Source organism: Girardinichthys multiradiatus, chromosome 22 (genome assembly GCF_021462225.1).
Source record: "Girardinichthys multiradiatus isolate DD_20200921_A chromosome 22, DD_fGirMul_XY1, whole genome shotgun sequence".
NCBI classification, from domain to species: Eukaryota; Metazoa; Chordata; class Actinopteri; order Cyprinodontiformes; family Goodeidae; genus Girardinichthys; species Girardinichthys multiradiatus.
In genome coordinates, this window is record NC_061814.1 from 11,243,129 (window position 1) to 11,387,307 (window position 144,179).

General features: G+C 39.4%; 1 protein-coding gene and 2 long non-coding RNA genes across 5 annotated transcripts; 1 reads left to right on the top strand and 2 right to left on the bottom strand.

The window, feature by feature from the left end:
- Positions 1–5,589: 5,589 nt before the first annotated feature.
- LOC124859659 (contactin-associated protein-like 4) lies at positions 5,590–112,633 on the top strand. Its single transcript, XM_047352563.1, has 24 exons — positions 5,590–5,794; positions 23,137–23,247; positions 32,057–32,250; positions 41,310–41,457; positions 44,784–44,987; positions 55,077–55,252; positions 55,352–55,489; positions 59,580–59,847; positions 60,018–60,155; positions 61,363–61,534; positions 71,409–71,515; positions 76,383–76,502; positions 76,647–76,838; positions 78,130–78,292; positions 78,475–78,602; positions 78,710–78,880; positions 79,932–80,150; positions 81,772–82,011; positions 97,593–97,823; positions 101,223–101,356; positions 104,963–105,050; positions 106,249–106,458; positions 108,464–108,535; positions 112,108–112,633. Exons 1-24 carry the CDS (start codon positions 5,710–5,712, stop codon positions 112,296–112,298), a joined length of 3,900 nt encoding a protein of 1,299 aa, XP_047208519.1. The 5' UTR covers positions 5,590–5,709; the 3' UTR covers positions 112,299–112,633.
- Positions 103,295–104,967, bottom strand: LOC124859660. Its single transcript, XR_007036165.1, has 2 exons — positions 104,233–104,967; positions 103,295–104,144 (listed from the first exon to the last, which is right to left on the bottom strand). It is a non-coding gene; the product is annotated as an uncharacterized LOC124859660 (long non-coding RNA).
- A 7,038-nt stretch (positions 112,634–119,671) lies between the features above and the next one.
- LOC124858790 lies at positions 119,672–131,039 on the bottom strand. 3 transcript variants are annotated; one of them, XR_007035931.1, is made up of 5 exons: positions 130,153–131,039; positions 129,600–129,769; positions 128,079–128,255; positions 127,199–127,266; positions 119,672–124,554 (listed from the first exon to the last, which is right to left on the bottom strand). It is a non-coding gene; the product is annotated as an uncharacterized LOC124858790 (long non-coding RNA). The 3 variants fall into 3 exon arrangements; XR_007035930.1 differs by lacking the exon at positions 130,153–131,039 and having other exon boundaries at positions 129,600–130,082; XR_007035932.1 differs by lacking the exons at positions 127,199–127,266; positions 130,153–131,039 and having other exon boundaries at positions 129,600–130,078.
- Positions 131,040–144,179: the final 13,140 nt, after the last annotated feature.

Here is a 144,179-nt window from a genome sequence, read left to right on the forward strand (position 1 = left end):
ACTTGTTTTACAAATAAAAATCTGTTTTCAAATTGTAATGCACATTTTTATTCAGTCTGATTTACTCTGATTGTCAGGTTCGGTGTAGTGGAGGACCCGGAATGCAGACGAGCAGGAAGCATAGGTGGTGAGTAAAGGATTTAATAAAAAAACTCACTTCAGCTGGTGGTGGCAGAAACTGGCATGAACAGGCAGGCAAGATAGGCTTGGGATAAACCGCATGAACTGAAAACTGTGATAGAGAGAAGTGATCCGTAATGTTTCCACGAGGAATGAACAGAATGAAGGTGTATAAATGGAGCATGGTACAGGTGAAAAGCAAAACTGATTAGCATGGTACAGGTGGCCCGAATGAAGCTAATTACAAACAGACAGGAGAGAACAAAAGGTGGCTGGAGCAAAACTGAAATTCAAGGATACAAACCAATCGAGAAAACATAACGTACAGAACATGAACTAGAAAACAACAAGAAACTAAAGCACAGCCAGGTAAATAATAAACAGAAACAAGATCCAAAGACCCTCAAATCATGACACTGATACCCCTTAATGAAATCCAGTTCTGCCAACTGTCTTCAAAAATGATATAATTAGTTATTAGAGTCAACCTCTGTGTAATGTGTTCTCTGTACAAAACCAGCTGTTCTGTGAAGGTCTCATAGATTTGTTAGAGAACATTAGGGGACAAAGAGCATCATGACAACCAAGGAACACAGCAACCAGGTCAGGAAAAAAGTTTGGGAGAAATCTAAAGCAAGGTTAGGTTAAATAACATGCCTTTAACATCACACAGAGCACTGCCCAATCCACCATCTGAAAATGGGAGTAATATAGCACAACTGAAAACTTACCAGAACACGGACGTCCAGCTAGAGAGACCAACCAAGCGAAGAGAGTAATAATCAGAGAAGCAGCCAGGAGGTGTTTCAGATGAAAGATAAAAGTTGTGCACTCCGTGAATCTGTCCTTTATCGAAAAGCAGCATGAAGAATGACACATGAAAAATGTGGGAGGGAATTTAGTTTGTTTAGTGAAGACCAAACAAAAGCTTTTGGTCTACATGAAACATTATGTGTTGTGGAAAACTACACATCATCCTGAACACTAGAGTGAAACATGGTGGTGGCAGCATCATGCTGTGGGGATGCTTTACGTCAGGAGTGACAGGGAAGCCACTCACAGTTTATGGAAATATGGATCTAGGTAAATCCTGGAAGAAAACCTGTTAGAGGTGGAAAAAGACTGGAGACTAGGTTGGAGATTCAGCTTGCAGCAGAATAACGCTTAACATACAGCCAGAGCTACAATAGAACGATTTAGTTCAAAACAACTTCTTGAGTTAGTATGGTGCAGTCAAAGTCCAGACTTAAATCCAACAAAAAATTTCAGGTAAGACTTAAACATGTCTTTTTACTGACACTCTCCATGTAACCTGCAGCTGGATGAGAAATACTCCGAAAGAGTTTCAGCCGCAACTGCTGTGAAAGCTAACACAAAGTATTGACTCAGGGGTTGACTGCAAATGCAAATGATTTTGATATGTAATAAAAAATGAAAACCATGGATGGTTTCCTTCTACTTCACAATAATACAATGATTTGAGTTGGTTTAACATAAAATGGTAATAAAATATTGGACAAAATGTTATATAGTTCAAGGGATATGAATGATTTTTCAAGGCAAGGCAAGTGCCATATAATTTTAAAATGTTTCCTATATAATAGACAAACTTATTAATGATTATTATCACTTAAAATGTTATGAGTCACATTTTCTATGTAGAAAGCTTCTCAGGTCATCCTAATCTTGCGTTAGCTCATTCTCTCCACATTTACATTTAGTTTCCTCGGATTTCTGACACAAATATTCCTCATTATCAAAAAACATGAAAACATAATAAATGTAGTTTTCATTAAGCATTGTTCATAATATTGCTCTGCAGTGCTACAGTAGTGTGGTAATGAAAAGAGCAGTTAGTAGGAGTAAAAATAATGCAAATGCAGAATGTCCAAAGACATGCCTGTTAGGTTAATTGGTAACTCTAAATTGCCTTTAGGTGTATGAATGAGTGTGTGTGTGGTTGTTTGTGTGTTGCCCTGCGATGGACTGGCGACCTGTTCAGGGTGTACCCCGCCTCTCGCCCATAGACTGCTGGAGATAGGCACCAGCTCCCCCGCGACCCACTATGGAATAAGTGGTAGAAAATGACTGACTGACAGAATGTATTATGCCAATAGAATGCAGTTTCCTTCAACCCATCACTGTGCACAAATTGGCCCCAATTTGGGAGCAAAAGTTTTCCAAGTGCTTAATTCTATCCAAACTTTTTGTATTTTGACCAGATGCAAACATTCAGCAAAGACTGCAGGTGGTGATGTGAATGTAAAGTAGAGTTGGGTTTCATAAGTCAATAGACCTTCTTTATTTTGAAAGGCGAAAAAAGAAAAAGCTTTGGACCAGCAGCGGGCTGCGATGAGGCTCACATACAGCTGCAAAGTGACAGCAAGTTGAATTCAGTAAAATAACACTAATAGAAGCATTCATTTTATAAATAATGAAAATTTTAATCGGTTCTCTTGAAATAAATAAAAAATGCCCCTGCTTTGTATCAAACATCAATACACCATAGAAGAAAGAACATTTTATGGTGCTGGAAGCAGTTTAGTCTTTGTTCAACCCCAATAAATAATGTTGTTTTTTCTCTTATCTTAAGATTGTTATCTCCTTTACTGTTCTTATTGCCAGCATGCTCAATATGATTGCTTGAGCATCTGAACTTAGCGAGAGAGGTGTCACAGCATTGTTAAAACAATGCTGAGTAAAACTGATATACAGCCAAGAAATCACATATGTTTGATGAATGAAGAAAAAAATGACTTGTTAATAAGCTGCTTAATGTAGGAACAATGATTCAAAGGAAGCAAATGTGTACTAATCCAACCCCAATTCCAATAAGGTTGGGAAATGATAAACCTTTTTTTTTTTTTTTTTTGCAAAAATTCAATATTTGATGCTTGCAATGTGTTTCCAAAAAGCTGGGACAGGGCCAACAGAAAATGGGGAAAGTTAAGGAATGCTGAAAAAACACCTGTTAGCCTGTTCAGGCTCAGTTGTTCACAAGCAAGGATGGAGTAAGGTTCACCACTTTGTGATAATTGCAAGGAATTTGGGGAATTCATAATCTACAGTCCATAATATCATCAAAAGATTCAGAGAATCTGGAGAAATCTCTGCATGTAAGCGGATCAAAAACTAACATTGAATACCCATGACCTTCGATCCCTCATGAAGTCACAGCTGTTGTTAATAGCCATTTTAGGTCATGCCATATTAGCATCATGCTTTAGTAATTCTTGTGTCCTGTCTTTTTGTTATTGCATTTAAATCTCTTTGTCTTTCTCCTCATGTTATCTTTGCATTTCTGTTCAAATCCATCCATTCATTTTATATACCTGCTTCTTCTGTACAGGGTCGCACAGGAGCTGGTGCCAGAGTACCCAGAGAGAACACACACACACACACACACACACACACACATAGGGAGAACATGCACACTTCATGCAGAAAGACACTGTGGGAGTTGACCCCAGAAAATTTTTGCTGCAAAGCAACAGTGCTACTAACTGCACCACGGTGCAGCTCTGTTCAAACCCATTCTTGGTAATTAGTCTTCCACCCTCTGCCATAGCACCATGCAATTCCACTCATTCAGCCAACCTATGTCAACTCATCAAGCACGTCACTCACTTGTTTCCGCCGCTATTTAAGCTTCTGTTGATTGTTTCTCTGCTGGATTGTTCCATTTCTGCTCAGTTGCCATGTCCATTCCTATACCTGTCTCCATGCCTGTTGAAGTTCATGTGTCTGCTTTCAAACTGTGTGTAGTTTTTTAAAATTTATATTATTATTAAAATCTCTCAGTCCACCATGCTGCTCCAGAGCTGCAGTATTCATCTCGGTCCACCTTAAAAACCACACTTTATCACAATTGTTATCTTAATCAACACTTGCAGGGGCTATCTGAAGGTCTTTTAAAAATCTTTATCAATCAATTAATCAACACTATTAATATAGCACTTTACAACTTCCAAAAGATGGCCAAAGTTCATTGTGGCAAAACTGAATGAAAATAAATCAAAACCCACACAAAAAAAAATTAAATTAAATAAAAGCATCTAAAATCATTTAAAGACAGGTGGAAACATGGAGGACACATTCAAATAATAAAAAATATTAACCCCAAAGGTAAATTAAATATACATACCACATAAACTGTTTCAAAGTATCACAGTGCCATTAAGTATAAAACAGCAATTTGTATGAATAAGTCTTGAGTTCAGACTTAAACTGTACTATATTTACAATAGAGCTTGAATTGGGGGGAGGTTTGTTCCCCGCCCTGGTTTCTTTCTGAAGCTAAGGGTGAGCCAGCGTTGTGATGAAACAAAATAACTTTATTACTAGCAGCCTGTATCAAATAAATCTTACACCTGTTTATTTCCCCTTAAATGGCACCGCATTTATAAGGAAAATATATTTGTGGTCTCAGCAGCAGAGTCGAGGATGTGGGTTGTGCTAATGAAAAACTTGCCATATCTCCCGTTAATACAAAACAGCTTATATTGCTGTTGACTCTTGGTATTATTTATTGAATTGGTTGTTTGAAGTTTAAGGATTCAGGGAAATAATTAATGTAATAATCAATTTATTTAATCATTGGATAACTGCGCACTGCCAAACAGCCTTTCACCTCCTCTTGATGCTGGCCACTAGCTTGGCCGCACACTGCTTTGGGATGGAATCCGTTCTTTAAGTCAGGCAATGTGGTTGTGCTGAGCGCTTTGGCACAAACAGGATCTCCAGGCTGATCAAGTGTTCAAGGGAGTTGAGGTCAGAGTGGCAAGCAGGCCAGTCCATCCTCTCCACTCCCCAAGTCCAGAGGCAGTCCCTGATAAATACTGCCCTGTGGAGGCCAGCGTTGACACCTTCGGGAACAGAGGTTGGTCCCTTTAAGTGGAGAAATTGAATTAACAAGGGCTGTAGAATTTCATCTCGATATTTGTCCACAGTAAGAAACAATGTTTGTTTTTCTGATGTTGAGCCTGCCCCACACCCCTCCTCCAAAAGCTGTTTGGCATCAGCAGAGAGGATTTGGCGAGTTTTTACTCAACTCTGCTGCTCAAACCACGAATGAATTTTCTTACATATGTGGCACAACTTAAGGGAAATGAACAGGTTTTCTAGTGGTAATAGATTTATTAAGAAGAAGCATTGTCACAACAAAGAAATAATCAAACACAAAGTTACTCACTCTTTTTGCTAAGTGTAATGATGTAACAGTCTCTAACTACCTGAAATGGGTGTAATAACCTAAATGTGGAATTTCTTCTGATATGTTTTTGCAAATCAGATTGTCATGTAAGTCTCTTTATGATAGGAATGTGCTTGCTCTTACAGTGCTGAGAGCTCTCTCTCTCTCTCTCTCTTTGTCTCTGCCTCCCTGTGACTCCCAGCCTCTCCATTTTCCCCTCAGTCTGTACAGATCAGCCTACTGGTTTTACCTCGGCTGAGCCAGAAGGATTTCTGTAAGCGGTGCTGACGCTGAGGTGAAAAACTCTTCTGAAATCTGTGCTGTACAGAGGAGAGCAGCAAAGAGGAGAAGAGTTCATTGTCCTCCTTCACTTTTCTGCAGCATTTCCCTGTTTCATCATGGACTTCTGGAATGAAAGAGCGTGGGGAACATTCACGCAGATTTTTTTGATACTTTCCAGCTTGTGTGTGGACCTAAAAGCAGGTGAGCCCAAAGACCTTGGACATTGAGCTAATATTTAGTACATTTCAACAGTATAGAAATAATTTGCTCCAGACCTTATTTGGTTTTTTTCTGTTAGGTTAGGTAAGGTAAGGTAAGTTTATTTATATAGCGCTTTTCAGTAACAAGACACTCAAAGCGCTGTACATACAATTACAATACAATCACAAAGAAAATAAACACAGATACAGACACAGAAAAACAAATCAAATGATACTAGAATCCTTCTAAGAAATCTAAAAATCTATGAATCCTTCTGAGAAATCTAAAAATCTCTGGCCAACATTACAATGATACAGATAACATTAATAATCCTTTGGGTTTTACTGGTAAGAGCTGGTTCTAAACCAATCTTTCTAAAGAGGTAATTATATCATTAAGTAGAAAAACAAATCAAATGATACTACAATCCTTCTAAAAAATCTAAAAATCTGTGAATCCTTCTGAGAAATCTAATAGTCTCATCATTCCACTGAATTCTAACTAGTGAAGCTGAGTCACTGGTAAAAAACACCTTTAATCCACATTTTCAGGTGCTAATGATATATTGCTTTTACTGGTACTGAAGTTCAACTAAGTAATAACAGTCCATTGTAGTCTAATTAAGAAAGATGGGTCATTGGTGTAAGAGCAGCTAAAGTCCAAATTACTAATAATATTTGGTTTTCGCTAGTAATCCTTCTGATAAAACTAAAAATCAATGAAAAAGTAATGAAATACCAATAATAATTGGTTTTCGCTGGTAATCCTTCTGAGAAATCAGAGAATCTATGAAAAGTAATGAAATCACACATTTAGGTAAAGTAAGATATGAGAAGATAGCAGAATAGAGTCTGAAATAGTAAACAAAACCTCAGCAGGGGTAAGCAACACACACATAAGTCAAGATTCAGCAAGGGTACGGTGGGATCTTGAGGGTGCGAATGTAAGTCTGAGTGTGTTTGCAAGAATTAGACTGTCAACACTGATAGAAGCGCCATTGTCCTTGAGAAGAGAGGTGAAAGTTTTATCAATCGGCTGCATAGTCCTGTCAGCACACAGCTGGTAGGGGAGTGCTGGGGAAGAGCGTCATCTTTATATAACATCCAGGAATTATTTTGATAGCCAGTTAGCAGAAGTTGCCAAGGCCACATTGGGGAGCCAGATTTAGAAAAACAATAAATGTTGTGTTTCAGGCAGTTGTGAATTTCCAACTACCTTAAAAGTTTTACTGGTATGTCTCAAATGCGAATCTAAATAGCCAAATTTCTGGTACTTTCCACAGATCTTGAGCGTACAACTTCTCCAAGATTATATCCTTTAACCTCTGAGTCCAACCGCTGCCAGGCTGCGATTCTGTTCAAGAATCGTGTCCAGCTTGCGATTCTGCTCTCTTAACATTTCAGTCTGAGTGTTGATCGCTCTACAGACTCCATCTAACATCGCAGGCAGCTTTGGAGTGCTTTGAATAGCCGCCCACGTTTTGCGAATCACTCGATAAGTCAGGTAACCACCAACTCCAAAAAGCAGAAATCCTGTTATCAAAAGTCCAAATATGTACACATCTTCTACCTCGACCGACATCGTAGTCAGGCACACAACAGAAGAACGTCCCGTTTGGACAAGAGGCTTCTCCTTTACCCTGTCTTCTCGCTGAAAAGAAAAACATTTGATCAATTACGTTGAGAGTCCAGCTGACCAAATCCATAATTTAAAAGTTTGGAGGATATGCAAAGCGAGGCTCTGAGAAAAATACAGATAAAAGCAGAAGCAGGGATCAGCAGGGAGGGAGGGAGAGAAAATGCGTGTGTCTTCCACTGAGAGCAAGAGAAAAAATAAAAAATTGGTAATATTTAAAACTTGAATGTGAACATCCAAAAAATAATGAGGTCAATCTGTTTCTATTGAGGTATTTCTATTGATCTATGTATTGTTTTTGAATCGAATAGATCCTAAAAGAGAGACAGGAAACATGAGCTTAGTTGATTTTTGGTATTTAATGTTAAGCAGAGGAAGTTGATTAAATTGAGCATTTTCTGGCAAACCTTACAGCAGAATATGAAAACAGAAAAAGAGTGTGCAAGAGTCTTTACAAAACCACAATAACTTATCAGTTGTCAAAAACAACAGGTGCCACTCTTGCCCACAATGCTGGTGAAGAGCTGACATGACCTGAATCACAATTCTTTCTTCAGGATGTTATGGAGACATTCATCCAAATCTTATTTCTGGAAAAACTGGAACATCATAAATAGGAAAAGCAAAGAAATAAATACAAGGTCAATACAATGTGAATTTGTAATTTCAAACTGAAAAATGTACACAAAAACACATCTAGTGATACTTAAATATGATTGAAAGGTGGTTGGAATGAATCCAAAAGGCTAATTTATTGTTAGGCCAAATTTGGATGGGAACTAAGGGCTAAATAGTCTGATGTTTAACATATTTTTCTAGACTAAATAACAAAAATTAACAGGCTTATCTTTAATAGCGGTAAAAAAATAGATGTATCAGTCAATTAGGCGGTCATATTCTAACACTGCACTGCACATCTTATTGCCTTAATGTTTTGCACATTATTTGTGCCAGATACAGTATCTGCCCCATCACTGCAACTCATTCACAAATTAAGCCGCAACAATTATATGAAGGTGCAAATGCACCCGTCAAGTTCACTCTCTTTTTGCTTAGGATAATGTTGCTCTTGCTTCATAATCTAAACATGACTTTCCTGCAAAGGGTGTGCATGCGTAAGATTGTGGTGTGTGTTTTTTACCAGGTGAAGGATGTATCAATAATGAGCTGACCGTGGAAATGTGCACAGCTCCACTGCAGCTCCAGGGCTGACGTTATTAGAGTTATTGTTAAACCTTGTTAAAATGTAGATGATGTGAAACCAGTTGTTGTACACATCAGAGACACATGACGAAGAAAGTAGTTTATCATGTGTTACAATTACATGAGCACATATTAAAGCGTAATTACAGTGGAGCAGAAGGTGCTTTTGAACAACAATCTTCTTCTTGTGTTTATTCTTCTGGCCTAAGATGAAGACTGGTTCATCATTTGCTATGAGTTCAATCTTGTCAGAACTTTGCTCATAGCGTCCACCAGCATGGTGAGGAACTATGCCCTGTCCCTATCTGTACAGCTGCTGGGCCACACTGGGTCTCCTAACAGTTTCATTTCAGAGGGGGCTGATAGACGGATCAGGACTGTGCCTATTGACTCCCAGGAGAACCATCTCAGCTGTGTGGGAAGAAATTATCTATATATCAATGAAATTCATCAAATTCCTGCAAAATGCAGCTGAACGGCCCACCATTAAAGCACCTTTTGCAGCAAGTAATTTTTTGCTGATGTAACTGTAGCTATTGACTGTGAAAATATTGCTAAAAACAACACCACAGGATGTGGTACAGTATCAGTCAATAATGGTATGTCCTTTATATACATTGGTACTAATTTGTTATATTCTCAAAAATTTTAAATAAACACTTTAAAGGCTGTTAATAGTACCAATACTTGGTAAAATAAAAAAAAACAGTGTCTTTCGATTTTCTAAGAGTGGTGCTTGAAATGCGCTCTTTCCCACAGGGAGCATTTGTCTCAACTCATCCTTTGCAGAAGAGACGCACTAGGCAGTGCCATCAATGGCGAGGGATTTTGTTTAGGAGCGTTATCATTTACACTTATTCCATTTGAGGTGTATTTATTAACCTCTGGATGTGAAACACTATCTGCTGGAATGATCTGTTATCATAAAAGTTGTATTCTGAGTAAAAAATCTGCAATGACAGGATTTTAAACACTGCTCTACAGTAAATGTGTTGATTAATTATTTTATTTATTATTATTGTGTTAATTATTTCTTATTTAATGTTTGAACTGGTGTTTCAGAATTGAATGTTTTTTGCTCTTTCTCAGGAACTCGGTGAAATCCATTGTTGTAACGCCATAAAATGGCACCTGTACAATTAGTCCAGTTGGAATATCCTCTGCTTACCTAATTTTCCACAGTCAACAGTGGTCTTAACAATGTGGAAGCAGAATGGAAGTATCGAAACTGCTTAAGTCATGAAGTGCCACCTAGATCACCAACATTCTGCATAGTCAGTAGCTTGTGACCTTCATACTTAATGTGGTCTTCAGATTAACTCAAAAACAGAAAGCCTTATGGAATGAGTTTCCATGGCCGAGTAGAAGCTTCCAAGTCTTACTTCACCAAGTGTAATGAGAACGTCAGATGGAGTGGTGTAAAGCACACCACTGCTGGACTCTAGAGCAGTTTAGGTGTGTTTTCTGGAGTAATGATCATGCCTTTATGAGATCAATGAGTCTGGGTTTGCCAGGAGAACTGCACTTGCCTGACAACATTGTGCCAAGTGTAATGTTTTGTGCAAAAGGGATTATGATGTGGGGCTGTTTTTCAGGAACTGGGTTCGACTCCATAGTTCCATTGAAAGGAACCCTTAAAGCTTCAGCAAACAAAGACATTTTGGAAAAATTCATGTTCTCCACTTTGTGGGAACAGTTTTGGGATTGTCCTCTACTGTTCCAGCAGGACTGCTCACCAGAGCACAAAACAAGGTCTATAAAGACATGGATGAGTGAGAATGATGTGGAAGAACTTTCCTGGTGTGCACACCAGTAGTCCTGACCACAACCCGATAGAACACATTTAGGATGAATGAGAGTAGAGACAACATCAGTGTCTGAAGAATACTTCCCATTAACACCTTCCTAAATCTTGAGGAAAGCCTTCCAGAGGAGCACGAAGGAAATAAGCTGTCATAACTGATCAGGGTGGGCCAACGTAATGTTAAACACTATGAATTCAGAATTGGGGGTCACTCTAGTACATACGCGTGTGAAATCAGATGAACAAATACTCTTGGTAATATAGTGTAGATAGAGTTCTTCTATTTGCTAAAACTTTGCCAGTGCAAAACAGACACAGTCAATTAATCATTTTCAGTTTCATTTAAAATGTTGTTATGGACAATACAACAAAATTCCTTTACCATAAAATGCCCTTATAAGAGGCTAATAAAAATGTCATGTTTACAGAAGCCTGAAACAAAGTTGAAACTTTAACTGCTTTTCTTTTGACAAGGTAAATATCCTGGGGATGGTAATTTATAAAAGGTAGCTTTTTGAGTCGACACACATGAGCAAAAGAAATTGCTTTAAAAAGTAAAATATAAGGAATGAAGAGATTTCAAAGCCAGAAGGAAGTACTCATCTGACTGCCAGCCAGATAATATGAGCAAAAACAAGGTAAAAGCTACTTTCACTAGAATCAATAACCTCTTACTGATACTGACTTTTGCCATCTTAGAAAATGTTGCTTACCATTATTTATCTGCAGTGCTGTGAACTTTCTTCCTTTTTTTAAATTTAAAGCAAAAAAAGGACGTAAAACTGGTGTTACGGATCAAATGCTTTAGTTGCTGCAACTATCTACGAGGCAAAAATGTGACAGATTATGGAAACGAGTTTCAGATGCTGTCTATCTATTAAATACTACTGTCTTCTGTCCTCCAGTTTTCCACATGCTCAAAGTTCAGTGCAGACGGCAAACATTTATGCCACTTTTCCGCTGGCTGGTTTTAGCTGGCGCGGCTCCACTCCACTCAGTTCCGCTCTACTCGGTACGGTAACTGTTGGGTTTCCACTGACCCTCCCAACAGCTGAAGCTTTGGTGGCTGAAGCCCCGCCTCCAGCCATGAGTGTAGTGCGCTGTGCTGCTTTTAACGTTACTGTGTTACATTGTCACATTAAAGTAATCTGCGTGAAATGATAAAAAATAAATAGAAAATAAAAACATAAATAAAATAAATACTAATAATGTTTGTATTAATTCAATTAAATTCAGTTTTATTTATATAGCGCCAATTCACAACACATGTTGTCTCAAGGCACTTCACAACAGGTACATACATTTCAATTAGTCCTAACCATTGAACACTGCAATCAGAGTTAGTTATTTATTCAAATTGGATAAAAAGTTTTTCTATCTAAGGAAACCCAGCAGATTGCATCCAGTCAGTGACTTGTAGCATTCACTCCTTCTGGATGAGCATGTAGAGACAGTGGACAGTCACTGGCGTTGACTTTGCAGTAATCCCTCATACTGAGCATGCATGTAGCGACAGCGGAGAGGAAAAACTCCCTTTGAACAGGAAGAAACCTCCAGCAGAACCAGGCTCAATATGAGCGGCCATCTGCCACGACCGACAGGGGGTTTGAGAGAACAGAGCAGAGACACAAAAAGAACAAAGAAGCACTGATCCAGGAGTACTTTCTATGGGACGAAAAGTAAATGTTAATGGATGTAGCTCCTTTAGTCGTTTTACCTAGAAAGAAAGAACAGATAAACTGAGCCAGTTTTCAAGGTTAGAGTCTGAAAGAGAGCACATAGAGTTTGTTACAGTTAAGCTCAGTCAATTGCCATGTCTAGGAAAGAGAAAGGGTTAAACATTAAAAGACAGGGCTATGTGGATCATCGGTAGAGGGTGAGCATTAAGTTGTTGCCAGCAGAAGCTCGGACGATTCCCCTCTCCAGAAAGGTGTCACAGGTAGACACAGAGCCAGGTCAGGTGTAGCTTCTAGGAAGAGAATAGAGAGAACAAGGTTGAAAGCTGAAATAACAGCAAATAATGAAAAATTGGAGAGTAGTGTGAGAATGTAGCGAAGAGGGTGAAAGTGGTCGTTATTACTATATATGCAAGAATGTCTAATGTTTTTGATGTATAAAATGATCCACTAGGATAATTATCTGGACCAGAGCCCAGAACGTATAAAATAAGGCTCAGGAGTTCTGATGTTAGCGGGTTGTGGCAGGAGAAGCAGAGAGGTGAGACGCTGCTGTCTGGATGGTGAAGCTCCAAAGTTTGTCTGAAGAAGTTACAATTTTGGGCTTTATGAGGAAGTTTTTGTCTCATCCACGGCAATAACGAGGACAAGGACTTAAAAGCGCAAAGCTGCGGACTTATGACCTTTGAAGTTAGTTTTAGGTTGGATATTGCATATTCATGCTCTGCAGATTCAACGGACTCGTCCTCCTGTTCGGTCCGATGCAGGCAGTCTGATCCTCCTGCAGACGTTGGTTCGCTTAAGGACCATCAATAAATGTCCGAACCAAACACGTTGTTTCATGGTGATTTTATAGCCACCACTCATTAGTTTGTGCCAGCCTTCTGACTCCCCACTGGTTACTCAAGTCACTAGGCTTCCCTCATTAATGGTTAGCATAAAGAAAAAAGGAAAAGACTTCCATTTCAAGTTCAAAGTATGCAAATAAAACCAGATAAAACACAAAAATGCAACAAATGCACAATTTCACCTTGTTATGGTGACACCTGTCTGACAGACAACAGGGCTTTCACACACACAAGGCAATGTATGATGCCCTGGTAGTTGTTGAGAAAATGCTCTATCTCAGCCGAGCTAAATCAAAAGCCCATTTGCACAGATTAGATAGAACATGTGCTAATGAGACGAGGCAGAAGATTAGCTTCAATGATGCTTTACCTTTTCATGCCTCTTTCTAGATTTTAAAAGTGGTGAGGGGTTATGTTATTTTCTCTGTCTCTGCAGTCCTCCACTAAAACGTTATCTCCTCTCGCGGCTAATGACAGATGATATCACTGCTTTCCTAACCTGTGCTGCTGATAAAAGATGGATAAGACAGTGCTATACTGTGTTGACTGTGTTGTCTGTGTGTACACAAACTGACCGGGGAGTGTTTTCAGATTATGAATGACTTAGCATTCACACATCTTAATCTGCATCAAGAGATGTTCGAAAGATACAAGTACAGTGCCTTAAAAAAGTGTATCTGGTTTAAACTTTTTCCATATTCTATCATGCTGCAGCTACAAATCTCCATTTGTGTTGTTGGGATTTTATGATTGACCAACACACATTTGAGCATGAAGTCAAGTGGAAGGGAATGTTTTTTTTACAAATGAAAATCTGCAGAGTGCCGTGTTGCATTTTGGATAAGAAGAATCAGCTCTTGCTGTAACTACATCTACCACCCTATCATTGTTCTAATCTTGCCACAATCTCAACTGGATGTAGGTCTAGACTTTAACTAGGCCATTCTAACATGAATATGGTTTCATGAGTGCTTTGTATGAATATATGCTTTGCAACCATTCTTTTATTTGGCTGTATGTTTTGTGTTGTTGTCCTTCTGGGAGATAAGCCAACACCCCAGTCTCAGGCCTCAACAAGGTTTCTTTTGATGTTGTTCTGGATTTATTTCCATCCATGTTCCCATCAACTCCAAACAGCTTCTTGCTGATGAAGAAAAACACCCCTACAGCATGATGCTGCAAGAACAATGTTACAATGTTTTTATGCAGGCTGAAAAAGAAAAAACCTTTGGTTCCATCTGACCAGAGCACCTCCTTTCATATGTTTCTTGTGTCATCTAGATAGCTTTTGCCAAAATGGAAAGGAGACTTCTTATGAAAAATGGCAACTTGAGATTGAGACTCCGACTTAAATTGCACTTCACAAAAATAAAAGCCAATATGTGAGCTACAGACTACAGCTGCTGTGCAAGGTTAACTGTTAAACAATGCACTGGATTATTAGCCAGTAACATTGGTGGATTATGGGCCCATAACAATCTGTTCATGTTAGCTGTAGCTTCATAATTATGAACACATGAACGTCTCTCCAAATGAACGCTATATTAAATGATTTTGGATCCTATAACATTCTCTTGCTGTTAAGCTAGCTGCAACATTACATAGATACTTTCGGCTGAAAATATCAAAATAAAAGTATTGCCTGTTGTATTCATTTGAAAGTTCAGCTCTCATTTATTTTTATAATGAAGGAGAGGATTATATGAAGACAGGTTTTAATCTATTTCTTTTATTTTACTTAAAGCTTAACACCTATTTCTTTTTACATTGGGGTAAATATTACATTTGATCAGTTTTCAAAATAATATTAATACATTTTTATCAGATCTCTGGATGGTAAATTAAATGTTATAAGACTAAAAGATAATTAAAATGTTCATGTGGAAATTTAGGCCTAAGAATAAACAGTACAGGTTTGGAAACCTACAGCAATGCGGGGTTAGAAGTGACCTAGATGTTGTGGATTTGATGAGAAAATTTTTATTTTCATTGCTAGACTTGAGACTTGACTAAAATAGAGCGAAAGACTTGACTTGGACCCACTGGTGAGCATCTCTGCTTCTTATGGCTACGTCACACTGAAGTTTTTTGTTATAATGTGACAAAATGTTACAACAGTCTGACAAAAGTTAAGGAGCTATAAATACCTGTGCAAGGGACTGTAACATGTGAAAGTGAAACATCATGATTATTTTTTTTGTGGCACTAGAGGCCTTTATTTTTCAATTTGTCCAACAGTAGGCAGACAGGAAATAGGGGGAGAGAGAGGCGGAAGACATTTGGCAGAGTTCTCCGGATCCAGGACTCGAACCCAGGACCCAGGACAGCTGCTTTGAGGACTGTAGCTTCTATGCATGGGTTGAATAGTGTTTAGATGCGGTTGTGTGTTTCTTTAGTTTCAGATGGAGAGAATTTGAAGATGATGTTGTGAAATTGTAAGGCATAAACTCTTAGTTGTAAACAAAAGCACTTCAATAAACCTTGTTAAAAACAAAAATAGCTTACAGTAAATTTCTATCAAAAATGTATTTTTTTTCCAGGAAAGAAAAAACAATGCAAAAGAAATCCTGCTTGTAACAAAAATGAAACACTCTGAGATGATAGGTTCTTAGTTTCTGTCTGCAAAACCACACAGCCCTCCATGTAAAGATGATGAATGTTTTATGAGACAAGGGAGTTTGAGGTGGCAGAGATAAAAAGTTGGAAGAAGCGAAGGAGAGTCTCTGATTTGCCTGTCAGTGCCATTTGTAAAAATTTGCATTCAGACAACGGAAGCTGAAGCCAAGGCTGACTAACAGTGAATGCAAGGATAAGCCAGCATCAGTCAGAAAGGAGTTTGCAGTTATTGACTCAATGATGATGAGTTCAATGATAAAAATAAACTGTAGTTGAACTATAATGAACTATAGTTATACTAAAGTTTACTGTAAAACAACAAGCATTTATCACTGGTATTTGCTTTAACATCCATACACTCTTCAAAGCTCAGTCTGTTCTGTTTCTACATTGTACCTTCTTCTTTATTTCATGTCTTAGAATTCAAAACACTACGGTTGATACAGAGAACCATTCCTGCAAACATTTTCATCTGCAGGAAATCAGACTACAAAGACATAGGTTTATTGAATGTAAATTATCACAAAAAAAGATAATTGCTACATTATTAGATCATGTCCAGAAGCCTGTACTAAGCATGTCCCAATCAGATTTCTGTAGTGTTGAAGAAATTGCTGAGGCCAAAAGGGAAGCTCTCCAACCCCTAGACCACTCCACATCTCAACCCTCAGAGACAAGAATTGGGGTTTTAACCACTAATGTGTAGAATCAGAAAACATTAAAAAATGCAGACTTTACACTGTAAAACTAGTTACTGTTTTATTGTTTGGTCAGTAACATACAGCAACTTCTATCCTAATGAAAACTGGAATATTATGACTTGGCTTTCATCCTGTGATTCATCCAGCCTAACAGATCCAGATGCAGTCAGATTCAAAATGTCCTATTGCAAGTAAATCCGCAGCTCTGTAGATCAAACTTTTAAAAATTATGCAACTATGTGGGGAAATTAGTTAACTGATTCTATATTTTACATAACAGGGATTATGTAGTTCTGTATTTAGTGTTTAATCCCTCTGTGCTACTCTTAAATTCTCACACACACCGTGCACTGCAGAACGCTTTCTGGATATGGATGCTGCTACTCTGTCCTCTCCTATCTCACTACATTCGGTTCCACTCGTCTTCATATCAAGCAAAGAATTCTTAATATCTTAGGAAATTAAAATAAGTATATCTTATGATAAAGAGGTGTACACAAAAGCCATTTAAAAACCACCGTCATTACAGTCGCTATGCATGAAATAAACAAGCTTCACCTCATAGTCTGAATGCTGCATAACAGAAAGCAAAAATATGGGAAAAAGCTGAAAAACGTTATAGATTACAGAAAACAAACCTGACATTGTGACACTGACAGGGCGTGATCACATGTTTAGCTGTTTGTCCTTTAACCTCTGTCAGGATGTCTCAACAGATGTTTAAAATTAATTGCTCTTTAATCATAATTATCTATGTTGTTTACTCTCAAAACTACTCTTCCACTTTACTTACTCTTGTATAGTTCAGTCGTCTAACACCATCAATAAACTGTGCTGCTCTCATCACTCCGGGCTTCTGTTTGATGTTTCTGTGCCCGGCACCATTAAACACACAAGAGAAGGATGACTCTGGGGTGCCGTTTGTAGCTTGTGTAGCATCATGGATTGCATTTACTTGCCCCCATTCATCTGATCTTTAGTTTTAGATACAATACTAATTCAAATGACATAAATGTTTACATCCAACAGTGCAATGAAATTAGATATTTCTGTAATGCTTTATTCTTTCTGTGATAAATTAGTTAATCAAAATTAACACGTTAAAGAACCAGCCCTAATTCAAATTGCATTCCTCCTATGCTTGACATATTACAGTTTTATATATTTTCACTAAAGATGTAGTTTACATGGGTTTTTTTACTCCTGACATTGATCCGAGTTATTTAAGAGTACGTATTTCTCCATGCCGAGTCCCAGCCCAGTACTTCAATCACCATAGATGGTGATGGCTGTGGGCAGTGAGGGTCTCCTGGTGGGTATGAAGAGTTGGTCACTATGTTCTTCCTTTAATGAAGCATCCTTCTTTGCGCAGACAGCCTAAGCAGTTCCAGAACAGTGCCCCAAACAGAGCCAGCTTTCATCAGCTAGTTCAGCTTTATAGAGTCACTGGCTCTAATGCTGCTACCCCAACAGATCACAATGGAAAAGACTGCACTCAGGCTGTTGTTTCTCTAGTCTGTTTTCAAGGTAAAGGCAGAGTTATTTATACTCCTCCACCACCTCTACTTCTTCTCCAAATGGAGAAGCAGGATTTGACATTTTCCTGTGTCTCATGAGATCTACAATCTACTACAAATCTACTCCTTTGCTTTCTTCACATTCAAGATTAGTTGATTGTTTCTATACCATAGGTCAATTAGTATTAGTACAATTATTTGGTATTTCCTAAATGCCAGAATAATGACACCAAGGATCTTTTTTAAAATTAAGTCAGATGTTTACATAAACATAAAGATTAGTAAGACTGTAAAATATTTGGAAAAATCTTTGAGATGAAGCACACAACATTTGAGTTAACTGAAGGCAAAACCTCACACACACTGCTACATTGTGTGACATCATGAAAACTAAAGTTGAAATGTTTGGTCATAAGACAATTACTACATTTGAAGGAAAAGTAATATGTCCATGTGTCTTTTTGTGCAGTGTATGCAAATGTCAGGTTTCAAAAGAACAAAGAGAAATATGATGCAGTTCATGAAAGGGATATAATGCTGCTGCAGTATGTGGCTCCAAATTCTTTTTGATGGTAAATAGTCTACCTGTTCTCTCAGATTTTCCAAGCTGTAATTAGATCAGAGCTCAGAAGTGTTTTGGTTATCCTGAATGCAGTTCAAGTGTCATTAGTCTTCAGGCCTTTGGCTGACACTGAACAGCACAGAGGAAAGCTGAAAAAAACGAACATTTTGGGATGCAGCAGAGATAGTATTTGACGGGTGGTTTAATGAATAACCTAATGAGTCAGACAGCGTAGCAGAGAAATAGATGAGAGAAAATCGGCATTATGAGCAGTGTTCCTGAAACCTTCTCAGCATTAAAATTCTACAAAAATGTTTAGTTCAAAGTAAATATTGTGAGGTGTCTAAAACTATTTTAAAAACACAGGTGTTACATTACACTATCTTCACTGTCTTCGAGATGCAATAAGCATATTTCTGGACCTTTTCATGCTCAAATAACTAACATAAACTATAAAAGAATTAAACATACCAGAATCTGTAAATAAATGCACACATTGCTAATAAACTATGTTCAGGAGATCAAATAAGTATCTAGGTCTGTGGATCAAACTTCTAAGATTTTATGAAGTCAATAGACTGAAATATAAGATGGTAATAATCATAGTAAAATAGGAAACATCTGTCCTGCATTTTAGAGGCACAGAAAGATGTGCAGGTTAAGTAAAAAGTGCTCCAGCATATTTTATATCCTATACTATATGACATGTACTTTAATCTCCAAAAAAGCAAAGTTTTGGAATATGTAAAATTATGTAGCATGAGTGTTGCAACTATTTAGAATAAAGATGTAAACATAAATACAGCATTTAGAGGGCACTATAATTGAATTTACATAAGTACTATTACCCCCTTCTTCCCAAAACACACATGATATGCAGTAGATATAAAAAGTTTAAACAAATTAAAAATATATATTATTATGATTTTAAATGCCATGTTTTTGTGACATCCAAAAATGAAACAAAGATAATTCATTTTTAAACATGTCCCATGTTTAATGTAACATATATCCTCTAAAGAAATATTAAAAAGTATTTAACCACATTGGTTGTATAGGCCTGCACACCTTTAAACTCTTACTGCTGAATTTAGTTACAATTGTATAGTAAATTGTGCTTTTGTCAAGCAGATGCTGAATAAAGTAGAGATCGTTAATCTGAATATAGCACATACAATAGGTACAAAATTTAGGTACGATGCAAATAAGTGACTCATGGCATAAAAGTAATTAAACAAATGTATCAATCGCAGGTATGTGGATTATTTTATTGATGTTGCTATTGAGGGCTTTTAAATTCCTCTACAACAGATGTTTTTGTACAAACTATTGTGGTCCATCATTACAGCATTTCAAATACAGCTTAATATTCTAAATTCACAACCGAATGTCATTCATATGGTGATCTCTAGATGACAGCAAAGTGCTATCTGTGCAATTCTTGGTATGAGTAGAAAATACATCAACAGGCATATGCAGCCAGTTTTTGTTTTTCCATCTTGCTTCATAGCAAACTTGTGTTTTATTTCTAGGCTTCTTTAATAGATGTGACTGGACTTGTCGTTTTACGACATTGGCTTAATTTGTTCCTGTTTTGATCGACATTGAAAGTGTTATTAGATGCAACATACTTTGCAGGATAAGAAACAATTTGACTGTAGGTTAAAGCATCTGAACAAGAGGTCACATGAAACCTAGCATCAGCATTAGAGATAAAGTTAAAGACAGTTACATAAACAAAAAGATTCAGTCCTCACTGTATTTTCACAATTTAAATCCTTTGCTAGAAAATGCCAAACTCTGCAATCTTTATGTTACTGTAGCAGCAGGGGTCTTGGTTTTCTGTTGCTGTAAGGGGAATGTTAAACCAGAAGCTGTGGGAATGTGTAGCTTGCTCAGTGAAGGAAAGTTTGCAAAGCAGGTACAAGAGCAACATCTGGAATCTCACATAGAGCTCTGTCATGCAAACACGCTTCACAAGTTGCCATATGCTTTTTTGAATCTATAAGTTTAATAAAATTTCTTTTCTAGATTATCTTGTGAGTTTTTTTCCCTCTGGATTTTATCTTCCTAAATTACCACATTGTCAACTTAGTATTTATGAAGACACCTCATTGACAAAGACCCGTGTTGCCCTATACTTTCAGTCAGTCCTATATTCTTAAAATTCTCCACCACACTTAAGATCTGGACCCACACCAAAGAAGAAAGGGTGAATCTGCAGTGGAGTAAATCAGATGTGGATTTTTCAACTTCAACAAGCTTTCAGAAGTAACTGAAACTGGTTTGTTTCCTCATATTTTTGCCTTTTCGGGGACCCTAGCTCTGGGTTTCTGTCTCATGAGTAAAACATTTGATCTTTTGTTTACATTACATCCATACTAAGTACAAACTGGAACCAGTTAAAAGAAAACACAGACAAGTCTTACACCTGAGTGGAACTATACTATAAACTCTTTAAGACACTGTCTGCAGTTCTTCCTCATACATCCCCAACTCTTCCTCAATGCTAATAATGAGTCTGTGGATGTGTCTTTAACAACCTGGCAGATGTAGCTTGCAGTTGAACCTTACAACTTAATTTGGTTGCCCGGAAACCAGGAAAGTCAAACCTGGGTGCAATTTTGAGTTACTCCATAGATGAACTGACACACATTAAGACTAGAAGTAATGTTGGTCAACTTGTGTTGCATTACATTAGTGTTGGTCTTGTGTTGTCGTTGTTGCTCGTCTTGTCTCTGTGTTTGATCTAATGGACTTTGAATTTTTTCTCAAAGACAAATAAAAACCACCGCTGCAACATACTTTTTATTTGACACATGTCTTCCTTTGTACTGAGGATGGAAATTAAATTAAAGTCAGTATTGTTTATATAGCGCCAATTCCCAACACATATCATCTCAAGGCACTTCACAAAGTCAGGTACATACATTCCAATTAATCCTAACAATCAAAGAGTGCAGTCAGATTCAGTTTATTATTCAAACTGGTTTAAAGGTTTTCTACCTGAGTAAACCCAGCAGATTGCATTGAGTCAGTGACCTACAGCATTCACTCTTCCTGAATGAGCATGTAGCGACAGTGGACAGTCACTGGCGTTGACTTTGCAGCAATCCCTCATACTGAGCATGCATGTAGCGACAGTGGAGAGGAAAAACTCCCTTTTAACAGGAAGAAACCTCTAACAGAACCAGAACCAGGCTCAGTGTCCATCTGCCACGACTGACTGGGGGTTTGAGAGAACAGAGCAGAAAATTGGAAATTAGTATGAAAATGTAGCAGAGAGGGTGAAAGTGGTCATTATGTCCTCCAGCAGCCTAAGCCTATAGCAGCATAACTACAGAGATAGCTAAGGATAACCTAAGCCACTCTAACTATAAGCTTTATCAAAAAGGAAAGTTTTAAGCCTAGCCTTAAAAGTATACACGGTGTCACAGACTAAAACTGGGAGCTGGTTCCACAGGAGAGGAGCTTGATAACTAAAGGATCTGCCTCCCATTCTACTTCTAGAGACTCTAGGAACCACCAGTAAACCTGCAGTCTGAGAATGAAGTGCTTTGTTAGGAACATATGGAACAATCAGATCTCTGATGTATGATGGAGGTAGATTATTAAGGGCTTTATTTATATGTGAGGAGAAGAATTTTAAATTTTATTCTGGATTTAACAGGGAGCCAATGAAGGGAAGTTAAAATAAGGGAAATATGATCTCTCTTTTTAATTTTCATCAGAACTCTTGTTGCAGCATTTTGAATCAGCTGAAGGCTTTTAACTGCATTTTGTGGACATCCTGATAGTAACAAATTACAATAGTCCAGCCTTGAAGTAACAAATGCATGGACTAGTTTTTCAGCATCATTCCTGGATAGGATATTTCTAATTTTGGCAAGGAAATCATAAAAACCTATTTAATATGAGATTTAAATGACATGTTCTGGTCAAAGAAGAAGCTGAGAATATGAGACTAATGAGAGAAAAGAGGGAGAAATATTTTCCAGTGGAAATATATGGGTGTTTTGTATGTCTGCATTGTTCAGAGTCGGATTTATCGGACTAATTTGCTGTTTGTAGACAAATTACCTATTTTGTTAAAGAATCGATAGTGGCAGGTTTTGTGCAGTGAACTTCTTGTATGAAATACAGAACAAGAACAAACACGTCTGGTTGCTTTTAGGTATTCATATGGAATTATAATAATATTTTAGAGGCTTAATGAAGAATTGTAATAGATATGTTTTCATAAATTGTCTTCCTTTATGACATCCAGGGCTTCAGCCCAGAATTCAGGTCCAATGACACCTTTAATCTTTACTCTTTCTGGGGTCAGGCCTTCTGTTAGTTAGCCAGGAGGAACGGCTAATTTATGTCTGCAAGCTCTCTTTTTTTAACTGCAGACTCTTTTGCATAATCAGACTTGCATAGGTATTTATTTTAGAAATGCAAATTACAAGATCATTCCACATTATTTCCTCTATACTGAGTGGTTCTGCATGTTGCTTGATCTAATACAAAAATATGTGCCATGAATTCAAACAATACCATTTTATTTTTCCATGTATTTTGTAGACAGCAAAAAATTATGTTCAGCTGTTAAATGGAACAGTTTTGTGAGTGAAGGTAACTTAAGAGGAATTGAGGAGCTCATGGTTGGATGGAGAGATGGATGGATGGTGTTGTATGTAGTCTTTATGATCTACCAGGGGCCTTTTTAAAAACACAGAACAAACATAAAACTGAGCTGATATTTGATCACATGTTTGTGTCTTTCTGTGATTCCCAGAAACGTGTCACAGTCTGCTGGTATCGAGTTTATCACCATCATCATTTAGAAGCTCCTCACAACTATCTAGCAGTCATGGGCCGGGTTTTGCTAAATTAAACCGAAGAGAAGGTGAGTGACATCATTATAGTTGTTATAGTGTAAATTATATCACAGTGTGGTAAAAGTACCAATAAGAGCAAACCTAAATTTATTTTATTGGGATGTTCTTCTTATTTCAGAAGAAAATGTTAGATTTCAAAAAAATACTTGACATTATTAACTCATTTCTCTTCATGCACATCACGTTTTTTAAAGAGAGAAATACTTTCTCTATTGGCTAGTTACAATTTTATTGAACCTTTAAGTATTTTGTGGCTCTATAATGTTTTATATAAAACACTTGTCTTATATTGTGTGGAAACATTTTGCTGGCTTTAAAGTAAAGCAAATGCAATGTTGACTTCATTGGTTTTCCGAATTCTTTCAATTCTAGGCATTAGATCCTCCAAAGGTCAGTTCATTGGTTGATCTGTGGACAATTTCAGACCAAGTCAATACACCCAGCTTTTTACACACTATATATAAACAAATCAACAGTATGCTCCAATCAGGCCATACTCTAGATTCGAACAACTTGTAATGTGGTTGCTGCACTTTAGTTTAGATTACATGGGCCATTTTTCTTTCACAACAGGCATTATTGAGTGTTACATCCCTATTTTACTTGAGTATGGTGGCTTAAACAAATGAGATGTGGTGACAACATAACAGAGTTGCCTTTTGTATCGGCACTTCAGACCTTAACACTAAATGCAAACAACAGATAATCAATAAGGTATGATGCACTTTGGTTTCTGATGTTAAGGTCTAGCTAGTTTTAAAAAAGATACAGTTTCAACATGGTAAACTCTCATATCATACGATTATGGCTTAAAGTCCCTTCAGTGAGATGCCAGAAGAAGTACTGGAGTGACTGGAGTTTTTTATCCTACATGTATAGAAAAACACGGTGCAGCCCCAGCCCCACTTGTTGCTGTGGACTGCTGGTGAGCTTGCTAGAAGAAGACTACTATTATTTTCTCAAATTTACAATAAAGGCAACTGTTCAGAAGATTTTCAAAAGGTACTTTTTGTTCGATAAAAAGTCAGATGGTCTTAAAAGCCTTATTATTTTAATGCATTTGAAAAATCCACCGCCGATCATCAAGTAGGAGTAGTAGAAGTACCGCGGTGCCCCTAAGTTTGCATTCTCCAGACCCAATAATTAGACTGTCAGTGTATTGGGAATGACCATGAGCAGTGTTCAAACTCTAATTAAGAAGTGAGAAATAAGGTATTCTGTAGAAACCAAGACATGGTCAATGAGACCGACTAAAATTCCGGCCACAACTGCCAGGAAAATTGCTAAGGGATCAAAACTCACAAATTAATTCTACTGACATACAGGATTAAGGAAAGAAAAAGTGGCGTGGCTGTTTCAGGATGCACAATAAGGAGAAAGTTGAAGAAAAATGGGCTGCGAGGTCTTGTGAGCAGACAAATGACATTACTGCAATGCTACAAAAACAGCCTGCTTACATTACACCAAACAGCATAAAGACGCACTTCAAAGCTTTGGAGTGTTGGAGGAAGCCAGAGTACCAGAAACAAAAAACCACCCATGCCTGGGTAGAACATGCAAACTCCATGTAGAAAGAGCCCGGCCTAGTTCACACCTCGGCCTGAAGTTAGCACTTCTGCAAGTCAACAGTGGGAACCAACACCCCACTGAGCATCCCTTTATGCTAGTCATGCATATTAATGTGCAGCTAAGGTAATCACAGACAGAACCCCTAGCCGATACCAGGGATTGAATGAGGACATCCGAAGAGAAGAGTCTTGTTTGGATCATTAACCTGCCTTCTGTCATTAAATTCTTCCACAACAATCCATGATATAGCCAAAATCCCTAACCTCAAACTAACATTTAAGTTTTTATTCCTAAATGTCAACAAAATGTCAACTTAAGTTTTAACTCCTAAAGTTTCTAACATTTGTATTAATAAATGCCAACAAAAGTATTTTGTTCACAATGTTCTCAAAGTGCTTTTTCTACATAACAAGCCACACTCACCCCTTCATAACCTCACCAGTCAGGTACAAGTTAATTAGCATGACTGAATGTGGATGCTATTTCCACTCCAACCATCTGAGTGCAAACTACTTCCCAAACACTGACTATTCAATACCTTCAGAGATTCAGCAAATGATTAAATTATGTCAGTGGTTTAAAGCTACATATCAATAATGCTGCAAAAACTCAGTATGCAATCACTGTAAATCTTTTACTTGTGTTGTTTAAAGCTGTGAATATAAATTGCTGACACAGCTCAGTGGGTTGCCGTCCTCAAACCAGCCTCATACTTCTCCACTCTGCAGGATGCTGACATCTCACACTGTGCTAAAAGGGAACGTGTTGTTATTATACATAGCTAAGGGTTAGTTAGACATCATAATGCCTAAATGATCACAGAGAAAATAGATATGTGCAGAGTAAAATAAGCCTCCCACTCTCCCGTAGTTCAGTAGTCACATATAACATTTAGCAGTTTTACATCAATAAATAATGGCTGCCATCGCATTCTTCCCTTCACAATCTTTTTATATTCCCTGTGTGTCATGGTAGCACAGGTCAAGTATGGTTTGCAAAGAAGCTCCCTGCTGTTTCTGCTTCGTGTTGCAGCCCCACTGACGATGACACCTCACACTACATGATGAGCCTCACTTGGATTCAAATCAGCCAGCTCCTCATAATTTGACTGAAGGGTGAAAAGATTGTGGTGAAAAGGCACTCATTTCTGCTGTGGTTTTGAAACCAACACCGTCAAATTGTGTTTGCTGATTTAGTTCAGAAAAGATACAGTGACAGTCAGACGTTCACCATCATCGGTGTGAATGTTATTTCTGTTTGGACTTTTAATGATTCATATAAACCACAATTTTTTAGGTTGGTATGATTATACAAGAGTTACCTAACTCTTTTATCTATGAATACAGAGTCAATTGTATACATACACCTCCACTAATATTTGAATAAATGTTCCATAGCACGTTGTACCTTGACCACAAACCTTTTGAAGCCCTCAAAAAGTTTTTGGCATAATATTAACTGAATAACCAAGGCACTCCTCTTGGTGGAAATGATAGAGCTCATATATGTATACATATTGGTACCCTGTCATGGACTTGGAGACAATGGAGTCTATTAATTTTCAGCAGAGTTGAGGTCAGGGCCTTTATGATAGTTATCCACCATTTTTGGGTCTGTGTTTTGCCCTGTCATTTCTGTCCAATAGGAGCAATGATCGTAACATACGTGGTTGTATTTACCAGTTGTAGTTCACTTGCAAAAAGTAAAATGTAAAAGTGTACCACACCAAATGAAACAAATAAAGTCAACTTTTGGTCCTGACCAAACAAGCGGATCAAAGGACTTTCCTGGCAAGGATAGACAAACGGTTTTCTTTTTGGTTTTGTGCTCCCAAACCAACCAAAGCTAGGACTGTTTGTTGGAATACGTTTATTTTTATGTGTTGTAGGGTATCAGCTGGAATGAACAGTATTGTGCACTCATTTTAAATTTCTCAGTTGCCTTAAAAGAGCTGGGTGTTCTAGTAATATTTCAAAGTGGTTTAAATTGATGGCTGCTTTTTCAAATAATTTATGCCCAGTCATTTTGATCATGGAGGCTCATTGGCACATTAACAACACTTGTACTAATCTCGTCCATATGATATTTTGTGTGAACTTGACCTAAACTTTCAATTTGGCTATCAATGTCAGAGAAAAAGTTGCAATAAAGCAAATTGACATTTTTTTCACTCTCTTCTGTCTCTGAGGAAATCAGTGCAAAAACAAATTATTCCTGCTAGTTTGCTGCCAGTCTTCCAACTTTCCTCCTGTGCTCTAAGGAGGTGTCTCTTTTTTCAGGTTTATTTCCCAAAAAAGGCAAAGAGGCTTGCACATCAAAACTCACATCTGTTAAAAATGCTTGTTCTAGGGCTCTGCAGTTTTGTTGGTAAGACATTTTTACAAATTTGTACAAATTTTAATTGTATCATTAGCAGCTTTTAGATTTCTAATACAATAATTGAATGAGGCAGTAATACATATTGGTGCTGCACATGATACCTATGTATTGTTTTATTTTGATTTTGGCCACAGTATTTAGTATGTGTTAAATACCTTAAAATGAATTCATCTTATATAAGGCCTTGCTGCAACAATCAGTAGTACTCTATTGATTCTGATGTCACTTTGTAATTATTTGATGATATGTTTATGGTTATTGTCCATTTGGAAGACCCATTTGTAGAAAATGTTTTTTTACCTCATGAAACTAGCCATTGCACCAGTCTCACCTTTCCCTACTGCACATAAATACCACCAAATGATGCTTTTACCCCCATACGGGTGTTCTCAGGCTTGGAGGCATAACAACATGTTGCATTGTTCTAGGAGTGATCTAAGAAGATTGCTTTAGCTCCCTTCCCACCCTGCCCACTGTGCATGCTAGTAAGACAAACATACGTCCTTGTCTAGGACGGTGTTTACATCCCGCCGCAAGCTAACGTGCAGGTCGCACAGAGCATGCTCGCCGACCAGATACTGAGTGTGGAGCGGACCAACCCGGACTCCTTAGTAATCGTCGTTGGCGACTTTAACAAAGGTAATCTCACCCACGAACTCCCCAAATATAGACAGTTTATTAAATGTCCGACCAGAGAGGACAACATTCTGGATCACTGTTACACCACCATCAGAGACGCTTATCACGCCGTCCCACGTGCTGCACTGGGCCAATCCGACCACATCATGGTCCACCTGATTCCTCCATACAGGCAGAAACTAAAGCTCTGCAAACCTGTTGTGAGGACGACAAGGAAGTGGAGCAGTGAGGCTGTGGAGAATCTCCAGGCGTGTTTAGGCTGTACAGACTGGGATGTGTTCAGGACTACTACCAACAGTCTGGACGAGTACACAGAGGCTGTGACTTCCTACATCAGCTTCTGTGAGGACAGCTGTGTACCATCATGCACCAGGGTGAGTTACAACAACGACAAACCCTGGTTCACAGCTAAACTCAGAAGGTTAAGACTGGATAAGGAAGAGGCCTTCAGGAGTGGGGACAAATACATATACAGAGAGGCAAAGTACAAGTTTGGCAAGGCAGTGAAAGAGGCCAAACGACTGTACTCTGAGAAGCTCCAAAACCAGTTCTCAGCCAACGACTCTGCGTCTGTCTGGAAAGGGCTCAAGCAAATCACCAACTACAAGCCGAAAGCCCCCCACTCCATCAATGACCGACGCCTCGCCAACGACCTGAACGAGTTCTACTGCCGCTTTGAAAGACAAAGGGACAGTCCTGCAACCATCCCCCACGACGCCCCCCAACAGCTGCAGCCACGATCCACCACCCCCACCTCCCCAACCTCAAGAGGGGCCTTGGCACCTCCAACCCCCACCCTGAAGTTCCCCCCCACCAGCCCCCTACCCACGCCGAGGACGGCTCTTTCCATCCAGGAGAGGGACGTCAACAAACTCTTCAGGAGACAGAACCCCCGGAAAGCTGCTGGTCCGGATTCAGTCTCACCAGCCAGCCTGAAGCACTGCGCTGATCAGCTGTCTCCAGTCTTCACAGACATTTTTAACACCTCACTGGAGACATGTCATGTGCCAGCCTGCTTCAAGTCCTCCACCATCGTCCCTGTTCCCAAGAAGCCAAGGACCACAGGGCTTAATGACTTCAGACCCGTCGCCCTGACCTCTGTGGTGATGAAGTCTTGTGCTCTCACACCTAAAAGACATCACCGACCCCCTCCTGGACCCCCTGCAGTTTGCCTACAGAGCCAACAGGTCTGTAGATGATGCAGTCAACCTAGCCCTTCACTTCATCCTCCGGCACCTGGACTCCACAGGAACCTACGCCAGGATCCTGTTTGTGGATTTCAGCTCTGCCTTCAACACCATCATCCCAGCTCTGCTCCGGGAGAAGCTCTCCCAGCTGAGTGTGCCCGACTCCACCTGCAGGTGGATCACTGACTTCCTGTCTGACAGGAAGCAGCGCGAGAGGCTGGGGAAGCACGTCTCTGACTCCCTGACCATCAGCACCGGTTCCCCACAAGTCTGTGTTCTCTCTCCTCTGCTCTTCTTCCTGTACACCAACAGCTGCACCTCCAGTCACCAGTCTGTCAAGCTTCTGAAGTTTGCGGACGACACCACCCTGATCGGACTCATCTCTGATGGTGACGAGTCCGCGTACAGATGGGAGGTGGACCATCTGTTGGACTGGTGCAGCCAGAACAACCTTGAGCTCAACGCTCTAAAGACAGTGGAGATGGTTGTGGACTTCAGGCAGAACCCAGCCCCACCTGCCCCCATCACCCTCTGTGACTCCACAATTGACACTGTGGAATCTTTCCGCTTCCTGGGAACCATCACCTCCCAGGATCTCAAGTGGGAGCCAAACATCAGCTCCCTCATCAAGAAAGCCCAGCAGAGGATGTTCTTCCTGCGGCAGCTGAAGAAATTCAACCTGCCAAAGACTATGATGGTGCACTTCTACACAGCCATCATTGAGTCCATCCTCACCTCCTCCATCACCACCTGGTACGCCGCTGCTACAGCCAAGGATAAGGGCAGGCTGCAGCATGTCATTCGGTCTGCTGAGAAGGTGATTGGCTGCAGTCTACTGTCGCTCCAGGAACTGTACACCTCCAGGACCCTGAAGCGGGCAGGGAAGATTCTGGCTGATCCCTCCCACACCGGTCACAGACTCTTTGAGACTCTCCCCTCTGGCAGGAGGCTGCGGTCCATCCGGACCAAAACCTTACGCCACAAGAACAGTTTTTTCCCATCTGCCACCAGCCTGGTTAACAAAGCCCGGAAACCACCCTGACACTCTCCCTTTCCCCCACACCCCCCCTTTTTTGCTGACAGGACACCCGTAACTTGTAACTCTATGCGTTACATTAACGCTCAGCTTGGACTCCTGCTTTACTTGCACTGCCATACTTGCACAATGATCACCTGCACTGTTGTATTGCTCTTGCATCTTATACTGCTTTATATTTACTCTCACTCACTTAAAACTGTGCACATATATTTATATTATATTGTAGATATGTTTATACTGTTTAATTTGTATTGTATTGCACCGACTACGCCAAAACAAATTCCTTGTATGTCCAAAAACGTACTTGGCAATAAAGCTTTTCTGATTCTGATTCTGATTGTAGCCACTTCCAAACTTGTGAAGATCAATACATATCTGCCTAGCTTGTATGGCATGCTCTCTTATTTTCCTGTTAAAGATTAATTTAAATACATTTTCAACAAAATTAGTTGAGAAACCACATAAAGGCTCAGACTGTGAGGAGTAAAACATCTGACTTCTGTAGTTTACTTTTCAGAATATTCGGTTTGTGAGGTGAATTTCATTTTATAGTACAGGGGGATTGAGCTACAGGTGGTACTGATTTAGGATGGCCTCGCTCTTCCTTTCAGCATGATTCCTTTTGGAGCCTTCCAGTGATTCAATATCATTGACGGACGTTGCTGTGTCTGCTTCAGCACTAATGGTCATCATCTAATCTATTAAATATAGGAGACCTACAGTTCACCGGGTAGATACAAATGGAAGTAAACAAATGTTCTTACTATCAAATGAACGAAAAGAGATGACGATGTTAACTTTAAAAGGTAACTGAGCAGTAAGGCTTGATCATCTGGTCACATGTCTGCATGTACAGTTTAGTGTTAATAGGAAACGAACACCCGTCATTGTTTAGAATTTCCTTTAAATGTTTCAATTTATTATCTTTTAATAACAAAACCTCCTTAGTCGTATATAATTGTAATTATCTTTTTGTATTTTGTATTAAAATTATTTAACCAGAAAAAATAAAGTTTGGCTCTGCCTCCTCTGCATGTGTAAAGCTTTAAAAGTTGCATTTGCTACATCTTTCCTTCAAAAGGTTTTACTTCAAAACACGCAGCAACCTAAAAAAAACTGTTTTATTATAGAGGAACAAATTACCCAAACACAAACTGAGAAATGTGATTTATGCATCAGTGATGACAAGATTGAACTGAAACTCCAAACTGTTCCTCAAGGTAGAAAAGAGTAATTTCAGAAGAAGCCCTGATTCAAAAATTGTTCCATTCTCTCATAAATCAAATGATGGATGGCAAATGAAGTTTTATTTCAGTACAGGCCCGCTTCTGGCTCATTTAGCAATTCACTCATACAGTTGCTTTGCTGAGCTTAATCCCAGATTTTCCATTCAACAGAAACAAGTACTGATGAAATAAAATAAAAGGAAATTAAAATTGAAGAAGTTAAAATAAAGTCGGATGCCACATAGGTTTTTGTTTTAATACATGGAACTGGTCTCTTAATAAACAGAGATTCCTTTTGTGTGGGTTGTTTGTAAGTGGCAGTAGATTATTTAGTGAATTAATGAGTGAAAAGAACATTTGAACTCATTTAATGTATTATTTACAGCTGATATGTGTAAACCACTCACAATTTATCATTAAGTGTAACTATACAGTGCTTTATATTATCGTGTTTGAACATTAAACATATTTCACCAAGTTGACATCGAAACTCATATCCCATTTAGACAAAAGAGGACTGCACATGATAAACATTACTGTCCTTCACTGATACGCAACAGATAATGTTCACATGTTCAATTGGGGGAAGTAAACTACACTTTAAAAATGCAAGGCACAAATAGAAGCACCATCTCAAGGGGTCAAGTCTTAGCATTCGGACAAAGGACCGTCCTATAATAGACAGCTTTTTCATATCTCATCTAAACTCATGTTAAGAAGTAAGTATGTATTTTCCAGTTGTTTAAATACAGTCTTGTCTCTCTTGTTTTTGCTGCAGGTGCTGGAGGCTGGTCTCCTCTAAATTCCGACAAATATCAGTGGTTGGAGGTTGACCTGGGTGGACGGACACAAATCACAGCTGTTGCTACGCAAGGTCGCTATGGGAGCTCTGACTGGCAAACAGCCTACCAGCTGATGTTCAGCGACTCAGGACACAACTGGAAACAGTATAGATGGGAAGGACATATAGGGGTGAGTTTATTGTTAGAAGATAGTAGAGGAATCATCTGTGTTTAAAAATAAGTTAATTTGCAACTTAGAATACGAAAATTACAGATTTATTGGGTAATTTTCAAAAAGGTATATTAATTTGACATGGGAAAATTGAGATGATTAAAAAAAGAGCAAATAAAAAAAATTGGGTAATCAAAACCGATTTTACATCACAATGTTCTGCAATCACAATGCAATTGCATGTTTTCTTAAGAATTTGCAGCTATAACTTTAATCAATAATAAAAAGTTAATAAACTAATTTAGCTGGATAGGCTGACATTTAACTCTATCATAGTTGGCTGAAGGCAAAACTAAACACTGTTCAAACTTTAAAGATAAGACGTTGAAGAAAAACAAGAAGCAACCAAATCATACAACAGTTGTAAGTTGTCTGTTTCTCACGCCATCTGGACTTTACTCTGAGTCATCCTTAGCCCAGAAATAAAAGTAGCCTCACTATGATGTCATCAAGCAGTGATCACGGTCGAGATTTGGAAATGTGTATTTGCGAAACCTTATACAATCAAGGCTGAATTACAAGCTACCTTTTTTATTCAGCCTCTATTTTGAAATATGTTTGGGAAGAAACAGTTTCACAACAAAACTAGATAAGATTACTTTGGAGCTGGAAGCAGAACCTAACTAAATGTCTATCAGTATGCAATCTTTCATAGACCCCTTTCTAGCACATGCTAGCACCAACAAATATGGTTACATTTTATGCATTAAGGCACTGTAACTGTAAGATGTGATAGTAAACAGTTTGTAACAGTCGGTGTCACCATGTTTCTTCTGAAAGACAGCCATGTTGGATTTGAAAGTAAAAAATCCAGTTCGAATGAAAAGCACCACAGACATTGCATTGCAGTCTGCGCCACTGAGCTAGCTTGTATTGCAACATGTTAAACTCTCCAGAGAACCACATATTGTCCACAGCAACAGCTAATTTGAATATTTAGGATGCATTGATTACTTTCTGGTCTGTTATATTATTAAACACACAATAAACATTCTGGAAAATGTATATGAACATGCAATAAAGGCCATAAATGATGGCACAAACATGCAACATCAGCTTGCAACATTTCTTTGTTCCTTTTTTGCACTTTGATGTTTTTAAGATATTTGCACCTAAATGATACTGAGTATGATCCTGTCAGACTAAGAATACAGTGACTAGCTAAAGTAATTTTTCCCCTTGAACATTTTTCATTTTATAACCCCAACTTCAAAGTATTTTATTGAAATCCCATGTGATAGACCAAGACAAAGTGGTGCATAATTGTAAGATAAAATAAAAATTATGTATTGTTTTTAATTTGCTTTACAAAAACAAAAATCATATTCAGCCTCTCCAAGTCAGTAGTGTTTAGGACCACCTTTTGCTGATTTGATGTATGCCTGTACAAGCTTTAAATATCTAAAGATTTACATTTTTTATCATTCTAAATAGCTTAATCTCAGTCAGATTAGATGGTTTATAAATCAATCGTCAAGTCTTTCTCAGCTGGATATAAATCTTTGCCTGGACCATTCTGATGGAAAGGTGCTTCGATCTTAACTATTCCACTGGAGCTCTGCCTATATGTTTAGTGCCATTTTCCTGTTTAAAGATGAACTTCCACTTCAGTCTCAAGTCTTTTGTGGCCTCTAAAAGGTTTTCTACCAGCACTGGCTTGAATTAAGTTCCCCTCATCTTTCCATCAACTCCAACCAGCTTTTTCTGTCCTTGCTGAAGAAAAGCACAGACTGTTGCTGCCATCACCAATTTTCATTAGAATCTGCAACAGCTATTGGGCAAGATACCGACACATATAGTATAAATATACAGTACTGTGCAAAAGTTTTAGGCAGGTGTGACAAAGAATGCTTTCAGAAATATAAATGACAATTGTTTATTTTTATCAATTTACTAAATGCTAAGTGAGTGAACCCAACAACAGCCAGAGTTATTAAGAAATATCTTCAGCATAAAGAAGATCAAGACTTACTGGAAGTGATGGTATGTCCCCCACAGAGCCCTGATCTCAACACCATGGAGTGTGTCTGGGATTACATGAAGAGACAGAAGGATGTGAGGAATCCTACATCCACAGATCTGTGGTTGGTTCTCCAAGATGTTTGAAACAACCTACCAGTCAAGTTCCTTCAAAAACTGTGTGCAAGTGTATCTAGAAGAATTGATGCTGTTTTAAAGGCAAAGGGTGGTGACAGCAAATATTGATTTGATTTGTCTTTTGTTCATTCACTGCATTTTGTTGATTGATGAAAATAAATAACACTTCCATTTTTGAAAGCATTCTTTGTTTACAGCATTTTTTCCACACCTGACTAAAACTTTTGCACAGTACTATATAAACTTTATAGGAAACAAAATAAAGGAAAGAGGAATAGCATGTACATGTATGTGTCTGTGCAGCAATGTTTTATGTCAATGAAAAGAAAATAACAAAGGCATGTTGTGGCTGTGCAAATATTTTGTTTCACAGCAGAGTAGCTGACTACTCAGGCTGTAAGGTGTTCATTGTGGTAATCAGAGAGACAGCCTGGGAGAAAAAATAGTTTCTGTGGCATCTGTCTAGTGTAAACAATGCTCTGTAACGCAGACCTGAAGGTAAAAGTCTAAACGGTCTGCAGAGATGTTAGCTGCCCTTTCCGGACCCTAGACCTATACAATTTCTGGATGGAGGGAAGGTCAGCTGTCTCTGCTAGGCCTTCTTCCGAACATTGTCTATGTGGGAGGACCATCTCAGGTGCCGAGAAAATGGTGTCTAGGAAAAGTGATCCACATTAGTCACAGTGTTTTTGAGAATGGTAAGGGCAGGCAGCATGAGGGGTGTTTTCACAGTCATCTCCACTGTCTTTGGCGGGTTGATTTTCAGGTAATTCTGACCACACCATTGGACCAGCTGATCAACCTCCTGTCTTTATGCTGACTCCTCACTGTCATGGATCAGACCAATAGCAGTGGTTTCATCTGCAAACTTTAGGAGTTTCACAGACGAGTCTGCTGTGGTGGAGTCATACAGAATAGAGTGGGGAGAGAACGCACCCGTACGGGGCACCGGTGCTGATGGTTCTTGTGCAGGAGAACATGCTCCCCAGCCTCACCTGCTGCTGATGCTAATGCCAGTCAATCAGGAACCTAGTGATCTATTGACAGGTCGAGGTCAGCACTGCGAGCTGGGTGAGCTTCTGGTGGCGGATATCTAGGTTGATGATGTTGAAGGCCAAGCTGAAGTCCACAAACCGGATCCTGGTGTACGTTCCTGGGTGGTCAAGATGGTGCAAGATGAAGTGTAGCTCCAAATTGACTGCATCCTCTACTAATCAGCCTGGTAAGCAAACTGCAGGGGGTCCAGCAGAGGGCCAGTGATATGCTTCAGATTCTACAGCACTAGTTGCTCAAAGTATTTCAAGACCAGATGTCAGGGCAACAGGTCTGTAGTCATTTAACTCTGTGATGGTGCGTTTCTTTGGGACTGGGATGGTGGTGGAATGCATGGTGCAGAAGGGAACCTCAGACAGCACCAGAGATTGGTTCACAATCTGAGTGAAGATGAGGGCCATCTTGGAAGGGATGGTGGGTTCAGGGTGAGGTGCAGTATTAAATGCTTTCCTACATGGCTTGTAGCAAAGATTTGAATGTAATTCTCATGGCTTTCTTCCTGCACTCTTCCACAAAAGCCAGTTTTGTGGAAAAGTGCACAACTAATGGTTATCTTTCTGATATACCTTTCCAACTTACAGGTCCTTCTCAAAATATTAGCATATTGTGATAAAGTTCATTATTTTCCATAATGTCATGATGAAAATTTAACATTCATATATTTTAGATTCATTGCACACTAACTGAAATATTTCAGGTCTTTTATTGTCTTAATACGGATGATTTTGGCATACAGCTCATGAAAACCCAAAATTCCTATCTCACAAAATTAGCATATCATTAAAAGGGTCTCTAAACGAGCTATGAACCTAATCATCTGAATCAACGAGTTAACTCTAAACACCTGCAAAAGATTCCTGAGGCCTTTAAAACTCCCAGCCTGGTTCATCACTCAAAACCCCAATCATGGGTAAGACTGCCGACCTGACTGCTGTCCAGAAGGCCACTATTGACACCCTCAAGCAAGAGGGTAAGACACAGAAAGAAATTTCTGAACGAATAGGCTGTTCCCAGAGTGCTGTATCAAGGCACCTCAGTGGGAAGTCTGTGGGAAGGAAAAAGTGTGGCAGAAAACGCTGCACAACGAGAAGAGGTGACCGGACCCTGAGGAAGATTGTGAAGAAGGGCCAATTCCAGACCTTGGGGGACCTGCGGAAGCAGTGGACTGAGTCTGGAGTAGAAACAACCAGAGCCACTGTGCACAGGCGTGTGCAGGAAATGGGCTACAGGTGCCGCATTCCCCAGGTCAAGCCACTTTTGAACCAGAAACAGCGGCAGAAGCGCCTGACCTGGGCTACAGAGAAGCACCACTGGACTGTTGCTCAGTGGTCCAAAGCACTTTTTTCGGATGAAAGCAAATTCTGCATGTCTTTCGGAAATCAAGGTGCCAGAGTCTGGAGGAAGACTGGGGAGAAGGAAATGCCAAAATGCCAGAAGTCCAGTGTCAAGTACCCACAGTCAGTGATGGTCCGGCGTGCCGTGTCAGCTGCTGGTGTTGGCCCACTGTGTTTTATCAAGGGCAGGGTCAATGCAGCTAGCTATCAGGAGATTTTGGAGCACTTCATGCTTCCATCTGCTGAAAAGCTTTATGGAGATGAAGATTTCATTTTTCAGCACGACCTGGCACCTGCTCACAGTGCCAAAACCACTGGTAAATGGTTTACTGACCATGGTATCACTGTGCTCAATTGGCCTGCCAACTCTCCTGACCTGAACCCCATAGAGAATCTGTGGGATATTGTGAAGAGAACGTTGAGAGACTCAAGACCCAACACTCTGGATGAGCTAAAGGCCGCTATCGAAGCATCCTGGGCCTCCATAAGACCTCAGCAGTGCCACAGGCTGATTGCCTCCATGCCACGCCGCATTGAAGCAATCATTTCTGCAAAAGGATTCCCGACCAAGTATTGAGTGCATAACTGTACATGATTATTTGAAGGTTGACGTTTTTTGTATTAAAAACACTTTTCTTTTATTGGTCAGATGAAATATGCTAATTTTGTGAGATAGGAATTTTGGGTTTTCATGAGCTGTATGCCAAAATCATCCGTATTAAGACAATAAAAGACCTGAAATATTTCAGTTAGTGTGCAATGAATCTAAAATATATGAATGTTAAATTTACATCATGACATTATGGAAAATAATGAACTTTATCACAATATGCTAATATTTTGAGAAGGACCTGTAGAAGTGGATCTCTGCTGCCACTCCAGAATTACCATGGGTCTTTTGGCTGCCTTTCCATTTAAAGGCCTGCAGTGGTGCCATGCCTTTACTTTAAGCACACTTTAAAGTAGTGGTGCTAACTTTACTTTAACATTTTCCCTAAACTCCCTGCTGTGTTATTAGGTCTTCAGGATTCTGTTTGTTCACTAATCTTCTTTAACAAACAACTGAAAGCTTCACAGAACACCTGGATTTATGCTGAGATTAAATTACACACAGGGAGACTCATAAATGTAGCTCTGTTTCTGAAACACTGAAATGATATGTGTTCCACTGAGATAGTGCTAATTTCCTGGATATTGCTAATCTTCCATTCATGAGGTGGCTTGTAGAAGAGGAGAAAACAGGTCCTTGTCCCTGCAGATATACAGTATGCCAGAGTATGACAGAATATTTATCTTTTGCTTACTTGTTTGAACACTGCTTTGTGGATTCTGAGGATTTGGGTTTGAGTTGTAAACAGGTGTTTGACAAAACATTTGTTTAGTTTATTGCCAGTCATTGTTGCCATTTCTGACCGGTCTGTAAAATTCAGGTTTGCTAAAGTTGTACCATACTGAATTAACTGTTAGTTTCAACACTATCAAAGGTAAGATCAATACCGTACTAATGTCTGCAGAAGACTACATGAAAGGGACAGGGATAGTTTTTAGAGTTTTAAATCCTGATGAGTTCACATGTAGCATTATTGAGACAAATCCAGGGTGTGCCTTAAAAGTCCGGAAGCTCCACAAAGTAGTCAGGAAAGTTTATCACGACTTTCGAGGTATAGAGTTGCCTGCTGAGTTTCCTCATCTGTCAGAATTCCTACAGGATTTCCTGTAAAGCTTAGTACGGCTGCACGTCTCTGACTTGCTGCTCTTCTCACATCCTTTTTATTTCACATTGCCTGTGAAGGTGCATGAGAGCTGAAAACAGGGATTACAATTATCTCAAGTGTTTTCAGAATTAGAGGTTTCTGGTTGTACAAAAAAGTTTCCCTGCAGGAAAGAGGAACGTGCTGACATTTTTCACTGGTATAATAGTGAAAAGAAAATATAGATTACCAACCAGCTGAACCCTGATGTTTTTGTCCAGCAAGTGATTGAAATGTAAAAAGTAAAATTTGCTTTTGAGAGCTAAAATCATTTGAAAGTTCATTGCACAAAGTTATATGTGGTTGGAGTTTGAGACTGGACGAGTGCTTTAAATGTACATAGTGAACATAACATTGTGCGTTAAAACATTTATAGTAAATAACAGATGACACTCTGTTAAGAGAAGCACTAAATTCACTCAGGATTATCATTTTTAAGATATATTGTGGATCGGGTGGCCTTTATTTATCAGTAACTGGACAAGAAGATGGGCAGAGAAAGATGGGGAAGACATGCAGCAAATGGCCCAGGGTTGGGAATCAAACGGGCACAACTGCGTTGAGAACAGTAGTCTCTGCATTTGTTGTGCCTGCTCTACCACTGAACCATTGGGCACCCAGGACTAGTCATTTTTGCAAATTATTAGGCAGCACAAGCCCTTAAGCATGAAATGCAATTTCATGCAAAAGCAATTGAAATCTCTCTAATACTATTGTTTTAGAAGAGTGTAAAGCTCACCTTTTGCTAAGGCAAGAAGTGAAATTTCTCTGATTTGTTTTTTCCAACAGTTTTTTTCTTTTAACTTTTCCTGTCTGTAATTAAAGTTCATTTTGGAAAAACCTGTATGCGCTGTTCATATCTCAATGGCCAATCCTTCAGCTAAACAAGGTACTGTTCTTTTCAGCCTCCTCAACAGAAAACTGTTGTTTGTGGGATTAGGGCTGTTCAAACAGTGTCCCCTAATAATGACAGCTATGTTTCTGGAGAAGACCTGATCTAGCATCCTGGTAAAGGCACATCAGAGATAATAACAGAACAAAAGTGTTTCAAAAAAGAAAAGAAATGAAAATGTAAAATATGCTGGCTCTGTCACCTTTAGTTTTCAGCTTCTTACATGGTACAACCAGCAGGCCTTGGTCACAGAACCTTAAAGACCTACTGAGGACATACAGATGTAAAAGTTCAAAGATGTATGCCGCTGCTTGACCATTCAAAACCTGATAAGTAAGAAGCAAGTTCTTGAAGTGTACTGTGGAGTGAATGGGAAGCCAATGGGGCTGGACGATTATTGATGAAAGGTGAGAAAACGTTGGTGGTTTGGTCATAGGTCTGATGGCAGCATTCTGTGCAGCCTGCAGACTGTCTAATAATGCTTTGTTTAGGCAGGTGAATAATGACAATAATCCAATCACAAAGAAACAAATACATAATTAACAAATGCCAGTTCTGATTTTGAGATAATACTACCCAACCTAACAATATTTCATAAGTGATAAAAACATGAGTGAACCAGAGTGAACCATGCCCATCTAAATTAAAACCAGAGTCAAAAATTCCCCCAATGTTACTGATGGCACAAGAGCTCCAAAGGGCATAGCCTTACCCATCTGAATAATTACAGAGCACCTAGCCTTCCAGACTGCTTCTACAAACGTTTGTGAAATAATGAGATGAATTACCTTAGGAGCCAGGTCTTCTCCTTCAACACCAGTGTCTGACCTCACCAGGGCTCTCCTACAAGAATGATAATCTTTGTGGACAGCCTTCCCAGAAAAGTAGAAACTGTGATAGCTGCAGAGGGCTGGCTGACATATTGAACCCTACAGATTAAGAATTGGATGTGACTAAAGTTTATTTCTGTGTGAAGGCAGGGAATTAAATTCTTTTAGAAAATAATTAAATTATAATTTTTAGTTTGTATTACTTTGAAGACAGAAGAAAAAAGTACGCTAAATGTGACCTATAACTTTAAATCTAAAAAACTAAATCTATGGACGTGGCTTTGGTATTTCCTATCAGATTAAGAAATGTTATTCTCCCCAAAGAATGTGTTTTCCAAACCCCTAGGTACAGATAATAAGCTTCTCTTCACAAATTAAATTTTCTGCCTGATTAAGAAACCATTCAGCATGAACTTGGGTTCATCTCTGCAATAATCCTGTCATTAGGAAGATAATATCGTCCCTCTCATATCCCCCAGGAACTGTACTTTCAATTCACTCAAAGGATGAAAGAAGATTTTAAAATAATTGTAATTAAACTTCAACAAAATAAGAGTTTTGTAGGGAAAATAAATGATTTCAATAGATCCTAAATATCTAAAATAATGTGCATGAACAAACAATTTCTTGTTAATACAGTACATATTGTAAATATGAAATAAAAATAGAAAATATTGAAAATAATGCTAAAACATATTCACAGCAAGATAAATAAAGAAATAAATTAAAGCACTTGATAAAAAAGTGATATGATTGAAATAAAGGGCAAAATCAAAACTGCAAGCATTCAGAAAGGGTTCCAAGCCATCCCAAACATGTCTGCCCTGATCTCACCCCTCCCAACATGCCAGGTCCCCCACCCCCCTAAAACAATTTAAAGAAACAACAATTTTTTATTACACATTTTTTCAAAAGCGTTTGAGACTGAGGTACAATTTTAAAGATATAAATTAAGACTGAAAAGTTAAGGTCACATATCAGATCATAATTCTTTTTTTTTATTATTGTCTTCTATATGATGAAATGAAGAAAAACATTTTTTTCTGTTGCTATTTTCCAGGCCTTTCCTGGAAATAGTAATGCAGACAGTGTGGTCCAGCACAAGCTCCGGCACCTGGTGATCGCTCGCTTTGTCCGCCTCATTCCGCTCGACTGGAATCCAAATGGTCGGATTGGACTCAGGCTGGAAGCTTATGGATGTCTCTACAGTCAGTTTCCCCTTATTTTACTTTTTGCTTTGAAGCATTCATGCACAATGTGACAACATTCAGCTACCTTCATCAGTGCTAGTGACCTTTTGTTCATGTGTTGACTTTACAGCTGTGTCTGTACTTTGAAATCAGTCTAAAGTTTGTTCAATCTTTTTTAAGATCAAGAATCAGATTTTTGAGTATTCCTTTTTGTACATTTTTAAATTGCTACGTTGAAAATGTTGGCTACCGCCAAAATTCTTAAACAATCTGCTGATGTTTTCTTTTCTTTTACAATTCAAAATACAGTATTTTATCAGCAAGGATTAATAATGCATGAAATTGTGTCAAAGATGCATACAATACAGTGATTTGTAATTTTCAATTAAATTGTTTTACATTTTGTCACGATATCACTACAAAATTCAGTTTGGTTTTTGGGATTTTATTTCATTGAATTGATTTGACCAACACAAAGGAGTGCATGATAGTGAAATAAATATGAGAAATGTTTCATACATTTGTATTCAGCCTCTTTTACTCTGATATCCCCGAATACAATTCAATGCAATAACTGCCTTTGGAAGTTACCTAACTACCAAATAGAGTCCATCTCTCTCTAATAAAATCCCATTATAAAGACAACTGTACTATGAAGGCCTCAGAGGTTTGTTAGAGAACTTTAATGAACAAAGAGGAACATGAAGACCAAGGAACACAGAAGACAGGTCATAGATAAAGTTGTGTACAAAGTTTAAAGCTGGCTACCGTTATAAAACAATGGACAAAGATTTGCTAGTGTATTTGCCACTGAGAGGTTTGATACTTTGACTCAAGTCACGCTTAAATCACAAAATCATAGACTTCAGACTGAACTTGAACTAAAGACTTGTGACTTGACTTGAACTCCTGGTCTGAGACTCGAGTCTTATTAACAGTTTTATCCCAAGTAATCATGAATGAAAGGAAGCCAGTACACAGACTGCTGCGAAAGGATGTGCTTGATCAACCAGTGACGTTTGTGGATTATGGGGTGTTAATGGCTCATAATAATGTGTTAGCTCTAGCTTCATTATAATGACCACAGGAGTTTCTCTCCAACTAAATGCCCTATAAATGACTCTTTGATCAAAATAAACTTAACATCTATCGCTGCCAAGCTGAGGGATAAACAGGTGTTAATTACTCCTTTTAAAGATAAAAGCATTTTTTTGATTCATGCAGGAATTCAACATAACCAGATTTTAATCTCTTTCTACGATTTTACTTTAAGCATACATGCCTATTTATATTTTTAGGTAAATATTACATTTTATTAATTTTCTAAATAATATGACTAACCATTAGGTTTTTTTTTTGCATGCTGAATTAAATGTTAAAATATTTAAAGAAAATTGTTAATAAATACAAAAAGAAATGATTATTTTTAAGTGCCTCTGACATTGAATTTTCATGATAAATCAATTTACATTTATGGAAAGGAAACATTGAGAAAATATTTTAAAGAGTAAATTCATGCCACTGAAATGAACCGAAGTTGAGATTTATGGTCATAAATTTCACTAAAAAGGCATTTCCAGACTACTCCTTTGGGATTTTCTTGTGCTCATGTCAAAGGGGAACCCCGCACGTAAACTGACTGCTGCTATAATGGCCAGCAACACAGACAACTGTGGAGAATCTGATATTTCTTTAGATATATCTCACTATCAAAGAGAGACGCAGCAGAGTCAGGAGAACAAAGTCAGCTTTCATCAGATGACAGAGCACAAGTGCTGACGCCTGCAGAGTTGACCAGAGTCTATTTTTGTTGGATGCTGGAGCACAACCGGAGTCAATCTGCATGAATAATACCGCACCACCAGGAAACAGAACCAGCACAATATTCAGATTTTCAAAAATGATTCACTCATTATATTAATAAATACACACATATATTTATATATACACGTGTATATATTAGCAGTTGTTTTCATTAGATCAGTTAGTTCAGTTACTGGGTAAACTAAAGTATTATAAACCGAGCAATTAAACATTAAATGCACCACATTAAGCAACAAACAGATTTGCTACATTCAATGAACTCACCCATTGTAGAACAAAACAAAGGTGAAGGAGACGTGAGCAGCATGGAGCAGTAGCAGCAAACAAAAGGGATGATTCAAAATCTGAAACAACTACATGGTGTATCAATTATTTTTTTACTTTATATTCTTTAGAGAAACATTTATTTAAATATAACATATGTGCATCTAATTTAGCTTATTTTAATAATAATAATTTCAGATTATTATTATTAATAATAAAAATAATAATTTCGGATTTTTATTTTGCCGATATCTCAATGTACTTTTGTGACAAGGAACTGTTCTTACCTGCTGAGCCTTGATCCGTTTAGCATCAACAACCTTTTCTTTGGCGATTTTTCTCATCAGATGCTCTAAACAGCGTGGCTATAGCATCTGCTTTAACATTCTCCTTCGTCTGTCAGATATCCCGACCTCTGACATAATTTCTCTGGCGAATTCAGAGGTTTCTTGTTCAAAGCTGTTTGCTGAGAAGTTTCTGATCGCAACTGGCTGTGCTTGGTGGGACCAGCCCATCTGTATTTTGTCAGTTTTCCAGCTCTGATCCAGGCAGCTCTGACCCTCTTTGCTTCAGGAAAATAGTGCAGACTAACAGCTGCTGTTGTATTGCTGCCACCACCAACAATGCACCATTTCACCATATTAACGCTGTTTTTAACGCAACTTGGCTTCCACCTGAACTGTTTATCATTAATGCTCAAAGTGAATGACCGGAGACTTCCCCTTAGACATCATTTCTGGGCGACTGTGGACTTGCAAAATTTAACATTGAAATAAACTTATTTTGTGTCGCTTTTTTTTTTTTTTTTTTTTTTATAATGCCTTTAATCCTAATATCATGCCAAGTACTGCCCAATTCCTTCAGTATATCTTTCAATTTCTGCATTTGTGAGAAAAGTGTCTCACAGGCACTTTAAGATACTTATTAAAATGTTTATGTTGTAATGCCTCAGGGAAGTCATAAGAGACTTGATACTTGCCTTGGACTTGCGGCGGAAATCTTGATAATTGACTTGGACTTGGAACAAATGACTTGTGACCATCTCTGATATGTAGCAAAGGTGGTTTTACAAATGATTGACTAAGGGGGGTTGATACAAATGCACAAAACCCTTTTCAGATTTGTATTTGCAAACATTGTAAACAACACATCATCAGTCTAAAACATAGATTCCATTGGCTATGCCATCCATCAGCCATAGCCAATGGATGGATTTTAACAATTCACATCTCATTGTTGTGATCATCATTTTTCAGATTCTGACACGGCGAACTTTGATGGTGACAGCAGCCTTTTTTTCAAGTTGAGTCCAAGACCGATACAGACATCCGCTGACAGCATCTATCTGAAATTTAAAACCATGAAAAACTCTGGAATTCTGCTTCACGCTGAAGGACAGAATGAGCTCAGCTTCACTTTGGAGTTACAGAAAGGACAACTTCTGCTGCTCCTCAGAAAAGGTAGAGCACTGACACCTTGATAATTACAAGTCTGGTCTTGATGTGTCCTTTATGTGTCCTAGCAGGTACTTGTTGCTGTTTAGTTTGCATCCATTGTCTTCTTGTCAATCAAATAAGCAAGAAAATGAAATTATAGCCCCATAACCATCAAGCATGAAGCGATCATCTTCTAATTAGAGAATTGGAGGCTATATTGGTTTGGATTTATTGAAGGTTTCCTCCCTTCCTGCAAATGCTGACACTTCAGGTCTACCTCAGGAAACTGTCTGTGAGCAGTTTTGTTAATTGCTCGTCTTGCTCTGTGCCAGTCCCTGCCTTTCTAATTCCAATTCATTGACTTTGAAAATCACATCAAAGTCATTAACTAGCTAATTTGCAACTTTGTCTGCATTAGATTTGCATTAGTTAGTGCGAGTTTTGCACCAGCAGAACCCATTTGGGTCACCCATTTAGTCTAAGCAGCCTTTAGATCCTCTTAAAAGAAGTCACTTAGTTCCACCCTGTTTGCCTGGAGCTGTCCAGGCTGGTGGAATAAATACACAGACTTATTAAAATGCATGTCTTCTCTCCAGAAGATGCTGATTTTATCACTACTGTGCATCTATCCAAATGTCACTGTATGGATTAGAGGGTCACATACACACATTTGTTTTTTGGCATTGATTATTATTGTTGAATTTAAAATTTAAATCAAACTGCTCACCACAATTTTATGTGACAATAAATGGGAAAAACTACCCTTCATAGTCAATAACATTTCAAAATTACTAAAATTAAATATTTAAACATTTTGTGGCCGGTTAAAGTTTATGACTCATTGTTGTAGGCGCAACACACAGATGTAAATATGCAGCTTTGCTTTTATCTGAAAAGTAATATGTTTATGTCAGAAAGTCCCATCTGCTTGGTTTGGTGTCTCTTGAGATCAGTTGCTTTTCTTGGTCAGCAACTGGTTAAAAAAAAATAAAGCAGAAGAATCACTTTAAAAGCACTGCAGCGTTGTTAACAACTCTCTTTGAAAACATTAGTACTCTGATAAAAAAGTGGTTTGATTTGAGCAGATAAATGTTCAGTCAATTAAATACAAGGTACCTTTAAAAAAATCACAAAATCATCAAAACATGGTGATTCAATTCAAAGATTGAAACTTATGTACATATATATGTATAATATTCATATAGGTTGTATTATATACATACATACACTACCGGTCAAAAATTTTAGAACACCTTTCTCATTTAATGGTTTTCTTTTGGTTTATTACTATTAACATTGTACATAGATTCTTAATGAAGGCATCAAAACAGTAAAGAACACATATGCAATTATGTGTGAAAAAAGTGTGAAACAACTGAAAATAAGTCTTATATAGAAGAACCTAGAATATAAGACATATTTTCAGTTGTTTCACACTTTTTTGTTCAGTATATAATTCCACATGTTAATTCATAGTTTTGATGCCTTCAGTGTGAAGCTACAATATTCATAGTCATGAATATATATATATATATATATATATATATAGAGAGAGAGAGAGAGAGAGAGAGAGAGAGAGAATGTGTCACTGTATATACAATGACACATTTGAGTTTATTTCTGTTAATTCAAATTATTATGGCGTCCAGCTGGAATCCAAAATTTTAGTTTCTCAGAAATTGAAAATATTTCATGACCAGTAAAAAGGATATTTATTACAGAAATCTTTTGTTATGGCCATAGACAATAATCAGCAAGACTGATGTGAAAAACAGATGCACAAGCAGCATGGCCAGGATAATGAAGAAAAGCTCATTTAATAATTTGACAGCGATTTACAAGGCATGGACTGTGGCTGGAGTCGGTGATTCAGGAACCACCATGCACAGATGTATTCAGGACATGGGGTGGAAGTGGCATATTCTTTTTGTTAATCCTCTCCTGAACTAGAGATAAAGTTAGAAGTGTCTTACTTACACTAAGGATAAAAGTACTGGACTTTAGCTCAGTGGTCTTCTTTTCAGACAAAAGAAAATTTTACATTTCATTTGGAAATCAAAGTCCTGGAGTGTGGAGGAAGAGTGCAGAGGCACAAAATCCAAATTGTTTTGAGGTTTAGTGGGAAGTTTTCACAGTCATTGAGGGTTTGGGGAGCCATGTCAGTTGCTGCTGTTAGTATACTTTGTTTTATCCAGTCTTCAGAGAATGCAGTAAAATGTTGGTGTTACATTTAAAACTCCTAACACAGGCATTGATGCACAGCACAATGGCAACCCAAGACAAAATTAAAAGTAGTGACAAAATCTGCAGCTCCGATGTGAGTTCCTGAAGTGAAACTTTGTATGGTGATATATCTAGTGGCAAGAGGAACTCAGGAGAAAGGTTATCTGTGGCAATAACTAAAAGAACTAAAAAACTGGACTTCTAACTATAGATGCACTACAATAACTATCTTAGTTTGTCTGAGGCTAGTTTTGCCCCTGCAGACTGTTGTTTGGCCCAGAAAAATCACTTTATACTGATGTTATGCATGTCAGGGTTGCAATGGAATTAGACTGTTCTCAGACAGCATCTGTAGTCAAATGATATCTCCTTCATTTTGCTCAGACACAGAAAAAAACCAAGTCAGTACTTCAGATGATTACACTGTGTATAAAAATGCAGGAGGAACATTTCGAGAGCTATTTATAATTTAACATCATCTGTGCACATCAGATGAGTACATGTAGTACTCACAGAGGACACATAAACAGTAAAAACTGGTGAATAGTAACAACATTTTTTTGCCTGTTAACCTTTATGCTTACAAACCACATCTGCAGTTTTGTGGCGGAGCTGTTAATTTTCTGCTCGAGCTGAGGAGTTTGCAAATTAGACATAAATTGTGATATACTTTAAGCATCTCTAAACTACACTCAACACAGATTTTCTTAAACAAAATGTTATATTTGTTAAATCTTTGTTTTATTTATGAAAACACATAAAAAGAGCATTATCAGTGCTGTTTTTGTTATGATTTGGGGTTGTTTGTTTTTGGTTTCGGGTTTTTTCCTTTTGTTTTTCACTGCTCAAGTTTTGAATCATGCTTCTGTTTATTATTTTCCTGTTTATGCTTTTGTTTCATGTTTTTCTAGTTATAGTTCTATTAGTTTGTTTCCTTGGATATGCGTTCTGTTCAAGCCATGTTTTGCTCCTGTCACGTTGTGTTCTCTGTTAATCAACTTTATTCGGTTCACCTGCACCTAGTTAATCTGTCTTGCTTCACCTGGTTTACACTCCATTTATACACTCCTGTTCAGTTGTTCTTGGCGGAAACATTTTTTATGCTCAAGTCTTGTTTTCAATTCAAGCTCATGTCCTCCTGTTCATGTCAAGCCTGTCTTGCCAGCCTGCCCATGTCAGTTTTGCCTGTGCGTTTATTGTTTTGGTTTCTGCCTCCTAGTGAGTGAGTTTTTTGTTATTAAATCTTTTGCACTTACTGTCATGCTGCCTTCTGGTCTGCATTCTGGGGTCCTATATCTCACAAACCATAACAGTTTTGGCATTAGGACGAGTATGAGAACTGCAACCTATAGAATCGCCAAACTTGAAGTAGTTTTTACTGCTTACAGATAAATTAAAACATATTTTGGGACTAATATAGAGTCATTTGCCCATGCTAACATTCATGTAAGAACTGCCACTACCTAAAAGTACTGAATTTCTGATATTGCTTTAAGGAAAAACTGCGAAAAAAATAAAAAAATAAAAATGAGAGTAAATTAAGGTCTACGAGTAAGAAAAACATTTAACATTACTCACGACCACAACTATGTGACAGAAAAGAGGGATAATATCAGTCTATAATTGTGAAACTGAGTCTGTTTACATTTGGCTTGGAAATATACAAGAACCCGGATTAATGTGATGAGGAAAAAAATTACACATTTACAATTTCATACATTCTGTGTTGTTAAACTTTGTTTCTGGTTAAAGGTTTCAGTGTGTAAAGTGGAACAGTCTTTTATTCATACATACTTTTATGCATAAACATGTAGGTAATCTCTACAGGTTCTTCGGGTAATAGGTTATAGGTAATAAGTTAAGGTGTGGGAAGCACATCTACAGCCTAAGCTGACCATCCAATTGCCAATGAAGCATAAATCTAGCTCAAGAAGGCAAGACAACCCTGGCGAACAGAGATAAGGAGGAGATGGAGAGGAGGAATTTTGCACATTTAAAGCAAAATGAGACACAGTAAAACAGGGAGACTTTTGACTTATTTGCTCACACAATAGAGAAAACAGGTTTCAAGTAAAGTTTTGGAAAAGTTAATAGTTAGTCTGGAGGTTCCAGAATGAACATGAAGATACCTCATTAAACCTCACATCCTGGTTAATAATACAGGACTTTAGTGTGAGGAAGGTAAATGACAAAACAAACTGAAACAAGCCAGACTGAGTTAGAACATAACCAACATGATTATCCCAAAACCTTAAAATCATACGAAGAGGACTTGACACCAGAAGGCATAAGTGATGGTATCAACATTTGAGCCATAGTGTTATCAGGCAGTTTCTGGAGCATAGAGAATGTCTCATTGAAACATTAGATAACACAAGCAACACCATAGAACCATAGAAGATGGCTAATGTCACCACACAGGATCGCCCCCTGCACTGCAAAACACCTCAGTGTCTTCAGCACCTAGAGTCTGCTCTGACCCTTCCTGCAAAGAGCATAAGTGTTGTGACTCCAGTCCAGTTTATTGCTCAGGTTAACGACCATGTACTTACAAGAGTCCACTATCTTAATGTCACTTCCCTGGATAATCAACACTATCAGTCTGGTGGGGCTGCGCCTACGGAAATCCATCACCAGCTCCTTAGCTCTCCCTTCGTTAATGAGGAGGTGGTTTTGCTGGCACCAGTCCACAAAGTCCTGTGTCCTCTGTCTGTGCTCTAAGTCATCCTCACATGTGATGAGGCCAACTATGGCAGAATCATCTGAGAACTTCTGAAGATGGCAGCCAGGGAAGTTGATGAAGAAGTCTGCAGGGTAGAGGGTAAAAAGGAAAGGTGCCAGCACAGTTCCCTGCAGGGCCCCTGTAAGACAGACTAGCCTGACAGAGACATGGCCCTGTGTCTCTATTTACTGTGGGCGGCCAGTCCAGGGATAGTTGGTGGTCCACTCCTGACAGCTCCTCAGAAGTCTAGGCTGGATGGTATTAAATGTACAGGAGATCTCAAAGAACATGACCCTCACAGTGCTCCCAGACTTTTCCAGGCTGGTCAGAGCATCAAGCTCTGACCAGCCTGGACGATAGTGGATCATCCATCCTGATGCCAAATTAGTAGGCAAACTGCAGCGGATCCAACAAGACCTTACCAGGGGTTGAAGATGGTTGAGAACCAACCTCTAGTCTTCATCAGATGCGAGGTAAATGCGGCATACAGTTGATGAGGTCCTTTGGATGTGTGGTCATAGGCACAGGCACAACACAGGAGGTCTTCCACATCTGTGGTACTTTCCCCAGCTTCAGGCTCGTGTTAAACATGTATCCAATGATGCCACACAGTTGATCTGTGCCGCACCTCAGGAGCCTGGATCTGATGCCATCCGGACATGCAGCCTTTCACACCTTGATCTTTTGCAGGTCGTTCCACACCTAAAGTGTTAAAAAGGAACAGGATGGTGGTGGAGGAGGGGGCTGTAGGATGGAGTACGCCGAAGCAGAGGGTGTGGGTGATGACTGAGAGCTGAGAGATGTGAAGTTCTGGTAAGAAAATTAGGCAGGTGACGAAGATACGGGGAGTTGCAGCAGGGGAGACTGGGCTGGGTTTTGGGTAAGTGTCTAATCAAACCAGCTGAAGAACCGGTTCAGATCATTCACCCACCCTGAATCTCCTACAGCCTAGGAGAACATTGTTTTCGGGGTCTTCCTAACACCACTTTTGTTCAGCTGTAGCTGGTTCTCCATCGTCCTCCTGTCTTCCTGATGTTTTCTTCTTCCTTGACATTTCTTCTCAGTTTCTACTGCACAGCTCTCAGCTCCTCCTTCTTTCCTGATGTAAAGGCTCTCTTCTTCTCCTTGAGAAAATCCTTGGTTTCAGGGTTGATCCAGGGCTTGACATTAGAGAAACATGTATCTTCATGAGGGGCACAGTGTTGTCCACATAGAAGTTAATGTAGTCCATTATGCAGTCTGTGATGCTATCAATGTCCTCCCCATAAGGAGCACAGAGCTCTTCCCACGCAGTGGAGCTGAAACAGTCCCTAAGAGCTTCTTCGGTCTCCTGAGGCCATCTCTTCACTGTGCCTTTCACAGGTGGTTCACTGTTTACAAGGGATTTATACACTGGCCAAAGATGACCCAGGTTGTGATCTGAGCCCCCCAGGGGAGGGAGAATGAGGGTGATGGGCTGTGTGCTTCCTTGGTGTTAGCATACAATAAATCTAGAGTTTTATTGTCTCTGGTGAAGCAGGTAACATACTGAGTGAAGACAAGAAGAATGGAGTACAGGGAGACATGATAGAAGAGAAGAAAGTACCAATCCTGACAATGTTCTAAAGAGACACCCATTATGGATTGCGTTATGTGGAGCCATAGGGTATAACAGCTCTGCTAGTGGTTCAGGGGTCCCTGAATGCAATGCACTTCAACAGTGTTACCCTGCATCTGCAGAGCTATTATCTTGCAGGAGGTGTGTTATTTGGATAGCCCTGTCAAGCTTTTCCAAAGATGTTGTCAGAATTGGTTTTTAGGTGGATGCAAATGCAGGCAGAATCAGAGGCAGAGAGTTTTTACAAATGTAAAGAGTTTTTACATAAGGATTCACAATGCATGCAAAGAGAACAATACATAAACACAATGTGAGGATTTCACATTGCAATCCAGTCGAGCTTAATAACTGAGGTGGGGGGTGGAATAGGAACCAGGTGAGCTAATCAGAGGGGATATGGAACAGCTGTGGCAGAATGAGAGCAGGACAACTGAGAGAGGGAGACTAATTAACACAAAAGGAGCTGAACTAAGACTCAAATAAATCTACAAACCAAAGGGGAAAAAGCTTGATTTAAACATAAGAAAATAAACCAAAACGCACAAAGAAAAGAACACAAGAAATATGTAAGAAACTAAACACAAAGCCAACAAAACGGGTTAGCATTGTTTTGATAGTCCATGCATTGAAAAGCTGTAAACTTGTATGAATGTTCCTGCCCAAAGGACCTGTAGGTTAATACAGAGGCATCATGCAATGATGCTTAATAAGCGACTAAATGACCAAAACTTTAGCATTTATTGAACAAAGTTTCAAAGATTTAAATGTCTAGGATCCAAAACATGACAGTTATTATGAACACAAACACTGCTTTATTTTGATCATTGCATAATGTGTCACGTTATTACATTATCAGTTATAAGAAAGAGCAACTGCTGCATTTTGTAAAAGCCAATTCAAAATGTAATAATGTTATTACATAATGTGGCAAAAAGAATTTTATTACATTTTGTGGCAAATATTACAAAATGTGGTTTTAATTACATTTTGAAGCCAGAATTTATTACATTATTACATAATGCTGCATTACAGGCACTCTAGTTTTACGTTTATTGGCACAAACAATCAGTTCATTTAAAACATTTTAATTTCTGAAAATCAACAGTCATCACTGAAATAACATTCACTCCTGCTAGTCTCTCATCTGCTATGCTACGGGGCTGAGCTAGGTTAGTATTGTGTATGCGGTTACTCTCTCTCCTCTTCCGGCAGTGTGCGTTTGGCAGGTTCAACCACACAGCTGACCCTGGACCCAGACCTGGATTTTCCGTGTCTGATGTTCTGTGCCCAGGTTTTCTGTTGGCTGAAGTACTTAGCTGTGCTTATCCAACCAAGAGCCTCTTTCTGCTTCCTGGAACCTGCATGTCCAAGGAAAGTACTAACCTCTTCTCCAGATCACCTGCCTCCAGAACTCCTGCCTGTCCACCATCAAACTCTCCACACCACCGCCTGGAGAAATTATCAAAAACGAACCACACTGTTGCACAACCTCTCCTGCCAACCTCAGTATCCGTGGCATTACTCACCCCCCCTGGAAACACCTATTCAACCAAAGACGTACCTTCTATCAGTTCAAGTTGCATGTTTACTCAAGTTATTAATACTCACTCACCTCTCTTCCTCAGTGTACTAATCAGCAGCAACCGGACTCCCGGAAGACCCCGCTGTATTTTTCTGCTTTTCAATAAACCTGTTTAACTATAACCCTGCCTCCATAATTGTTGCCTGCACTAGAGCCACCTGGTTATCTGGCATGACATCATTACTTTTTATTATATCGGGATTTAAAATCACACAAATTGTCAATAACAAATTCAAATTTAATTGTTCCTGATTCTTTGATGCATTCTGCATGTTTTTCATTGGTTCTTAACGTTTGTGCAGTATTTTCAATATATTCTTGTAAATCATACTGAATTCCTGACAATATTTGTGCAAATAAAACCGAATCTCACCTTATTAAATATTAGCTAAATTCCAAGAATCCTCATGAATCCTAAAATTTTACAATTCTTGGTTATTCGTACTATTTATGGTCTGTGTGAAATAGGGGCTTTAATAGTACTTATGGTAAAACAACCATGTCGAATTATCTCAAAGAACAACGGCCAATGTTTTATCCCCCCAAATCTGAAACTTGACATGAAAATATACAAATCATTTGGAGGTAAAAAAGTTTGTCATCGACAAAAAAACTTTAGCCTATTTTTTAGTTGTCATCTTCCTGTGACATCTCCAAACAACAGTCTACTGATCAATAATAAAGGATACATCAGTCTTCTTCAGTCTGTCTCCCATAACGTCTCTAGTATCTCCCCTCCCTCTGTTTTGACAGATCAATGCAGATTAATGATTGAAGACTTGCTCTCTATCTTCCATGGTTTCCTTTCCCACGCAGACAGTTGCCCCATTTCAAACATTGTCTGATTCATATTTAATGAGTGAGTACATTTAGTAAGGTCTTCACCTCAGTTTCTCAGCACAGAAGTCTTTCCTCTGTTGTCACTTTAGGCGCTTGCCACTTAGCAGCATGACTCTTAGTAACTTTTCCCTGTTCATTTATTCATGCCTGTCTGCCTCTTTCCTCACCTCTTTTAGTGATAATTACATGACATGTTGGTGCTCTCTTTCTCTGAGGCTCTAACAGCTAAAGATGAAGGTTTTGTTCCTGAGACATTGTCCTCAGAAGAAACGCTTCTTTACCACTTTACTTTCAGCCAAACAAACTATGCAAACTGTTGAAAGATGTGTAACTCATGTTTCTTGATGCACTGTTAGAAGTAAAAAACTGTTATGCAAAAGAAGAAAGAAAAAATTTTTTTCCACACAATATTCACCTTACAAACTAATGAAAGACAATTAAACTCAGTATGCAGTTGACATAATCAAATCTCACAAAACATTGTTTTATTTGAGTGAAAAAAAGTAAAATTACCCTACTGCCTATATATCTACGGTCTGTCATGATCCTGGTGTGTGCCTGTGATTGTTAGAGGATACAGGATCTCCACTGGAGGACATGACAACTGACTGCACACACCGGCCTGCTATTTCCTCATCAGCTTTTGGGGTTTTTAGGTGCTGCTGGAAGTCCAGTCTTCACTTGATGCTCAGCCTTACCGAGTGGTTCTCTTCGGATGGCTACCAACCTCTCCAAGACAGTTCCTACATCCTCAGCTATCACCTGCCTGCTAGCTCACAAAACCTCCAACAGCTCCTCTCTCACTGAAATTAATTCTGGAACCCGACCTCACAGAAGATGGTCCGCATTCACTCATAATCATCAGGACCTTGATCTCTACAGAATCATCAACCAACAACACCTCAATATGCCAATCTCTTTCTGGATTCAGAGATTCATATTTCCTTTATTTTACCTGCCTCATCTAACTGAACCTCTGTTTTCCCAAGTTGCCGCTGAAGCACTTATTGAAGTCTCGCTGTTGCACTTCTCCACTTTTCATTGTAAATAAATCCTTGTTTTACTCTCAGTCTGAGTCCTGAGTTTTGATTCTGCATGTGGGTCAGGAAGTTCAGCATCATAAATCTTTCTTTTGATCCTGAATTGCAGGCAGGAGTTTGTCCGTAGACAGACTACATCTTGTGTCTCTGGGCAGCCTGTTAGACGACCAACACTGGCATCTTGCTGCAGTGGAGCATCACAGCAGTAACCTCAATCTCACTGTGGACAAAAACACAAAGTGGGTGGCGATCCCACCATGGTTCACCCACTGGGATTATGATCAGGTACAGGTATTTGCCTTATGAGGTATGCATGCAAGGTAACTGAAAAACATGCTTCCAGTGCAGCTCATAGTTTTATGCTTTCATGTTTTCCTTTTCTAGATGACTGTTGGAGCAGATCAGAACCGCAGCTCCCAAAACTTGAATAGAAATTTCCACGGCTGTCTTGAAAACCTTGTTTACAATGGCCTGAACCTGATAGAACTGGCTAAACAGAAGGACCAACGGGTTACTGTGATGGTAAATAGGCTTCCAGTGTGTATGTGAAAAACCAGTGCTACCTTTAAATACACAACATAAAGCAATGATTATAAACTTTCAGAACATAAATGTAAATTATTTCATTGTATATACTTACAAAATTTGTCAAACAGATGCTATATTGTCAAGTATTGGATCAGGTGTTCCAATCCCCTCCGTGGCCACAGGAATATAAAATCCAGCAACTGAGCATGAAGACTGCTCTTACAAACATTTATGAAAGAATGGATCATTCTCTGGGAATATTAAACATGTATAGATAAATAAAACACAAAACAGATGTGCCGTAATCTAAAGAGTACAATCTTTACATTAGTTCAACATTGTAACAGCTTAAGCCAGAAAGCCTGGTAAATATCTGGAGGTTCTGCTTTTGATGTTACAGTATGATTTGTCTGACGGGAGCTGTTGACAATGTTCATAGATAGGGTGTAGCGAGTCTCTGACTCTGGTCAGACTTCTGTTCCTGCTCCAGCTTTAAACAGATGCTTGTTGGAGGACAGACTACAGGTCCTTCTCAAAATATTAGCATATTGTGATAAAGTTCATTATTTTCCATAATGTCATGATGAAAATTTAACATTAATATATTTTAGATTCATTGCACACTAACTGAAATATTTCAGGTCTTTTATTGTCTTAATACGGATGATTTTGGCATACAACTCATGAAAAACCAAAATTCCCATCTCACAAAATTAGCATATTTCATCCGACCAATAAAAGAAAAGTGTTTTTAATACAAAAAACGTCAACCTTCAAATAATCATGTACAGTTATGCACTCAACACTTGGTCAGGAATCCTTTGGCAGAAATGACTGCTTCAATGCGGCGTGGCATGGAGGCAATCAGCTTGTGGCACTGCTGAGGTCTTATGGAGGCCCAGGATGCTTCGATAGCGGCCTTTAGCTCATCCAGAGTGTTGGGTCTTGAGTCTCTCAACGTTCTCTTCACAATATCCCACAGATTCTCTATGGGGTTCAGGTCAGGAGAGTTGGCAGGCCAACTGAGCAGTGATACCATGGTCAGTAAACCATTTACCAGTGGTTTTGGCACTGTGAGCAGGTGCCAGGTTGTGCTGAAAAATGAAATCTTCATCTCCATAAAGCTTTTCAGCAGATGGAAGCATGAAGTGCTCCAAAATCTCCTGATAGCTAGCTGCATTGATCCTGGGAACAGCGTATTCGTTCAGAAATTTCTTTCTGTGTCTTACCCTCTTGCTTGAGGGTGTCAATAGTGGCCTTCTGGACAGCAGTCAGGTCGGCAGTCTTACCCATGATTGGGGTTTTGAGTGATGAACCAGGCTGGGAGTTTTAAAGGCCTCAGGAATCTTTTGCAGGTGTTTAGAGTTAACTCGTTGATTCAGATGATTAGGTTCATAGCTCGTTTAGAGACCCTTTTAATGATATGCTAATTTTGTGAGATAGGAATTTTGGGTTTTCATGAGCTGTATGCCAAAATCATCCGTATTAAGACAATAAAAGACCTGAAATATTTCAGTTAGTGTGCAATGAATCTAAAATATATGAATGTTAAATTTTCATCATGACATTATGGAAAATAATGAACTTTTTCACAATATGCTAATATTTTGAGAAGGACCTGTACTTACAAGCAACATAGATACAGGATTAGCTTATAACCTAATATACCATAAAAGCTGTAAGGTGGAATTGATGTTAGGATCCATTTTCAGTTGCTCACAGATTATTGCTGGTGAACAGAATATCTATACTGCCTGCACAAACTCACCTCGTTACACATCGCCAGTGCTATCATCTCGACATGATGAGGAACCTGCAGCTGTGACTGAGAGCTATGTGGTTCATAATGTCAAACTTAAAAATGTAAATGTTAGATAAACAGTCACTAAAACTTTAGAAATATGTATTTTTGCACAAAACACACATTAAAATATTTTGAAAATTCCTTTTACCTTTACTGAAAAATATGCATTTATGTATCTGCAGGTTTGTGTGTTTGCTTATTTGATTGTGTTGAGCTAACAACAGCTCTCTCCTTGTCTGTCTGTGTCACTTCAAGTTGCTTTACCTACCCCACTCAGAGCCTTTGGAAATGATCAAGTGGCTCATTGTTGAATGCTTGACCAAAAAGGACAGCTGGTTTTCCTGCTGAGGGAATCTGAATGTAACAGATCACATTTGCTGCTCCAGTAGTACTGGTGCTGCGGTTATGACTTCTCAAATCTAAAAGCCTGCAGATCAGAAGCACTTTTTACATTTATTTTGCTCCTTCTCAGCATGTACAGGTCCTTCTCAAAATATTAGCATATTGTGATAAAGTTCATTATTTTCCATAATGTCATGATGAAAATTTAACATTCATATATTTTAGATTCATTGCACACTAACTGAAATATTTCAGGTCTTTTATTGTCTTAATACAGATGATTGTGGCATACAGCTCATGAAAACCCAAAATTCCTATCTCACAAAATTAGCATATTTCATCCGACCAATAAAAGAAAAGTGTTTTTAATACAAAAAACGTCAACCTTCAAATAATCATGTACAGTTATGCACTCAATACTTGGTCGGGAATCCTTTTGCAGAAATGACTGCTTCAATGCGGCGTGGCATGGAGGCAATCAGCCTGTGGCACTGCTGAGGTCTTATGGAGGCCCAGTATGCTTCGATAGCGGCCTTTAGCTCATCCAGAGTGTTGAGTCTTGAGTCTCTCAACATTCTCTTCACAATATCCCACAGATTCTCTATGGGGTTCAGGTCAGGAGAGTTGGCAGGCCAATTGAGCACAGTGATACCATGGTCAGTAAACCATTTACCAGTGGTTTTGGCACTGTGAGCAGGTGCCAGGTCGTGCTGAAAAATGAAATCTTCATCTCCATAAAGCTTTTCAGCAGATGGAAGCATGAAGTGCTCCAAAATCTCCTGATAGCTAGCTGCATTGACCCTGCCCTTGATAAAACACAGTGGACCAACACCAGCAGCTGACACGGCACCCCAGACCATCACTGACTGTGGGTACTTGACACTGGACTTCTGGCATTTTGGCATTTCCTTCTCCCCAGTCTTCCTCCAGACTCTGGCACCTTGATTTCCGAATGACATGCAGAATTTGCTTTCATCCGAAAAACAGTCCAGTGCTGCTTCTCTGTAGCCCAGGTCAGGCGCTTCTGCCGCTGTTTCTGGTTCAAAAGTGGCTTGACCTGGGGAATGCGGCACCTGTAGCCCATTTCCTGCACACGCCTGTGCACGGTGGCTCTGGATGTTTCTACTCCAGATTCAGTCCACTGCTTCCGCAGGTCCCCCAAGGTCTGGAATCGGCCCTTCTCCACAATCTTCCTCAGGGTCCGGTCACCTCTTCTCGTTGTGCAGCGTTTTCTGCCACACTTTTTCCTTCCCACAGACTTCCCACTGAGGTGCCTTGATACAGCACTCTGGGAACAGCCTATGCGTTCAGAAATTTCTTTCTGTGTCTTACCCTCTTGCTTGAGGGTGTCAATAGTGGCCTTCTGGACAGCAGTCAGGTCGGCAGTCTTACCCATGATTGGGGTTTTGAGTGATGAACCAGGCTGGGAGTTTTAAAGGCCTCAGGAATCTTTTGCAGGTGTTTAGAGTTAACTCGTTGATTCAGATGATTAGGTTCATAGCTCGTTTAGAGACACTTTCAATGATATGCTAATTTTGTGAGATAGGAATTTTGGGTTTTCATGAGCTGTATGCCAAAATCATCTGTATTAAGACAATAAAAGACCTGAAATATTTCAGTTAGTGTGCAATGAATCTAAAATATATGAATGTTAAATTTTCATCATTACATTATGGAAAATAATGAACTTTATCACAATATGCTAATATTTTGAGAAGGACCTGTATTCCTTATACAACCTCTGTGTAAAAAACATTTTTTTTAACTATAGTTAAATTTTTGTTTGTTGCAATAAAAATTATGACAGTGCTTTCATACTTTGTAAAAAAAAAATGGTCTGATGAGGTTTCAGTACTTACGTGTGTAAAAATTCATCCATGTTCATTGAATATCATGTTTTAGCTGTTTTTCACTCTGTCCTTTCCTCATGTGACTCAGGGCAACGTGACATTTTCCTGTTCTGAACCCATTTATGTTGCTGTGACGTTCACTGGCCCCCTGAGTTCCCTGAGGCTGCCTGGGGCCACAGAGCTGCATTTAGCAGGGACCTCGGTGGAGCTTCAGTTTCGGACGTGGGAAAAGGAGGGGCTGCTTTTGACTTTTGATCTCCCAAAGAGACAAGGGACAGTATGGCTGCACCTGAAAGAAGCCACACTATATCTTCAGATCTACATGACTGGCAGGGCATCTTTAGAGCTAAAAGCAGGTCAGTCTGATCCACCAGATGTTAACTTTAACCCAGTGTTTACATGGTACAAGGCCACATCAGCTCTGCTCTCCTTGCTCCTACAGTTTAAGAATACCAAGGTGGTTATGTTAACTGTTTTTGTGATAAGAGAAATGTATATAATTGTGAAGAACTATAAACAACTTCAGGTTCAGCCTTGAATGACGGTCAGTGGCACTCCGTGGACTTGAAATCAGGACAAGAAGATCTGACCATCACAGTTGATGGAACTACAGGAGCCAGTCCCGCATACCATATCACACCAGGAGGTCAACTTTTCTTTGGCGGTAAGGGATGTAAAAAAAAACCTACACATTCTTGATAATGTTTTAAAGGCTGAGGCTCAGGTTACAGCAGTTAGATTATGATTCACTTGTATTACATAAAAACCTTTCTGTGAAGAGTTTGCTTGTACTATGCCAAAGTCCTTGTTATTCCTAATTTATTCTTTATAGTTTGCTTTGAAGCAACCAAACATTCTTGTATTTCTTCAAAGTGGTCTTGATTAATAGCTCTACAGCCTTTTTAAACCTTTACTTGGACGTTGATTCGCTCCACATGGCAGTTGAGTACCAGATCTTTTTCCGAAAATAATATCATTTTGTGTCTGTGTGTGTGTGTGTGTGTCTTTTTTAAGCAACCCAGCTCTTGTTTTTTTGACACAATAACCTGCAAAACTCACCAGATGTGTTTAACATAACAGACGGCTATGCAGAGTCAACTTTAAACCAGATTGTTTAGGACGTTGTTGTCAGAAACCTGTCACAAGCATGAAAATCATTCCAATGTTCTTTAAAATGCAAATTCTTTAAATTTTTTAAAATAGCAAAGACGCACAATTTAGAAAAATAGTGCCAAGGTGATTTCCAAAGAACTACTCACATGGACTTTTATCCCTGTTTCAGAAAGACATTACCTTCATATTGTTTTTTTTTTCTCGTAGTTTTAGGCCTGCCATTTGTTTTGTCATCTGATTGTTAACTTTTCTCATGCACACACTCTGGACAGCCTGCTGCCCATGTCGTTTAAATGTGCTGGAAATGTGTGAAAAGAACCCCTTGTGACCTTCAGAGAACCCAGGAGCACCTTAGAAGATTCTTAGAAAGTTAAATTTCCTGAAAATTAAGAACAAGACGATTATAGATGGTACAAAAATGCTGCACTGTACAGTATTTGTGTGTCTTGTTCAAGCGAAGCAGCTTTTGGTCCCTATTTTAACTGGTAATTCCAAGGTGTAAAATCTGAGGTGTCTTTGTTAGCTCTGATTTTGATGATGTAGCTTCCTGAGTGGATCAATCATTGCACTATAGGTAGTAGAATCCTTAGGCTCTCCTTTTTTTAGTGACTACACTGGACTGGCACTCAATTTGTATAACTGACAACTATGGCTTATTAAGATGGAGACTCAAACTGATTTTCAGATTTAGACCAACCATCAGAACAATGTCAAGATTTTCTCTGGACTTTATTGGTTGACTCATGTTTTACTTCTAGGCTGCCCTGCTGTAGGGAACAGCCATGAGTGCAGGAATCCCTTCAGAGCTTTCCAAGGATGTATGCGTCTTCTAACAGTGAAAGAGCAGCTGGTGGATCTCATCAAGGTGCAGCAGAGACTGATGGGAGATTACAGCAACCTGCAGATTGACATGTGTGGCATTATCGACAGGTGAAATAAAAAGCTCCAAAAATATTTTATGACTTAGACAAATTTTAACAAATTAACTAATATTTTAGCTTTTGACATGTTTCTCTAGAAAAAGGGGTTTTCTAACTCAGTTTTTGTCAGAGTTAGACACACTGATAAACTCAGAGAAGGAATGTGTTAGGTATTATTTAATCAACTCAGAGGTAAGGAACGACACAGAGTCAGATGTACTTGCAGCAAGGGTAGCTCACACTTTGCAGTGCAAATCTACAAAGTGTTGGCACCCCTCTTTCTTTATTTATACATGCTGGTTCACACACAGTTCAACAAACATTCAGGGTGTGTGTGTGTGGGGTCAGAAAGGTTAGGGTTCATTTGTCTTGATTATAAACAAACAGAGGAAGTGGGAAGTGGAGACCTGGTGAATAGCCCCCAGATGCTGCTAATAAAAGCATAAAAGCATAACTCATTCTTGACCCCATCTCCCTTCCTGTGACATGCAACGAGGGAAAGGCACTTAGAGCAGACATGAGTGATAAACAATACAAAAGTTTTCAAACCCTAATAGAATGCAATGAAGACACAAGCGAGTCAACGTTATCTTTGGCTGGCCAGGGAGAGACAGTCCATTCTCTCAGAGGAGCTGCCCTGTGTTACAGCCTTTTATTAAAGAAAGGGAAAAAAAAAACACTCATGTTACAGCATCGTGGGTGAGGCTACACACACTTTCACAAATACATTTCCTACTGAATAAAACTGGTTCTGTCTAGATACTGATACAGCACACACGTCCACATCTGGCATTAAAGGGCGCGGAGATTAGCTGGGGTGCAAACAGCCTGCTTCCCAGAACTCCTCAGCACACACACAAGTTCCTGCTCAGTCTGCTTAGCAACCACCCAAATGCAACTCTAAGACAACATGACAATTCTGTTACTAGTTCATAAAAGTACTTCAAAGAAAAATGTGAAAAGTATTCAAACCACTTCAATCAAAGTTTACCAAACTAAATAAATGGAAATGTTTTTTAATGGTAAATCATAAGGATAAATAATCTTTTTAAACTAATTAAAATCCTTTATTTTTTTTAACTCCCTTGAGCGTTTTATAATGTATAAGCAGTTAGTTTGTGTTTGTGTGCATTCCCCAGTGAAGTACATTCTAAGCCTAACTCTTAGATTCGCAAAAGGTGACAGCAATTCCAAATCTGAAATGTTGAATAATAAAGGTTAAAAGCTGAAATATTTAAACAGAAAAACGTTCCATACCCTCTTAAGCCTTCCTGTTTTCTGCTGAAAGTCTTGCTCTCGTTTGCTCTTGCAAAGCCTGAATGAACCACAGACACATCTTAATATGTTGTAAAAAAATGGATTCTATTTTTAGCTTTTGTGCTTCCTTTGTCTTCATTTTTGAACACCTCACTGCCTGAAAAAATGCTAACTTTAAACCTTCTCCACTAAGGAGCAATCTCCCCTCAGTCAGCTGCGGTCAACAAACTCTGTGCATCTCTATATTTTACTGTCCCTTTTCCTTTATAGCTTCACTGATTAAGGCTGAACTTACTACTTGTATATTGTAATTTAGGCTGGATTTTGTGACATATTTGCAGTCTTATTCATTAACAAAATTGTTTGTTACAAAGAAGACAGGTTGATGTTTGTTTTTTCACTTGCATCATATGAAATCCAACTCTTTTTAAACCTATTTCACTTTCAATGTCTTGTAACGACAAAATACATTTTTCTGGACACACAAACACACTCAACATCTGTATTTATATGCATTGCACAGCTAATTAGTAGGCTTTCAATTATTTTAGATTCTATAGATTTTTCTGTGTTTTAAATAGCTGCGGTTGAAAACTGAAAATTATTTTTTACATCTGGTATAGTCTGGTTATACTAGATGTATATACTTTGGCCCCGAACATTTCCTTTTTCTGCTTACACTGTTAAAATGGTCCAGCTCTCCAGGATTTTCTTGCTTTGTTAAACAAACCTTTCCCTCTTGCAACATGACATTAGACCTTTTCCAAATCTTTTGAGCCCAGTGATAAATGCTATAGATATTATCTTATAATGATGAGTTGCTTTAGCTTAAGAAAAAAAAGGAATGTCAACTAGTAAAATTGAGGGTTTTTTTGCCTTTAAACTCTAACAAACATTTTCCTCAACTGCAATGATCAGTGTCTGACTAAACATGTGGATGATTAATTAATCTGTGGCTTGACATTTTGGCTAGTGAATAAGTTAGCAAAATATGCATTTTGCAGATAAACAAGGCAAGGATAAAAAAGAAAAATATCCATAATACGCAAAAATAATTTCAGAATCATAGAAGAAATCAAGAAGACAAGGAAAACATTTGCATGGGTGTTTATAAACTATGTATGCTTTAAAATTTTAAAATAATTTGGCCCACTTTCCATTTCCCTAACAATTTGTTGCCCCACATTTTCCTCTTAAATATTTTGCCCACTAGCTGCATAGCTCCATCAATCTTTTAGTTTGTTTCTCTCTCTTCTTTTTCATTTCCTTGCACAGCCTCAATTTTTTTCTCACAGGTTTCCTATTCCCTGAATGTTTATTTTTGTTTCCTGCTTATTGTCTTTCCTAAATTGCTTTGCTTTACATTACCACGTTAATTCTGATACAAAATAACCAATCCTGAAGTAGCTTGCAAGAAATAAATGACTGCAACGTTGCCACACGGTCAAGCTGGAAACTATTTAAGTAAAACAATTTCAGTTGTATGTGTTATTTAGAGCCAAAACTGACCATATAGTAAACAGGGGTATCAGAGTGATTATTGACAGCCAATTGTGCAATGTTCATCTCTGAGGCCAGGCAATGTATTTTTAAAATATCAACAGCATAAATAGAAGTTTATTTTGGTAATTACATTAGTGCGGAATGCCCTGAAAGACAAGTGAGAAAAAAAAAAATCTTCATTAGAATATTTCTAAGTTTTTTTTCTGTTCTGCCCTGAAAGGCAAGTGAGAAAAAAATATAAGCGTAAGTAAATAAGTGTTTGTCCTTGAAATACTTTGCTCTGCCACTAGAGGCGTGGAATAAAACCACCAGCCTTCACTAACAGCTGTGTTGTTCAAATGGATGGTTTCCAAGAACCAATGTCCCATTTTCTAAATGAGATTGTTGTAAAGTAAAATAAAAGCTGTCAAGCTAATAAACATGCAACTTCCTGATAGTAGAGACCGACAGTATCCTTCAAAATAAGTGCCGCCGCACGACAACATTCAGGGACATTAGATTATCATACAATATAAAACTAACTCTTTCCATATACATATACATCAAATAAGTAGTTTTTATGTTCAGCTACCTGTAATTATCAATCACAAAGCCTTATATCTCACATATACAAACTATAAACATCAAACTGGTAGCGGTAAAATGACACTGCGCCCTGCCGAGATCCGGCCGTACTCTTCGGGTTGAGCAAGCTTCAACTCCCGCTGCAGCCTGCCGGCCTTTGCATCTCCGAAACCACTGTAATGAATCGAAAGCCAGGCTCATTTTTAAAGGACTGACTCCATATATATATATCATTGTAAGGTCAAGTTTCTCACATAACAACATCCCAAAATACCTTTTAAAGCTAAACTTATGGGTTGTTTAAACAAAATATAACTTTTTGCACTCACCTTCACCCAGCTGGCTGCGCCCTCCTTTTGTGGCCAAAAGAGTGTGACTACACTGGACTGGCACTCAATTTGTATAACTGACAACTGTGGCTTATTAAGATGGAGACTCAAACTGATTTTCAGATTTAGACCAACCATCAGAACAGTGTCAAGATTTTATCTGGACCTTATTGGTTGACTCATGTTTTACTTCTAGGCTGCCCTGCTGTAGGGAACAGCCATGAGAGCAGGAATCCCTTCAGAGCTTTCCAAGGATGTATGCGTCTTCTAACAGTGAAAGAGCAGGTCGATCTCATCAAGGTACAGCAGAGACTGACGGGAGATTACAGCAACCTGCAGATTGACATGTGTGGCATTATCGACAGGTGAAATAAAAAGCTCCAAAAATGTTTTGTTATGACTTTGACAAATTTTGACAAATTAACTAATATTTTAGCTTTTGACATGTTTCTCTAGAAAAAGGGGTTTTCTAACTCAGTTTTGTCAGAGTTAGACACACTGATAAACTCAGAGAAGGAATGCAATGAAGACACAAGCGAGTCAAAGTTATCTTTGGCCAGCCAGGGAGCCTTTCCGGGCTTGAAAAAAAAATACTTTTTTTTCCCACTTGTAAATTTTTCCCATGGAGTTTTTTATTCAGCTGTTGTCACCAAAATATAAATCCATAAAAAATAAATAAATCCATATATAAAACATTAAAGGGTTAATATTTAGAATTTTAGCCTGGTGATTTATCATACACCTTTCAAATTGATTGTGACAAGTTATGATAAGCATGTACTGACAACAAGTTTTAAGGCTATTTGCAAGATACAGTCTTGGTCCCAAGAAAGAGCAGCCAAGAAAGAGCAGTCATGTTGGGCAATTGTCCTTTCTCCTACAGATATACTTGATCAATACTGTGGTTAATTCTATATCGCACATGAATATAAAAGCTTGGTATGATAACAACAAACATGGCCAACAAACACACTATTGTGTGCTTTTACTGTATTTTATTTTACTTTACAACAATCTCATTTAGAAAATGGGACATTGGTCCTTGGAACCCATCCATTTGAACAACACAGCTGTTAGTGAAGGCTGGTGGTTTTTATTCCAGCACCTCTAGTGGCAGAGCGAAGTATTACAAGGACAAACACAAAAATAACCCTCTTAAAAATATTTTTTTCTCACTTGCCTTTCAGGGCTGAACAGAAAAAAACCCCCAAAAACTTAGAAATATTATAATCAAGATGTTTTTTTTCTCATTTCCCTTTCAGGGCTTCCGCACATGAGATTTAGTTACAGTGTAAATTATTAACCTAAACTCTATCAGAGTATTTTACTCAAAGCCATTATTTTATTTATTTGAAAATGTTTGTAACTGTTTTCTTAACTCCCAGTTCTAGCTGTAGAACAGCCACAAAGCAACATGCAGCCACCACCATGTCTCTCTCAGGAAATGGTATCCTTTTGGTGATGTGCAATGTTATTTTTTTTGCCAAAATAAACAGTTATGGTTGTTTTTAAAACAATCATTTGGTTTGGTTGAGGCATCATGTGATTATCAGGAATTAATAGCCAAAAAGCTTTCCGTCTCTTTCAATTATTGTTTAATGCGTACCGGGAGGTGTTCCAGGCACGTCCCACCGGGAGGAGGCCCAGGGGACGGCCCAGGACACGCTGGAGGGACTATGTCTCTCGGCTGGCCTGGGAACGCCTTGGGCTCCCCCCGGAGGAGCTGGAGAGGGACGTCTGGGCATCTTTGCTGAGTCTGCTGCCCCCGCGACCCGGTCCCAGATAAAGCGGAAGACGACGAGTACGAGTACGAGCATACCTGCCTAGTGTGGTATTATAGAGCAATCGGTGAAGGAGTGAATTCGCACACAGGTGTTCCCAAACAGCAAGCTCTTCACACATATACAGAATTAACACAAACAACTTCTCACCAAAATATAAGAATTTAGTAACAAAATATTTCAACTTCAAGATTGAATACTTAATGTTAACTAGCCATCACAGTGACTGACTGAATGGAGTAATGGACTACCAATTGTCATTTAATGCTGAGCTTCTGTAGGACCAATGTGCAGACGAGCCCTTGGGAGCAGCATGGTGAGTTGAAGAGCTTATTTTAATAACAAAAACAGAAAATGATTTACAGGGAAAACAAACATGTAGCCAGATAGCAAACAGGGAAACATGCAGTAGAACCCCGTGACAAACAATGAAAACCAGAGAGAATAAATACTGAGGGAAGTGGAGAAATGGACCAATGAACTGAGGAGGTAATCAAGGAGAGAATCGGGCACAGCTGGTGGAAGAGGGAATGCTGGAGAACCGAGGGAGAATGACTAATTAACATAGATGAGCATGAAGAACAGGGAAGTAACAGAAAACTGAACACAATGAATCTCATAAGCCTGACTAAACTGAAAACAAAGCAAGTGAAGAACATGGCATTGCAATAAAAGGAAAACAGAACTCAAACCCAAAACCTAACACAGGCTGGTTCTGACACCAATATGGCAGTGAAATGGCAGGACTGTATGGACAACATGGCAGGACTCATAAGATGGGAAACAAACGGATAGATGGCATGATGATGTCACATCCAAACTTAGCGGCTAACAATAAAGAAAATACTGCTTTGCTTTTTAGTAATCCTTTTAAGTCCCACAGGTACATTTAAGTACCACCAATACAAATATTAATATTTGTAGGAGCGCTGGTGGCGTGCTAGTGACGATCGCACCAGGAACAGTGCGAACTGTGTAGTAAACGCAGCAGAACTAATGGTGGCCACCGTCTTAGTATTAGTTGAGCTTTAGCATTAGCAGCTGGGATAACAGTGACACAATTTAGGACATTTATAATGACTATGCAGACTAGGGTTGCCAACTCCTTGATAAATAAATAAGGGACAGCTCCTGGTAGGGCCTTCCAACCCCACTGTCTGCACTTCTACCGGCCTGGTGATTTTTTTCACCCTTTTTCTTTGTGTGAAATGACTTTGGAAACATTTGACTCAAACCCAAATTTAATTCGATGCATGTTTTTGACTGATACAAATATCCATGGAAAAACAATTATTCAGCAATTTATAAAATAATTTATTATTTTTGCAAAATAAAATTACTAGACAAAAACAAATATCCTTCTAAAATAAATAAACCACTATTGAAAAGACCTCGGTCTTGCTTAACTTAAAACAATATAAAAAAGCATAACAGTATAATGCAAAAAATTTTTGTAATAGTGCATTTAGTGCAAACAAAAAGTCTGTAGAAAAGTTGTAAACATAAACATTTGTGCCTTAAAGGCCATGACTGTACAGTTGTGGTGAAAAAAATATTGAACTAGTGAACTAAAAACTGCAGTGCTGAATTATGTGGAAACAACCTATTTTTTCCATTTATATTTCATTTGAGCTCTTGCTGCTGCAAGGAGTTGTTCATTTTTCAGGACTACAGAGTAAAACTCTGAGCAGGACATTTCATTAATTAGACTGACAATTAGCTCACTTCTCATTAATTCTGTAGAACATTTGTTTCTCACATCAGTCCACTTATTTTTCATGATGGAGAAAATATTTTCCACAAACCCACTAGAAGAAGGGATGCTGAGGACAAAGGGTACAATAGCCTGGATGTTGGGGATGTCAGCTGCCTGAAGAACTTGCATCCACCTCTCTCTCTCTATCTATCTATCTATCTATCTATCTATCTATCTATCTATCTATCTATCTATCTATCTATCTATCTATCTATCTATCTATCTATCTATCTATCTATCTATCTATCTATCTATCTATCTATCTATCTATCTATCTATCTATCTATCTATCTATCTATCTATCTATCTACCGAAACGCGTTGTTTGAACTTTCACGGTGTCCGTAGATCTCCTGCGGCGGAAGCGCTGGTTACGAGCGCTGAACAAGCACGCGCATTTTTTGTCGCGTAAGCGGCGAGGAGATGCTGGGGAAACCGTATCTGATGGGAAAACGCGAATTGACGTAACACCTGTATCTATCCTTAGCAACGGTACCTGCTAGCCAATGAGATGAGCCGAAATATTCTGTTAGCTCATTGGTCACAGAGCAGGATATGGCTGGTAATGAATTTACCGTGATGTTAAATATAAAGCACCCCATCATTTATTGATTATATTGACATTTTAGTGAAGATTTTTGATCCACCTAATAATACGGGACTACGTGCGTCCCGTTTCAGCTCAATACGGGACGCGTACTTTTTATTCTAAATACGGGACGATTCCGTTTTTCAAGGGACGGTTGGCAACTAATGCAGACATATTTTATACAGGTTACTGAGAGGAGAGAAAGCGCAAACACAGACAAAATGGAGCAAGCTCACGTTACAGCATTATCAGTGGTCAAATCACTCGAGATAAAGTTTGTCGCAACTTTAAAGCACAATCTAAAACAAAATGTTTAAGCATCAGGCTGAGTGGCTTGTTAGTACACAAGCAGTTAAGCACCACAAACAAAGCAAACCACAATGAAATAAACAATATTTAAATAGTTTTATCCTAAACCCTTTACACAGGGTCTAAGATTTTCTTCAAAAATTCCGTTTTTAGTCTGCCATCGACACATGCGATTCTTCCCCGCTGCATCCTGTGGAGAGCAAAGCGTAAGAATACTGCTGCGCACAGCGTTTTGTCACTTCGCTTTGTCACTTTCTGTGACAAAACACTAGGATTTCTTCTTCCTTGGAGCTGTCAAATGGGTTAATACTATGCATTCTGGGATTCAGAGTCTCTTCTGTTCTATGTGTAGTTCAATCCAATGGCTGGGCCCAACATGGTGGTTCAATCAGATGATGACAAATTTTCCTACATTTTCAGGATTTTAAATGTGTTTTTGTAGTGTAGCAAGGTTCGGATGGTTTTCTTCATTAAAAAAAAATATCTTACTACTCAATCTCTTCACTTAGATGTTAAGGTTAAGTTGACAAACTCTGATTTCCCTAGGTATAGGAGTGCCAATATGATTGTTTATTCTTTTTATTTCTGTGTTGTGCTGTTATAGACTGGCGACCTGTAGAACTGTCCGATACACTGAATCACAATTGTTATCCCAATATCGATTTGTGCAATATCAAAATCATAAAGGGCTGCTTTGTCTCAAAACTTGGTTGGATATTCTATTTTAAGTGGCATGCATTCACAGTTTAGAAATATCCATGCATTCAGTTTTGTAAAATATTTGGCCAGTCTGAATGACTCCAACTGCTTTTCGGCCTATGACCTTGGGAGACGGGCACCAGACTTTTTATACCCACTGTAGCTTCTCCATCAAACCAGTTCCAGAGCTAAACTGCTGCTAGTGTTTGCTTTGTAGCAGTTCTTTTTGTTGCCATAAGCTCTGGTGCCCATAAACATGTTGTGTCTTGGCACCGAGTGGTGGAGTCATTAAGACAAACAAGTAATTAAAATGACGTGAGCCCCATGTTTAAAGCTCCCAAGTTGTTTTTATTTTTGGTCTACCTAATCAGAGAAGTTGAACATTAGACGTAAGATCTGTTCTGGAATAACACTAGCTCACTGTCACTTGTCTTCTAACTTTTTTTTTTTTTAAATCAGCCAAGTCACACAGTTTAAGTTGCCCAATGTGTTATTGAATCCTTAAGCACATCTTAGACTCACTTACTTGAATTGATACATGAGCCTCATACCTAAGGCATGAGAGTTGCCAGCCTCCTCACCAACACACAGAGTTACCATCTTTCTCATAAATAATGAAGCTAGTTATGAGAATTTGCCCCTGGATATGAGTATAACGGCTTTTCACACCATTTTACCAACATTTATTACGCAATTAAGCTAAAGATTTGAAAGCAGGAGCCTTTTTCAACTTCTATGTTCTGAAGTAAATTGTTCCCCACACAGCCTTCCTTAGTCTCAGTAGTCAGTATAGATATAGCAGATTTGTAGTTTAATTTAGGCAGCAAAGCATAATTCTGAGGCTTAATACATAATTAACTATCTTCTTAATACTTATATTACTGAAGATATGATCAGAAATTAAAGCAATAGAGTGTTATTCGTATTCAGTTAAGACACTAGGGCAAGAATGACACAAAAGCTTTAAGTAAAGCATTTGGTGATTGGAGGACAACAGTACAAACACATTTAAATTTAAATACCAGGATCTGATCAGAGCCCAAAATTCCTTAATCGGAGAATCTCTACTAATGTGTGCTCTGTTTTTTTTTTTCACAGATGTTCCCCAAGTCACTGTGAGCATGGAGGCAGCTGCACTCAGTCGTGGAGCACCTTTCGATGTAACTGCTCCAGCACCGGCTACAGTGGAGCCACATGTCACAGCTGTAAGGACGTTTGTTAATTATTATTATGTCAGACATATTCACTTTATCTGGGCATGTCTGGACTGATCTCAATGTGTTTCCTCTGAGGATGTTAAGCTCTAATGACTTGTTTTTTCAACTTCCATCCCCTGTAGACGTGTGTTTGGCAAAGGTGTAAGCTGAGATCAAACCCATTTCCTGCAGTCACTGTGTGACCACAGAGAGATCAGACTTCTGCAAAGATGAAAACATTCGAAGAATAAAACAAAAAATAAATCCTCAAAAATGTTCTAAACGAAACAAGGGAACCTAGGCTCCCACCTTTCATTTAGAAGGCTCAAATCTCAAAGTTGTTTTTGGGATATCCAAAGTCACAGTTCAATATTACTAACCTAATGCAGAAAAATAACAAATAGTCTTAAAATCTGGCTTAAAGTTTGAACAAGCTATAAGTCAAACTATGCTTTATAGATGGTCTATCTGCAATATTGACAATTCACTAACCTTAGGATCCTGAACTCTTTGAGTAGCTTAAATAGGAGGGAAGAGTGACTTACTTTCTGAATAACTGGGCTAATAATTATTTGACAACTGTGGGGATCTAATAGACTGTGTGTTAAGCTTTGAAGTTTCAGCCTGAGATGGTCAGGTGAGCATTAAAAAAAGAAGAACAAAAAGCAAAGACATGATATCACAGCAACTTACTCTGTTCTGGTGAAGTAGCAGACTGTATATTTTGCATCTTTAATCCCAATACGTGTGCACTATATAGTCTATAACGGGGCACTTTAAAATTAACATGCAAACTTCACAGACATGACAGGAATGTGTTTAGTTTCTTCTCATTTGGACCCAAGTAACATGCTTTTAGATAAACCAGCATATGTGTCAAGATAAAAAGCAGTATGACAGCAGCTTTTGAACAAGCACCATATAAAGTAAACCAAATTCATTTATAAGAGAGATGTTAAGCCTTAGATTTCTTTAAAATTGTTAATTACCTTAACTCTGAAAGATACTTTAGTAAGCAAATAGTGTACATTTTATGCCACCTGTATTTCTCCATAATTTAAATTATGAAATAAGAAAACTACAATAATTACATAAATACATTCTTAATTAAAAGTTTCCAGAACTTATGTTGTTTGTTATATGACACCACAGTTTGTAAACTCTGTCCTTTTATCTTTAAAATAATAATAAATAAAAAAATCATTCAATTATTAGTTTTATTTTTGCTTTACTAAAATATTGTTGTGGCTGACCATAAAAATGATAACCAAAGCCTCTAACAATTGTCTTTTTTTCTGTTTTTCTGTTAAAAGAAGACAAACTTGATGCCCGAGTTAGGCTGGACTTTCAGACTGTGATCAGTTAGTTTCCTAATATAATAAATTTAATTCTTTTAACAATCCCTTCTTTAATGTGAGTTTAGAAACAATTATTCAGTAATCTCAGATCAACTCTTATTATTACAGTTAAGTGAAAAATAAGTTTACATCTGCCTATTTTTGTTTTATCTTAACCATTTAGAACTAGAAACACAGGGTTAATATGTTCTGGTGGGTTGTAATGATTTATTTGACCTGTTCTTTTTCCAGGGTGGAATAGTTATATAACATGAACTTTCAATGACATATAAGATCGGGAATGAAGTGATAAGTTCAAACTTATCAGGGATTTTCCCTAAACCTTGTCAAATTTTTATCCCCCTCATTGTGAAACTTTCCTAATATTTGTTATTGTGCAATAAAATATGTTCAAAGAATTTCATATTTAATAAAATAACGTTTGGTCTGTCAAGTATTGTCCAGTGAATACCAGCCCAATATGGCGGTGGCATTAGAACAATAGATGAAAGAGCTATTCGAGCTCTGGCAGCTTATTCTGCACACATACGGAATACATTGACAACAACCTTTCCTTAAAATATAAGAATTTATTAATTCAACTCCAAGTTAAACTAATTTCAGTCAATAACTATTTAATTTAGTAAACATTAACTAAAACTACCAGGCAATGAATGAAGCATGAAATAATAAAGGAAACTAATGAACTATATACAAATAAAGGGAGAAAGGGAGCATATAAAATGGTCGAAAACCATAAGAAATAAAATGATGCAATGATATCACAGTTTAGTGTGGATGTTTATGTTTAAGAACCAAGGTTTATTTTGAGTAATTTGGAAATAAGGTTAAATTAGTTCTAAAACTAATTAACAATGATTGGTGTGTTCAAACAACCACAACCACTAGTCTAAATGCAAATCAGAAGTAGAGATAAAACATTATTTTAATACTCATACTTTAAATACCATTAATACAAATATTAATGTGTATAAGAAGCGCTGACGGCATATTGTCTAATGATTACGGAACGAATGAAACAAGCTCTGTTGTAAAATAAAAAGCTTTCTACTGTGTGGTATAAGCAGAGCTATTAGCTTGTTGGCCGCTTACAGAGACAACATTTGGCATGTTTTAAACAAAATTCAAAGCTATTTTCAGCAGGTTTGTTCAAGGAGATTAAGGTAAAATACGGATAAAATGGCTAACAAAATGTTGGTTGCTGCGTTCAATAGCAGCTTAAGGGTAGCTTCTGCTCCCCAGACCAGTTGCAGGAAGGCATGCAATGCTGCGGTTCCTATGCCGTCCCCTCTCAGGCAAGGAGGGCGAAAGACGCTTCACTCGACCTGATTGGAGAGACCGTCTCTTCTGGGCTCAGATTCCTTTTCTGCAGAAGCTCAGAAAGAAAGGTTTAAGAGAGCTTGTCTTAATTACCCCATGATCTGCTGGATGCGCATACAACAGATCATTAACTTTTGGCCATTCTTCAATATATGATTACACTAACATCAGATCATTGCCAAATTTGGATCCAAGAATTCTTAAAAGTAGTAGAAGCAGGCTTCTTGCCTGCATCTGCTCTTGTCTGTGTTTTGCTCAGAGCCTCACTTTACATATCTTCCAAACTTGCAAATCATGGATTTGGTCAGCTGGTCTATCAATGCAATTGATAAAATGTTTTACACTGGAAGTCAGGGTAAAGGAGAACCCTCTTGCCGGTACATTTTTCTCTGGATACACAATGGAAGTGGAAGATTGTGTGCTTAACTACAATGTCGGTTGAGGACGCAGAAGACGTTTATATATTTGGATTTTTGATAACAGGATTTCTGCTTTTTGGACCTGGTGGTTACCTGACTTATTGAGTGAGTAGCAAAACGTGGGCAGCTGTTCAAAGCATCCCAAAGCTGCCTGCGATGCTGGATGGAATCTGCAGAGCGATCAATGCTCAGACTGAATTGTTAAGAGAGCTAAGCCTCAAGCTGGATACGGTTCTTGAACAGAATCATAGCCTGGAAGCGGCTTTTGGACTCAGAGGTGAAAGCATTTAATCATGGAGAAGGTTGTTTGCTCCAGAACTGCGGGAAAGTCGCAGAAATTTGGATATTTGGATTCGCAATTGAGAGAAAAAACTCTTAAAGTGGTTGGAAATACACACAACTGCTTGAACCAGAACACTTATTGTTTTTCTAAATTTGGTGCCCCAACGTGGCCTTGGCAACGTCTGCTAAGTGGCTATCATCCAATTATCTCCTGGATGTTATGTAAACATGGCGCTGTTTCCCAGAACCCCCGAACAGCTGTGACCCAGATAAGACTCTGTGGCCGATTGAGAAAACTTTCATCTCTCTCCTCAAGGACAATGGCGCTCTATCTGTGTTGACAGTCTAATTCTTGCGCACACTCACAGTTATATATTCACACCACCAGGATTCCACCTCACTCTTGCAAAATCTTTTCTTCTTGTGTGTTGCTTAGCCCTGCACCTAATTGCGTGATTTCATTACTTTGTTTTATAGATTTTTAGTTTATCAGAAGGGTTACCAGCAAAAACCAAACATTATTAATAATAGAGAATAGCTTCTCTTACACCAATGACTCAGCTTTTTTAGTTAGACTACAATGGACTGTTATAGTTCAACTTCAGTACCAGTAAAAGCAATATATTATTAGCACCTGAAAACGTGGGTTAAAGCTGTTTTGTACCAGTGACTCAGCTTCCCTAGTTAGAATTCAGTGGAATGATGAGACTATCAATATTATCATCTTCTTTTAGCATAAGATGCTTTATTATTAAGAGTGGCTTGGAACCAATTTCTACCAGTAATCCCAGAAGGATTATTAATTATTATTACTCCCAAGGATCATTAGTGTGATTTGATTTGTGTTTCTGTGTTTGATTTTCTGTATCATTGTAATGTTTTCCTCATGTACAGTGCTTTGAGTGCCTTGTTGCTGAAAAGCACTATATAAATAAACTTGGCTTGACTAGTCTTACTCGCCAGCAAGTTTTTAATGCATTCAGGTTCATGAATGCTGCCTCCTTCTTGCGATCAGCTGGGTTGCTTCGGGTAGTGAGAAAGAGGCATGGCTGAGAGAAGTGTTTTGTTAGTGGCTCCATGACTGTGTGTCCTATTTCCTGGACTTTACTAAAGGCGGGTTAATGTGGTGCACCTAGGAATCCAGAGTTCTAACCAGTTTCTGTTGCATACAGTTCAGTCCATGTTTCATCCTATGCCTAGGGCACCCCATTGACCATGAGGGCACCAGCAAATTTCAATGGAGCCTGAAAATGTCCGTTTTGGAACAAGGGCTTCTTTCTTGGTCGGTACCCTCTCAGTGCATTAAGATGCTTCACTTAATGCAGTTACACTGGTTTTCCAGCATGTTACAAGTCATAGTAGGGTAAACCTCAGTGGTTCATTGGTTGTGCTTGAACACCCAAGCAAATTTCCTTTCATCCAAATTGTCATCCAAGTTAAGACAAACGTAAAAATGTATGTTGTTAATGATGGTAAATCTCTATTTTCTTTCTTCAGCAATATATGAACAGTCCTGTGAGGCCTACAAACACAGAGGCAACACATCAGGATATTATTACATTGATGTGGATGGTAGCGGACCCATCAACCCGCAGCTTATATTCTGCAACGTGACAGGTATCTGACGCACACTTCAAATTACAGCATGCCGACTCCCTGGTGTCCAGTCTTCCTATCAACCGCCACCATTTCTGTTTGTCTTACTGACTGCAGAAGCATTGAAGGGACAGAAATAATACATCAATACTTTCTTCTATACAGAAGACAAGACGTGGACAGTGATCCAGCACAACAACACAGAACTGACCAAAATTCAACCGTCAATAGAACGAAGTCAGCACTTTGAATATACAGTGAATGAAGAGCAGCTATTGGCAATCATCAGTCAATCAGAGTATTGTGAACAGGAACTGGCTTACCACTGCAGGAAGTCACTCCTTCCTAACACACCAGGTGAAGTTTGAAGATTAAATACTGCAAAAATAAAAGAGAAGCAGATTACCATGAAAGAATAACTCTGACATGCTCAACTGAATGCATCTCATATTCTTAATAAATTGTTTTATTTTCTGTCTTTGGTGAGGCTTAGGTTTTGGTTAGTAGCCAATACTGCTTTTATGGCATTGTGACATTGTGAATTCAAAATCAAAATTACTTTTTGCCCCTTTAGATATTTCTTACAAATATACCGATGCCATGTTTATGCCATGTGGGAAATAAGAAAACAATATATGAATCCTTAACAAATTGATAATTTTAAAACCCTGATCACTATTGCGTATCTGCCTTTTGTTTCAATGTTGTACGAAAGCAATACTCCTGCATCGGCTTTTAATCCTGCAGCATACCTCCACATGAACACCAAAGCTCTCACGCACCTTTATACCATACATGCGTGCTAATGATACAGAATCATCACAGCTCTGACTCAAATATGACAGCAATGACTCAATGATAATGTTACACTATACTGACTCACCTCTGCACGGTGGATGCTTGAAGCTCAAGCTAAACATGACCTGACTTACTTTCTAATTCATTTGGCTAAAAAACTATCTCACCAATTGAGGGGACTCATGGAGCACTGAAGTTTCATTCCTAGATGCCCAGCTGATCTTTCAATGTGAAAAACTAACAAAAGAATACACCCAGCAAGTGACATTAGAGCAAAAGTAACATACTTCGTCCTGACACAGCATGACATTGTGAATCCCATTGATCCCAATGCACATGCCCTATTCAGAATGGGAGGGCATAAAAAATAGCGCACATAGACGTGACAGGACTTAATGTTCCACAAAATAAGCTTAATTTCCTCACTTTTAGAAAAAAACTTCAGTGAGAGAAGGCCGTCCTCGAGGTTAGCCTCAAAGGGGGTTCGGATGGATGGATGGATGGATGGATGGATGGATGGATGGATGGATTAATGGATGGATTAATGGATGGGTAGATAATACAATAAATAGGCCTGTGTTGTTGATATATGCTCTTTTGTACAGACATGTCAATGACCTGTTCAACAATGAGACTTAAGTGAATTTTCTACATTGTAAAACATAAAACCCTGTTAAAAATGCTGCAAAAATCCTCCACCTTCTCTGCCTGCCAGAGAAGGTTTCAGAGCCGTCACTGGAAAGTTTCAGGACATAATTCAAATAGTATCTACATCAAACACAGGCATGAAACTTTCAGAAATAAGGAGGTCAGTCTGATGCAAGCTTTCTACCCTGTCTGTGTTATTCAGACGGTGCTCCACTCAGCTGGTGGGTTGGAGGTCCCGGTGCAGGACAAAGGCAGACCTACTGGGGCGGAGCTCTTCCAGGCAGCCAACAGTGTGCCTGCAGTCTGCAGGAGAACTGTGTGGACCACAAACACCATTGCAACTGTGATGCTGACCACACTGCATGGTACTGTATTCACTCTCCTGCCACTAAATACTATAGTAATTATAATTTTCTATGTGATATCCTTTTATACCCATTAGAATTTTTTAACCTTATTCAGGGATTTTCTTTCTCAGATTGTGTATATTGAAACTTCTCTTAATTCAGTCTTTCTTCTTCCTCTTTGCCAACTCTCTGTTTTCCAGGGCTAATGACTCTGGCCTGCTGACTCATAAGGAGTCCCTGCCTGTCAGATCTTTGGTGCTAGGTGATGTCCAGAAGCCAGGATCAGAGAGCTCCTACATGGTGGGACCCCTGCGTTGTTATGGAGACAGTAAGTTTAGTGATATGTCCATATAATATAACTGTGTTTTTGAAGAAACAAGGATTTTGTAATTCTCATATTCTGCTTTTGTAACACATGGTTGTGGACTTTCACAGACAGTGTCTGGGACTCTGCGTTTTTTGACAAGGAAACATCGTACCTCCACTTTCCCACCTTCCATGGAGAGCTGAGTGCAGACATCTCGCTCCTGTTTAAAACCACCTCATCCTCTGGCGTCCTCCTAGAAAACTTGGGCATCAGAGACTTCATTCGACTTGAACTCGGCTGTAAGTAAAGTCTGAGGAATAAGGTGGCTAATTGGGACTTTACTTTGATATCAATACAAACTGAGCAATGTGGATCATCCAAGTTCCACTGGGATAAAATTCAGGAGGTGTGAGACTCGCATCAGATTCAGGCCATCCCACCTTTGAAAAAAGCCCATCTCTTTTTTACACCATTTCCTTTTACACAGTATATAGAGTGATCTCTGCAATAATAATGTATTGAGTAAGGTTAGGTTAGGTATGATGTAAATTCACTGTGACAACAGTTTGTGAGAAAGCTACATTAGCTCAAACTCCTACATCTATAAAATGGAAGTTGAAGGAATCTCTGTTGATGAGAGGGGATTTTCTTAACAGCTGCACAAGATGCATTTAGGTACAGCTGGGGCACCAGGTTGTCGAAATTTAAAAACAACTCCAAAGTGATTTGAACATGTGTTATTCTCAGATATGGTCACAGTATTTTTTTTTTTTTTTAAATCAACACTGACTGTTTCTAAGCAGTTATTTTGTTATATAATCTATCATTAGAACATAATACATTTACCGTAAATCAATTTCAGAAATTGAAAAAGGTAATATATTTACTGCTGACCGAAATAAAAAAATCTCACATTTTAATTTATTTTTCTTGATTCAAGTGTACAGAACCGCGACTTTAAAACCACAACACATACAGAACCGTGACTTTAAAACCACAACACATACAGAACCGTGACTTTTGTATATTGTTACACCACTACAAGGAAATGATTGGAAAACCTGAATATCATGAAATGGATGGGTGAGCAAATACCTTTGACAATAAAGCGTATAATGCTTTCAAACCAAATTTTCCATTAGTAGAGACTTAGAATAGGGAACTTCATGTTAACACCGGTCCTTAAAAAAACATGACATAAATTGAGAAAATTATAGAAGGTTTAACAAGGTGAAAGCACCCTTTTAGATTTGAAATTTATGAGAAAATATTGTTTCTCAAAACATGCTGAATGAGAAAGGGATTGTCTTAAATATGTTCAGCAGGTATTTTCCCTCATCTCTGTCACAGCCTCCACTGAGGTCCTTTTTTCGTTTGATGTGGGTAACGGCCCGCTGGAGGTTACAGTAAAGGCTGGTGTCCCGTTAAACGACAACAGGTGGCATCGCATTCAAGCTGAGCGAAACGTGAGAGAGGCATCGCTTCGCCTCGACGAGCTCCCTGCTGCCACAATGGAATCTCCTGCTGATGGACACATTCACCTGCAGCTCAACAGCCAATTATTTGTAGGTGTGTGAAACTGTGATTCCTGACACAAAACATTTAAATCCATTTTGATGCTACCTTTGCAGAGAAAAACAATAGAATGTTGACAAGACTTCTCTTTCAGCTTTGGTTTATATACAGTATATGTCAGTAGCTATCAGACATTTTTTATATCAGTTGCGTCAACAATAGTCTGTGTTTGCACTTTCCTCTTTCCCTCAGAGCTAATAGTTTGTGGGATTCTATATCCTTTCCTTCTGCGCAATTGCAGTTGTCACAGAAATTCTGCTCATGCACAAAGTTTCACATTATGACTCAATTTTCCAGGGCTGCATAGTGGCGCAGTTGGTAGCAGTGTTGCCTTGCAGCAAGAAGGTCCTTGGTTCAATTCCCATCCAGGGGTCTTTCTGCATGGAGTTTGCATGTTCTCTCTGTGCATGTGTGGGTTCTCACCAGGTACTCTGGCTTCCTCCCACAGTCCAAAGACATGCCTGTTAGGTTAATTGGTAACTCTAAATTGCCCTTAGGTGTGTGCGTGGTTGTTTGTGTGTTGCCCTGTGATGGACTGGCGACCTGTCCAGGGTCTACCCCCCCTCTGGCCCATAGACTGCCGGAGATAGGCCACTATGGAATAAGTGGTAGAAAATGACTGACTGGCCCTGTTTTCCTATTCTAAATCAGACTCAAGAGAGAAAATGCTTTTTTCTGTGAATTTTCTTTGACATTGGAACAAAAAGCACAAAAAACATTCAGTATTTTGGAAGAGCCATCAGTCATTCCTGATTAGCTTTCTTTACAACTAATTAACCAGAAATTAATACTTATGGCTACTTATAGAGCTTTCAATTTACCTTTGAAGTCAAAACTTGTTTAACCTGTGTTCCACTTCTAAAATAGAAAATCCAGGGAGATTTGTCTTTGCGACGCTTAATGACCATACCCTGCCAAATCTGGAACATACAATGTTATTAGCAACTACAACTACTACTTCACAGTTAAATATCCAGTTTGTGTGGTAAGTTTACTAACAGTAACTTAAGCTTGTGCTTTCCTGACAGTTCCTGACAAAACTGTGAGCTGTGACATGAACCTTTTAAGGAATACTGTTTTTCTCATGACAGCAGTCTGAGACAATAGCAGCATGCAGAGACTGAACTCTGTGGGCAGCTGCAGACTGTATTGAGAAAAATCACAGAACAATAACTTGCTGGGTTTGAGATCTGTTCAAACACCCACGACAAACAAACTGTCAGACAGAGACTGATACCTCACCAGCCTTCAGTATTTTAACTATCAGCAAAGTGCATGAATATCGGAGACACTTCCTGTGAAATGGTAATCCACTGAAGGGCAGTTTTAAATCAATTCTGATATGACTTCATGATGTAGAAACTCATCAAGCTGCTCAAAGGATTACTGATGAGTTTTACAGTTCTGCTGATAAAACATTTTTCACTGAAAGATTTGAAATTTTCCAAGATGACAAGTGTGTCTCTTTATTTCATCAAGTAAAAACTGTCATTGAGACAGATTTTTATCCATCTTCTTAATAGGCTATTTTTCTCATGGGTTTTGGAAAGTAGGAAAATTGTTAGAATTTATCTCTTTAACATTCTCCAGTTTTTACATTTATGTGTCTATTTAGGAGGCACTGCATCCAGGCAAAAGGGTTTTCGAGGATGTATCCGCTCCTTGAGGCTGAATGGTATCACTTTGGACCTGGAGAAAAGAGCCAAGGTCACCCCCGGGGTCCGGGCAGGATGTCCAGGCCACTGCAGCACCTATGGTGCGCTTTGCCAGAACCAAGGTCGCTGTGTGGAGAGAACCAAAAGCTTTTCCTGCGACTGCAGCTCATCTGCCTACACTGGAGCCTTCTGTGACAAAGGTATATTGGCTTGCCTCAGATATAGTTTTTGTAGTGTGGCAGAAAAATTTAGTATTTCTAGTTTTACCCAAGCTTTGTTCAATAGTTCCATGTTGCATTTTCCATTTGCAGGTAAATGTGTTCTTTTCTTTCATAATAAATTTTATTTCATAATAAAGACGCTTGAGTTTCGTAGGTAACTGAATCCTATCAATATAGATATAAATAGTTCCTTGGAAAAAAATTTATATCTGTGGGACCTCTTCACATTTAGTCACATTGTAACAACAAATTTTAATGTATTTTATTGGGATTTTATGTGATGCACGAACATAAAGTAGAACATAAATGTGTAGTGGAAGGATGAAATTATCTAAATTTGAAAAGTGTGACTGCATTTATAGTTAGCCCCCTTTAATCTGAAACAGCTTGATAAAATTGATTTCAACCAGCTGGCCTCAGAAGTAACTTGATCAGTTAGTCCATATGTATGCTGTTTGATCTCAGTATAAATCCAACTGTTCTGTGAAGGCCTCAGACACTTGTAAGAAAACATCAGTAAACAAACAGAATTATGAAAACCAAGGAACACATCAGACAGGTCAGGGGTAAGGTTGTGGAGAAGTGAAAGCAGGATTAGATTAAAAAGCAATATCATTTGCTTTGAACGTTTTACTAAGTAGTGTTCAATCCATCAATAGAAATATAAAGATCGCACATTTGTGAACACACCAATACATAGTTGTGCGCCTAAACTGAAAGCCTGGGGAAGCAGAGTATTACATAGAACGGAGCAAAAAGTCCCATGGTAAATCTGGAGGAGCTGTAGAGATCCATCTCAGGTAGTCCCGACAATTGTTCTCCTGGGGATCCTATGCTCTGGGGGGCCTTTAGATGTCTATGGCTCGGATCTCCTCCGTATCTGTCCCAGGTCTAGGGGAACAGGTTTGTGGCTCCTCACACTAGCTATTGCATATTTTTATGGAGAAACCTTGTATACATAAGCGCGCTCACACTCAAACCCACAGATGTTGAGATTCAGGTGTTAACAGATACACAAATGTTCTATATTGAGCTGCCATTTACCACTAAATACATCTTGCCTTCATAAGTACCGTGCACATTTTGGTAAAAAAGCTGTTAATATGAACATTTTTGGAGGTGTAGAAGCATGCAGGGTGTTATCTTGTCATCTCTTTATCCTTCTTTCTCTCCTCCATTCTTTTCTCCTTCTCTCCCCTTTTCCTTCCTCTCTCTCTAAATAATCCCAAAACAGTTTCTAATAAAGTTGTTCCATAAAATATGCTCCAAAGTAAATTTGTTGGGCTTTTTCTTGGCACTCAGACAACAATTCTGAATGCTACTCTGATGAAGAGGACACGGTTAAAAAATTTAATGAATAAAAAAAAAGAACAATAATTAAGCTTGCACTGCTCAAATGTGGGCTTAAATGCCCCCGGTAGGCTCTCCCATGGCAAACAGGCTGTAGGTGATGGGTCAGGCAAAGAGCGGTTCAGACACCTTGTGGTTGCGGTTGACTATTTTAACAAGGCACGTGACATGCCTGGTGTGGCGGAACAGGGCTCCCACCCTGGAGCCGGGCCTGGGGTTGGGACTCATCAGCGAGCACCTGGTGACCAGGTCACTCCGCGCAGGACCCGGCCGGGCCAAACCCAAACGAGAGGCGGAAGGCCATCTCACAGTGGGCACACCACCTGAGGGGGAACCATGAGCGACCAGTGCTAAGATGTTGGGGCAGTAGACAACGGTAGAGACCTCAATGACCCGATCTTCGGATGCTGGCTCTAGGGATGTGGAATGTTACCTCGCTGGGGTGGAAGGAGCCTGAGCTTGTGCGGGAGATCGAGAGATAACTGCTAGAAATAGTCGGGCTTGCCCGGCAAGGGCTTTGAAACCCAGCTCCTCGAGAGAGGCTGGACTCTCTTCTATTCTGGAGTGGCCCATGGGGAGAGGCGGCAGGCTGGGGTGGTTTTGCTTGTTGCAAAGGGATGTATTCCCACCTCCAAGAGAGCTTTGGAGACATAATGTCTGATCTTTAAAGATCACAAATAGCTGGTGCTAATTTGCGTGTACTATAAATAAATTGCACATGCAATAAGTGGGTATGTTGCGTGCCATTTTCAAAGATTGCGCGTGCAATGGATAACAGGTGCAGACCGCCTTATTTAACTGAGGAAATTGTGTGTGCTACTGGCTGGAACAAGAGGAAAAACAAACAGATCCTCTGCTGTGTTACTAGAAATATGCAGAAATTGTTACGCTGCATAAATAATCAAATTGCTGATATTTTCCTTCTGTTCCGTTCGACCTTTGCTTTTCTGGACCGTTGCAGTTAGTTAATTTTGTTGTGCAACTCACAGTAGGTTTATCATCTACCCTGACTGATTGTTTCTCTTATCTTGCTCGACGTAACTCACAAAAAATTGGCCAATCAATATTAACAATGTTGGAGTCATCCATTTTGGTCCCACATTTTGACATGCGCAGCTCAACAGACATCACAGCTCTGACGTCACCCGGGATTATAAACCCGCCGAAAAATAACGTTTTGTGGCCATTTCCCGCAGGACGACGCAACGGAGGCGCATATCTGAAGAGACAAAAGCACGCAGGCAAATTTTTGCTCTAGAAGGCCATTCCCAGAAGAGCTTGAAAGCTGAAAATCTGTCTGATACAAGAAGGTCAGAAGATTCATATACCGATCGATGACCACGCCGACACACGGCGCAGGTGAAAACCCACAGAGGTTTATTTCCAAGGAGATGAGTTTCCTCCTTGTTGATTCAGTCAACTAAATGGTTCTTCATATTTTAGCTCCTGGACAGATGAGAAGTTTGCAGTTTTTTTTCGTAAGGTGTTTACGGACGCGTGATTCCCCTCCATCATTTTTCTTCAGACCTGACCCAACCGGTGAAGAGAAGAAATCAACGTCAAAGTAATTTCGTTCTTTTTATATCAGATTGAATAGGTGCATTTAGAGGTCTGGGCAGGATGAGGCATAGTTAAGGTGACTTAGACTCACCAGTAGTTAATCCAAGGTATCAACTTGTTGCATGCAATACTGATTGAAGTGTTTTATGCTAAGCTTCCACTTCCGCCTCTCTGCCTGCTCAGAAGCTTTTCTCCTAAGCTCCCTGCTTGCTTGCATTCTTTTACTCCTAACTTTTTATCTCTTAGCCAAAATTATGGAAATATTGGACTAAAACTACTTCTTACCAGCGACTCTCAAGAATTATTACAATTTTGATGTTTTTATAATCGGACTCGAAAGAAGGACAAGTTGAGGCCAGTTAATCAGCACAAGATGGCTCCCTTCACCACAGAGTACTTCGACAAACGTTTACAGAAATTGGCTGTTTTGGATATGAAAATCCATCGACTAGAAGTGAATGTGGAGGTGACTATGGTGTACAGCAACGATTCAACTCTGCCTGTGATCCCAAACAGTGACAGCCAGCTCAACAACTCAGCCGGCAATCAGAACACTGAGAATAAACCTACCGGCAGACCCCCCTGGCATGTTTTAGGTGCATGTCCAAAAAATCAAGGTGGACGACTCACTGGAAGATCTCGGCAATTAAATAAATTAGAATGGCCAGAATTACAGAGAAATGCCCCCGTTTCCCCTGGGAAAAGGAGACTTTGACAGCGAGCTGCTGTCACAGCAACTGATAGGAGTGAGACAGCTGGAAATAATGGAATTCCACTCCAAAACAGATTTGCTCCACTACAGAATGAAAACCAAGAAAATAATCCATCTTCTGAGAACAATAAAAGGTTTGAGAACAACCTTCACTCTAAACAGTCTTCTCCTAAATTGCCAGAGCAAAAGCGCACCACCGGACCAAGAACCCTAATGGTGGGCAACACAGCTGTGGATGGGATTAAAAACTTCTGCAACAAGAAAAACACAGAAGTTATGATTTTACCAGTAACGTTGTGTCTGATATCTCAGAGAATATTCTTGCGATCACAGAAAAGCGCCCGTCTCCAGAAAACCTTATTATACAGTGTGGAGCCATGGATGACGTGGCTAAGAAAAAATCAGAAGGACTGAAGGAGGATTTCACTGGTCTTCTTAATATTGTTGGAGGTCTCAATATCAAGGTGTTTCTCAGCAGACCCTTTGCACCGATTTTCTGTGGAGATGAGATTTTTTCAAGACTTCTGATGATTAATAAGTGGTTGAAAAAAGCATGTGCTACCACATCTGTGAACTTCATCGACAACTTTAATATTTTTTGGGAAAAAAGACAACTCTTCAAGCAAGATGGTTTCTGTTTGAACAAGCCAGGGGCCAGACGTCTCACATCTAATCTCTTCTATTCAATAAATAATCCGCCAGCAGCTTCAACCTTCAGTAGAGAACATGGAGTATCAACAACAATGATAACGCTGCCTCCAACAGCTCCAGCAGAGACAACCAGCCAGTTGGCTGAGAAAGAGAGGTCATCACAAAAGGTCTCCCCGTCAAAATCCACTGGAGAGGTGGACCCCCCCATTGTACCCCCATCCCCCAAAACCCAGACCCAGACCGACACCCCCAGTAAACCCCCCTCACCCCAGACCCTGACCCAGACCGCACAGAACTCTCCCATCTCCCCACTGAGCCTGCCTTTTGCTTTACTGGATTCTGATGACATGAAAGGAGGTCTTAAAATCGGGACCCAAATGGCTCTGACATCTTCTCCATTCAACCCCCACCCCATGGCCGAGGCCATGCTACTAAAGCAACATCTTCCAAATGCCGCAGACGTCCACCACCTCCTAATCTATCTCCTCCTAATCAGGACCTTCAAATCACTTCTCTGTGATACAGTCTGAGCCCCAGTGGTAACTCTATCAGAAATGAGCATGTCCAGTAAAAACTTGGGCCCCTAATAGGAGATAGTTGTAAAACCTCTGTGCTTATACGTGAAAGAAAGAACAAAGACAAAAGGATAAGAGACAGTAATAAACAATCAAAAAAAGCCATAAACTGTCAGGTATAACCAGACACAGAGTTAATATCAGCAACTAAGTCATATAAACTGGCTTTACTGAACATTAGGTCTCTGTCAGGAAAATCATTTTTAATCAATGACTTCATTACTGACCACAATCTTGATGTTATGTTTTTAACAGAAACATGGTTACATGAATTTAATGAAGCTCCCATTCTGATAGAGTTGATGCCTCCGAACTACAATTTTCTTTGTGAGAGCAGACAGCAAAGAAAAGGTGGAGGGGTGGCCACTTTGTTTAAAGATTTACTAAAGTGTAAAAAAGTATTTCTGGGCAAATTTGACTCTTTTGAATATTTGGCTTTCCTGGTGAAGAGCCCGGTCCGAACCATGTTCTTGAATATTTACAGGCCTCCTAAGTCCAAAACAAACTTTTTCAGTGATTTTAATGAGCTTTTATCTGTGATTTGTGTTTATTATGACTGTTTAATTATTGTGGGAGACTTCAACATTCACATGGACAATCCTGAAGACAGAAGTGCAATAGATCTATGTGACACTCTTAGAAATGTTGGTTTGACTCAACATGTTAAACAGCAAACGCACAAACAGGGACATATTTTGGACCTGATCATCACTAAGGGTCTAAACATTTCCAAGGTGTCTGTAACTGATGTTGCCCTATCTGACCACTTTTCTGTTATTTTTGAAAGCATCATCTACGATGACTCAGTTTGCCAAAGAGACATGATAAGAAAATGCATACCTCCTCTTTGCCCTGTAACACTGTAGATGAGCTGGTAGAAAACTTTCATTCTAAAATCTCGGACACCATTGATTCAATTGCTCCGATTAAAGTGAAAGTCATTTCTGGGAAAAAAATGTCTCCAAGTGCTCCACCAGTCATAAGTGAAAAAAGGAGTGTCGAAAAGCTGAACGCAGGTGGCGAAAGACTGGACTCCAGGTTCACTATATTATCTATAAAGAGACACTATACACATATAACCTACAACTGAAATATGCAAGGGAATCTTTCTTTTTTGAGATCATCAGCAAAAACATTAACAATGCTCGTGCATTATTTGCCACGGTCGAAAGGCTAACAAACCCTCCTGTAACTGTAGCATCTGAACTCCACTCTACCAGGTCCTGCAATAAATTTGCTAACTTCTTCACTGAAAAAACCCAAAAGATCAGAGAGTCAGTCAGCACATCCACATCAACTCCAGTACCAATGTTGTCTCCAACTATAAATGATTTTGACAAAATTTCCCAATTTCACCAAATAAACAACAAAAACTTAAAAGAAATCGTACACCAACCTCTTTTTCCTGCTGTCTCGATGTTTTACCCACAGCTTTCCTTAAGAAAGCTTTGCCGTAATAACGTCCGATTTAACACAAATAATAAACACGCTCCTTTTGTCAAGTGTTTTCCCCCAGCCCCTGAAAACAGCAATTATCAAACCTCTATTGAAAAAGAGCAACTTGGACAAGCTGCTACTACAGAACTACAGGCGTATATCAAACCTCCCCTTCATCAGTAAGATTATTGAAAAAGCTGTGTTTCAACAGTTAAACAACTTCCTAACAACGACCAACCGCTTCGATGTCTTTCAGTCAGGCTTCCTGCTCACCACAGTACAGAGACTGCTCTTGTCAAGGTGTTCAATGACATCCGTATAAATGCAGACTGTGGAAGAACCACAGTGCTGGACCTTATTGGACCTTAGTGCAGCATTTGACACTGTTGATCACTCCATTTTATTAGAGTGCCTGGAAAACTGGGTCAGCCTTTCTGGTACATCACTCAATTGGTTTAAATATCCTACTTGAAGGACAGGGACTTTTTTGTGTCAGTAGGTAACTTTACATCAGAGAGCACAAAAATCACTTGTGGCGTTCCCCAAGGGACCATCTTAGGGCCCCTCCTATTCAATATCTACATGCTCCCCCTAACTCAGATTTTGATAAACAACAACGTAAGTTATCATAACTATGCAGACGACACACAGCTATACGTTACGATGTCACCAGGTGACTATGAACCCATTCAAGCGCTGGGTAAATACTTAGAAGAAATCAATGCATGGATGGGCCAAAATTTTCTTGAGCTGAATCAAAACAAAACTGAAGTAATAATCTTTGGACCAAAGGAAGAGTGTTTAAAAGTTAGCACACAGCTTCAGTTAATACAGCTAGAAACCACCAGTCAGGCTCGAATCCTGAGTGTAGTGATGGACTAGCACCAAAATACATTACAGACTTGTTGTCAGTGTATCAACCACCCAGACCTCTCAGGTCTTCTGGCGTAAATCTACTCTGCATACCCAGAACCAGAACCAAACATGGAGAAGCATATTTTAGTTCTTATGCTCCACTAATCCGGAATAAACTCCCAAAAAACTGTAAAGGTGCCGAAACCCTAAGTTGCTTTAAGTCAAGATTAAAACCTTATTTGTTCAGAGTGGCCTTTGACTGGGCCATCTAAACATTATTAGTTACATTTTCAGTCCATTTTCTTATCCATCATTCTATTCTCTTAATTTCATTTTTGTTTTATTAAATTACCTCTGTTGTTTGATTTTCTGTCTCACTGTAATTATTTTCCTATGTACAACGCCTTGAGTGCCTTGTTGCTGAAAAGCGCTACATAAATAAACTTGACTTGACTTGACTAAGCTGTGTTTTGATTTGCTGTGCAAGCGCTACTGAATCGTGCGTGTTCATGTTTTTGTCCGGCTGATCCCAAATCAGCCAGGAGTTAGAAGTTGGACTTTTAAAAGTTTTCATTCAAAGCAATTGCGGTCTGGGCCTCGCCTCACCACTCCGTTGTTCCTGTTTTTATTACTGGAGTTTATCCACTGAGGTCCTGCCTCAGAGTTTTATTAATCTTTGTTCGAGATTTGGGGCATTCAGCTGGTTGTGGCCAAAAAGGCGTGGCCCCAACGTTTCATCAGCTGACCGCTGCAATCGAGACATCAGCACACCAGGAGGGCTTCTCTTTCCATTTAACCCAAATTGCACATTTTGTCCATAAAACTGCTGGTTTGATCTTCATAGACACTAAATGCGCATATATTTTTCTTTCATTATTATTGTTAGGTAGTCATTTTTATCCCCTTTGTATAGAATAGTGCTTGTTAGTTTTAGGTGAAGGTTTTTGGACCAGAATAATGGTATATCAGGATTATTTGGCTTCAATAAATCTTCATATATATTATTAAGAGAAGCATTTGTGTTTATTTTGTGCAAGAGTGATTTATCTGTCAAAACAAGGTTGAAGTTCCCCCACCTTCAGTGAAGCGGTTGAATAAACAGTGACATTTTGTGGTTTTGGTTAATAATTTATGAATTACTAATGATGAATATCTAATTGTAATTATTAAAGAGCTTTGAGCCCATAATAAACCAGAGGACATCTCTGATTTCTATTTGTAAGTAATGATTTTTGGTTAAGAAAAAAAAAAATTCAAATTATGATTTTAAATTATAATTCTTGATGAATATTAATTAATCAATAATCATAATTCTTACAACAATATAAAATATAAATAAATATAAATATACTGTATGTCTGTTAATTAATTTGTCTGCCGTGATCTTTTAATTATTTTCGGAGACTCACCGGGTTCTGTTGTTTTTTTCTGTTGTTTTTTTGAGAGTATATGTTTGAAGAGTTCGTAGTTTATCATAAACAGCCACAATATTTAAGTCTGCACGTAATATTTGCAACATAAATATAGATTTTTGTAAGAGTTAGCAATCTGTATGTTATAGCTTTGCTAATTTTAAAACATAGCATCACATATCTGTCCTGCAAAAAAGTTAATAAGTTAAGTATTTATGTATGTAAAAATAAAATATTTTCCAATGATTTTACTTAATTTGTTTTGTTTGTTTTGCCAATATTTTAACGATATACGTGTTGGATTATGTCAATAGTTTTTTGGTGACACAAAATTATTTTTTACTGCATAAAAAAAACCCTCCCCTGGCATGTCTTCATATTTAAACAACGTAATCAAACTGATCCAGCTCCGACTGCCCTGCAGTGACATAATGTTACACGGTTAAAGCACACACTGTTTTTGTCACCACATGGAAAAGCTGAGTTAAAATGGTGATTTTTCACCTGTTAAGAAGTGATTTTAGCATCCAGTTTGCAAATTAAGGATTTAATCTGCCTTATAATGTCTTTATTTCTTTCCTATTAATTATATTATCAACATCAAAGAACAGTGGGTCTTTTACATGATGTGCGATTACAGGCTGTGCGAGCTTGATCCGTAATGTGCGCATTTTCACATTAAAGGTTTGTGCGCGTTCAGCTGATGATCATTGACAGCGATGTTACGCTGGAATGATGTTGAATGAAGTGTTGCAAGGAGTTTTACCATTGAAGAAATATCATGGCTTTTGTTTGTGATTGGCTCTAAATCAGAGCTTAGATAATCCTACTTAGAATCCTCTATTTTCATCTATGTTTAATATCTTTATTTTTAACAACCCAAATCTGTTGGCACATGTACAAAAGATTCTCTCTCCCTGTCATCTGTCATTCTTGAGAGCAGACATTTTTGCATCCCATTTATCACCTGCATTTCAAACGTGCCCGCAAACTGTTTCAGGCTTTGAAAATCGCATTGCGGGTGGTAAGGAATGAGATTTGCATATCCTCCTCCCATGAATTAGCGCGTTTGGGTCATTATCATATGTTTTGCATATTCATGAAGGCAGACACGCTAAAATGTCTGCGCCCGCAGTTCCACTGATTTTGCACACGTAAACCGATTATCATCTTGTTTATAGATCAGCTTTGCTGAGGCAAAGAGGTTTGCGTGCAGTTTTGTACATGCAAATCTTTTCAAGATCAGGCCCATAGAGTCCGAGTGGACTATGTTCTCCGACTGCTGCCACCCGTAGCTGTGGCACTAAGGTCTGTGCCTGTGCCTGTTGTGGTGGCAATCCCAAAGCCCGGTGGTGGACACCGGCAGTAAGTGATGCCGTCAAGCTGAAGAAGTAGTAGTATCGGTTGGCTTGTGGTACTGCTGAGGCGGCTAACGGGTACCGTGAGGCCAAGCAGTACCTCAAGTCTCTGGATGTTGTGGAGCTGTCATGGCTGACATGCCTCTTCAACATTGCATGGTGGTGGGGGACAGTGCCTCTGGACCTGCAGACCATGGACTGTTCTAATAACAGGGGATCACACTCTTCAGCCTCCTTGGTAAGGTCTATGCCAGGGTATTGGAGAGGAGAATCCGGTCGATAGTTGAACCTTGGCTTAGGACGAGCAGTGTGGTTTTTGTCCCAGGATGTGAAACACTGAACCAGCTCTAAACCTCGACATGGTGCTCGAGGGTTCACAGGAGTTTTCACATACCTTTTATGGACCTGGAGAAGGCATTCAACTCTGGCCATCATGGTGCCTTGTGGGGGGCGCACCAGGAGTATGGACTAGGGGACCCTTTATTAGGGGCCATACGGTTTCTGCACATGCAAAGCAGGAGTTTGGTCCTCATTGCAGGCACCTGTTCCCAGTGCATGTTGGTCTCCGGCTGCCCTTTGTCACCGGCTCTGTTCATAATTTTCGTGGTGGGGATTTTTACACGCAGCCAAGGGCCAGAGGGGGTCTGGTTTGGGGACCAGTGGATTTCGTCTCTTTTTTGTGCAGATATGGTCCTGCTGGACCCCTCTAGCCAAGACCTACCTACAGCATACAGTAGGGCAGTGCGCAAATGAGTGTGAGGCGGCTGGGATTAGGATCAGTTCCTCCAAGTCCGAGGACATGGTTCTCGCCTGCCCTCTTCAGGTTGGAGGGGAGCTCCTGCCCCAAGTGGAGGAGTTCATGTATTTCGGCTGCCGCAGTAATAAGGACGCTGTGCCGATCCGTTGTGGTGAAGAGAGAGCTGAGCTGAAAGCCAAAGCTCACAATTTACCAGTTTGTCTATGTTGCTACCCTCACCTATGGGCATGAATTTTGAGACATGACCGAAAGAACGAGAACCTGGATACAAGCAGCTGAAATGAGCTTCCTCCGCAAGGTGGCCAGGCACTCCCTTAGTGTTCGAGGTAAGGAGCTCGGAGTGGGGCCGCTGCTACTGAACATCGAGAGAAGTCAGTTGAGGTTGCTCAGGCATCTGTATCGGATGCCTCCTGGATGCAACTCCGGGTGGTGTTACCAGTACATCTTACCAGGAATAGGCTCAGGGGACAACCCAAGACATATTGCAGGGACTATGTCTCTTGGCTGGCCTGGGAATGCCTTGGCCTCTCCCCGGAGGAGCTGGAGGAGGTGTCGGGAGAGGGAAGTCTGGGCATCTCTGCTGAGTCTGCTGACCCTGCAACCCTGTTCTGGATGAAGTGGAAGGCGACGAGTATGAGTAATTTAGTCTAATATGAATCAACCAATGTCTGGTTCCTGGTGATAAACCTAATACACTTGTATATGTAGAAATCAGTGTGTATGTGTTGAGTGGGTGAATATGAACAAGTTTGTCACCTGGAATTGGACAGTTGTTAGAGTGGTGAGAATGACCTGCAACACACAGCATCCAAGTGCACCAAAGGAAAAGGACTCTGCTGCAGAAGGCCACAGCAATCCCAGGCAGATAAACACAAGGCATCACCCGAGGGCAGCCATACGCCCTGGCACCCAGTGCTTCTGGTGGGCCCTCACCAACCCCTGGCAGCAAGACCACTCAAGCACGAGCCAAGGGAACATTATCAACCAACCTGGCGAGCTGGCCCCTGGTAGGCCAATAGGGAAGGATGTCCCCCACAGCTCAGCATAGCCACTGCGGCTAATGGGTAGTCCGACAGATCCCACGGGAGACCACCACTCTAAGACATGGCCTGTGCACCCACACAACACCATAACAAGCAATACAGTCCCCCACCGGCCCTCCCCCATACCAGATCCCACACCAACCAGCACAGGAACCCAGTCAGGAGCAAGAAGGCCATGCAGTGACCCCTGAGTCCCCCTAACCCTCCGCCTGCTCATGGTGTTGCAAAGCATGCAGATGTGTATGTCTAAAGTGCATTTAAATTGCGGTTGGGGCTGGGATGTACAAGACCGGACTGCTTACTGACAGCACAGTCTAACCCACTCCAACCTCAAAACCCCAAGTGTCTCTATATTATTAAATTGAATGTGCAGGATGGGGCCCAACATAGTGGATAGGGGCACTGCATGGTGCTGACCCATGCCTGGAATGTCCATGGGTTGCATATGTTAGAGAGGAGGGTATAGGCGCCAGCACAAATCCCCCTGGGTGCGAACTGGAACCCTCTTGTCCCATCCATGCCCACATCAATGCAGCACCAACTGAGGCCAGGAATCCCCCTGAGATCCCCAAAGACACCAGGGGGGAGTCCCTGCAGAGCGTACAGCACTCCACAACCCCACCCCCTCAATCCAGATGAGATTATTTGTTGAGGACCCAAGCCAGCAAAGAAAGCAAGCCCTCCAGCATCAGCCCAGAACTCAGAAACATGCCAGGACCCCAGGCACCACGCGCGCCCTGATGGGTGCACCCAGCCTCCAAACTCTCGCTGCCCACCTGGGCATTTCCCAAATCCCTTAACCCCCTCCCAACCCCAGACCTATTTCTGCCCCACCCATCCACTCACCCACACGTCCAGCTCATAAAGCCCCAGCTACCACAGTCTCCAGCCCACTCACTCGGTCAGGGACAATGGGGAGACACCCTCCACCCTGCGCACAGGCAGCCGCCTTACTGGGAGCCAGAGCAATTACAGGTCCTTCTCAAAAAATTAGCATATTGTGATAAAGTTCATTATTTTCTATAATGTAATGATGAAAATTTAACATTCATATATTTTAGATTCATTGCACACTAACTGAAATATTTCAGGTCTTTTATTGTCTTAATACGGATGATTTTGGCATACAGCTCATGAAAACCCAAAATTCCTATCTCACAAAATTAGCATATTTCATCCGAGCAATAAAAAAAAAAGTGTTTTTAATACAAAAAACATCAACCTTCAAATAATCATGTACAATTATGCACTCAACACTTGGTCGGGAATCCTTTGGCAGAAATGACTGCTTCAATGCGGCGTGGCATGGAGGCAATCAGCCTGTGGCACTGAGGTCTTATGGAGGCCCAGGATGCTTCGATAGCAGCCTTTAGCTTATCCAGAGTGTTGGGTCTTGAGTCTCTCAACGTTCTCTTCACAATATCGCACAGATTCTCTATGGGGTTCAGGTCAGGAGAGTTGGCAGGCCAATTGAGCACAGTGATACCATGGTCAGTAAACCATTTACCAGTGGTTTTGGCACTGTGAGCAGGTGCCAAGTCATGCTGAAAAATTAAATCTTCATCTCCATAAAGCTTTTCAGCAGATGGAAGCATGAAGTGCTCCAAAATCTCCTGATAGCTAGCTGCATTTACCCTGCCCTTGATAAAACACAGTGGACCAACACCAGCAGCTGACACGGCACCCCAGACCATCACTGACTGTGGGTACTTGACACTGGACTTCTGGCATTTTGGCATTTCCTTCTCCCCAGTCTTCCTCCAGACTCTGGCACCTTGATTTCCGAATGACATGCAGAATTTGCTTTCATCCGAAAAAAGTACTTTGGACCACTGAGCAACAGTCCAGTGCTGCTTCTCTGTAGCCCAGGTCTGGGGAATGTGACACCTGTAGCCCATTTCCTGCACACGCCTGTGCACGGTGGCTCTGGATGTTTCTACTCCAGACTCAGTCCACTGCTTCCGCAGGTCCCCCAAGGTCTGGAATCGGCCCTTCTCCACAATCTTCCTCAGGGTCCGGTCACCTCTTCTCGTTGTGCAGCGTTTTCTGCCACACATTTTCCTTCCCACAGACTTCCCACTGAGGTGCCTTGATACAGCACTCTGGGAACAGCCTATTCGTTCAGAAATTTCTTTCTGTGTCTTACCCTCTTGCTTGAGGGTGTCAATAGTGGCCTTCTGGACAGCAGTCAGGTCGGCAGTCTTACCCATGATTGGGGTTTTGAGTGATGAACCAGGCTGGGAGTTTTAAAGGCCTCAGGAATCTTTTGCAGGTGTTTAGAGTTAACTCGTTGATTCAGATTATTAGGTTCATAGCTTGTTTAGAGACCCTTTTAATGATATGCTAATTTTGTGAGATAGGAATTTTGGGTTTTCATGAGCTGTATGCCAAAATCATCCGTATTAAGACAATAAAAGACCTGAAATATTTCAGTTAGTGTGCAATGAATCTAAAATATATGAATGTTAAATTTTCATCATTACATTATGGAAAATAATGAACTTTATCACAATATGCTAATTTTTTTAGAAGGACCTGTATATTTAAACTCTTTCTGTTCTTCCAGGTCTTACATTTAATCTTGGGTATTTTTTTTGCAATGCAAATGTGTGGCATCTATTCATTTTCCAAAAACTTTTTTTGTGCGGCTCACACAAGAACACAAAGTGAGGTGCAGACTGGGACTCTAAAGTGATGTGTGTGATTGGGGGCCTTATTTCTGCTTCTTTCTCTCTTTCTCTCTCTCTCTAGGATCTTTAGTTAGTATACTGTGACTGTCATTTGTTTCTGAAGATCTTATGTTTTTTCTTTTTTAATTGATTTGCAAAAAGTGTACTCTTGCCTCTTGTGTTCTATTAGGTTCTAATTCTAGTTTTCTTATTTAAGGCAACAGATTTTCTTCTTAGAATGTAGCTTAAGTAAATTCTTTTTTTTTTTTTCTTTTTTTTTTGCTATTCTAGTACCAATTGAGGTGCTTTTTCATTTATTTATTGTTTTATACGATGAATAAGAAATACTTTTGCCACACACAACAACTTTTGTTGCCTGCCAGAGGACACCAGAATAGATAACGTGGTTTGGCTATCGACAAGTGCTAAGGGAAATTATTAATAGGGTTGAGAATTTTTGATCAAAATGAATAAGTCTGATTATCAGGAATTAATAGCCAAATAGCTCTTAGTCTCTGTCAGTTATTGTTTTTTGACAGTCTGGAGAACTCAAGCATAATAATAGTAAAAAGAGACAAAGAAGAATGAAATTTAAACACTAATAAATAATAAAATAACAACGCCCTAATGTAGTTCATGGTAGATGTATATGTATAAAAACCAAGGTATGTTGTGAGGAATTGGAAATAAAAATAAATTAGTTCTAAAGCTAACATAAAACAGAAGTTGCTAGGTGTTCAAACAACCAGTTCACAATGCAAAGAAGAAAGGAACATAAACCATCAATGGACAATTGATTCTTAATAGTACTGTAATCAGCCAGTAGCATAAACTGAAACCCTGGTTCATTCTGGGGTTCTAAAATCTTACCTTTATCTCTTTTGTGTCATGTTCTGCAGTCCAATTTAAACAGTTCACTCCATGTTCTCCATGTGTTCTCCAACACATTATAATGGCTAAACTAAGGGTTTATTTTTACAACATTATTTTGCTAAATCATTTAAAATCTAGCAAGGCCAGTTGAGGTGGGCAGGAGTGGAAAAATTATCTGGACATGGAACAGTCAAATCTAGCATGTATAGTTAAATCGTAATACTATAAAACACAAACGTTGTATGGACTAGTTACACAAAATTGTGAAACCTGTTTTGTAATCCAGCTTTTTGGATCTCTCTCTACAGATGTCTCAATCAGCTTCAAGCCGGAGACATCCATCAGATATATTTTCAAGGAGAAGCTGGTGAATGAGTCGAACAGGAGCAGCAGCTCCCCGTCCTCCCACATTATGCCCAACATGAACCTGAGAGCAGAAAACATTTCCCTGAGTTTCAGGACCAGCCAGATTCCTGCTTTGTTACTTTATGTTGTCTCTAACCACAGAGAGTACCTGGCTCTGCTGCTCAACAAGCAAGGTTAGAATTCTTGGAGGTTTCGTATGATTAACAGGTTATGCATATTCTGCTTTAGAACATCACGCTTGCTAGCTGTAAAGTGGTTCAAGTATTTTACCAAGCTGTTGCTAATCTCTACATTTTCCCAATTATTCAGTAGATATGGATCTATAAAATTACACGAAAACCTATATGGTCTGCAAACAGGTATTGATTATAAGTGTTGCAGTCACAGTTAGGAATTTTAATCACAGCACTTTAATTATTCTCCCCAAAAAATTATTACCAATTCTCTACTACACAAATGTTTTTGTGGAGAAAGGTGAGGGCAAAGGTGAGGGCAAAGGGAAAAAAACAGTGAACTATGGAATTATGCAGTAAACAGAAAGTGTGAAAAACTGTAAACATTTTTATATTTTAGATTCTTCAAAATAGCTACCCTTTAACCCGGACTTATACAGGTCTAGGGCCAGGAAAAGGGCAGCTAAAATCTCGGCAGACCCCACACACCCTGCACACAAACTGTTTCAGCTTTTACCTTCAGGTTGTCGCTACAGAGCACTGTCTGCTGAAACCAGCTGCCACAGAGACAGTTCCTTCCCCCAGGCTGATTCTCTGGTGAACACTTGACAGTCACAGTTCCAGAACAACACCATGCATATTCGGACTGATCTCACATTATATTACATTGTAAACTCAATTTTGTATATATGTACATTTAAAAATATATTCTTTATTACTGAGAGCAAAGTGTACCAGAGTCAAATTCCTTGTTTGTCTGCACAAACTTGACAGTAAAGTTGATTCTGATTCTGAAAGGGATATTCGCGTATTCTATAGTTGAAAGTATCCTGCTGTATTATACCAGTCAAAAAGTAACAGTATATGTTTTTTATTGTATACAGTACTGTTTGTCATCAGTTTACACCAGGTATCTTTAAAGAATAGCATATATATTATATTTTGTGGTTTTGGAACAGTTATATACCAGCTAGTGTATTTTTTCGCCACATTTGCGACAAATTATTGACAATTTCAATACTTTAAAACAGATGCATATGTCAATGGGGTACTTTTGGAATTGCAATTTACCTTTTCCCGTTACAAGCATTAAAATAAATGTTGCAGGATTATTATGTGCTTACAACAGCACATATGGTCATTAAACGCTTTCTTCTGACATGCCTCGCAAACAACTGACTGGCATGTAAATTACATATAAATCTTGTTGTGGAGACCTTGTGACTACAATATCACACACTTTCTCCAGTTCTCTAACGGTGAGCTGTGGATATTGTCTTTACCTCCCTTATCATCCTGCCGACTGTGTTTAATATCAGGATAAATATGGCTCCATGGCTTGCCTATTGGGTAAAAGAAATGGGTCTCTGTGTGACATCATATGTAATTTCCAGGGAACTAGAGGGTTTCCATAGGCTGTGACCAACATAAAAATAAAGGCATTAATTAATACAAAATCTTTCGTTATATCTATTTTAGGGCTGATAAATGGGCCACAAGTGGTTTAGTTGAGAAACATTTTTCCTAACATTAGATTTTTCTTCACTGAATAAATATCCTCAAATTAAAGGCCTGAGTTTTCTTAATTCATTACTGATTAAATTTTACATACAAAAATGTTGTAGCAGAACTTAAATTGTTTGCAAAACCAGGCCAAAGGAAGACTCAGACTAACAGAAAAACTGACAAGAAGGTAACTAACAATGAACAGGGGACTCCAATCTGTGATTGAATTACTCTCTTGTTCACTATATTTATTCATTAAATGTCCATACATGGACAGTTGCAGTGCATTCTATCAATTACTCTACAAGTACAAGTAGCCGGTCCATAAACAACAATGAAGTTGTTTGAGATCGTTTAGATTCTAATGATTCTGTACACTCTGTATCACCTTTGTAAAGTATAATAAACAATAAATTTAAATTTCTTGAAGTTTTAATTTTGGGCAAGGTTTAAGAGTTAAACAGATGGACACACATTTGACCTGTGAATATTTTTATCTGCGGAGGTGTTCGGCTGTGGCTGCATAACAAATCCAGATCATAACCCCCTCCATTATGCCTGACACCAGACATGAGTTGTTTTTGCTGATATACTCTTTGGTTTCCGGCAAACATGGAAGTGTATATTATGGCCAAACATTTCTACTACTCTAGTTGTATCTATCCAAAGGGCATTCAAATTCCAAATGAAACAAAGTATTTAACATCCATCAGTCTTAAAAGGGTCACAGAGCAATTTCTACCCATTTAAGGATTCAACACTTCAGCAAACGGATTTGTGTAAGGATGTCTAATGTGTTACAACAATCATGCCTTCTACAAAAAAACTAGACAACTAGAAAACTAGACAAAGACAAAGGAAGAATAACTTATAAAGATTTTAGGTCAAAATTTGTAAGCTTTTGTACTCATAACAATATCCCAATATTGTATGTGCTTATGTCACATGTTAATACACTACTGGCCAAAAACAAAGTCGGATTTAACTAAGCAAATAGGTACGAGCCTCCCATTGAATAATTACTGCATGGGCGATTATGTTTCAGCTGACAATAAGTTATTTAACCCCAACTGGTGCAATGAGTTGCTTCTCATTTCTTAAACAACCATGTTGAAGTTGTCCTGTGGTCATGGAAAAGATGTCAGTCTGTTTCAGGGTCAAATCACTGGCATGCATCAAGCAGAGAAAATATCTAGGGAGATTGCAGAAACTACCAAAATTGGGTCAAGAAATGTCCAACGCATTATTAAAAACTGGAAGGATATTGGGGAACCATCGTCTTCGAGGAAGAAATGTGGCCGGAAAAAAATCAGGGTAAGAAGAGAGGCAGGTGAAGTGATGCACCCATCATGCCTAGTGCCTACTGTACAAGCCTGTGGGGGCAGTGCTATGATTTGGGGTTGCTGCAGTTGGTGAGGTCTGGGTTCAGCAACATTATGTATTCAAAGAATGAGGTCAGCTGACTACCTGAATATACTGAATGACCAGTTTATTCCATCAATGGATTTTTTCTTCCCTGATGGCACAGGCATATTCCAAGATGACAATGCCAGGATTCATCGGGTTAGAATTGTGAAAGAGTGGTTCAGGGAGCATGAGACATCATTCTCACACATGGATTGGCCACCACAGAGTCCAGACCTTAACCTCATTGAGAATCTTTGGGATATGCTGGAGAAGGCTTTGCACAGCAGTCAGACTCTTCCATCATCAATGTAAGATCTTGGTGAAAAATTAATGCAACACTGGGTTGAAACTAGGCCACAGCGAATGCGTGCTGTGATCAAAGCTAAAGGCTGTCCAACGAAATATTAGTGTGACCTTTTTTTGTTTGGTGTTGACTTTTTTTTGGCCATAACAATGTCTTGTTACGTTTTCATTGTGTGAGTGCAGAGCAGCTGGAGGTGAGGTACAGACTGGAAAGTAGCAAAGAAGAAGAAATCCTAAGGAGCAAAGTGAGGAATCTTGCAGACAGACAGCTGCATTCTGTTTCTGTCAGCAGACTGGTAAACTCTGTCACTATACAGGTAACACAACTGTACACATTATCCTCAATAGGTCTGTGTTTTCAGCTCTATCCTTAAAATCATTGGAGGCTGACTTTAGCAACAATCTGACACCAATAATAGGGTTTTTAATATAGGCTGTGTGTGTTTGTGGGGGGGGGGTGTTGTTGGGCGGCTGAAAAACAAATCTTAAAGTGTTTTATTTCCTCTTGATTAGAACTTCACAGAACTCTCAACATGATCCAATACAGACGAGCTGAGGTCATTACAACACCTATCTTCATGCTTTGTGTTGTACTGCAAATTTTAAAATACAGGTCCTTCTCAAAAAATTTGCATATTGTGATAAAGTTCATTATTTTCTATAATGTAATGATGAAAATTTAACATTCATATATTTTAGATTCATTGCACACTAACTGAAATATTTCAGGTCTTTTATTGTCTTAATACAGATGATTTTGGCATACAGCTCATGAAAACCCAAAATTCCTGTCTCACAAAATTTGCATATTTCATCCGACCAATAAAAGAAAAGTGTTTTTAATACAAAAAACGTCAACCTTCAAATAATCATGTACAGTTATGCACTCAATACTTGGTTGGGAATCCTTTTGCAGAAATGACTGCTTCAATGCGGCGTGGCATGGAGGCAATCAGCCTGTGGCACTGCTGAGGTCTTATGGAGGCCCAGGATGCTTCGATAGCGGCCTTTAGCTCATCCAGAGTGTTGGGTCTTGAGTCTCTCAACGTTCTCTTCACAATATCCCACACATTCTCTATGGGGTTCAGGTCAGGAGAGTTGGCAGGCCAATTGAGCACAGTGATACCATGGTCAGTAAACCATTTACCAGTGGTTTTGGCACTGTGAGCAGGTGCCAGGTCGTGCTGAAAAATGAAATCTTCATCTCCATAAAGCTTTTCAGCAGATGGAAGCATGAAGTGCTCCAAAATCTCCTGATAGCTAGCTGCATTGACCCTGCCCTTGATAAAACACAGTTGACCAACACCAGCAGCTGACACGGCACCCCAGACCATCACTGACTGTGGGTACTTGACACTGGACTTCTGGCATTTTGGCATTTCCTTCTCCCCAGTCTTCCTCCAGACTCTGGCACCTTGATTTCCGAATGACATGCAGAATTTGCTTTCATCCGAAAAAAAGTACTTTGGACCACTGAGCAACAGTCCAGTGCTGCTTCTCTGTAGCCCAGGTCAGGCGCTTCTGCTGCTGTTTCTGGTTCAAAAGTGGCTTGACCTGGGGAATGCGGCACCTGTAGCCCATTTCCTGCACACGCCTGTGCACGGTGGCTCTGGATGTTTCTACTCCAGACTCAGTCCACTGCTTCCGCAGGTCCCCCAAGGTCTGGAATCGGCCCTTCTCCACAATCTTCCTCAGGGTGCGGTCACCTCTTATCGTTGTGCAGCGTTTTCTGTCACACTTTTTCCTTCCCACAGACTTCCCACTGAGGTGCCTTGATACAGCACTCTGGGAACAGCCTATTTGTTCAGAAATTTCTTTCTGTGTCTTACCCTCTTGCTTGAGGGTGTCAATAGTGGCCTTCTGGACAGCAGTCAGGTCGGCAGTCTTACCCATGATTGGGGTTTTGAGTGATGAACCAGGCTGGGAGTTTTAAAGGCCTCAGGAATCTTTTGCAGGTGTTTAGAGTTAACTCGTTGATTCAGATGATTAGGTTCATAGCTCGTTTAGAGACCCTTTTAATGATATGCTAATTTTGTGAGATAGGAATTTTGGGTTTTCATGAGCTGTATGCCAAAATCATCCGTATTAAGACAATAAAAGACCTGAAATATTTCAGTTAGTGTGCAATGAATCTAAAATATATGAATGTTAAATTTTCATCATGATATTATAGAAAATAATGAACTTTATCACAATATGCTAATATTTAATGCAAAAATGTCCAGGAATTCACTTCTAGTGTTCCCTTCATAAACTCCACAAGAAATTATATAAATATTGTAATCCGTTTTTTTATTTAACCTTTATTTAACCAGGTAACATCCCGTTGAAATAAAGAAAATATTTGTAATGTAAATATAGCCAATTTGAATAGATGGGAAATTATGGGTGGATTTCAAATTCTCTTTATTAGGGTGCTGAAGAAAGCAGTGTTAGTACAGGGAGCAGCACCAGTGCTGCAAGAGCTCCTGCTGTCATGGAGGTGGTGGAAAGCAGCTGTTTGGAGTTGGTGGGGACCTTCAGGTACAATTTAAGCACAAATCACACCTGCAGGCTATGGTCTTAGAATACGTTGTGCCTCACTCATTACAAATATTTAAAATTAAGTTAATTTCATTTTGCAGAGCAGCCAGCAGTACAGAGAGAGATGTGGAAAGACAAGTACAGCAATAGACATTAAAGCCAAGAGAAGCCATTTGATTATTTTTCCCAGCCTCACTCAAAGAATTTGGATTTGTTTTTCAGTAGGGCCTAAATCACACAAATAAAAGAATTCCAAATCATTTGTTAAATGATTTACTGTCATATTAGTGAGTTTAAATGGTTTATACATAGCATAATATAGGTGAAATGAATTTCAGTTAATGTGATTTGGGTTCATAATATTGCCCACAGCAGAAACATTTTGTAGGTATTCAGTTGATGACTTGTGCAGACGTCATGCATTGAAAGTGTGCACAATTTAACTTAGTCTTGGTGGTTAGTGTCATTGTTTTCGAAATACATCTGACCCACATACAGAAGTACACTCGGAAGAAACCGAATCAGTAAAATGGAGTTTCGTTTTCAGCAAATAATCAGGAACGTGAACGGGTGTATCACCAACTGTAGGGAAAGAGAACTGGTGAAACAAAGAACCAATATAATGCAGAGCTAACAAAAGATAACCAAAGTAATCAGATAAACAGCTTACTAAATAGGTGCAGTCAGATCGCCAGGGGTAGAGGGATTCGGGGTCCAGGTTTACGAAGCAGGGTTTGTTCAGATGATTTCTCTGGTGCTGTTTGAGTGGGCTTGGTGAGACCAGGAGTAAATCCAATGTGCAGATACTTGCGTTGGAGGGTGGACAGGGTACGCTTATGCCTTGGTCCAGAAGACGGAGGAAGCAGGAAGCTGCCAGCTTGATCTGAGTCCAGATGAAAGTCAGGCGTTAGGAAACAAAGTCCTCAAAATGTAGATAATCTTGATTGCCCAGAACTTCTGGGACCAAAGTCTGTGTTCAGCAAGGTAAATCCAAGATTTAGGTTTCAGCCTGTGAAGGAGCATAAACAATTACTTGGATTGAAAAACAAAACATAGATTAGAGGTGGCTGAGCTTGTTACCACTGAAGGCAAAACATTCTGGTGTCGAAGTGCTGGCAGCCTGCTGCTTAAGTACTCATCCATGCAATCAGCAGAATAAGTCACACCTGTCACCCAGCGCCTGAAAACTCCAGCACTAAAAAAAACTGAAGAAATGTTGCAAGCACAATATACAGACAACCCAGAACCCGACAATTAGCTTTAATTTGCTGGTGGTGGCCTGGGATGGCATCAAATTCCTGGCCTGGATTATTGTCCCTGTCCGCCCCTGCCTACAGTAACAGCATTGCTTGTGTTTTTTGAAAAGTTTTGTTGTACTAAAACTTACTATTTTCTTTTAGGTTGACCAGCATAACAGAGAGAATTTCAACCTGACCTCTGGTGTTGAATTCAATGACATAAGGTCACTGATTCTTGGCAGATTTCACAGTAAGTGAGTCAGCAGCACAAACATACAGCAGATGTGAGTTTTTGTATTCTCTAGACCACTTAGATAAACTTTGATCAGAGGCAGGTTTTAGTTTATCAGGTTTATCAAATAAATATTTTTTTATGGTGGTAATGACAGAGTTTCCAGTTGATTTAAACCAGCCCTCTAGCACTAAGATGCTTTTTCTTATAATAATTATGCAGCGAACCTGTTAAAACTTAAAACAACATTAAATGGCTGTACCACTCTTAAGATATTTTGTGTTTTTAGAATTTCCCTTTATACAGTCAACCTCTACAGACGCAGTTTTTTTCATGCAAAGTAGTGATGAACCAGTCCAACAACTAATGATCAAGAGGTTTTCCATAATCAGAGCTGACTAGTGATCTGCAAGTTAAATACTAAACATTCAATTAATTTATTTTTTTTATCACATGTGCATCGCTGCAATTGACAAACACATTAGAAAATGTAATGTGAGCCATAATTTTGTCATAATCTGCCTGTGTTTGGGGTTTTGAGTTTTGCCACGCACTTCAGTTTATTCGGGTTTATTAGATTTATTCTGGTGTTTGGGGTTTTGTTAGTTTCCTGGATTCCTGGTTTTAGTTTGTATTTCCTTATAGATCTGGGTCCTCCCTGTTTGTGTTCCTTCCCAGTCTTATCGTTTGCTTGTTTCAGTCCACTTGGATGTTTTCTGCTGCCTCCCTGCACTCCCTGCTCATCTATGTTAATAAGTCAATCTCCCTAAGGTACTCTCTCCCAACAGCTGATCCTGATCTCTTCTAATTAACCTTCCTTGTTCACTGGTCCATTCTCCTACCCTATCTCAGTACTTATACACTCTGGTTTTCATTGTTCTACCCCGGATCCACTGCTGACATCCCTGTTTGCCTCGTGTTCCTGCCAGTTATCCTGCCCGAGTTCAGTTCAGACATTAATAAAACCTTTCACTTACCATGTGACTTTGTCTCCTGTTTGTGCTTTGGTCCTGCGTCGCCTCCTAACAACACGTCACATTTTCATAGACTTGCTTCACCTGATCTCAGACATGGATTACAGATTTCAGCTATATTAAACTACTGGACTTGTTCAGATCATATAAAATAGATGGTTCTGCCTTATTTCTGCTTGGAGAACCAAAACTTAAAACTAGTAAATACTTCATCCTCTATGTTTCACTACTTTTCTCTGCAGATTCTCCAGATTTGGATCCAGAGCTGGCTCAGCTCGGCTCTCTGGGTTTCACTGGCTGTCTATCTGCTATACTCTTTAACTCCATCAGCCCTCTGAAAGCTGCTCTTCTCCGACCAAGCACCAGCCCTGTTGTTGTCACGGGTCCAGTCATCCAGTCCAGTTGTGGCTCAGCTTCAGCCAATGCAGCAGAAAACACACACCACCAGTCAGGTTAGGGGAAAATATTTTTGTCTTCCATGATTTTACAGCTCATTCTTATTCCAAACACTAGCACTGATGGTCTGTCAGAAGCACAGTTTTCAAAACTTTGGAAATCCTTTCCTATTAAATTTATACAAATCGGGAACAGCCATAAAGAAGCTGTATGTTCTTGAGAAATCTCTTTGTTTATTGTCCCCCCCTAACAATGAAATGGAATTTCTGCCTTTGTATCTTCTGCTTATCTGAGATTTATTCCCATCAGTCACAAGTCTTTGAGCCCTTCTCCAAAACCCCTCAACTTAGTGAAAGTAACGTTCTGGCCCACTTCTCCTGGCCAGGATAAGTTACACAGAGCATCCTGAATGTGGGGCTTGACAAATGACACCAACACATTAGAGTAAACCTTCTCAGGGACATTGAGGTGTGTGGCTACCACCATGTTATTTCACTCTACAAATATTATTCTGGCCATCCATAGGACATTAAAGATGCATTTTAACCACAAAAAACATAACTGCCAGAACCTTCAACATATTTGTGCAGAATTCTTATACTTCAGGGGCCCTTCTCCCATGGAGCCTTCTAACTAACTTTGCAACCTCTGTCATGGTAATGGGTTCACATTCCCCCCATCCCCAGAGTCTCTCTTTTCTGTGGAGGACATAATGACCAGATTTAGGAGATCCTCAAAGTGATTCTTCAGTAATAATCTCCAATTCACCATTCCCCTTTGGCTTTTAAAGAGTTGCTTAATAATGTGAAGCCAAACCAAAAGTCATTCTTCCAAACCTAAGTTGCATATCTTCTGGCCACTCAGTATATGTCTACTGTTTTAGAACCATTCAAAGACAGCCAAGCATTACAAGGATCCTTCTTCAACTTCCCAGCATCCATCACTGCTGGTATCCTCTGGATGCTGCTCAAACATGCTGGACACCAGAGGAATGGTTCCTCTGAAGAACTGCCATCTAAACTTGGTGGAAAGGCTTGAGTACCCCTCTAATCCTGGGGGCTTTGGTTCATTGGGATTCTGTCCCTGGTATAGTTAGGGTAGGTTTAGGTTAGTTCAAACTAAGACTGATTCAATAACCTTAATTAAGGAAGACTACAAAAGTACAAGCATAAAGATAAAAGAGCCAGTCTGAAGGGGAACTTCTGTTTGAGGTTCCAGGTAGTAAAAACACAATTGAGTTCAGTCAAAAGTTTTTTATGGATGTGATCATTCTTTCTAATTATCTCTCTGAGTTATTAAATCTGCCATCAGACGGAATTAATGCCAAAGTTAAGAGAAAATGTATTTAAACCCGACAAAATCTGATGTTAGTTCTTCTGTTTGCCTTGCTTGAAGGAGCAATCTACCTAATGGTACCTCAGATTTTATTTCAATAAAAAAGATTTTAACTTTCCTTTAAAAGTGGGAGATCGACAGATGGATCGGTCATGACCGAAAGAATGAAATCCTGGATACAAACAGCTGAAATTAGCTTCGTCCACAGGGTGGCCTGGCACTCCCTTATAGATAGGGTGAGGAGCTTAGCCATCTGAGAGAAGCACGGAGTTGAGCCGCTGCTCCTCCACATCGAGAGGAGTCAGTTGAGGTGACTTGGACATCTGTATTGGATGCCTCCTGGACGACTCCCCCAGGAGGTGTTCTAGGCACATCCCACCAGGAGAAGGCCCAGGACACGTTGAAGGGACTATGTCTCTCAGGTGGCCAGAGAACTCCTTGGGCTCCCCCCGGAGAAGCTGGAGAAGGTGTCTGGGGAGGGGGAAGTCTGAGCATATCTACTAAGTCTGCTGACCCCCCCGACACTGTCCCGGAAAAAGCGGAAGTTGACGAGTACAAGAACTTTCTTTTAAATTGCTCAGCTTCATCTTATTTTTTCTCATACACATTCACAGACTTCATTTTAATTCCTGCAATCTTTGACATGCGCATGTATCCTTTAATAATGTGTTTCTTTTTGCTCTTTTATCTCCTTTCTATTATCTGTTCTGTTTCTCTGTGCTGCAGACCAATCTGGATCGATAGGAGGAGGTCAGCCTTTAATGAATGCCCTCCAAAATGACTCAGCTCTCATCGGAGGTATTGCACCAGAAAGTAGTTTCAGGGTTGTGCTCTCATTATAAACAATCATGAGACTTAAATATTTCTGATAATGAACTTCATATTTTAATTATATATGCTTGTTATAACCACTCATTGTGAGAAACCCTCTGTAAATTAAAACTCACCATGGTCCCCCAAACTATCTATTAGTGGGGGGTTGCATCTGGGCAACTTCATTGCTCAAGATGCTTGGAGGGGTGTGATTGGGAGGAACGGTCTTCCTAATCTAATTCAGGGCATATTTTTGTTATTGAACATTTTAGCTACGCATGGGATATCCATAACAATCATCATATCTGAGCACAAGGTGGTTTATAAATTGGGAGGTTGCCAGACAGAACTGAGACACTTTAGCAAGTGGTGAGAATGACTTAGAAATGCCTGGAAGAGGATGCCATTTCATTAAACTTTAACTCCTGGAGGGTTTCTCTTGTGTTTCAAAGGTGGTTGGCGACATGGAATCATAATGGGCCTTTTGAGGGCTTCCATTGCAGATGCAGCCACCAGACGCGCTGTGGTCTGAAGGTGGTCTGAAGGTGTTAGTGCTTGTTGTGGTGGTTACTAGAAGACCCAATGGTGGAAAACAATAGTGATTGAAGCTGTAAAGCTGAAGACTGAAACTTTCGGGGTTTGGTTGCCTCTGGGGACTTCTGATGAAGCTGACAAGCATTGTATGACCAGAATGACTATGGCCTTTGAGATTGCAGAAGGAAAAATTTGGATTTGGGAGGAATTTGGAGTCTAGTAAGAGAGAATTTTAGTTGGCCTGGAGGAAGTTCTGGAAAACCATCTGAAGGCAAGGAAAACAGGTCCAGCGCAGACTGTTTTGAGTTTGAGATGGGGGACTGTAGTCCTGGACTGAGCAGTGGAGGGACCATAGTACAGAATTCCTTCAACCATTCTTCATGTCCTCGGGTAAGGGGGCAGAGTCTGAGGACTTTAGGGAAGGCGATTTCAGTAGAATGGCAGGTTCTCTTGTCTTTTACAAGTCATTATCCTGAGTTTGGACTGGAACAGTTCACAGTCAAGTGTGAAGTGAACAGGATGTGAGTCAGCTGCTCCAAGTCAGAGGTTATGGTTCTCAACCAGAAATAGGTGGATTGCACCTTGTGGATTAGGGGGTCTGTCTTTTCCTCAAGCAGAAGAGTTTAAGTATCTTGGTTTCTTGTTCATTTAGGATAGAAGGGTAGAGTAGAAGATGGACATGTGCCTTATCCAAAGATATGCAGGCATTGGTTTGGTGTGTTTTGGTGAAGACAAAGCTGAACCAAAAAGCAAATCTTTCAGGCTCTCATCTACAGGTCCTTCTCAAAAAATTAGCATATTGTGATAAAGTTCATTATTTTCCATAATGTCATGATGAAAATTTAACATTCATATATTTTAGATTCATTGCACACTAACTGAAATATTTCAGGTCTTTTATTGTCTTAATACGGATGATTTTGGCATACAGCTCATGAAAACCCAAAATTCCTATCTCACAAAATTAGCATATCATTAAAAGGGTCTCTAAACGAGCTATGAACCTAATCATCTGAATCAACGAGTTAACTCTAAACACCTGCAAAAGATTCCTGAGGCCTTTAAAACTCCCAGCCTGGTTCATCACTCAAAACCCCGATCATGGGTAAGACTGCCGACCTGACTGCAGTCCAGAAGGCCACTATTGACACCCTCAAGCAAGAGGGTAAGACACAGAAAGAAATTTTTGAACGAATAGGCTGTTCCCAGAGTGCTGTATCAAGGCACCTCAGTGGGAAGTCTGTGGGAAGGAAAACGTGTGGCAGAAAACGCTGCACAACAAGAAGAGGTGACCGCACCCTGAGAAAGATTGTGGAAAAGGGCCGATTCCAGACCTTGGGGGACCTGCGGAAGCAGTGGACTGAGTCTGGAGTAGAAACATCCAGAGCCACCGTGCACAGGTGTGTGCAGGAAATGGGCTACAGGTGCCGCATTCCCCAGACCTGGGCTACAGAGAAGCAGCACTGGACTGTTGCTCAGTGGTCCAAAGTACTTTTTTCGGATGAAAGCAAATTCTGCATGTCATTCGGAAATCAAGGTGCCAGAGTCTGGAGGAAGACTGGGGAGAAGGAAATGCCAAAATGCCAGAAGTCCAGTGTCAAGTACCCACAGTCAGTGATGGTCTGGGGTGCCGTGTCAGCTGCTGGTGTTGGTCCACTGTGTTTTATCAAGGGCAGGGTCAGTGCAGCTAGCTATCAGGAGATTTTGGAGCACTTCATGCTTCCATCTGATGAAAAGCTTTATGGAAATGAAGATTTCATTTTTCAGCACGACCTGGCACCTGCTCACAGTGCCAAAACCACTGGTAAATGGTTTACTGACCATGGTATCACTGTGCTCAATTGGCCTGCCAACTCTCCTGACCTGAACCCCATAGAGAATCTGTGGGATATTGTGAAGAGAACGTTGAGAGACTCAAGACCCAACACTCTGGATGAGCTAAAGGCCGCTACCGAAGCATCCTGGGCCTCCATAAGACCTCAGCAGTGCCACAGGCTGATTGCCTCCATGCCACGCCGCATTGAAGCAGTCATTTCTGCAAAAGGATTCCCGACCAAGTATTGAGTGCATAACTGTACATGATTATTTGAAGGTTGACGTTTTTTGTATTAAAAACACTTTTCTTTTATTGGTCGGATGAAATATGCTAATTTTGCCAAAATCATCCGTATTAAGACAATAAAGGACCTGAAATATTTAAGTTAGTGTGCAATGAATCTAAAATATATGAATATTAAATTTTCATCATTACATTATAGAAAATAATGAACTTTATCACAATATGCTAATTTTTTGAGAAGGACCTGTATGGTCATGGGATACTGATCATGTCCCAAGGATCCTAGATACAAGGTGCTGAAATATGCTTCCTTCGGGATGTGTGCTCAACATTAGTGATAGGGTGAGGAGGGCTGTCATTCAGTTGGGGATAGAAGTAGAACTGCTGCTTATTTGCACTGAAAGGAGTCAGATGAGGTGGTTTGGACATCTGATCAGAATCCTCCTTGGTGGGAGGTTTTCTGGGCACATCCCAGTGAAAGTAAACCCATTCTTATTCCTTATGGCCTGAGAACACCTTGGGATCCTGCAGAATTAGTTGGAGAGTGTTGCCGGGAAAAGGAACAGTTCAATCTTCCAACTTCAATAAGAAGTTAGCTCTTTCCAAGTTTGAATTTAATATTTAATAGAAATAAGCTTGCATTACAATGCAGTTAGTGTTTTTTTTGTTTTGTTTCATAATTAAGGATCAACAGATCATCTAGGAATTACAGTCTTTAGGCTCTCTGAGGGCCCCCCAGTGGTCAAATATTTATTAGCCAACAGTAAGTGGTGCTATCAGTTTCCCTTTTTCTTTCAAGCATCAAACATTCTGAGGTGAGTGAAGTGTCTGCATAGTGCAATGTTAGAATAAGTAATGTTGTTATAGTGAGACAGTGGTATTAATCTGTCAACCTGTATTTCCTCCTTAAAGAAGAACACTGGCTTTGAATGCTATAACCTTGGCCTTTTTCTTTCCATTTAAGGTCTGATAGCTGTGGTGATATTGGGGATTGTATCTGCATTAGCCATACTGGCCCGATTCCTGTACAGAAGAAAGAGAACATGCCAAAACCAGGAGCTGAAAAAAACAGAAGATAACAATGGATTGCAATTTGCCAGCCAGACCAGCTCGCAGTATGGTCCGACTGAAAACCAGAAGGAATATTTTATTTAGACGCAAGCTCCCAGCTGGCAGTGTTGGACCTGAGGAAGAAACAGACAGAGACATTTGGTTATTTCTCAGTGTTTTGTGTAACAACCAGATATGAGATGGTGATTTATATACAGCTTGTGATGTTGAACAATCAAAAAAGCAAAAGTGTGGGTCACAACAGTCAAAGAGCTGTGAATGGATAATGATGTAAATTTTAAAGAGTTTACTGTATACCAAACAGTTGTTTATATGTCTCATTGAAATGATAAAACATTTTTGTTGAACTTGGAGTGTTTTGTATTATAAATGTTTACCTTTGGAGCCAGTAAGCCTTGTCATTATAATTTAAAAAAACGTATTTAGTTTCTTTTGTGGGTTTACCCTGTGAATGTTTGTGAGAAATGTATGTGCTTGCAGTGATCAGGTGTTTTTCCTCGAACGTTTTTGTGTTTAAGGCAATGCCGGTGTAAATTAATGTTCTTATGAAACACCTCACTTTTGCCGTCTCAATAACTGACATCAATACTCATTTAAATAACTAAGGGGTATTTTATTCTGGGCAGGCAGAATCGAGGACCGTGTATAAAAATGATCCAAACACCTTATTCAACTTTACTACCCTTTTTTATTTGGATCACTGTTGTTCTTCCCCCTTTGATTTTCCACAAATGCTTTACCATTACAGAGATTTGCACCTGAGGGTGTGTTCCCATATATCTGAATTATTATTTGGTGTTTATTTTTATACCATGGTATTGGAAGTCATACAGGCCATTATGTCAAGAAGATATCCTTGTAATCTGATTAGTAGATTGGATTTGTCAAATGCTTCCAACCTAATAATTGTAGCAAAGAGAATCATAGACAAAATAGTATACTGTCTCAAGCACAGAACCTTGTGGAACCCCTTGACTACCTTTGTTACATTATGAATTTCATCAGTCACATTAAACATCTTTGATCTACACTTTCAAATAAAGAGACCAAACTGAATATTTGTTGACATAAATGTCTGTCACCACGAGGCTATCAGTTTTTGGGCTCCTGCTTTTATCAGACAGTTTAGCACATTGATTCAAAATATCAGTATGCCTGCTCCCTGAGGAAGGAGGTGGTTGTCTGGAGGTGACATTTATAGAGGTAAATGCCTCTTGGAAACCCACCAGAATGACTTTTTCTAAAAGCAAATATTTTTTTCTGAAGATTTTGTAGCACTAGTGGCCTTCAGTCACAGTTATCAGACAGGAAATGGGCATAGAGAGAGGAGGGAAGGCATGGAACAAGGGTCCTGAGGTTGAGAACCTAACCCCAACAACAACAAGTAACCTCTGTGTATCTGGTGCACTCTCTATTGCCACATAGAGTGCCATCCTGGCTTTTAGATTATTTATTAAACAAATCACATTTTTTACTGAGATAGGGTCCTCAAGGAAAACTTTTATACACCTTCACCCTTACATGTTTGGACAGGATTTGTTTGCCAGAGTTTGTCTAATTAATACAATATGTTGCAGTCCAAACTGTAAGATCTGTTGATACAAAGGTTTTTTGATTTTTTTGCTGTTAGCTCAGCTCTGATCTCAGCAAGTTTCTTCAAAGATGACACTCAGCGGTGTGATCAGTCTGGAGGATATTCAAAATATTTATCATGGGCCTTATCTGTAGAAATCAAACAACAATGAATTTCTCCTCTACCAGATTTGGACAACAAATGGGTTGTGACACTGTTGTCTATAAAATGAATGTGGCATATGGTGAAATTTTAAAATTACTCTACTGCTGCTAATGGTGACACTGTTCAGATCCTGCTGTCACGCGTCTCTATCACTGCATGCGTGTACTGTTTGGAAACCTCCTGCTGGTGAAATGTGGCATCTGTCTTACACACTGACAGTCAAGTTGCCAGGGGTCAGCAAGTCGCAGAACAGGCTACAGTTGACACTATTCAGGCTGTGGCGTCCTATAATTTCATAATCTCAGAATCTATTTAAAAACATCAAAATAATTTATTTATCTGCTTATGTTTTTATTTTATTTATTACTGTTTAACTCAAAAATGTAAATAATAAATTTTTAAAAAATAGTTTCTCTTGCATCTATTTTACAGGGATCGTTAGGGGAGTTAATAATTGTGGCAACACATATTTGATTAAAAGCAAATATTTCTACAAATGAAATGTATTTTTCCTTTTTAGTTTGAGATATTTTTTTTGTAACTGACAGCTTTATTTAACCAAAGAATGTGGCCCCGTCGTACGCAGTACAGCTACAGTACATTTTCCTTTCCGCCAAAAGGCAGGTTGTTTTTCATGACTGTCTGATTTAAGCCAGTGTTTCTCAGAATATAAAACAATCAATTATCAAAAGGGTCAAGGCAGCATACACCTGCTAAGTAAGCACAGATCTTTGTTTCCAAGTGAATCTAAGGAGTTTGACATGCTTCAACGTAATGATTTAGATCGGAGTATGCCTAATTTAAAGGCAGATATGAGTTAAAAAAGTCAAGTTATCACAATAAATTGAAAGTTGATATGTCAGATCCTTACTTCTAGTGAAAATTAATTAGTAATTTCTATCTTGCCGGATTTGAGTGTTGTGACACGAAATGTCTAAATAATGCTTGTTGTACTCGTACTCGTTGTCTTCCGCTTTATCCGGGACCGGGTCGTGGGGGCAGCAGACTCAGCAGAGACACCCAGACGTCCCTCTCCCCAGACACCTCCTCCAAGGCCCTCCCAGGCCAGCCGAGAGACATAGTCCCTCCAGCGTGTCCTGGGCCGTCCCCTGGGCCTCCTCCCGGTGGGACGTGCCTGGAACACCTCAAGGCGTCCAGGAGGCATCCGGTATAGATGCCCGAGCCACCTCAACTGGCTCCTCTCAATGTGGAGGAGCAGTGGCTCTACACTGAGCCCCTCCCGGATGGCCGAGCTCCTCACCCTATCTCTAAGGGCAGGAACTCCCCTCGAACCTGAAGAAGACAAGCCACCCTTTTCCGGTCAAGAACCATGGCCTCAGACTTGGAGGAGCTGATCTTCATTCCAGCTGCTTCACACTCGGGCGGCGGACGAAGGTGGAGACCACGGCGGCCCGATCCCCGGATGCTTAGGCTGGCTCTAAATAATGCTATAAATGAGAATTCTGTGACCCACATTAAATTCTCTAATGCAGTGGTGTGTCCAAATTTTTTGCCACGGGACCCAAAACTGTCAAGTTAAATTTACTTGCGAGTCACAGAAACTAGATTTTTTTAAATTAAAAAAGCAAATAAATTATTGGTTTTCACCTGGCCAACAATAAACTAAATCCACTATATTTTAATGAAACACAAAAGTACTCTGATTTATGCAGTGAGGCAATGTATAAATCATTATAGAGCTGAAACATAAAAAGAATCTTACATGTTTTCCCTGTTTCAAAACAACAACAACAACAAAAAACAGAATACAATGTCCATAAATGTTTGGTTTGATAGTTTTATTATCTTTCTCTAGATAACTGTTGTGTATTCTCAACATTCTCAACATTGACTTCTCATTCAATAAGTCATTCATGCTTCATATAAGATAAATAGTTCATGTTTTACCTCACATTTTTCCTTTAAGCAGATTTTAAATTGTCTGCATCTATTCTAAAAGGCCATACATCGATGACAAATTTGCCCAAAATGTTTTTTTAAAGAGTATATGAGGCTGATGAGCCACATTTGTGCCATTCTTGAAATGGGGTCATGGGGTCACAAATGGCCCCAGGGCCGCATTGTGGACACCCCTGTTCTTCAAAATAAAGATCAAGGTCAAATTAATTTTGTTTACCAGACCTGAATATGACGACCAGTAAAGTTATCTGATCTTTTTTCCACCATTCAGGTGTGTTTTGAGGTTTGTCTTGTGTAGTCTGCATTTAAAGTAGAGATAGTGTGTTCACAAAACATTTAATAATTTGCACTGAAAGCCTAAAGACACACTGTAGGCTCAGAGGTGCTTTTATGGCCAATTTCCATCTAATCTCCCACCTGTAGTCCTGATGAGATGAGTAAATTCCAGCTTAAATGGGCATTCTTGTTGTTCTTGCTTAGGAACTCAGAAAATCCAACTTTCGAGTAAAATGAAATTTTATTTGACACAAAGTGGTGATCAGGTGCAAGAAGCTGTAGCTTGGTTGAATCTAATGACACAAACAAAATGATGCAGCCTAGGTTTTAAACTGCAGCAGCAACCATACTTAAGTCCAAATAATGAAAATGCTACATTCATAAACACAGCGGTGTGGTATACACAAACAAACAAAAAAACCTTTGTAGAATAACTTTTCAGGGAAAGGAAGCTTGGTTGAAAATAACAGAACAGAATTTTGAATGTAATAGAGAAAGGTTTGCTTCTTGCCATCTTTTGTTTGCCCTGACAGTTCCAATCTTCATGTCTGCCTGTCACCATCTGAATGCATCTCATTCCTATGATTTCCTCCGCTGGTGAGTCAGCCTCCAGATTCTTTTTAATTATCTGCCTTTTATCCTCCACCCTGGATGTTGCTGCAGTTCCTTCCTACGGTTCTCCTTTACACAGAGTGTGTCAATTCTGTGCTTGTTACTACAGATGAGTGTTTCCATTTACCTACTGTAAAAATCGGATTGAATCTCGCACAAATACGTTAATATCATTCTTTCATTTAAAAAAAAAAATATTGTATTTAAATAAAACTCAATGTTAAGCTGTAAAGAAACAGCATGAAATGGGATTCACAGAACAACAGTACCAACTAGGGTTGTATAGTGACATGAGAACGCTTGTCTCACAACTTCTAGTGAAGTTTTAAGATTATTTTGTGCCCTGGATATGTAGGTGTTTTATGTATTTTTGAGACTCTTATTTTAAATTTCTTTTAGGAAAGAAAGTAGTTCCTGGGTTGCCCTGTTGTGTTGCTAGAGTCAACAAATAATAGCTGCTCATCAGTTTGCAAATTTCATAGTTAAAAATCCAAAATACTTTAGGTAAAAAAACCAGGACTTGATACTTCAACACAAAATTTGAGGTTTTTGAGAGCTCTATTCTATTTGCTATATTTTACATCAGGATCATGATGCAGGGAGCAGGGGGAGGGTTGACTCTCCTGATTGAGACTTGTAACCACCCCAAAAAAGGGGTAAGAATCCCATGTTGGGGAGTATAAAATATTCACATAAATATATGCAGACATTTGTGGAGGTTTCATACTTCGGTCCAGTTTAAACTGTGGCTGTTTCCTTGGATTGTCTGCTTTGTTTGGACACTTGTAAAAGCTCACCCAGATTCTGGTCCCATGAAAACATGGGTCTTGATTTGCTCACAAGAAACCCCTGATGGCAGTTGTTTACATTGAGACTTTCCAGTGAACCAAAACGTGAAAGTGACCTCTTTTATAGATAAGGATCTATACATGATCTGAAAACTTTTATCTCTTTGCCAGGTGTCTGTGTAACCCCAGAAGAGTATTTGGTTGTCCACTGTCTTTTTCGCATGGCTATAGAGCAATATACTAAATAGCTTTCTGCCTTGCCTGCTGCTCCCACTGGGGAGCTTTCTGTGACAGCGCCCCACACTACCAGCTGTTGGAACTACACAATGTTGTCCAGGCAGTTTGGTCCTCATTCAAAGGTCTAGTGTGAAAGCGAACCAAACCAAATGAAGGTGAGGAAGTATTTGGCCCTCCCAGCCAAATCAAACAAAGTTTCCCCAGCTATGCTGCTCTTATAACTAGACTAGAACTAGACTAGGGGTAATAAAAATAAGCGTGGAAGAGTCTTCATTGTATTGTACCAACTGATAACCTGCTGTTACATTAACCTCCAACCCACCGTTAATTCGATTTGGTGAAATTACTTTACTTGGTAACTCCCTCTCCTTGGAAGCTGTATATCTTTAATACCAGTTTGAGTTACAGTGGCCAGTGCATGATTCAAAGCCTGAAAGAGTTTGGCCACAGGCCCCTACTGATCATTGTCTCTGATGGCAGATCTACAGTATGTGACCACTGAAACAATGAAGTGAATAACACTATGGCACCTGGTGGAATATATCAGGCAGTCACTGATACTGGTGGGGAATGAAGGATGACCTTTGTGGTCTGACCCAGCAGAGAAGCTGCTGTACCTCTGGCTACTGAAGAAATTAATTAATAAATCCTTAGGTAGAAGACACTGACGTTTTACCTCTCATCGCAAAGGATTCGTCAGTTCTGAACATCGTTGGAAGTAACAGCCTGAACAATTGTAGTCAGAACAATCACATTAATAGTGCCACTAAGGCCACTAATGGGGCAATTAGACATATGCTTAACAGGGAAACAAATGGCAAACCAGGGAAGGTAGTGTGAGAGTTTGAGCAGTCTTCTGAAACTTTGACTCCGGCCTTCACATGGATGTCATTTTGGCATTTACCACCTATCTAGGCATTGTTGCAGACCATGGACACCCTTTGTTGTAAATGGTATTCCCTTGTGACTGTGACATATTACAAAATGATAATGTGCCCAAAAATGGTTTAGGAATGATTTAAAGAGCATAGCAGCAAGTTTGAGGTGTTGGCTTGGTATTCAAATTTTCCAAATCTCAGTCCAATTGAGCATGGATGTGCTTGACAAAAAGTCAGATACATGAAGGCCTGACCTCGCACCTTACACAACTTAAAGGAGGTCCTGCCAATATCTTGATATTAGATCCCATAGTACACCTTCAAGGCTCTGAAGGAGTCTATGCCTCAACAGCTCAATGCTGTTTTGTGCTGTTGGTGTCTCAGTATGCTAGGTTGTTGTATATCAGCATCAGTGTTACTCTAACCTCACCTGAGGGCTGAATAGTTTCATCTTCTATTCATGTGCTGTATTCCTTTTTGTTTAGTGTGAACATTTATTAGCTGGGTTCTGTGTATTTTTTGTTTTTAAAATGTGTTTGTTTTTTATATGCTTTCCAGTTAGCAGTTTGGGTCTTCTTATGAGCCATTTCAAAACAGTAGCAGCTTTCAGACACAAGGTGGCAGTACATCATCAATAACCTCCAAAACCAACTGATATGTTTCAGCCAGTCATTTATACTTAAAGAAAATTACTAATATTTCTTATATGTTCTAGCTGGTAAAAGTGGGGTTTTAATTTAGCATTAGACGTTCTTTTTGCCCCAAACTCTTATAGCCTTTATGTTTTTTCAGTTAATAATTCAGTTTATAATTCAGTTTATAACTGAATTTTTTTAAATAAATTTGTTTTTGAATATTTCCAACATCTTTACTTTATCTGGTTTTTTCAACTTGAAAACAAAAAAAGGGGTCACGTGTTCGATGTCTGTGTCCTGGTTGGGGGTGGCCCTGTGGGGAAATTCATGTTGAGGTTTATGGGGGGTGGGAGGTTCATGGGTTGAGAATGGAGTTCATTAGGGGCTTGGGACTGTTTTGTCCTTGGTTGACTGGCTGGTGTGGGCCAGTGGATCCATCCTTGTTTTTAAATTAAATTTTTTTTAAATTTTTTGTTTTTGTGGCCCAGTCTGCATGGGGTCGGGGTCTAGGCCAGGGTTCTCCAGGTTCGGACGGTACCGGCTGTAGACGGGACTGGGGGCTTTGGTGGTCTGCCTTTTTCCACTGCTGAATAAAGGGGACCACCTACTGCCTCCGGGAGCTGGTTGCCCTTCTAGAGTATCAGTACCTAGACCTGGGAGTATATAGTGTGTATGGGGAGTGTGAGTGAGTGTATGGCTTCCATTCTTGTGTGTCTTTACGTTGGGTGTGTGGGTGTGAGTATTTGTATGTGTACGCATGAAGGTGGGAATGTGTGACTGTGACTGTATGCATGTTTTTCTATCAGGTTGGGTGTTGGACTCCTCTCTTTTCTGGATCATCTTAGGCCCCCCATCAAATGTGGGACCTAGCAAAAGTCATACTGCTTCACTTGTGAAAGTAAACCTCTGGGCTTCCTCTTCCTCAGAAAACAATTCCAAATGCTACTCTGCCAGACAGCACATGTTTAAAAAAAAGGAAACACAAAAGACAAAATTAAAATCTTTCAGGTGGTACAGGAAACCAATGTCCTAGAACAAGATCAAAATGGGAACTTCAAATTCTTGTCCAGTGATATTTTTAGGCTACAGCAACCACAATGGAAAAACAAATGTTACCACAGCTGTAAGGAAGACCTGAATTCAGTTCAGGTTTTACTAAATATTTGGATCTGTGCTTATTTTTAAACAATTGTATCTTTATGTTTTTTCAGAGGCTGCACAGCCTGTCAGTCAGCTACAAGACATCTCACTAAAAAGAGTTGCTAGAGCACCTGAACAAAAAAACATCTTCATTACCTGGTTTTACCAAAGAGCTTAAGAAATGAGTGAGTTTGATCATTATTTTGAAGCAATATTAGTTATAAAGGGTAATAAAATGGTTTTTAAGCACAATAAGGAAGTTGGAGGAAGATGTCATGTTTAGATACTGTATCAGATTGTGTTCAAAGAAATAAATTACAGTAGACAAACTTGTTTTGGCTGCATGATTCAGAGTGCATCTTAATAAATTAGAATATCACTGGAAATAATTTTCCTCATTTAAATGCAAAGAGTGACATATTAAACACAGTGTTTTACAGTGCTTCTTGTCATTTTGAATGACAAGAAGAACCACACCCTAGTAACCAGTAAGGTAAATATTTACCTTTAAAACAAAGTCATGTGGAGAAAATATGTCCTTCTTATGTCCTGCTGTTATACAGAGCTCTCTTTTTGTAAACAAATTACAAATAACTGTAGATTGCTTTTAATGTTTTACTGTTTTTCCTTCCTTTATTATATTCATATTGTAACAGATTCTCCTGTTTAAATGTTTTAGTTGTGTGGATAGCTTTAAAAAGTACCCCAACAAACAAATTCTTGTTGCCTAGCTAAACAATTTAGGATTACATTTAAAAGTGAAAGATAAACATAAATATTTTTAGGGTCAAAAATAGTTGGAGTTAATTAGTTGGGATAACTTATCCTGACTTTTAATGTCTTTTTTAGATGAACGTTCAAGGGTCGAGCTGTATTACGAATTATGTCCTCTCCTATGTAGGATAACAGAGTGAATATTTCCGCAGAGAATGAACAGCATGGCAGTGTACATATGAGCATGGCACAGGAGAAACAGGGAAACTGATCGGCATAGTACAGGTGGATCAAATGAAGCTGATTGCTTTAACAGAGACAGAGAGTGAAAACAAAGCATGGGTGGAGCTAAATACTACCAGGACATAATCAAACCTAAGAAAAATAGCAACAACAGAACATCAATCCAGAAAGCAATATGAACAGAACAACAATCAGAAGAAACCAAACCTAAGCAAACACAGCACCACCTCTAAAACAATAAATAGAAGCAGGTTCCAAAACTCAACTGTCAGAACAATATAAGAGAAAAGCCCAAAACCAAAAACCAAACACCCCCAAATCATAACACTGTTGCTATAATGCTCTTTATCTGAAATATTGTGTTAGTTTTAATCCAGGTGGAATGAGGTAAAAGTTTTACTTTTGTCTCCATTAGTCCACAAGATATTGTTCCAAAAGTCAGATCAAGATGTTTCTGTGGCAAATGTGAAACTGGTTGAGACTTTGTGGTGTTTTTGGTCAACATTGGTTCTGGCCTTGGAACTCTTCCATGGTTGCTATTTTTATCCAGTCTTTTTCCTGTTCTTGAATCATGAACATAGACCTTAACTGAGGCCGTTGAGTTCTGCAGTGCCTTAGGTGCTGTTCTGGGTTGATTTGTTACCTCCTGGATAATGGACCATTATTTATACACTTTTGACTGACTGGTTTTTCAGATGTGAAAGTAATGTGGTCTGGCTGTGGGTGGTTAAAGTGAAACATAGCTCTCCCAGAAATGTGTTTAGTCACAGTTAATTCATGCTATCAAGGGGGTACTTTTTTATCCCATAGAGCCAAGTTACTTTGGAGGACTAGTTCCTTAGAAAATCAAAAAACAACAAAAACAGAAGAACTCTGTGGCAGGCCAGAATTGTGGTGATATTTCACTCTTTCATGGAAGACTGTGCTTCCTCTTTTTTTTCACTTCAGAGGTTTTCCCCGAAAATACTTGCCCTGTACAAGGCAATCCTCTTGTAGCATTACTCACTCTCATCACCCCTGTCTCTACCTGTAGTAGAGCTGCAGTACTTCACACAAACAAAACAAAGTTACAACAAAGTTTACATGTAAGCATTTTTGAAAGGTTTTGACAAAAATCTAAAACAAGTTTCCTTCTGGTTGTGAAATATTCAGACTAGCTGATACGATATTACAAACAGTTTCTAGAGTATATAAACTGTTTGTTTGATTTGGAGCAATGCATTGTCTAAATATTTTATTAATTACACTGACTGATCTTAGAGCTGCAAGACCTGCTCTCATATTTTTAGTGTAATGTGACACTCAGAAGGTGTGACCTGTAGGGTAGGCCCTGCCAAACAGCTACAGCCACAGACAAAACAAATCATTACGGGAAGTCCTACATTTCTGGGAAATAAGCCACTAGCAGTGATCTTATCTATGTTTTTCTAACTGAGGTGGGAAATATTTGCACTAGGTGAAGACAAAGACATTTAACTTAAAGTAAGCACAGCTTACATTAGCACCCTGTATCACTGGTAATCCAATCAAAAGCTTAACATACACATTTGCAAAACCAAATAAATAAAACAGGCAATTATTACCATACAATGGACACATATAAAAAATACATAGGCATCTATTACATGACGAGGCGTATTTTTGGGAGAAGTAGATTATGTGGCCATATCGGTGAGAGGTGATACATCCTAGACACAATAATATTATGGTGTCAAGATCAGAATCTTGCCCAGTTTTAGTCTGAATAATAAAGTTTGCCAAAATGGGTCCTCTTTGTGTCGATTCCAATGACTTTGCATTTGCTTTTTTCTTAGTTCTTTGTTCAGGGTTCTGTTTTTTGAGATATTCCTGTTTAGCCGTAGTTCTGATAATTTCATTTTTCTGATCTGTTCTCTTTTTTTGTGTTCCCTGCCTAGATGTTTTACACACTGCCAATTCAGACTAGCTGGTTTTTTGTTGTAGTGATTGTCCTCCCGGCGTAGTTAAGCTCTCAGTTATCCTATAATCACTGTTAGATTCCAATGTTATACTTGGCCCAGTTTCTTTGGTTCATTATTCCTCAGGCTGGTGATTATGAAATCATTGCTTCATCATGTGGCTGTCTTCATCCTGTTTGTATTTGGGCCCTCTTCTTCCATGGGACATGACACTATACAGGATAAACTGGGTTTAAATGGTTATGCAAATCTATCATCAACAGAGTGAGATACTGCTTCAATAAATCAATTTCTCCCAAGACTAGTCTTCAGTGTTTATATAAATAAAATAAAAGAAAAATTCACAAACTATAAAAAGATATTTGTACAAAAAAAAAAACACAATGCAAATCATGTCAGCATGACATAGGCTTCTCCACAAGGATCAGATGCTTTCAGCACTTTAAGATCAATGTTTCCTTAAGTCATGGACATTTTAAGCAATGCAATATTCATCATCCTCATCTTCAATGTTTTCTGCAGAACTCTGATAGGCAGAAGGTTTAGAGAAAGATAACATGTGATATTGTACACTATTCTCAATGGACCACATCATAATGCACATAGAATATGTGAGTTTACTCTTCTCAAAAGTTATCATCTGAAATCTGTCCTCAGTCATGTCCTCAGATAGAATTAATATCCTGGGATCTAAAGAATAATGAGAGGATGACATGTAATCTGTAATCTTCCTTTCTCCTGGTACAGCAACATAGGTAGAAGGGAGATGGTGTGACATGCAGATAAAACAGTTTTCTGCTGTTGTAGTTTTAGCTGAAAAGTTTGCAAATTGAGAGCAAGTTTTGTTTCACCCATGGTGCCTCCAAAGGATTTTGCACTGGCCTTGGAAAAGCTCTTTATTCTACTCGACCAATCAGAGGTCCAGTGGAAAATGTGATCATTAAAAAGAAGCTGGCAATAAATCCCAGCAGGGTGAAGAAAACTTTAGCCATGACTCCTTAGGTGGTTCTCCGCTGAACAGCTTGTAATGCGATGCGTGGACCCACGTGGCTCTTTCAGCGATTTTCATGGCAGTGTGAATGATGAGAAGAATCTGGAAAGGTCCCTGCCACCGTCTAGCCTTCCAATGCTTCCTTCGAAGGTCTTTAATCAGCACCCACTGACCGGGCAGGAACGCATGTAATGGTCCCTTAGCTGGGCTCAGATGGATGGTCCTAGGTTTCTTATGAGAAGCACACAAAGACCGTGACAGATTCTGACAATATACCAACATATCATGCTCATACAGGGCCATAGATAAGTCAGTCAATGGTCTAGTTGGGGTGCTTTTCATGTGTGCTGGTCTGCCAAACGATATTTCATAAGGACTGAGATTTACTCGCACTTTTTCTCAATTCTCATATACATTAGTGCGAGGGGCAACATTTTTGTCCATGAGAGACCTGTCTCCTCACACATTTTTGACAATTTAAGCTTAAGTGTGCCATTCTCTCTCTCTACAATCCCCCCAGACTGGGGATGATTGGCATACTTTGTTTTTAATATGAAACCCAGTACTTGGTTTACTTCCTGTAAAGGTTTTTTTTACAAAATGTGTGCCATTATCACCACTGATGACCTGTGGTATTTCCCCATCAGGGAATTACTTCAGAGAGTAAGGCCTTTGCCACTGCACTGCTGTCTGCCTGTTTGCTGGGGTCTGCTTATTTGCTTCCTCTACCCATTTAGAGAACGTTTAATGAAATCCATCATTAGGTGTTGAAAGGGGCCTTCAGATGGAGGATAGGCTGCCAACCATTTTGTCTAAATTTTACTAGGATTGTGCGAGGCTCAAGTAAAACATTCTGCTACTATTGTAAATCCTTTTGTAAACCGCTGTTCTCAATGTTACCATATCAAGCATTCCCCCTTTGGAGACATTTTCTAACCCATGACTCCACTTTGCAAACCAGGGGAAAAAATGTTTGTGGAGGCAAGGTTTTCCATCAGCTGAGAACCACCCTTTTTCAGAGTAAGAATATCCATTGCTTTGCCAAAGCTGTTTTTCTAATAGCGAGGCAAAGGACTGCATTTCAATTAAAGAGAAAGAGGGTTCCAGGGTTGACAGTGAAGACAGAAAAGCAGCCGAAAGAGGAAGAGTAGCAGCAGCTCTTGCTGCTGCATCAGCTGAATCAGTTTCCCAGGGAAACAAGATCCTTGTTTTGCGAGTGAGCAGTGCATTTAACAACAGCTATTTTAGAGTGTAACAAAATGGCATCCAAAAGGTCAGAGACTTGAATAGCATTAAGAATAGGTTTACCATCAGACTTTAAAAAGGAGCAATGTTTCCACAATGCACCAAAATCATGAACTATGCCAAATGAGTACCGACTGTCAGTATAAATGGTAACAGACTTCCCTTCAGCCAATTTGCAGGCTTCTGTTAAAGCCACCAGTTCTGCAGTTTGTGCAGAAAAATGTTGTGGTAAAGGGTCCTAACATTAGGACTTCAAAATCTGAGCACACAGCAAAACCCACTAGGTTAGCACCCGAGTCTGAGCGACAGGAAGATCTATCAATGTACAAGGTGAGGTCAGAGTTTGGTTCATCAGAGAGGTCTGGTCTGGGAGTACAGAAGGTCTGTAGCACAAGAATGGGTCTCCATCATCAGCGGTTGGAAGGACAGTGGCTGGGTTTAGAGTGGTGCAACGCTTTACAGCAATGTTGGGCATGTCAAGAAGGACAGAAGCGTACCACAGCCAACATACAGCTTAAAAGGTGTGATGTTTTTTGTTCAAATTGTTACAGCGTGTAGCACATACACCATTAAAAGGAGAATAGCCCGCAATGTCTCTGGAGGCCAGAACAGCTTTTTCTGCTGCTGCCACAGCTCTGAGACATACAGGACGGCCTGCAGCTACGGCATCAAGTTTAGAAAAGAAATAAGACTTGAAACCTTTCTTTTCATTCACCATCTGAATAAAAGGTTTCGCAGGATGGGGCAAAGTCAAAGCTGGTGCCTATTAGAGTGCATATTTTAGGTCTTGAGATGCTTTTTCTGCCTCAGGTGTCCAGGTAAATCAATCCTGGGCAGATAGATTTTTCCCATAAATCAAAGAAGTCAAAGGACTTTCCAGAACAGAGTAACTGTGAATAAATAAACGAAAATAAGAAGTAATTCCCAGGAAGGAAATCATTTGTTTGTTTGTGTGTGGTTTAGGAACGTTGGCAACTGCCTGAGTGCGCTCAGTGGTCAAAGAATAGGAGGCAGCTGAATTCAAATGTCCCAAGAAAGTTAGTTTACTTTGAGCAAACTGGAGTTTTGACAGAGAGGCCTTATGTCCCTTAACACAAAGGTGATGTAACATTTTCAAAGTGTCGGATTTGCATTGCTGCTCAGTTGGTGTGCAAATTAAAAGGTTATTGTATGGTTTTATTGAACTAACAACCTTTGGCTCAATAACTCCCACTGTAAAGGGTGTTCTTGACTGATGAAACAGTGGTTTACTCCAACTTGGACGTCCGATTACTGACTTTTCGTAAGCATTCACACACATGAGGATCACATGCTATGCTAACTAAACTAGCCCCTTTACAGTAACCATAACGTTTGCCAGGTAATCAACTGAATAGACACAAAAGACATACCAGACCCTCCACGTTAAGAAGACAGACATGTCAACAACTGTATTATTTGTACATATGAACATATTCATTGTAATTAACACAGATTTAAATGCACAAAATATAGCTCACCAGCTCAGCATCACCAGTCAAGACAGCAACAGATCCAGCAGGTAAATGCATGTGCGGTTTAAGACACATCACACGCTATATATGTGTGAATAAATCTGCTTAAATAACATACAGAAAAATAGAGTAATTACCTCAAATAAAAGAAGTTGCATTATACTGCTGTTAAGGCCACAACAAATGTGAAAGTACACAGGTGTATCTGAAAGAGGGAAGCCCACATAGTCATCCACATTCTGATGAAAGACAGAACCTTCATTAAGATGCAAATCAGCCAAAGAATCTCTCAATGCAGCAATGTAGATAGTGGGACTTTCACAATAACATTGATACAGTCTAGTAATAGTGTAAGGTTTACCAGCAAACCAAAATTGGCTATCAAGATGCACTGGGACTGAGAAAAAATTCCTTTTTAACAGAAACACAACAGAAAAAAAAGTTTGCATCTGGAGGAATTTGGGATAAAATAGTGCGTGAATTGGGCACAGATGGGGCACAGATGATAACATCAAACAATTTTGCATCTGCCTGAATTTTGTAGTCCCGCAGGGGATGACACTAGCGTTAAAGACAATGCACACATCAAATCTCAACCTAACAAATTAATAGGACAATGTTGACAAACCAAAAAGGAATGTTAAATTTTTTTCCCTGTTTGTGTACTGCAAGACAATGGTACAGAAAATGACTCTTTTACAGAAGCCCCTGAAGCAGAAAGTGAGTAAACATGATGTCCACTGAACTTAGGTGTTGGTGAAAGCGCAGTGGATGTTAAAACGGAGTGTGTTGCACCAGAATCTACCATAAACTCCACCCTTTGATCTACAAGGAGGATACACATAGGCATTGTTTTATAAGCTTCAGCAGATAAATGAACATCAGTTCCCACACATGGTGTTGTTTGTGCTTTTAAGTGTTTTATGACCTCTGTGAGCATCTGAAATGTATCAGTGGAAGCAGGCGCCTCTAAAGATTAAGGAGGGTGTAGCGGTGTGTGTGTTTGTGAAACCTCACTCCTCGTTGATGTCCCATCCCCCACTCAGTCGGACTAGGGTGGACCGCCTCCTCATGGTGGCTGCGGACAATTATTCTTCCAGTGTCCATACTGGCCACAATTATGATCATCCCTGCGACCTCCTCTTCCTCTGCCTCTACCCCGTCCTTGTCTTGTGCCTCTTTGTTGGAAGTCGGCTGCAAACAAAAAACACAATTAAAGTGGCACGGTGCAGATCATTTCTTTTCAGATTTCTGGGGATTTCTTTCTTGCAACATTTCCTGTGCATGGCGGGCATAACATCCCAGCTCCTCCAGTCTTACACCATATCTAATTCCCACATACAGGGTTCTGATTTGTTGCATGATTTCAGGTTTGAACCCTTCCATGATAACTGCAGAGGAGTCTTTCCCAGGGTCCCGGTTCAGCTCCCAGGGGATTTGGACACTCCAGACCAAAGTGCTGGTTGAGCACCTCCTCTGCTCTGTGGAGGAAATCCTTCACTGTTTCTTTAGGACGCTGGACCAGTACCTTTAATGCATTGCTGTCCATACAGAGGGGAAACTTGCACACAGGCGGTCAATGGGATTGAGGTAGTCCTTGTTGTCTGGGTGGTCCCAGTCTGGATGCCTAGCAAGCAGATTGGATTCTGGAAGTCCAATTAAGCCTGCCAGTTCACCATGTTTCAGCTTACTCAATAAAATTTGTCTGAGCTCTTTGCCTTTGGCAAACTTTTGCCCCCCTTTTTTGGACTGGGAGGTGTGATGCTGCTGCATGAACATCAGCAGGACTCCAAGGGCGATGTACCAACATAGAGCCGACAGGTCCCGTTACTTCCACCATTGGGATGGTGAGCAGTTCCCCCTCGTCGTCTTTTCTACGGGCTCTGCGATCTGCCCCACGAGTATAGTGGGATATCGGTGTGTGTGATGGCTGCTGGTGAATGAAGCTGGTTCAGGAGAAGATCATCGTAACGGAACATACAGAGAAGAGGGATTTTTTATCTTTCTTTTTATCTTTTTCTGTGCTTGCATTAGCAGTTCTTCCGGCCACTTTCCCACTTAAATCCCTATTTCCCCCCCATTTCTTTCGCCATTACTTTTCTCTGTCTCAACTCTGCTTCCTCCTTCCATCTTCCCCAACATCTCACATGCTTTTCTCTCTGATTTATACTTTCTTTACTTACTTTTCCCTTCTTTTTCTCTTTCTCCCATTCCTTCTCTAGGTTTTGTCTCCAACTTTCTATTTGAACAACACTCAAAGAACCTCCCTCTGGAAATCCATGATATTTCAGCCAATCATTCACACATTCAACACTTTCGGGCCCGTATTTCTTTGACATGTCCCTGCATACTGGAGTGTCTGGAGGAGACCCAGGAGTTCTAAGAACCACCTATATTTGTCTTCATTCCTTAAGGTGTAGAAGACAAAAAGCCCTATTTATCCTTTCCTGTTTTATACCCTTCTCCTCCAAACATCCAACACACAGTTTAAATTTTAGATTAAATTTAAATAGATTTTTGAAATGAAACAGGTCTCACCCGATATAGAAGTCACTCTAGTTCTTGTGATCCAGGCAGCTGTCAATGCAGGAGACGGGAGTCCAGGTTCCTCTTTTCTCAGGAGGACTGAAGTGTCCTTAATGAGTCCTCCAGCTTGGCCTCGTCAGCTTGCTTGATCCAGCCGACAATGCCAAGTTTTTTATGGAAATCTATTATCAATAGAGTGAGATACTGCTTCAATAAATTGATTTCCCCCAAGACTAGTCTTCAGCCTGTGTTTATTTCAAAGGCTCACGGCGTTTGAAAGGCACAAAGCACAGTTGAGTAAATGTGCACTGAAGGCAGTCTTCAGTGCTCCTTTATACATTACAAAGCTAGATAAGAACAACTTCTGCAGAAACAACTCCCTGGTTAGAGACAATGGAGTGTTGTTTTCACAAGGCCATCATCTCCTGTCTGAAACTGCTCTGGCAATTTTTACTCCCTTCCCTTACAAATCTGAGAGATTTAGCAAGGTTATGAGAACATTTAATTAACGCTTTTGCATGCAACTATTATAACTGTTGGTTAAAACAAAATCACTTCTTCATACCTAAAGAATAAGAAATTTTTTCCACTACAAAATGAAGCCTGAAAAATGTTCTGTAACACCAGAAACATCCCCAAATTAAGGCTGTGCATAAACTACTTGTGAGCAGCTTCCTTAAGTGAAAAAAATCCTAGCTATGTCAGGTTATAGAGCTGAGCACAGGTTAGCATTGCGTTGTGTTTTTTTCTTTTTCACCTTTTCTCACAGGGTGTGACAAGCAGGTGCTTCCACACAGCTGTGGATCATCAGGAGCAAACAAGTGAGAGTTCTTAAACAGCAGGAACCCTGAAGGAGTTGCCAGATTGTTAACTCACCTGAGTGGTAATCAGACCAGCAGACTAAGCCCTGTCATTCTTGTTTTCGTGACCGTGTCTTACCTGAGTTTTTGTGGTCCTTTCTCCCAGAGTGGATTTATACCCTTAAGACCCAAATCAGGATTTTACCCTGACCAGTGGGCCGCAGTTCACTTGAAATACCTCTCTGTGAAGCTCCACCAAAAGCCTCCTTCAGATCTGCAAACCAAAGGAAGTGCTCACCTCAGCTCCAGACTATATGTTCCCAGAAACACTGCCTGTCCACCCTCCATCTCCTGACAAGTCAAAGTAATCACTCGCAAACAAACCTACCTGTCTTCTTCAGCCTCTGTGACACTACTCACGTTCTCCGAGAGAATCCACCTCAACTTGCAAGTAGGAGATCTAACGTTCAAACCAGTAGCTCACAGCCTCCAACAATCCATACTCACTTCTCTCCCTCCCTTAGTGCACCGATCTGCTGAAGCCAGGCCCTACCATATCATTCCTTGTGTTTTCAATAAATCTGTCAAACCCATACTCTGCCTTCGTAAACTATGCCTGTTAATGAGAATTTTATGAATGAATCAAGGCCCTAGGTTTGCCTTCATAAGGCGGTGTATCCAGTTTATCCATACACTGGTTTGGGTCTAATAAAGCATGCACTGTTATCGTCCTCATGCTAGAGTGAGGTCGTGACAGTCATGCTAGGTTGCCCAACATAGCAAAAGGATTACACAACAGGTGACTACGTGATTCACAGATGTTTGACTTTTGCTTCTCTTTATTATAATACAGCTTTGATATTTGTCATTTTGAATAATCTAATATGGTCCAGTATCGGTAACTTTCATGTAACTGTCATGACTCATTCATAAATTAAAGTATTTGCACTAATGTGCATGATTTATAGTTATCACATATATGTCATGTAAATACTCTTAGACATTTTCATTTAAGGGATAAAAAGACAGTATAAGATATGAAAAACTTTTAATAAAGATAAAATGTTGTCAATAAAAGTCATCAGCTCTTTGTAGCAGTTCAGTATGTGGAAAAAATTAGGGATTAAACCGAGCCTCACTGATCGACACTGTGGGGGCTTTGAATGCAAACATAGAAAGAAAAGAGCGTTGCCACAATGTCTTCTTCTTTCAGTATGTGACCTGTTTTTAAACTAAAAATATAAAAACATGTCTGGTTAAAAACAAAATATATACATTTACATGTTTATTATATTTTGTTGCAAAAATAAACCCCTTAACTATACCTGCTTTACTCTGACACACCTGAACAAAGTTTATTTGAACCAATTTTCTTTAGAAGTCAGCTAATTAGTAGATATTAAATTACAGTAATTTAACCTAGGTGTAAAAGCAGCGGTTTTATGATGGTCTCAGAGGTTTGTTAAAGAACTATAGAGAACAAACAGCACCCAGAACCACAGCAGACAGGTTAGGGGTAAAGTCAAAGAGACGTTAAGACTAGATTTTAAAAAACTTGATTGTAAATCAATACCCCACATTTTGAACATGTCACCCAGAACTGATCAACCATTCATCTGAAAATGGAAAGTTTGACCTAACAGCAGATCTGCTGAGTCATCTTAGGTCAGTAACCTAAGATGACAGACATTGTGAAAAGAACCTGGGATCCAATGCTCAGGTAGGGGAATGTCTTTATAGTACAACTAGGTCACTATACAAATATATCCTTCGTGGGAGTGAGGCAAGATTGTTGATTTGTTTAAAGAAATCCATAAGATGCCTTCTGTGCAGCATGCCACAAGCCATGTAGAAGACACAGCAAACATGGAAAAGAAGGAAGTCGAGACCAAAGGTTTTTGGCTTACATGCAAAACACTGTGAGGCTGAACACACTCTGAACTCATCATGCCCTCTATGAAATGGTGATGGCAGCACCTTATATGTCTTCAGCAGGCCAGGGAAGCCGATCAGTTTATAGGAAGATGGATGAAGCTAAATACAAAATAGGTCCTGGGGGAAACCTCTTAGATGCTGCAAACACTTCAGGCGGGAGAGGAGGTTCATCTTACAGCATCACAGCGACACTAACCATACAGCCAACTAGAATACAGCTGAATATATCAAAGCTCATGGATGTGATGAAACAGGTTAGTCTAAATAGGATGTTCTCAGGTGCTTTTTGTCCAATCAGATGGAGGATGAGCACTTTTAGAAAGAATAGGTCAGATTTATTCCTCTAGATTCCTAAATCTAGAGTTAGAAAAGACTCAAAACACTTGCATCTGTTACTGCAGTGAGGTTCTACAAAGCCTTACATAAGCAGGATGAATGCATTTGCACACCACACTTTTCAGATATTTATTGATGAAAAATATTGAAACCCTTAATTTTCCTACAACTTTACAGATATGTAATACTTCTCATTGTTCTGTCACATAAAATCCCAATAAAATACATTTATTTTTGTTACCTGACAAACAAACCAACTCAAGTTTATTTATAGAGTACTTCAAATAACAGACAATGACCAAAGTTCTGAAAATATCAATAAGAGCATCTTTAATAAAGCAATGATGACAATGTGCAAGACAGGAAAAATGCAAACTGACAAAAAGAATAAGTTAAAAAATAAAATACAAATTTGAGATGCCAAAAACGAACTTTTTAAATATATGAATAAATTAATAAAATATAGAAAAAGGAAAATAGTCTGGTAATTAAATGAAGGAAACAAGGAAAAATAATGTGTCTGTAAAAATATTCAAAACTCATTAAAGTGAAGGAAGGTCTAATGTGCAATATCAGAGTGTTCCAGATCCTGGAGTCACCTCTGGTCTTCAGCCTGATTTTACACAACTTCAGCAGAAGTGTGAAGCAGACCTGAGCATCCTGACCTGGGTATAAAAGTGCCGCAGTAAACAAATGTACTGAGGTTCCAATTTAAAGATTTAAAATCAAAAACAATATTTAAAAAGTAATTTAAATCAAGCTAGTTGCAGACTTTCATATTAATACCACAACATAATGAATTACAATAATACAGGCATGATGAAATAAAAAACATGGATGACCTTTTTCAGATCATTCTGACTGATATAGATCTTGACCTTGGTTAAGAGCCTGCATTCGTAAAAGCTTGACTTAATGACAGAGCTCATCTGCTCACATTTAAAATTCCCATTAGAGATCACAGCAAGGTTCTTGCCAAATGAACAATGAGAATGGAAAAAAGAAAACCAGAAAGACAGTTCCGCTGGTTTGCATAGTTATCATAAATATTGTAAATATGACTTGCTCTTCTGGATTAAATCTTGCACAAACAGTAACATCACAGCTTGGCACAATCCTTAAAGATTGATCTTTGGGATACATTCATTCTTAGACAGGCACACCGGGATATCTTCTGCAGAGCAATAAAAAGCCATGCTGTGTTTTTTGACAAGCCACTCTGTTGGCAGTAAATATAGTACAAACAAAACTACACCTAAAATTAAACTTTAGGGGACACTGGACGTGAGGAAACCTGCAACTGAGACAAATTTGCAATACTGGACAGAAAGATTTGTATCATTTAGGTTGGAGTCAAACCATAAAACTGCTGTGCCTGTGATCCCTAAACAATGCTTCAGATGAGAGAGCAGAACCCTATGATCTACAGAATCTAATGCAACAGTCAGGTAACGGAGGGCTAGGAGTTCAGAAATACCAGTCAACTCTCTGTCAGAGGTCGCTGGTAACCCGCAGAAGTGATATTTCAGTATTATGGAGTGGTTTAAAACCAAATTAAAACTTTTCCTGAATATTTTAGATTATCAGGTGAGGTGGTTAAAAATGACTAGAAATGTCATAATGTCCCCTTGTAGGAACAAATGGATACATGAGGGCACCCAAACACATAGAGTCATCCCACAGCAAGCTGTAAAAGGCCATTTGCACAACTGTTTTCAGGAGTGATTCCATGGAAGTGATGATTTGGACTCCATGTGCAGTTAAACCATGTCATCAGCCACTTGGTTTAGATGTTTGTTTGGTTTTACAGCAGTGTAAAGATGTTTTCTGCATCTGCATGCAAACAATAATTGCATTATTCTTTAAAACATACAAAATTAAGGCAGTGCTGACTATGCTATACATTTAGAAATATGTTTTGAAGATACCTTGAAAGTTTGTCTCTGAAAACGAAGCCCATGAGAATTCCACCAACCACCAGAACCATAAAGGCAACAAAGAGAAGTATAGCCCAATGCTTTGTTGGGAGTTCTAGAAAAAAAAACAACACACAAGTTTATTTTTATCGTTTAAACAATCTGAATAAAATGCACCTTACTATTGTAATTGTTTATTATCACCCTTTGAGGCAGTTTATGCCAGAGTTGGTAAATCAAGGTATCTAATAGGACACAACCTGTTCCACTGTAACAGGGAACATGATTGGCATACATGGTAGACTACAAACATTTTAAACAGCCTCATGTTTCTTTATATTTGCTTCCTCATAGGTCAAAGGCCAGGTTTCCTTTCAGTCTTTTCAGTGGTCTGATCAAATTTTTTCCTGTCTTTCTGAAGGCCTTTCATAGTTTTTCTTTGGCGTTTGGCTTCTTTTTCCATTGACTTTCAGTCCAGTCTTTGTCCCTGACCATGTCAGAGAAATGTTCACAGGTAAATCCAAGTCAATTCTCAAGTCGAAGAGGGGCAAGTCCATGTCAAGTCCCAAGACATTCATCCCCATTTTAGATTCAAATCTAAAACAACATTTTCTCGTCAAATCCTCAACATCTAGGGCACAACTAACTCTGCGTCATAGTAGATTGTTATTCCAAACCTGTACTGTTTATTCTTTGACATAAATTATTACATGATAATTTGATAATTATCTTTTAAACTTGTAATATTGATATTGAGATTAAAGCCTGTTAATGTGAATGTTCTGAATAAATCAAGGTGCTTTTCTGTCATATCTGATGGGTTGTTGGCAGGACCACAGCAGACATGAGGACACGAGACTCAGGAGCAGCATGGTGAGTAAAGTGATTTAATGAATAAACACCAAACTTATAGCAATGAACTTGGAACTCAGGGAGGGAAACCTGCAGAGAAATGGAGCAAGACATGGAGCAGAGTACAAAAGATCCCAGCAGTAACAGAATAGAACCAGAGAGTATAAATACACGGGAGAATAGAGGAGAATGCATGGCAAACAGGTGAGAGTGATCAGGTGAGAAATGAGCAACAGCTGAGAACAATGAGAGCTGAGGGAGAATAATTAACAGGGACAGACAGGAAGGAACACAAGGAAAAAGATCTAACAGAACATAATACAAAATCAACATGAGACAAGAAATTCAATTCAAATTTAAGGTTTAAATTACAACATAATGTACGAGACAAAGTGTAACAAGTAGGAAGTGTTGAACCTCTGAATGAATGGGACAGGAAGTGTTTTTATATATATTTTCACCCAGTTTGGGCATTCACAATCATAAGTGTCCCTATAATTGCGCAGTTAGCTCAACAGTTTGAGAATGTTGGAGGTAAGTTATGTTTATTTTGTTCCTTAAATGTTTGATTAATGTTATGGGTAAAATTAGTAGAACTGCAATATAATGTTAGTTTAGCAGCAGTAGGTTTAATTGTTGCTTTTTATTTTTAAATAATTTTTTTTTTTTATTACATTAGACATTCTTACAGTTCCACAGCTAAACCGTGTTAATTTCACTCAAGGTTAACACACCATAATAAGAATGTCAAGCTCAGAACAGTAGGCGAGCTTTTATCATTCATAAGTCTTACAAAACAAAACAAAATGCCATGGTGTTTTTCTTACCTTCTACATTGGGAAGTCTTGCACTCCTGGTGCAATTGGCTGCAAAAACAAGAACACTTTTACGTTATGAATTGTAAAGAACCTCAGTTCTAGATTGTTTTAGCAGAGTGGACAATTCTGACTGACTAAGCTTGAAAAAAAGAAAAAACACTAAAAACTGGTAAAGGTTATGGTGGATTAAATATTGCAGGTTAATACAGACAGCTCCACCATTAACCTAAATTTCTAAATGATAAAGAGCATCTTTGCACTTTTAGAAGTTTCATTGTAATAGCTTCTGAAAATCAATTCAGGCGATGAGAATAATGAAAGAAAGAATAAGGAAGTCTGGTTAGGACTGGCCAGGATTCCATGCTGTAAGATGACAATAAATAAATATTGGGTGAAAACGTTAGTAATGATGGAAGACCAGCACCGCAGGTACTACTTCGGACAAACTGGGCAAAGGACTGAAAGCGAGTCGGCTACTGCAACTTTGGTCCAATTAAAAGCTTTAACTTTATCTTTTCTATCATCATTCTCAAAGATTAAACTCATCAAATAGATCAAAACCTGTAAAATCTATGCCTGACTCTGTGAAGCTGAGATCCACCTTATTCCCAAAAACTTTATATGTGGAAAAAACTCACCAAAACATTTTGCCGTTTTAGACTGCTGAGTAAAAATAAAGATGGAGCAAAGTTAGAATGCTTATTTTAGATCATTTCAACTATTTTTTTTTAAATATTAGTAAATTTCCATACTTCAGACATGCAGCCACGAGAGTACTGCACCGTCTCATAGCAGCTGTTGGTGTGCAGGGATGTGCTGTTTGAGCTGATGATGTCTATCCCCCCATCATTATTTGCCAGAACAAGACCCTAAGGTTAATAAGAGGAACATGCAAAATTATGATGGCGGAAATCATTTGTGTAAAATTACCTTCTGATAAACATCCATGTAAAACATCTGTACAACAAACTGCTGCTCCCTGGTATTTCTCTAAAAGGTGCGAAAAAGATGTATTTATATAACTTACTGAGCTGTTGCTCCAAGAATAGTGACAGTCAGAGCCTGTGAAGTCTGGGACAATGTAAAGTGTCCCATCTCTAGTCTCCAAGGTTTTGCAGTTGATCTCCTCAGAGAAGCAGATGGGAACGACTAAAATGATAAAAAACTAAGGGTTGATAAAAATGTCCAAAGATTTATGAAGGTACAATTCATCAGCTATTTAAAAACGTTCGGAAAAATATATACTGTACATTGTATTGCCATACAGTTGCAACGAAGGTAGCATTTAATGATGAGTGCTGTTTTTGACCAGGACCAGTGAAGAAGAAAGGAAATATAAGCATTTTTTTTCCACTTCACACCTATACTGCAGCAACATATACTGGTCCTTCTCAAAATATTAGCATATTGTGATAAAGTTCATTATTTTCCATAATGTCATGATGAAAATTTAACATTCATATATTTTAGATTCATTGCACACTAACTGAAATATTTCAGGTCTTTTATTGTCTTAATACGGATGATTTTGGCATACAGCTCATGAAAACCCAAAATTCCTATCTCACAAAATTAGCATATCATTAAAAGGGTCTCTAAACGAGCTATGAACCTAATCATCTGAATCAACGAGTTAACTCTAAACACCTGCAAAAGATTCCTGAGGCCTTTAAAACTCCCAGCCTGGTTCATCACTCAAAACCCCAATCATGGGTAAGACTGCCGACCTGACTGCTGTCCAGAAGGCCACTATTGACACCCTCAAGCAAGAGGGTAAGACACAGAAAGACATTTCTGAACAAATAGGCTGTTCCCAGAGTGCTGTATCAAGGCACCTCAGTGGGAAGTCTGTGGGAAGGAAAAAGTGTGGCAGAAAACGCTGCACAATGAGAAGAGGTGACCGGACCCTGAGGAAGATTGTGGAGAAGGGCCGATTCCAGACCTTGGGGGACCTGCGGAAGCAGTGGACTGAGTCTGGAGTAGAAACATCCAGAGCCACCGTGCACAGGTGTGTGCAGGAAATGGGCTACAGGTGCCGCATTCCCCAGACCTGGGCTACAGAGAAGCAGCACTGGACTGTTGCTCAGTGGTCCAAAGTACTTTTTTCGGATGAAAGCAAATTCTGCATGTCATTCGGAAATCAAGGTGCCAGAGTCTGGAGGAAGACTGGGGAGAAGGAAATGCCAAAATGCCAGAAGTCCAGTGTCAAGTACCCACAGTCAGTGATGGTCTGGGGTGCCGTGTCAGCTGCTGGTGTTGGTCCACTGTGTTTTATCAAGGGCAGGGTCAATGCAGCTAGCTATCAGGAGATTTTGGAGCACTTCATGCTTCCATCTGCTGAAAAGCTTTATGGAGATGAAGATTTCATTTTTCAGCACGACCTGGCACCTGCTCACAGTGCCAAAACCACTGGTAAATGGTTTACTGACCATGGTATCACTGTGCTCAATTGGCCTGCCAACTCTCCTGACCTGAACCCCATAGAGAATCTGTGGGATATTGTGAAGAGAACGTTGAGAGACTCAAGACCCAACACTCTGGATGAGCTAAAGGCCGCTATCGAAGCATCCTGGGCCTCCATAAGACCTCAGCAGTGCCACAGGCTGATTGCCTCCATGCCACGCCGCATTGAAGCAGTCATTTCTGCCAAAGGATTCCCGACCAAGTATTGAGTGCATAACTGTACGTGATTATTTGAAGGTTGACGTTTTTTGTATTAAAAACACTTTTCTTTTATTGGTCGGATGAAATATGCTAATTTTGTGAGATAGGAATTTTGGGTTTCCTGAGCTGTATGCCAAAATCATCTGTATTAAGACAATAAAAGACCTGAAATATTTCAGTTAGTGTGCAATGAATCTAAAATATAGGAATGTTAAATTTTCACCATGACATTATGGAAAATAATGAACTTTATCACAATATGCTAATATTTTGAGAAGGACCTGTATAAGCTCACTCTCCAGAACCAGTACTTATCATGACAACATTCAGAATTCAGTCATCAAGAAAGAAAGACTTTTATGAAGTCTGTGCAACTAAGCACAATAGTAAAACCAAGAAATCTATTACTCTAAATATTTATTTGCTCTCTGATAGAGAGATAAGAGATCAAGAGATCAATGGTTGACTCAAACAATATTATGATCCAACAAACTACATCCTTTTCGTGAGAACTGTGAAATTATGAACTACATGTGTAGTTCATAATTCATACATCCGCCGCGAGGATGTGGTCGACAGCGGATCTATCTGAGTTTGGCGGAAACATTCACCAGACGTTTTAATTACATGTCACGTTGTGACTGTGCCAGATCAACTCATCTAAACAAGGATGACTCATTCTACGGCTATAAAATCATGGCTGTCAGAAAAACACTTTCCTTCCTTTCCTTTCACAAAAGCTCTTCTTTTTTTTTTCAACGGCATGAGAAAAATTCCACTTTTGCCATAAAATTGCTGCTGTTTACTTAACTCCACTGAATTATTAGCTGCTCGACACAACTACTGGGAACCCCAAGAGACGGAGCTCAAGATTAAGATAAAGTTGTGCAACACTGTGCTCTTTAAAATAATACATATATAATCATTTCCAGTGATTTAAAGAATGATTTAAAAACAAACGATACGATTCGTCGTTTACATCAAAAAATTCTGTTGCACATAAGCCACATCAAGGCAAATATTTAATAGAAAGAAATCCCCGTGCACCGCAAGTTACCTCAATTACCTCAGTGTTTCATTCATAAGTACCAGTAATCCTCTTACCGACACCCAGCAAGTGAAGCAGATATCGGATCATCGTTTCAGTTGCCGCTCTGCCATTAAAACCCGGCTAAGAATGCTGCTGCCGTCAACATCCCTCCTTTCCCGACGAGAACAGCAAAGTGAGCTGGCTCAGATCTTTCATGTATGAGTAAGCATTGAGGTGGGACCGTTTAGCTGACCTGCCCCCATTACAGCATGAGTGTGTGTGTGTGTGTGTGTGTGTGCTCCTGTTTTGGCATCTGAGTGAGGACCATTTTTCTTGTTTTACTATCAAAGTGAGGGCCGTGTGTATATAGTTATCTACTTGGCTACAGATATGTTAAATTTTTATATAGCATACTTCATTTTATGAAATAGTTTTACCTAGTTCTTTACTGGCTTTTAGAATGCACTTCTGAACTGGATTTGTGGACATCCAGTTTGAGGTCCTAGCCCTGAGGTATGCTCCAAACATCTCCAGCTCCTTCCTCAGCATCTTTTAAACCCTAGTCTCCACCATGTTCCCAACCTGGGTGCAGTTCATTCAGTCCTGCTATAAATTCTCCCCAGCACCTGCTTCATGCAAAAGCTGGACTTCATAGGGTTTGGTGTCACGTTCAAGAGTTGTGGAAAGACCAAAGTGCAGAGGGAGGCACTGCAGACATGCTGTGATGATTAAACAGAGGCCAACCAGAGAATGAACAGAAACACAAGCACCAACATGGACAGCATGACATATGGAGGAACAATGGGAAAGTGAGGAGATTCTGACTAGTCCCTGGATGGACACCACTGGAAAAAACCTTGGCCCCCCTGATGTGAATAAAAGTGCTCTTCAGTTTTTGGATTTTCTTCTAATCTTTAAAAGTAGATTTTCTTTTTCTTTTGCTGGTTCTCAACGTTTTCTTTTATGTTTTGCCTGTATAAGTCACAAGCTGCATAGCTCTGGTTGTATTGGTGCAGGAATGTGGTGCCAGTGGCAGCTGTGGCATGGTGCTCTACTTCTGTGTTGATGTGGCAAAGACTATTGATGAAACCATGGAGGGAGATGGATGTGGCAGAGATGATAACAGGTTCAGACTAAAGAAGTGTCATACATTTTATTATGGGGCTGTTTGGAGGCTGCAAAGTGAAACCTGGTTGAGTTGGTAATAGTGGGTAGCAGATAGTTGGTTTAGTCATTTCCTACTGGCAGAGATACTATCAAAATGTGTTTAGAGGCAACGGTCCTGGCTTTAACAATAAATTGGTTTCCTAAAGCAGAAAAAATGTTCCAGCATCTTTAGATAAAGAATATTGTGGAGGTGAGCTCATATCTTCTTCTTTGAAAGTTTTAGCTGTGTGGCCAGTCTTTCAAAGTAAAAATATAACTGATGAGTGTCATAATGCGATTCTTGTGTGGTGGATCAGAGGCAGACAAGCACGGAGAGAGCAGAGTGGGATCAAACACCTTCTTTAATTCCCAAGGTTCAGTGAGTCACTTACAGTGCAGGCGAGATGCAGGTGTACAGCATAATCCTGAGAACAAGGCAACCTCAAAACTGAAACCTAACAGGATCCGAAACTGGGCAAGAATCCCAAAGGAGACATCAAATTGACATATCACGAGGACATGGAAGAGACATAACGACACCGCGTGGAACAAAGGACGAAGGCAAACTTAAATACAGACAAAGGTGGGCATGAAACAATAGGGCAGGTAATCAGAGGAACAGGGAACAGGTGAGACAAGGAGGCAGGGAAGCAGAGAGAGCAGGTGAACCAAATAGGGACAAATGAGGACATGGAGGAGCTAGACGAAGAACAAACTGTAAACACACCCAGGGAACAGAACATGGGGGGAACAGATCTAATAATAATAATAATACAAACACAGTCAACAGAACACGAAACAGAACCCAAGAAACGAGGACTTAAGGACTAACCAAACAGTAACAGAAAAAACACCTGACTAAACGTAGCTAATTACAGAATCAAAACCACATACAATAAACTGAACATAAACTAGAAAATAAGACACCAGAACGGGAACTCAGAGACTAATCATACTGGACAGCAACCACCTAACTAAAACATAAACAAATACAGAACCAAGAGACACACTGTGACAATGAGGGATGCTATTGTATCAGTCTACAATTGTTTATAAAACAAAGGTGAAAGCATGTTGTCATTGAACATAATGAACATAATCCAGTAACTGGATGTTGGTTGAGAGAGGCTTCAAAGTTGCTCAACCTTTGAACTTCTGGAAGTGAGAAGAACTTCCACATTCATTAAACGGCTAAGTACAAGAATTAACATTCTAATTAGTCCAAGCATGCATTGTATTTTACTGGGAGGCCACTGTAATAATTAAGCTATTTTTAAATGGGTTTTTGGATGTTGTTTCAGAAATAAAATGTCAATCACAAGAATATATTAAATAATGTGTTTATGTTAAATAAACTGTGGTTACACCAGTCTGGCTTATGTCTTTGTGGTTCTCTGCAGCTGATCATCTCCCCATTTCATCAGGGATGTGCTGTGTTAGGCCCTTTCTATAGTATACAACAACAGCGCATGTTTCTCAGAAAATGGCACAATTTTAAAACAGGGTTTCAGAGTGCTGGGACCATGGCCATGTGGTTATGGACAGTGATGGACTGCAGAGTACTTACTTGTCGTACTGACTCCTGTCGTACTGACTCCTTTGAATATTACGGTTCTCCAACAAAGTGCTAATTTTTTTATCCCGTTTTCTAAACAGGAAGTATTTGCACATGTTGCGTTTCAAAGAACAAATTGCCTACTAGTGACGTGGGAGGATATTACACCATTTTCACATTTCTACTGGTGCTTTGTGCACAGAGAATGTTATTAAAATGTCATGTAGATTTGTTAGCAGAAACAAAAACAGAAATCCCATTTTCAATGGATCGTTGTTATGTAAACAGGGCCTTAATTTTACATGAATATATCAACGAATCCAAAATCTCAGAGACACAACATAATAGTTTCCCCAATAGTATATTCACCAAACTGGATGATGGCCTTGTGTTTGTAGGGTAGCCTTCACAGAACAGCTAGATTTATACTGAGATTACACACATATGGGCTCCCATAAGCAATTAGTTTTACAGCATTTAAGTCAGGGCGTTCAGATTTTTATTTGTAAAAAACATGTTCAAAGATATATCCCTATTACTTGTCCTTTCTGATTATGCAGTGCTTTGTGTCAATTTATCACCAAACATCTTTGGACATTTGTAGTTTTAACCTGACTGAGTTTGAAGACATAGCTATGAATAGTGTTGCAAGGCACCATCTATTCCTAGAAAAGCAACACTTTTTCTGAGTAAATGCTAAAAACTTTCATTAGTTCTTTGATAAAATGTACTGATAAATGACTATAGAGCCTGACCAAGGAGATGTTTCATGTTACAGTTTGCAGACAAGCAGAAAAAGGAATTGACATGGATTTAAAAAAACACAGATTTAGTATTTTCTTAGCAAAAGTCTTACCAAGTCATTAGACCTTTTTATCCATTCCTGAAAAACTGAAAATGGAAAAAACACCAAGTTGAGGCACGAGAAAACAGTGTTCTGTTGCTTCCCCTGCTTTAAAGAGGACTGCAGAAAGAGGAGTTACTTTTCCCAGCCCGAGCAAGAATTTATCAAACCAGTTCAACCTGTTTAAGGGGCTATGACCAATAAGGACACTCCCTTGATATTGGCAAAAAAAAAACAACCTTTTTCTCAGTTGTGATTCTTCTTTAGGGTGCTACATATTTAGACTGAATCAGTCTCAATTTGTTTCATTGATCCAGTATATCAGATACATATGCTTTATAAAAACAACAAACTGGACTGAACAGACACTAAACTGTAGTTGCAGCATTGTTCATAATTAAAGTGGACAATAAAAGCCAAACGAAAGATTGAGACATGTCAAAGTTGTGCTCACATGCTCCAAATCCTAATCACTGTCTGATACAGTTAACTGTTCCTCATAGCTACATAATACCTGGTAGTCCTTATAGGGTGGAATCAATCAATTATTACAAGAAATAATGGCAAATCAAGCAGAAGGAAACTGTAACACACAACCCAAAACAATGGTAGTCCATCTCATTTATCTCCCTCTGCAACACTACATCACTCTGTTGAGAGCAACATAGCTGTTTATCAATGCAGAAAAAAACAGAC

What these genes read in the sequence shown, in the direction of transcription:
- LOC124859659 (XM_047352563.1), top strand. Translation starts at nt 5,710, where the DNA reads ATGGACTTCTGGAATGAAAGAGCGTGGGGAACATTCACGCAGATTTTT. An exon ending in TCTGCTGCTCCTCAGAAAAG is followed by an intron (nt 44,988 to 55,076) that starts GTAGAGCACTGA and finishes CCTGAATTGCAG; the next exon opens with GCAGGAGTTTGTCCGTAGAC. An exon ending in AGGTCAACTTTTCTTTGGCG is followed by an intron (nt 60,156 to 61,362) that starts GTAAGGGATGTA and finishes TTTTACTTCTAG; the next exon opens with GCTGCCCTGCTGTAGGGAAC.